The sequence below is a fragment of the Anabrus simplex genome, chromosome 7, assembly GCF_040414725.1.
Source record: "Anabrus simplex isolate iqAnaSimp1 chromosome 7, ASM4041472v1, whole genome shotgun sequence".
In the NCBI taxonomy this organism is placed as follows: Eukaryota; Metazoa; Arthropoda; class Insecta; order Orthoptera; family Tettigoniidae; genus Anabrus; species Anabrus simplex.
In genome coordinates, this window is record NC_090271.1 from 160,245,329 (window position 1) to 160,378,095 (window position 132,767).

At 39.7% G+C, this 132,767-nt stretch overlaps 1 protein-coding gene across 1 annotated transcript; it reads right to left on the reverse strand.

Moving 5' to 3' along the window:
- Positions 1-41,053: 41,053 nt before the first annotated feature.
- Vha55 (V-type proton ATPase subunit Vha55) lies at positions 41,054-98,439 on the reverse strand. The gene is made up of 10 exons (XM_067151408.2): positions 98,296-98,439; positions 97,883-98,037; positions 86,338-86,509; positions 67,515-67,654; positions 67,260-67,406; positions 62,355-62,534; positions 61,483-61,633; positions 61,073-61,260; positions 46,916-47,045; positions 41,054-41,790 (listed from the first exon to the last, which is right to left on the reverse strand). The coding sequence occupies exons 1-10, from the start codon at positions 98,393-98,395 to the stop codon at positions 41,642-41,644; spliced, it is 1,512 nt and encodes a 503-aa protein (XP_067007509.1). The 5' UTR covers positions 98,396-98,439; the 3' UTR covers positions 41,054-41,641.
- Positions 98,440-132,767: the final 34,328 nt, after the last annotated feature.

Sequence of the window (132,767 nt, forward strand, 5' to 3'; positions counted from 1 at the left end):
TCATTAATGATTTCCCCAGAGGAGTGCGACGGGCTTCGGCAGCCGGCACATTTCCTATCCTCGCCGCTAGATGGGGGCTTCATTCATTCCATTCCTGACCCGGTCGAATGACTGGAAACTGTCTGTGCATTTTCAAGTTCCATCTGAGAATACTCTGAGTTCATGAAATTTCCTGGGGATAGTTTTCCAGCGTTTGTCTTTGTTTTCCAGGTCGTCTCTGTCTTCTCACTATGCTGCTTTTAACATTTACAGCAATATCAGGATCTTTAAAATGTTCTCTGATCTCCCAGTTATGCTTGATTCTCCATTCTCCCTCCTCGTATATTAGTCCGAAATCCTCCCCAATGCCTTCCTTTCAAAGATTATGATCTTTCTTTACTCCTCGTAATTCAAAATCCAGTTCTTTGCTCTATATATTATTACTGACGAACTATTGCTTTATATATTCGCGTATCGGGGTGGTGAGAAAAAATTATGGATATCATTAACTTACATTGTATTATCTATAACTTCTGTTACATAGTATTTATCGATAAGGCCACTACGAAGATGTTTGATCATTAAATTTTAGGCCTTACCCTAAACTACCATTTAACCCATCATGAATAAAATTATTCATGGCCTAGACTACAGAGTCTTATTTCCCAACGTTATATACCGATCTTCATCAAATTCTATTCAGCCATTTTCTCGTGGCTTGGGATTGACAAGAACTAAGCAACAAAAGTCTAAATTCATGAGTATCTCTGTTCTTATAGTCGGTAAGTAAAACTTATAAGACATAAATGATGGAAAATTGTAGTATCTATAACCTTTCTTATGTAGTGTTTATCGAAAGAATCACTAATAACATAGATATGTGAAAATTAAACGGTAGGCCTTTCCCTGAATAGCATTTCACCCAGTGAGAATCAAATTATTTGCAGCCTAGGTTGTGATGCCTTATCCCTTAACTTTACATACCGATTTGCATTACATTCTGTTCAGCCATTTTCTCGTGATGCGCGAACACACAGACTAGAGATAATACCATTCTTTATTAATTCTGAGCAATTATCATCATGATTTGATGCCACTTATTAATTGTATTCATCCCATTGCGAGTTAAAGGTAATGTAGACAATACATATATTCTTTCATATTTATTACTTATTTTCTCGCTCATATTCGGTCATTTTATAGGTCTTTTTGGCATTTATCAGGCCGTCAAAATCCGGGGCCTTGATGATAACAAAACTGAGGATGTTTCTTAAAATGCCTGTTTTTTCCTGTAACTGATAAACATGCAAAGTTAACAGTCCGTTTTAGGTCAAATTATGACGAATAAAAGGCGTTTTGTAGTGCCTAAAAATGCTTATTGAGAGATAACTATTGAAGCACCTGAAACTTTTTTTTAATTTTTCGCATTTTATTTTTTGCTTCGATATTCACTATCACGATGGTTGGCAGAGAGTATAGCCCGATGACATCCTATAGGTTGAGAGGACATTCTTTCGATTTAGAAAGATCCTGACTGTAACGAGACATTAATTTATACCAGATAACCAGGGGCGTATTCTCCTTGAATGCAAGGCATTCATTGCATGCGTTACAATAACGCAAAGAACTGTCAGAAGTATGATTTTAGGTTGTTTCAAGTCAAATATTAACGATTTCATCTCTCAGAAGTTCAAAAGTTCCGCGCAATTGTACTAGTTCCGTTGCTTGACTACGTGTGGTGCTGGTGTAGTCTCGCCATCTATTCCACTCTTGAAAGAAAGGGACAGCAAATGGAGGAGTAAAGGATGTAAGGCATTCAATCTTAAAATTGCATTCGGTGGCAGACATAGTTCTGAAACCATTCGTATGATGTCGCTGCAATTGAAACTTGGTCACACTTTGTCACCCCATACATGTGCTACTCTCTGCCATCCGTTAGCAATTTGGAGAAAGTCGGCATGTCTAAGTTTACTGCGAACGGGACCCACGGATTACCCCCTAGCGAGAACCCAACCTGACGAAAGTGACAAATGCCACTGGGGTGACTTACCTCCAGTGCTTGAGTTGTGGCTGACTAGTGAGTTAATTCATTGTGTGTTTTGCTGATTAGTGAGTTCATTCTATGTGTGCTGTCCCTGTGCTATTCGTCGTTTTTGGTGTTTTTTTGTTTTTTTTAATATTCTCTGCATGTGTGGTATTAACGATGGATGAGTCTAAAACGGATATAATTGTAAATCTGTTTGAAAAGCCATTTACTGGCCGTTCGTTTGATGAAAAGATTCAAATACTTAAAGCCGAAAGACCTCTCTCTTCCCTCGCAAATTTAAATAAATTTAAATAAAAAATGTAAAAACAGAAAACAAGAATTGTGTTCGCACGTTCAATCCAGAAACTTGCAGTAAAACTGTTTGGCTCGTTGGCTCTGAGTCACTAAACAAATTATTTTGTTGGCCATGCTTATTGTTTGTTACTGAAAATTCCCCTTGGAACAGCAAAAAACGATTGTCATATCCACGCATGGATATTCTTAGGTACCTTTGTTAAAACTAGGATAGATTTGCAGTTGGATAAGCAGAAGCAGGAAAATGTTCTAAGGCACAACGAAGCCGTTAAGAAAAACAGGAAAATTCTGAAACGGCTAATTGCGATGACATGCTTTTTGGGGAAGCAAGAGTTACCATTCCGTGGGCACAATGAGGCTAGTGGATCCAACAACAGAAGGAATTACATAGAACTAATTAATCTGTTAGCCGAGTTTGATGAAAAATTAGTCACTTCACAAAAGCGAGTGCATTTACAGGACTGTTTCCACTCATTCAGAACGATTTGTCCGGCTCCATGGCTAAATTATTAGCGTGCTGGCCTTTGGCCACAGGGTCCCGGGTTCGATTCCCGGCAGGGTCGGGAATTTTAACCATAATTGGTTAATTGCGCTGGCACGAGGGCTGGGTGTATTTCATTCTCATCACGATGCGCAGGTCGCCTACGGGTGTCAATTCAAGAGACCTGCACCTGGCGAGCCGAACTTGTCCTCGGACACTCCCAGCACTAAAAGCCAAACGCCATTTCATTTCAGAACGATTTAATTCAAAGCATCTGCATCGTAATGACCGTTGAAATATTCAGGTTGGGGAAGCTAAATTCATAGGAATTGTGATCGATGAGACTTCTGATGTTTCGAACTTTTCACAGTTATCTATTGTCCTCAGATACGTTCATAATGGTGATGTTGAAATATTTTTTGGTTTCTATAATGTGAGTTTTGACAGGACAGCGAATGCATTGGTGAGACTTGCGATTGTATCTGGATAACTTTGACTGCCACGAAAAATGAGTTGCGCAGACTTTCGATGGAGCGGCGGTGCTTGCAGGTCAGCTGAATGGTATGCAAGCTAAATTAAAAGTAGTTCCTGAGGCTGTATTCACCCACTGCTATGCTCACGAGCTTAATTTAGTCTTCTCTCAAGCCGTTTCATGACAAAAGAATGTCGTATATTCGTCGCAACGATGAGTGGCTTTGCGACATTTTTTAGCAATTCTTCTAAGAGAACTAACCTGCTGGACAGTATCCTCAAGAAAAGGTTTCCTAAACTTACTCCAACAAGGTGGAACTATTCCAGCCGTTTAGTACAGACCATCGCGGAATATAGTGCTCCTCTCCAAGAGCATTTCGAAAGCATTTTGGAGGAACCTGGGAACTGGGATAACAATACAATTAATGAGGCAAGCGAGTTTCTCGCGAAGTTAATAGAATTTCAATTCAATTTTCTTCTGAACGTTTTTAATGAAATATTTTCATTGACTGATATTACATATATCATCCTTCAATCTAAGACCCTAGACATTGCAAATTACACCAGAGAAGTGGATTCTTTAGAAACTAAAGTATCTATAATGCGAAACATTGGATTTGATAACATCTGGGATAGAACAGAAGAGAAATTTGATCCACTGAGGAAGAGAATAAAGGATGAAACTTCATTTTCGGTTAAAGATGAGTATATGAGGGTTTACCTGGAAATACATGATATTATTCTAGCACAGTTAAAGTATCGCTTCTGTTCATTAGGAGATCTGTCCTTCATTGAAATGCTTGATTGTAAGAAATGTTCACTTGTTTTGGCGATTTTCCTGAAGGGCAATTCGGTAAATTGATTGAAATTTATGGAAAATATTTTGATATAGAACGACTTAAATCCGAATTGAGGGCAATGCTCGCTTCTGAACACTTCAAAGATAAGACTCTGGCTCAAATCCAGAAATTCCTATTGACCAGTGGTCTCCTCAGCGGCCTTCCCGAGCTTTATAAGTTGTGCACATTGATGACTACTATTCCCGCTACATCATCATCTGTAGAACGCTCTTTCTCGGCCCTAAAGCGAATAAAATCTTTCGTCCGCAATTCTCAGTCAAAGTCGTCTCTCTGCATTAGGAATGATATCTGTAGAGAAAGATCTTCTTGTTAAGATGAAAACACGTGAGGACTTATACAGTGACGTCGCCGAGGAATTTCGCAAAAAGAATCGCAGGGTCGAGTTCACCTACGTGTAATTAGGGTGAGTAGAATTGAAATTTACTTAATACATTGTGTTACTAGTTGCATGCCTCAGTGGAGATTCCAGGATACGCCACTGCAGATAACCTTAAAATATACACATTGTCAACTGTAATGTAGCTGGAGATTAAGTTGTCAATGTGTTTTCACAAAATGGAGATCGCTTACAATGCTTCTAAAGCCAGTAAAACCCTTATTTGAAATGGTTCAGGGGATAATTTAAACGTTAAACAGGTTAAGTAATGAGGTGGTGGTGGTGGTGATTATTGTTTTAAGAGGAAGTACAACTAGGCAACCATCCTCTATATAACACTAATCAGACGGAAAAATGGAAGGGATCCGACACTTCGAAAAATGAAGATATCGGCCAAAGGAAGACAAGGGCCACGAAGGGCGTGAAAATGAAAGACTCCCTAGCCCTCGCAAACCTAATAGCGTCGGGGTCGGAAAAGAACAAGAGTTGACCAAGAGAGGTCGGATAGGAGAGATGAAAGTGAGGAGCCTGACACAAGTAAGTGGAAGCAATGCCAGGACTCAGCTGAGGGCCCCGTGGTCGCTAACCCACGCTCCAAAGTTCAGAGCCCATGAGGCCCCTTTTAGTCGCCTCTTACGACAGGCAGGGGATACCGTGGGTGTTATTCTACCGCCCCCACCCACAGGGGGAGTTAAGTAATGAATGCGAGGTCCAGCTTCTTGGCTGAATAGTCAGCATCGAAGTCTTCGGTTCAGAGGGTCTCTGGTCCGATTCACCGCCAGATCGAGGATTTTAACAGCGTCTGGTTAATTATTCTGACTCGGAGACTAGGTTTTTGTATTTATCACAACACTCTCCCCGTCATATACACAACACACCTCACTACTAATCACCATAGAAACACGAAATACTGAATACATTCCTCCACAGAGGATTAGCGTCGGACCGAGCTCGATAGCTGCAGTCGCTTAATTGCGGCCAGTGTCCAGTATTCGGGAGATAGTGGGTTCGAGCCCCACTGTCGGCAGCCCTGAAGATGGTTTTCCGTGGTTTCCCATTTTCATACTAGGCAAATGCTGGGGCTGTACCTAATTAAGGCCACGGCCGCTTCGTTCCCACTCCTAGCTCCTTCCTGTCCCATCGTCGCCATGAGACCTATCTGTGTCGGTGCGACGTAAAGCAACTTGCAAAAAAAAAAAAAAAAAAAAAAAAAAGATTAGCGTCGGAATGGCAACCGGCCGTAAAACAGGACCAAGTCCACATGTTCATCACAGTTTATACCCGCGACCCTACCAGGTGCAAGAAAATGGGAGGAGAAGAAGAAGAAGAAATTCGATAATGCCTTTTTACCTTTTTAATGCCTATTTAGGCTGCATAAAATACTATTTTTACTGCATATTTAGGTTGCCTAAAATGCTATTTTATTGCCTATTTAGGCTGCCTAAAATACGATTTTATAGCCTATTTAGGCTGTCTAAAATACGATTTTATTGCCTATTTAGGCTGCCTCAAATACGACTTTTATTGCCTATTTAGGGCTGCCTAAAATACGATTTTATTGCCTGTTTAGGCTGCCTAAAATATGATTTTTATTGCCTATTTAGGCTGCCTAAAATACGATTTTAATGCTTGTTTCGGCTGCCTAAAATACGATTTTAATGTCTATTTAGGCTGCCTAAAATACGATTTTATAGCCTATTTAGGCTGTCTAAAATACGATTTTATTGCCTATTTAGGCTGCCTCAAATACGACTTTTATTGCCTATTTAGGGCTGCCTAAAAAACGATTTTATTGCCTGTTTAGGCTGCCTAAAATATGATTTTTATTGCCTATTTAGGCTGCCTAAAATACGATTTTAATGCTTGTTTCGGCTGCCTAAAATACGATTTTAATGTCTATTTAGGCTGCCTAAAGTCGATTTTATTGCCTATTTAGGCTGCCTAAAATACGATTTATATTGGTTATTTAGGCTGCCTAAAATACGACTTTTATTGCCTATTTAGGCTGCCTAAAATACTACTTTTATTGCCTATTTAGGCTGCCTAAAATACGTTTTATTGCCTATTTAGGCTGCCTCAAATACGACTTTTATTGCCTATTTAGGGCTGCCTAAAATACGATTTTATTGCCTGTTTAGGCTGCCTAAAATATGATTTTTATTGCATATTTAGGCTGCCTAAAACACGATTTTAATGCCTGTTTCGGCTGCCTAAAATACGATTTTAATGCCTATTTGGGCCGCCTAGAATCGATTTTATTGCCTATTTAGGCTGCCTAAAATACGATTTATATTGCCTATTTAGGCTGCCTAAAATACAATTTTTATTGCCTATTTAGGCTGCCTAAAATACGATTTTAATGCGTAAAAGTCCTCAGCTTAATGATAGCGCAGTCTGAAAAATCGGAACGTTCTGGGTTCGGATCACACCGGTGTCCGGTTAGCCATTTTAGTTCTGTACTTTACATCTCTTGGATATCTGAACACGACCTAATACGTTGAAAATATATTTCGAGTGCAGTGCGGTCGTGAAAATTCAATGTTCTTTAAACGTGATTTGTTGCTGTTTGCATCCCTTATGATGAACTGAGGGAGACGGATACTTTTGATGTTGAAAGGTGTCCAAGTTCGGGAGTCTTGGAAAAAATATAGTTTCTTAGATATGAACTTACGAAACGACCTTTAAAACACGTTCAGGTGCCCTTAACATACATGAGAAAGGGCACTGGCAGTGCGCCGCAAGCACGTTACCATCCACTATTGGAAACTTTCCACACACACTCTATGTCCGACTTTGTGTAAACAAGTGGAATGAAAGACGAAAACATTAATTTCACTGTCGGCCATGACTACTTACTCTTAATGCTGTCAAGGTATTCCTCTCCACGACTGTAGGTTTTATTTCGATATATGATGTTGACATTTAATTAATTAAGATACAATATTTGTAGTACCTCGTATAGATTTGGAATACACTAGTGAAAGCTGACCTTGGTGTCGGTGGCATGGTCGATTGGTCTATGACCTTTTGTTCCCACAATAGCGGTTTCGATCCTGGCATTTAAGGGCGCTTATATAAATATAACAACTAAGTGCCGCTACTTCCAGGACGTTAAAGAACTTCCGTGAAACAAAATTATAAAATTCTATAGCGATGTCTTCTTATTATTATTATTATTATTATTCTTGTGCTGTCTCCTCGCAGAAAGTTGGCGACCATCATGAAGTAATATTTCCTTTTTTATGAGAGTATTTAGGGGTTGTAGTAAGGATGTAAAGTAGAGGGCGTATAAGTCTCTGGTAAGACCCCAATAAGACTATGGTTCCAGTGTATGGGACGCACAGTAGGACTGCTTGATACCAGAACTGTAAAAGATCCTAAGGAAAGCAGCTCGATTTGTTCTGGATGATTTCCGACAAGGGAGTAGTGTTACGAAAATGTTGCAAAGTTTGGGCTGGGAAGACTTGAGAGTAAGGAGACGAGATACTCTACTATGTGGTATGTTTTAAGCTGTCAGCGGAGAGATGGCGTGGAATAACATTAGTAGACATGCGCTGTTTTGATCCCAAAATGGAACAAACAAACCTCTCAGTTTTGAAGTACATAGGAGATTGGTGAATGTATATGTAATTTAAGAGCGTAAGTGACTATCAGCACATGATAATGTTGAACTTGTCTTGAAGTTCGAAACAGAAGGACAGAAGGTAATTATGAGATGTCTTTCCAAAAGTATAATTCTGAGCTCCTTAGCTGCCTCAGTGATACAGTATCCATCTCATGACCCTTGGGTGACCAGACATACTCTTTCAAAGGTTCACAAGACCACCTGGTGGCCATAATCGTTTAAGCGTTGAAGTCTGTACGGTCTGACTCCGTGGTTAGCCGGTTCGATCCCCGATGTTCGAAAAGGAATTCAATTTTAACCATCAGAATGTTGGCCGACAGGGTAGGAGAGGTGGTTATATACAATTTCTAATCACTGGATTCGTTTCCAAACCTCTCCGCACTGCTCATATGGAGTGAGGGCATTGAAGCTATTGATGGTGATTTTTCCATCGGATGGCGATGGAAAACTTTGAGCAGACCCCCTGTTGTTATTCGACAGGAGTAGGCTACTTGCCGACACCGATCTCACCCTCTCGCCACCTTATTATCATAATTCCGCATCCAGACGCGCAAGTCACCCACGGCAGCGAATAAATAAATAAATAAATAAATAAATAAATAAATAAATAAATAAATAAATAAAGAGGTTAACATACTCTTCAGTCTCCTCATAAGTCCTAATTTATACTCTTTTTGTTCAATTTTAAAAAGATATATCAATACGCATCCTAATAAATAAAACCACCATTTTGTTCCGCATCGAAAGAGAGATGTATATAAAACAGTTTAACTGCATGTACGAGAGCAAGTCAATAAGTATCTGCAATTTTACTCTAATTGTCTTTAGGTTGGCTCTATGGCGTTGTGTCCTCACCAGCCACTAGATGGCATCGCTGTCTACGTCTGTGGTAGGTTTCAGCGTTATCAGATCAGTACAGCTTGCGCTGCTTCGACGTAAAGATGACTGCACCACCTCTGTTTTCACCAAGGAAGAACAGCGTTCCGTAATCCGCTTTTTTCCCTCTCTCTGAGGGTGTACCAGGAGCAGAAATTCATAGAACAGTCATTCGTCTGTTATTCAGGATCATATCACGCCCTTGTTCAATATTGGCATCAGTTACGGCTGCAGATGGACGCCCGCATCTTTCCAATCAATCAATACTGATCTGCATTTAGCGCAGTCGCCCAGGTGGCAGATTCCCTATCTGTTGTTTTCCTAGCCTTTTCTTAAATGATTTCAATGACATTGAAAATTTATTGAACATCTCCCTTGGTAAGTTATTCCAATCCCTAACTCCCCTTCCTATAAATGAATAATTGCCCCAATTTGTCCTCTTGTATTCCAACTTTATCTTCATATTGTGATCTTTCCTACTTTTAAAGACGCCACTCAAACTTATTCGTCTACTAATGTCATTCCACGTCATTTCTCCGCTCCCTTGGTAAGTTATTCCAATCCCTAACTCCCCTTCCTATAAATGAATATTTGCCCCAGTTTGTCCTCTTGAATTCCAACTTTATCTTCATATTGTGATCTTTCCTACTTTTATAAACACCATTCAAACTTATTCGTCTACTAATGTCATTCCACGCCACCTCTCCGCTGACAGCTCGGAACATACCACTTAGTCGAGCAGCTCTTCTTCTTTCTCTCAATTCTTCCCAACCCAAACACTGCAACATTTTTGTAACGCTACTCTTTTGTCGGAAATCACCCAGAACAAATCGAGCTGCTTTTCTTTGGATTTTTTCCAGTTCTTGAATCAAGTAATACTGGTGAGTGTCCCATACACTGGAACCATACTCTAGTTGGGGTCTTACCAGAAACTTATAAGCCCTCTCCTTTACATCCTTACTACAAACACCCTCATAACCATGTGCAGAGATCTGTATCCTTTATTTACAATCCCTTTTATGTGATTACCCCAATGAAGCTCTTTCCTTATATTAACACCCATATACTTACAATGATCCCCAGAAAAAACTTTCACCCCATCAACGCAGTAATTAAAACTCAGAGGACTTTTCATATTTATGAAACTCACAACCTGACTTTTAACCTCGTTTATCATCATGCCATTGCATACTGTCCATCTCACAACATTATCGAGGTCATTTTGCAGTTGCTAACAATCTTGTAACTTATTTATTACTCTATAGAGAATAACATCATCCGAAAAATCCTTACCTCTGATTCCACTCCTTTACTCAAATCATTTATATATATATATATATAAGAAAATATAGAGGTTCAATAATACTGCCTTGAGAAATTCCCCTCTTAATTATTACAGGGTCAGATAAAGCTTCACCTACTCTAATTCTCTATTTTCTAGAAGTATAGTAACCCATTCAGTGACTCCTTTGTCTAGTCCAATTGCACTCATTTTTGCCAGTAGTCTCCCATGATCCACCCTATCAAATGCTTTAGACAGGTCAATCGCGATACAGTCCATTTGACCTCCAGAATCCAAAATATCTGCTATATCTTGCTGGAATCCTATAACTTGAGCTTAAGTGGAATAACCTTTCCTAAAACCGAATTGCCTTATATCGAACCAGTTATTAATATCGCGAACATGTCTAATGTAATCAGAAAGAATGCCTTCCCAAAGCTTACATGCAACGCATGTCAAACTTACTGGCCTGTAATTTTCAGCTTTATGTCCATCACCCTTTCCTTTACATACAGGGGCTACTATAGCAACTCTCCATTCATTTGGTATAGATCCTTCAACCAAACAATAATCAAATAAGTACTTCAGATATGGTACTATATCCCAACCCATTACCTTTAGCATATCCCCAAAAATCTTATCAATTCCAGCCGCTTTTCTAGTTTTCAACTTTTGTATCTTACTGTAAATATCATTGTTATCATATGTAAATTTTAATACTTCTTTAGCATTAGTCACCTCCTCTATCTGGACATTTTCCTTGTAACCGACAATCTTTACATACTGCTGACTGACTACTTCTGCCTTTTGAAGATCCTCACATACACACTCTCCTTGTTCATTAATTATTCCTGGAATGTCCTTCTTGGAACCTGTTTCTGCCTTAAAATACCTAAACATACCCTTCCATTTTTCACTAAAATTTGTATGACCGCCAATTATGCTTGCCATCATGTTATCCTTAGCTGCCTTCTTTGCTAGATTCAATTTCCTAGTAAGTTCCTTCAATTTCTCCTTACTTCCACAGCCATTTCTAACTCTATGTCCTTCCAATCTGCACTTCACGCTCGTGCGACCCCTTTTGAACTGTTCACTCCGCTGGTAAACACTTTGCTGTGGCAAAACATTATCTCCGTATTGTGCTGAGAATCTTCTATGAATTTCCGCCCCTGTTATACCCTCAGAGAGAGTCCAGTGTGAAAATGAAACGGTTGTGAAATTTCTTTTATTAATTTAATAGAGCACACAATTTGTGTATATAAAGCAATTACATGTCATTTAAGCATAAGTCTACTATAGGCCTATTTCTCTTAGAGCATTCCACAACATGGTAACGAGGTCAAGTCAAATTACACAGTGCACACACACAACTATCGTCAGGTTCATGAAACATCCTAGTTTTGCAGAGTTTATAGTGGTATCCATGAATTGCCATAGAATTGATAAAATGTCGGAGATCCTGGTTTGTATTGGTCCAAGTTCCATTCGTCATTGCTTCAGTCGAATAGAATTCAGGACAAATATCATTCCTTTTGGCCACTCTTTCATCCAAGAGTTTCTTCCATTGGTCTGTATAAGGTAGAGCAAGCTTGAATCTCAAATCTGTAATTAAAAAAGGCTCCTTTGCAAGTTCATAAACCCGTCTTGATCTAGTAAATCTGGACACATAGACGGTGCGTTTAGTTTTATTTCTAAGACAATGTCGTTACGAACATGCTGAGATACAACGTTTTTGAAGACACTTGCCGCTGTATTTAGAAAAGTAATAAAATATTGATAACTTTCTGATTGGTGTGTCAACAGAAATTGGTCATTAAAACACATGAAATCAAAATCACACAGTCTCCGCCTCCGTAACGTAACGGTTAGTACTAGTAACTGCCGTCCTCGGTGGTCCGGGTTCAATTTCCGGTACAGAAATTTAAGAATGGCATGAGGGCTAGTATGTGGTTAAAATGGTACATGCAGCTCATCTTCATTGGGGATGTGCCTGAAAAAGAGTTGCACTACCTCAGGCCGAGGATATGAGTATACGTCCTAAAATCATATATTTAATTTTGTTCATTTTCTGAGGTGTTACGTATGGAGTTATAGCTCTATATATGGCGCTGAAACATGGACATTAAGGAAAGAAGAACAGAGAAGAATAGAGGCATTTGAGATGTGGATTTGGCGAAGAATTGAAGCAGTAAAGTGGGAAGATAAAATATCAAATGAGGAAGTTCTGAAGAGAGTGGGAGAAGTGAGGAGCATGTTGACCGTAATCCAAAATAGGAAGAAAAATTGGATAGGGCATAATGTAAGACACAACACTTTACTACGAGTAGCAATTGAAAGGATGATAAAAGGAAAACGAGGAAGGGGAAGGAGACGATACCAGTTATTAGACAGCATTAGAAAAAGAAAGGAAGATTATGCAGAAGTGAAAAGGGCACAAGATCGAGAGATATGGAGGTCACAGCCATGACTGGACCTGCCGGATGTCAAAACAACCTCTGATGATGATGATGATTTTCTGAGGTAAGTGCATTGGACTGTTTCTCAAGAAGAAGAAAAAAGGAGTTCAATTGAAACTTGCATGGTACCACAATGTTAAACATAATCACTCAAGTCAAATGCTGGAGTCTAAGCTGGAATAAGCGATGAAAGTGAAATTCGACATTATCAGGACCTGTGAAGAATTTAGGCGAACAAGAATGGACGATCTTAGCTTAAGGAATATGAATATGAATGTGTCAGTTTAAATTTTCTTTCTTTCAAATCCGTTTACCCTCCAGGGTTCGTTTTTCCCTCTAACTCAGCGAGGGATCGATCCCACCTCTACCACCTTAAGGGCAGTGTCCTGGAGCGTGAGACTTTGGGTCGGGGGATACATCTGTACAGGAAGACCAGTATCTCGCCCAGGCTGCCTCACCTGAACGGGGGCATTGTGGGGGGGGGGGGGAGGGAAGATCGGAAGAGATAGACGAAGAAGAGGGAAGGAAGCGGTTGTGGCCGTAAGTTAGATACTATCCCGGAATTTGCCTGGAGGAGAAGTGAGAAACCACGGAAAACCACTTCAAGGATGGCTGAGGTGAGAATCAACCCCCCACCTCTCTCTATCTACTCAATTTACCTCCAGAGGCTGAGTAGACCTCGTTCCAGCCCTCGGACCACTTTTCAAATTTCGTGGCAGAGCCGAGAATCGAACCCGGGCCTCCGGGGGTAGCAGCTAATCACACTAACCACTACACTACAGAGATGGACGTTTCAGTCTAATACTGAAGAAATATCATGTAAACTCCGTCTCCGTTTATGGATGCTAGTGGGTGCAAGAGATACCATACAGGAGATGATGGCCGAGTTGTATATAGAAGAGGCTTGCTCTCAAGGAAAGCTACCCAGCCACGATTACCGAAGCGGTTGTGCGTGGTCCGTGCTTCTTTTAAGGAGTAATATTTTTATAACATTTCTTTAAAATCATAAAAATCTTACAATACTATATCTTACGGCAAACCCGTTCAGGGTCACTTTCCTGAATAAAGGTATACTTGTATATATCTACATGCACGTAGGTCTAAAGGTAGGTTGAAACAATGCTCTGTAGGGTATGAAGGTAGCAAGTTTTAATTCGTTTCTCTAGACATGCAGAAAATACAGTGTTACACTCTTTTGCGTGAAAAAGTCTGGTCACTCTACATGATCCCAAGCGTATGAGATCGATCACGGCTAATGTAGACGATTTTTAAAGAGTAGTCAAAAATCTCTGCACTCCTTGTCAGTGTTGTTGGCGCGTTAAAATTTCCGATAGCATTCGGCGTTACCCGACAAAATTAAATTAGCTCAGGCACAGTAAACATCTAGTAGAATTTCGCTATCGTTGCTAGACAGCAACATAATAGGAATGTCAAAATTGGAAGGCAGGCCGCCAATCCAGCGACTTCATAAAGTCTACAATTCAGTAGCTCAGGTCATATTATTATTATTATTATTATTATTATTATTATTATTATTATTATTATTATTATTATTATTATTATTATTATCAGCGTTACCGTGTTGGCCTTTGATCCAAGGGGTCCCGGGTTCTATTCCAGGCTGGGTTTGGGATTTTAACCTTCATTGGTTAATTTCATGGTTCGGGGACTGGATGTGTATGCCGTCTTCGGCATTAGATTTCACACACGCGCAGGTCGCCTATGAGGCGTCAACTCGAAAGACCTGCACCAGGCCTTTCCGGAGGCCACATGCTGCTATTATTATTATTATTATTATTATTATTATTATTATTATTATTATTATTATTATTATTATTATTATTATTATTCGATCAGGGCAATAATAATCACTCACGGCTATCACATTCCGCCTGACACCAATCGTGCTACATCGTCAGTAGTTTCCCTGTGTCTGCCCTTGAGATTTTCAAATATTTCTATTGATCCACTATTTCGGGACAGATTTTTAGAGTTAAAAATGTGCAAATGCCTTGTAGAGAATATCGTTTCCTAATGTTGTATTTTTCCAAATATCTACTGCTGAAGAGTGTTACACTGATTTTAGTGGATATGCTAGTCTCTGTACCAAAATCATTAAATCAGCATGGTAAACGAAATAGTGCGAATGGCTATGGTGACCGATATACGGTCAAGATGGTGGCCATGACCTAACGAATTCAAGAAATGCGAGTGGAGAGGTCAGCAGAACCTTGTATTCAATTCTGATGAAATCTCAGAGCAAGGATACACATTCTCTTTGCTTGCTGCTTCATCCCCGAAGCCATTAATCATACTTAGACGACAGTCACGAGTTATGACAGGGACGATTGTCGCTGGGAATTACTTTCAGATATTGTTATCTGCCGGCCTCGTGGTAGCCCCTTTCGGTACTTCCAGGAAGGGGCTGGTAACTCAGACGACCTGGAATCTCCCAGCCGGCCTGTTGGGTGGGGACGGCCTTCCGTGTATTGTTCTGCATAGGCCTATCTGTGAGTTCCTTGGGGATTCAACGGGAATGTTCTGCCTGTAGTGACATCGTGAAATTTCTGGATCAAATCACGCGAGCTATAAAAAGGGAGCCTAGTCGCGGACAGTCAGTCAGAGTTGGAGTCCATGTGGGAATCAGTGTTAGAGTGAGTGACAGTTGTGCTCCGAGGTGGAGCCAGTGTGACGCTCAGTGAGTTGGGGTTCGGTGGCTGGGCTGAGGGCGAAAGACGTATTGGCTGTCACTAGAGTCCCACCGAGGTCTGAACCAGGAGCTGTGGTTGTGGTATCGGAGAGACCAGTGTGTAGATGCAGGCGACAGAACGAAAGATTGTACTGTGTGTTCGTGTAACTTTCTGGACAGAGGATCGCCGTGAGCCAGCGAGGAAACGCGCTATCATGAGTGCGAGGATAAATGGACCTGTGTTAATGTTCGCCGTTGTGAGTATCGTCCTGCTGATGAATACTTTTGAGCCATTCAGTTGTTCACTGCATGGGACTGTGCGAAGTACTGGACTATCACTGAGGTCGAACCGACGAACAGTCGTCGTGTGTTGTATAGCCAGGGGCACTGTGTTCAAATCCAGCTGTCTACGCACAGTGGCTGTATGAGTTGATGTGTTGATTCCCCACACTTCCGGGAATCGTACCTGGGACCCCTGTGACTAAAGGCTAGCACGCTAACCATTTAGCCATGGAGCCGGACACCAACCATGCATTCCCTTAAGAAACGTCCAAAATACTATACTAAATCTTGATGATTAAAAAAATGTGTTAACTAATGGCCATCATGGACCACCGCACAAAGTAATAACGGAGTAGAGCCTAATCATTGGGGTGATAGTGATGGTGGTGGTGGTGATTGTTTTAAGAGGAAGTATAATTGAGTGCACATCCTTTCATAACGCTAATCAGAACGAAAATGAAAGAAGTCCAAGACTTCGAAGAATGAACTTATTGGTAAAAGGACCTCGAAGGGAGCGAAAATTAAAGAATACCGTCGAGGTCGGAAAGAAACAAGAATTGACCAAAGGAGGTCGGATAGGAAAGATGGAACCGGAAAGCCTGGCACAAACGGAAGTAATGCCAGACTCATCTACGGGACCCTTGGTCGCCAATCAACGTTCTCAAGATGGAGGCCCTTGAGTCGCCTTTTACGACAGGGAGAGGACACTGTGAAATCGTGGCTGTATTAAATTGCTCCCACCCACAGGAGACAATGGGATGATGACTATTATTATTATTATTATTATTATTATTATTATTATTATTATTATCAACGTCTTGTTGGCGCATTTATATCTACTGCTAAGAAATGTATGCCCCGAGGTTATCGGAAAGAATATGTTCCTGGCTGGAATGCCGAGAATGAGGAATTATTTAAGAATTTCCAACAAAACAGGGATGCAGAAACTGCTAACAAACTTCTGGCTAGCTTGGATGATTACCGAAGAAGAAAAAATAGGTTGAAACAGTCGAAAGCTTAGATTTTACTCATTCTAGTAGAAAGGCCTGGGGCCTTCTTAGAAGGCTAGGAGAAGGTACACCAGTAGTAAATGGTCAACTTCAGGTGACACCTGACCAAATAGCTTCCCATGTTGTAACAACTTCCGAGCTCCAGCTGATAAGAAACATGCGAAGTATGCTACATGCCAACTTCGTGCTTTGAAATCATCAGCACCTCGCATATCTAGCTATTCCCGTCCTCTTACAGCCCTTGATGTTCAAGAGACCCTCAAAGAACTAAAACCTAGTAAGACACCTCGAGTTGATAGAATGCATCCAGAATTCCTCATTGATATGGGAGGCAATGCAAAGAGATGGATCGCACAGTTCTATACAGACATTCTCCAGACTGGACAAAATCCCACCTGACTTCAAGAAAGCTAAAATTATTTCCATATTGAAGCCTGGAAAACCTGCAAATAGACCTTAAAGTTACAGACCAAAAGCCCCCCTTAGCTGTTGCTACAAACTCTGCGAAAAGCTTATCTACAACAGAATTGGGTCAACCATTTTTGAACTCATTCCTGTGGATCAGGCAGGCTTCAGACCTAACCGAGACTGCTGCGATCAAGAACAGTCATTAACATCTTACACTGAGGCCGGATTTCAGCAAAAGCTTAAAAACATCTGCTGTCTTTGTGGATATCGCTGCTGCCTTTGAAACCGTATGGAAGGAAGGATTGATTTATAAATTACTCAGAGCTATACCCTGCAGAAAGATTGCACAGCTTATCAACAACACGTTCAGTGACCGGAAATTCCAGGCCTATTTAGGTGAAAAGAAAAGCTCAGTGAGAAAACTGCACAGTGGTTTGCCCCAAGGATCAGTTTTGTCGCCACTTCTGTTTAATATCCAGATCTACTGCAAACATCCTGCGCTCTTCAGCCTTAGCACTGGTTTTCTTTACTGCCGACTATTGTGCTCCAGTGTGGCTTAATAGCCCGTATACGAAGTATATCTAGCACCATCAGGTCAACTCCAGTCTACTGGCTCTCATTGTTGTCTGGGATAATGCCACCTGACTTACGAAGATCCAGTGATCTTGTTCGAGGGTACAACAAGATCTGAAAGAATCTTCTGCTACCTATTCTAGACGGCATACCAGCTCAGTCTCCAAAGACTGAAATCATGACGTCCACCCCTTTGTGATGCTTATCTGAAGAAGTTCACCAACTTCAGTGTTTTAGAGGAGTATAAAGGCTGCTGGAATAACTCTAATTTGTCCCTGCATAACATTTTCAGAGGGGAAAAATTGCTAACGGATTCCAACTACCGCGTGCAACTTGGTCCAGACTGAACAGGATCAGGACAGGTCATAGAATGTGCAAGGATTCTCTCTACAAGTGGAACTTTGTACCTTCTCCAGAATGTGATCGTGGTGCCCCTCGCCAGACTATTCCCCACACTGTAAGCAAGTGTCAACTACGGGCTTATCCAGGATTGGAAGAGTTGCCATCACCAACAGCGGAAGCACTACAGTTGATTCAAAAGTTGGGCATTCAGATATAACAGATAACACTAATGCCTGAAGCGAATCAATGGTTTCTGTTATTGTATATATTTTATATTATGTATACAGTATGTCCTGAAGATGATATTCTCAACATCAGAACTCATTCAGGGAGTGAGGATAAGTTCCCTGACAACAGTAGTGATGATTTGGATTTCCAATCCAGTTTATTGCTAGAGGAAGTCCTTCCATTTGAGAGTGAGAGAGGAGTCGCGAAGGAAATGCAGTTCAGACAAATTATAATTTCTCGATCTTCATCCCTGACTCAAAACAGGACGAATAGAAGTACATAGTGTGACGACTTCTGCTGTTTGGTATGTTCCTACACTACGCGGCGCTGGTGTAGGTAAACAGGGATCAGCTGTCCCTGGACATGTGATTTTAAATGAGATCTGATGTGACTTAATTCGGAATTTATCGTTTAAATAAATTATTTAAAACCGTCTGTTTATTATTGTTATGTTTCAGGAATGTGCATTCTCTTTACTGACTGATGACTGTGTTTATGTGCGATCTGTGTTTCGTGCAAATTAAGATTATAGTGTTCCTTGTTCTGAAAGTAATATGTGACAAATTCGCAGGAAATATTTTACATTTAGTAATGATTTAATGACATTACTTCTGAAATTGGTTCGTCAGTGTCTTAACGAATATGTCAAACGGGTATGTGTGTGTATAGAGCTATTTCATTAATTCATTACAAAATCAAACTCAGTTGCAATTATCAGCTATAACCTTTAAAAAACACATGTTCGACTGTTCGTGTACATGCTGCGTAATATAAACACATTAAAACTCTGCACGCACCCACATGATGTTACGTACCGGTATGGCATACATATGTAATTCCTACATAACTACTTAAGTTAAATTATATATTAACATGCTCAGCACTCCACCCCATCAATCAATTAACTGGACACCTTGGACATTTTCCGGATATGTTTTGCGGTCGTACAAGCTTGCATTTCTTTCCGTACTTCTTTTGTTCGAAAATAAAATCGGCATCGTATGTAATGAAAAATTAATTTTGGTACCAAGTCCTGAGCATGTTCACTACAGCACCCAAGTGTATAAGAAACAGTAACTGAAGGTAAACTATCCAGGCATTTGTGATATACTTCACCCCTTATGCTTCTTGTACACGAATATTTCTCACAACAACTTCCTCTACACGAGAAAACATCAATAATAATTTACTCGATGGATAAATAAGATAGTTGGATGCGTTAAAATATTCTTCTAGACTTGTTAGGCCCTCTGTATTGTTTTGCATAGAACCAATAAATGCTGTACAGCCTATCACTTCGCTTGCATGTTTAACAATATACCCACAGAACTGATTAATGACATTAATTTTTGAACTGGTGAAAGGAGCTATTTGTTCATCTTCCCAACTTGATAATGGTGGACCGAGCTAGTTGGCCGTGCGGTTAGGAGCACGCGGCTGTGAGCTTGCATCTGGGAGATAGTGGGTTCGAATCCCACTGTCGGCAGCCCTGAAGATGGTTTTCCGTGGTTTCCCATTTTCACACCAGGCAAATTCTGGGGCTGTACCTTAATTAAGGCCACGGCCGCTTCCTTCCAACTCCTAGGCCTCTCCTATCCTATCGTTGCCGTTGCTATAATACCTATCTGTCTCGGTGCGACGTAAAGCAACTAGCAAATATATATACACTGACTGACAGAGCAAATGCAACACCAAGAAGGAGTGGTCAGAACTTTATGCCAATTGCAGGGTAGACTGACGTCACTGAGGTATGCTCATGACGTGAAATGCGCCGCTGTGCTGCGCACGTAGAGAACGATAAATGGGACACGGCGTTGGCGAATGGCCCACTTCGTACCGTGATTTCTCAGCCGACAGTCATTGTAGAACGTGTTGTCGTGTGCCACAGGACACGTGAATAGCTAAGAATGCCAGGCCGCCGTCAACGGAGGCATTTCCAGCAGACAGACGACTTTACGAGGGGTATGGTGATCGGGCTGAGAAGGGCAGGTTGGTCGCTTCGTCAAATCGCAGCCGATACCCATAGGGATGTGTCCACGGTGCAGCGCCTGTGGCGAAGATGGTTGGCGCAGGGACATGTGGCACGTGCGAGGGGTCCAGGCGCAGCCCGAGTGACGTCAGCACGCGAGGATCGGCGCATCCGCCGCCAAGCGGTGGCAGCCCCGCACGCCACGTCAACCAACCATTCTTCAGCATGTGCAAGACACCCTGGCTGTTCCAATATCGACCAGAACAATTTCCCGTCGATTGGTTGAAGGAGGCCTGCACTCCCGGCGTCCGCTCAGAAGACTACCATTGACTCCACGGCATAGACGTGCACGCCTGGCATGGTGCCGGGCTAGAGCGACTTGGATGAGGGAATGGCGGAACGTCGTGTTCTCCGATGAGTCACGCTTCTGTTCTGTCAGTGATAGTCACCGCAGACGAGTGTGGCGTCGGCGTGGAGAAAGATCAAATCCGGCAGTAACTGTGGAGCGCCCTACCGCTAGACAACGCGGCATCATGGTTTGGGGCGCTATTGCGTATGATTCCACGTCACCTCTAGTGCGTATTCAAGGCACGTTAAATGCCCACCGCTACGTGCAGCATGTGCTGCGGCCGGTGGCACTCCCGTACCTTCAGGGGCTGCCCAATGCTCTGTTTCAGCAGGATAATGCCCGCCCACACACTGCTCGCATCTCCCAACAGGCTCTACGAGGTGTACAGATGCTTCCGTGGCCAGCGTACTCTCTGGATCTCTCACCAATCGAACACGTGTGGGATCTCATTGGACGCCGTTTGCAAACTCTGCCCCAGCCTCGTACGGACGACCAACTGTGGCAAATGGTTGACAGATAATGGAGAACCATCCCTCAGGACACCATCCGCACTCTTATTGACTCTGTACCTCGACGTGTTTCTGCGTGCATCGCCGCTCGCGGTGGTCCTACATCCTACTGAGTCGATGCCGTGCGCATTGTGTAACTTGCATATCGGTTTGAAATAAACATCAATTATTCATCCGTGCCGTCTCTGTTTTTTCCCCAACTTTCATCCCTTTCGAACCACTCCTCCTTGGTGTTGCATTGTCACTGTCAGTCAGTGTATGTGGCTGATCAAAGGTAAGCGTGCTGTAATTTTTTTCCTAAGCTGTACTTGTGATTTTGGCATTCTCTTTGACAAGCAGCTTTTGCTATGGCTCTAATCTGACTGAAAAATTATGTTAAGGGTACTATCACTTTAAGGCAGATGTTTACGTGGGATAGCCTTCGACCACTTTGAGAACAGAGTGGGATCTTTTGGGGGTGAAACAAAATGACGCTTATCATTCGAATGTTTATTGTAACCCGAATTACAACCCGGGACATTGCAAGTTGTAGGCATATTCACATGCGGTAGTAAATTGAAGCATATGTCAAAGTATACGTCCTACTTCTCAAATGCATAATCTTTTTCACTTTTCAGTTCATGAAAAGTTAATGCCAGCTATTTTGCACTTATACAACTGGAGAATGTATAAAACTACTGAAAAAGACCACAAACTGTTTGCACACTTCCACAGTAAGCCGACGAAAAGCGCGGGTACTTGGCCCTTTTATCGACAGCAGCGCTGCAGGTGGCGGAGAACATGTACACCACGTCTGTTAACCACCGCCGTCTCGATCCTCTTACACTGCCTGCTCTATGCCACTAGTTTAACACAGGAAGGCGCGACTACCAATATTTCTCCAAGTCGCCATAAGAGTGCAGCAATACACACACAATATTCGCTGTCAGTGTGGGTGTAGCTGTGTTATTGGTGCATGAAGCTGTGTGAAAACCTGAGTTATTTCGTACAATGAGTAAACGTATGTGGTCACTTCCGTTCGTACAAGATATATTTTGTATAGAACTGTGAAATGAATTAATCATGCTATGCTTATAGATATTTAAAAAGTGATTTTAAGGTGTTGGTACTTGTTTCTTTCCGTTTGTGCAAGGTTTATTTTTCGTAGAAATGAAACTTGAGATTCTTTCCCCGAAATATTCAACTGCTGTGTACTATTTTGCCAATCTCGGCAAGGTGGTTCGCAGCCAGAAAAGATACGACTCCATGAAATACCGTCTAGAAGGGAATTAAGAGAAAAGCGTCTGTCGGCTTTATCTAGGCAAGGACCTAATAAAGGAAGTAATTGGATATCCTCAGATTACTCTCGCATCTGTGCCTTTACACCTTATTACAGAAGGTGATGGAGCCTCCGCGGCTCAGGCGGCAGCGCGCCGGCCTCTCACCGCTGGGTTCTGTGGTTCAAATCCCTGTCACTCCATGCGAGATTTGTGCTGGACAAAGCGGAGGCGGGATAGGTTTTTCTCCGGATACTCCGGTTTTCCCTGTCATATTTAATTCCAGCAACACTCTACAATATCATTTCATTTCATCTGGCATTCATTAATCATTGCTCCGGAGGAGTGCGACAGGCTTCGGCAGCCGGCACAAATCCTATCCCCGCTGCTAGATGGGGGCTTGATTCATTCCATTCCTGACCCGGTCGAATGACTGGAAACAGGCTGCGGATTTTTTTTTTTTCAGAGGGTGACTAAAGCCGTGGAGGATTCCTTGTGATAAGAATTGTGACGGACAATCACAAAACAAACGTCTTCATGTTTAGACATTTTGGACAACTTCAGATATCCAGACGATATTCCAATCAAACTAGAAACAGGAAATCAAATCCTAATTTGCGGGTACTAGGTTCGTGCTGTTGAAGAGAGGATGGAGTGTGACATTTGTGTCAGCAACATCTCACTGCCGAGAGCTTCGACACCGCTAAATGGAACTGATTATGCATTAGGACAGAGGAGTTCGATACCAAAACCTTGTTTTGTTGCTCTGGTGAAACATCTGCAGGAGTTCGTTTAAGCTGCTGTGCCCTATTGTCGAAGTTCTTCAAACGTACGAGCGTGATACGAAGAATTGCGACGTGTTCCCTTTCAGAATACCGGGCGAGTTGGCCGTGCGGTTAGGAGTCCGCAGCTGTGAACGTATCTACGGGAGATGGTGGGTTCGAACCCCCACTTTCGGCAGCCCTGAAGATGGTTTTCCGTGGTTTCCCATTTTCACACGCCGTCTCCTTCCCATTCCTAGGCCTCTGCTATCCCATCGTCGCCATAAAACTTATCTGTGTTGGTGCGGTGTAAAACAAATAGCAACAAAAAATCCTTTCAGGGTGTGTTTTGTTACAGTGTGAGGTCAAAGAACATCAGCAAACTGTTAGTGATGTTATACTAATCAAGTTCGTAAGACCTCTATTATTTGATATTGCGTTGACAAGAACACAAAAAGTACGGTACCACTCCAAGCCTTCGTCCGGGAAAATCCTTAAATTGTGCATGAAGAGGCCAACTGCGACTTCATACAGGTAATATTGAATATTACTGATGTAATTTACGAGCTTAAGTGAACATATGACCATACTGCATAGTGTTTTGTAGGCTATCGTCATTAGAAAAAATTTAGAACATTGTGCGTCTATGTCTGCCATCTAGCGGAGAAATTTTGTCGCGGCGTAGTCGCAAAAAGGCTCGCATAGAGCAGGCAGTATAGGAGGATCGAGACGGCTGTGCTGTTAACATGTGATTCAGAGGGAGTCGTCACACTATTCATTTCTATTCGTCCTGCTCAAAAGCACAAAAATAAGGAGTTGCAAACAAATTCAACAGATATGGGCAACCTTTTCCATAGCATCTTAGTTTCTTTCCCGTCCTGGACGGCTATCTTTACAGTAAATAAATTGAGATATAAAGTGAAGTTAGTTACGGTATGTTACGGTAACCCAAATAACGTTTGTCATCGCAAGTTTCGTCATCGCATTGCTTCAACTGCCAGTTAAATTTATTAAGCATTGTTAATAGTGGCAATTTGGTAGTATGATCGTGATATCGCGAGTTACAGTAGCAGTGAACAAACTCGATCTAGGGGGAAAACGTCGACCAATGGTGCTGTTTCGATAAGTATCCTGAAAATACTATCTATCGGCGATAGATTGGCAGGATCGAAATGTTGTGAAAGTATCACCGGGAAGATAACCTCCAGTATCCTAAATGTGAGTAGTGATCATCTGGCTACCACCTGTTACAACCCTGGATAGCGTACAAAACGATCTGTTACGACGTAAGTGCATCCATCGACTGTTAATATTTCTTTTTTGATAATCTATAGATCTGTCTATATAAAACTATGTGTGTTCCTTTGTCACGAATGGACTCAAACTAATCGACCGATTTTGCTGAAATTTTCACAATTTGTCCTTATTACTCCAAAGGCGGTTTAGGAAGTGGTTTGATCGAAATCCAATAGGTATTTGTTATGAGTAATTTTGGTATACTTACAAATCCGCACCAACACTGGATCCACATTGATGGACAGATTGTCGTTAGGCAACAGCATCTAACTCTGTATCATGATAGTCCAGTAAATAATGTATACAAGAGGACGTGAACACGCCACCATGTTTTATGAAGTACCTTTCTTGCTAGGAATTTCATAATTGTGGGTGTATATAGGAGGATGGGAGGTATTGTTCTTGATAGGAGGCCATGCAAGTAGGCAACTCATTGCCTGTTTTTTTTTTTTTTTTTTTTTTTGAAATAGCAATCCAACATGCCGTGACCGAGATGTACTTTCATGTAACTAGGCAACTCATTGTCTGATAATGTAAACAACATTAACAAACGTGCCTTGCTTATAAGTTATTAGGTGCATGAAGTTTTCAAGTAAATATTGGCACACATTTTCACTACAATTGCATTTGCTCATTCCTTCGCCATTATATAATTTTTTTCCAACGATAGAATTAAAATTCTTTCATCATGGTATTCTACAGAGTCTCCTTTATTAGCTCTGGGCGAGTGTCCGAGGATCTACACGGAAAGGTGAAGGCACGGCCGGGTAACTCATTTGCCGAGAGATACTGTATATTACTTCGTGTCGGACTAATGTGATTTAATGCAGTACGATTAAGCGTCAAGTCACGCGCCTTCACCGCAATAGTCTACTATAATATCTGTGGTATTGATAGTGTGTTCAATGTGTTAGCTTTGAAAAAGCGTATTTTCTGTATGAATAGAAGAATAATCGTGTTTTTAATGAGTGATCTAGGCCTACACAGTACAACAGCGTGCAGCCTATTCATTGTGTTGTGCTATGCGTTGCGTAGCATTATTCTCTTAGGGAGTGAGGCTTTCGATTCATTCGTAAATTTCCTGGCATTCCCTCCCCATAAGAATACGATACGTACGGTAATTTAGTGAAGAAGTTCTGCACCACCAGGTCCATTCCTACCAAGAAAACACGCAGGAGACGAACTTGCTGAGATATACACTGCCTGACAAAAACAGCTAAGCACCCGGAAGGAGTGGTCCAATTCCATCCCATTTCGGTATACATGCATACCATTGATGTGAGTAAATGATTAATTTACAAGGATCTGTAATGTATAGAGCGCCCACCAGAGTGCATTCGTGATGGCACCGTCCTGTTGTTAACTTGTTACCTGTCAACTGCTGTGAGTCAGTTAATCAAGACGTACAGAGAGGAATACGAACAGTACTAAGCACCGGCGATACCTCGCAGACGCGTTAGACAGCCTATCCACCAACTGACAGCATTTGACAGAGGCCGCATTGTGGGACTGCATGAGGCTGGTTGGTCGCATTGTGCAATTGCCAGGCATGTGGGTCATTCAGATGTCACAGTGGCCCGATGTTGGACTCAATGGGTGCATGAGAACACCCAATCACCTCGTGCATGTTCGGGTCGACCAAGAAACACCGCCCCGAGGGAGAATCGTATGGTGCGCCAAGCATTGCAGAATACCATAACTTCGACACCCGCCATCCGAGAATATGTAATGGAGGTACTCCTCAACATCCTATGAGTTCCCGCACAATGTCTCGACGACTCGCATCCGCCGGATTGGGGTCCTACCGCCCCATGCGTCGATTGCCATTGACACCAGAACACCAACGCCTGCGTTTGGAGTGGTGCCTTGCCCTGGAGGCATAGACAGAGTACGACTGACGTCGCATCATGTTCAGTGATGAGTCCCGCTTCTCCATAACCTCCGATGGCCATCGTGTGCGGGTTTGGCGGCGTCGAGGGCAGATTCTACCCATATTGTGAAAAGACACACAGGCGTAATCCTTGGCATCGTGGTGTAGGGAGCCATAGGATATCCGCTCAGGTCACCTCTAATAGTGCTTCGGCAGAATTTAAGGCACAGCGATACGTCGCAGACATTCTGCGTACGCGCGTCCCGCCCCTTATGGCTCAGCACCCTGGGACATGTTACAACAAGATAATGCATGGCCACACACAGCACATGTGCCTATGGACTGCCTAAAGCATGTTGAGATCCTCCCGTTGCCAGCAAGATCCTCGGACCTTTTCATCATTGAACACGTGTGGGATGACATTGGAAGGGGACTCCGCCCCAGTACCAACCTGCGGGATCTGGAGGGACAGCTGCACTGCAACAACTGTGGACGAACTTGACTCAGGAAAGGATTCAAAGGCTGTTTAACACCATTCTGATGATGATGCTTGTTGTTTAAAGGGGCCTAACATCGAGGTCATCGGCCCCTAATGGTACGAAATGGAATGACAAAAGCCCAAAATCCTCCACTGACCAGAATTCAAAACGTGAGGACGAAGAACGAATGGATGGATATGAATTTAAAACAATCAGTGGATCCGACCCGCAATGTCTCGCTATCACAGAAACTGGAGTGAAACAATAGTATTACTGACTAAGGGACTGCGTGTATAGCAAAATACGGAATCAATGGTGCTTTTAGTCTAAAGAGGTCCAAAATCCAATCCATCGGCCCCTCATAATGGTACTTATCGTAAGGAAAGTAGAACCATGGTATTTGTCATGTTGCGGTACTAATCACAAGTAACGTAAACTCGCGGCATTCCACACAGTATGGTACTACTCACAGGTAATGAAATTCGCACATGGAATACGGACCTATGGTGCGTCGCACACTGCGGCGCTATTTACAGGCAACGCAAAGCTATGACGTTCCTTACAAAAGTGGACTAACCACAGGGACCTGCACTATCCCGGGGTGTTCCTCACATAGTGGGTATTAAGCATAGGGAAGACAGAACCATGGTGTCGCTCATATAGGGGTACGAATCACAGGTACTGCAGAAGCCGGCACCGTACTCTATTGCTACTAATCACAAACCTATTTGGTACCTAACATAGTGGTACTACGCGCAAGTAAAAACGACCTATGGTGATCCCCACCTGGTGGTACCAATCACAAGGAGTCTCATGGCTGTAATTTGATCATCCCTTGGTCGCCCCTTACGACAGGCAGGGGTTACCTTGCGTGTATTCTTCGTCTGCGTCCTCCACCCACAGGGGGTAACACCATTCTGAACCGCATAAGGGCATACATTGCGGCCAAGGTGGGGGGGGGGGCGACACCCGACTGACCTGGCGCCAAGAGTCCACCTATAACTGCCAACGGCCTCGTCTCTTTCATCCCATATTGTAATCAGTTCGATAAAGGAACATGGTCTTTCAGCATAATTATGTAGTTTCATTCATTCCTTCTGGGTGCTAAATTTTTTTGTCAGGCAGTGTATATTGCTTCATTTCCAGCTGATATGATGCAGTAGCGATTAAGCGATAAGTCACGCGTCTTCATCGCATTAGCTTGGTTTAACATCTGCGATATTGATAGTGTTCAATGTGAGGCTTGAAATAGCATAGTTTTTGCTTGCATACGAGAGTTATCAAGTGTTTAAATGAGTGACTTACACAGTAAAACAGCATGCATTCATTGTGTTGTGCTATGCGAAGCATTATTCTGTTGACTGCCGCTTTCGATTCGTAATCAGATTTCCTGCCGTCCTCCCTCCCCATAGGAATAATATACGTAATTTCGTGAAAAAGTTCTGCACCACCGGAACATTCTTAACAAGAAAACACGCAGGAGAAAAACTGTTTTAATAGAAAAGCTTGATGCCCAACATTTAAGAGGACCTGGCAGTTTCGCTAGGGTTCGCTACTCTAGCTGCTTGGTTCAGTCCGTTCACGATGGGCATGTTGACCCAGAACTTTTATTTTTTACTGATGAGGCATAGGTGCGCAATAAATACTCGCAGAATTATCGGGCCTATATTTTTTCATGAAGCAATAATTGCTGACCGATATATTATACCCTTGGGAATGTCGAAACAGCGGCAATCTTCTCAATCATTCTTCTGCCATGGCGCTCTATAATTAACTTACCGCTCTGCGAGTCTCATCTGCTTGGGGCGCGATCGGTTCGGTATTCTTCTTATTCTGGTACATCAGGATACTAAGTACTACGGGTATCTATCACTACTAAATGAGAATGGGCCAGGTTAAAATGTTTACTAATTAATTCAAATCAAAATTAATAAAAAATAAAAAATCTTCAGTAGGCAAATAAAATAAAATTAAAAAAAAACCCTCTGCAGAAGTAATTGAAGAATACAAAAGAATCAGTAATAAAATAACCAAATTGAGGAGAGAGTTACAAAAAAGGTATTATGAACACAGATTACAGAATTGCAAAAACCAAAAAGAAACATGGTATGTAGTCAATGAAGTGTTAAATAGGAAGCTTGGACATAAACATGAAATCGGCCATCTGGTGGTAAATGATGTCAGCATTACAAACACAGAGGACATATGCAATAACCTAAATGAACTATACGTTAATGTAGCTGAAAATATAAGAAAAGGTCTTCCTGAAGATGAGCAAGTTCATGGCAGCACAACAGCTGAAAGTCAAACTAATAGTATTTTCATGTCTCCTACTGATGAATGTGAAGTGCTCAAAATTATCACTTCTCTAAAAAATAAAAATAATTTAACTGAAGATAAAATAACCAATGTCATGTTAAAAACCTGTGTTGAAAGTTTAGTGCCATATATTGTGGAAATTATTAACCGTTCAATTCTCAGTGGAGAAATACCCCAATTACTCAAATGTGCCAGAATTGTACCTATCTTTAAATCAGGAGATAACACAGATCCATCCAATTACAGACCAATTAGTATATTATCTGCAATTGGAAAACTCATAGAAATGGTAGTAAAAACTAGATTGGTAAATTTTCTGTGTAAAACTAATTACTTTTCCAATAATCAATATGGGTTTCTCCCAAACAGAGGAACTGATAATGCTGTATTTGATACAGTAATAGAGGTTCAAAAGACCTTAGATGAAAATAAATTAGCAGCAGGGCTACTCATAGATCTTAAAAAAGCATTTGACCTGGTTGACCACAAAATACTTCTGAACAAGTTAAAATTAGCAGGAATTAGAGGTTTAGCACACAAATGGTTCCAAAATTATTTATCAAATCGAACACAATATGTGATGATTAACGATACTAAAAGTTTTAAGCAGCAGACAAAAACGGGAATACCGCAGGGCTCAGTACTAGGTCCAATTCTATTTCTGATTTATATTAATGACATACAATCTCTAACACTAAATGGGAAATGTAAAGTATTTGCTGATGATATCTTAATAACTTACAAAGGACTATGTGAAACGCGAATTATGGAAGACATAAATTGTGACTTGGACAAGTTATCGGACTGGGCTTTATCTAAAAAAATGATCATAAATGTGACTAAAACAAAATACCTAATCTTTCATAAAACAGCCCATAAGATAACAGCGGCTAACACTGTTATCCTAAAGGACCAAGTAATAGAGCGAGTCAACTCAGCTAAGTATCTTGGTATAATATTAGACTCAACACTTTCCTGAAAAAGCCATATTGATTATGTAATCAGCAAAATTACCCCTTTGATAGGAATAATGCACAGATTAAGATACAGTAATTTTTCTCATCAACAATTGAAGTGTATATATTATGCAATGATCCACCCACATCTAACATACGCAAGCTTTATTTGGGGAAGATGTAGGAAAGATTACATTAATAATTTGGAAATCCTACAAAAAAGAGCCATCAAAATCATGTATGGATTCCCCTTCCTCAAACCATCACATGAAGTTTTTTCAGAGTCAAATATTCTGCCATTCCATAAACAAATTGCATTTTCATCAGCAGTCTTTATGTATAAGCTAGACAGGAAATTAACCCATTCTACTGTTAACTTCTCCCATTTTAGTGAAATTCATGGATATGAAACTAGAGGATCATTAAGGATATATCCCTCTCATTCTAATTCAGTAAAGTACGGAGTGAAAGGCATAGAATCATCAATGTTTAGGGAATATAATGTGTTGCCTCCTGTTATAAAGAACTCTAAATCGGTTATATGTTTTAAGAAAAAACTGAAGGAATATTACTCTTTTACAGATATCTTAATATAATCTCTATATAACTTGCTTTAATTAATACAATAATATATATATATATATATTGGCCATATTTAGTATATTACAGCCATGCAATATCTGAATATACTTCTGAAAAATTATGATCCTAACATGTAAAAAAAAAAAAAAAGTACTTGTCACTTTACAGAAAAGCCATTGTATATGAAATGTAATTATTGTGTTGCCTTAAAAAAGTATGTACTGTATTGTCCCTATCACGAGCCAGAGGCTCATGGGACCTTTTGTCACCAATAAATAAATAAATGGACTCGGACTGTAAAATAGCCATCAATAGCTCGGTTATGCTATAAGCGAGAATTCTCCATTACCGATAAATTAAACTAAAATTATTGACACCACAGGTGTGCAATATTGACTAATGACTGACGTAACCTAGTTACCTTCATCTACAGTGCTAAATACAATAATTATTACATAAGAGAACTGTGAGTAGTGTTAAAGTTATATTTAGTTTGACAGATATCAAAAAATAAAATCATAAAAGGAATATTACATTGACTCGTGTGAATTAGCACTGCTCTGATAAATAATTGGGAGTTTCCTGAGAAAACACCTGAGTTTGGGAGTTTAGTACTCCCTGTTACCTTATTATTTAAATTAGCATAACAGTAAATATGGTCTCAACTGACCTTTCATGATCTGGTATCAGAAGTATACTCAAAGAAAAATTTTATCCATGAGCATTTCATGATCCCTGAGTTGTACTATGGATTCCCTAAGTTATAAAATTACATCAAGAAATCAACAGAACAGACCTGCCCAACAATTACATATTTTCATTGCACATTCAAATATTTAACCCTATCAGGTTTGGATGATTCACATACCCTTTTCCCCAATCATAAACAAATGTCTTAATTTTACTGCTTTACACTTATAGTCCTACTTATTTAAAATTCTATGGAGGCCTGTTCAGTGACTTAATTATTAAGTTGCAATTTGCTTAGATACTGTAAGCAAAATGTTGTTTTAAGGATGTAACCAAGGTGTCTTACACCCCTGAGGTTACTGACCTCATATTTACATTGGAGCATGGGTGAATCCCCCAACGTTGACTAAATAAAACAAGTGACAAAATTAAAGAGACAGCTAAACCTCAATTATCCTAATTCTACCATCTAAATATACTCCTGAAAGAGAAGACATCCTATCATACCTAACCTATAGTACCGGTATTTACATCAAGCAGCAATATCACGTACAAAATTGTATGTAACTTCTATCTCACATGCTGAAGGCACCTATCATTCAGATGACTGAATGTCACCAAACGTTCTACTGATTCCCATCGTCATAGTGACTATGGTAATATCTCTCCGTGGACCAGTGGCGGTGCGTTCTATATGTTCAGTAGTTCAGTGAACCTTTAATAAGCTCTGTATATCCACGTGCGTAGCGGTATTTTTGACATCAACACTCTGTTGCTCTTCGGAACCAGGGAAGAGGTTCAATTTCAGGACTGCACGAGTGGGGCTGAGAGACGTAAGGAGGGTGCACAAGGCTGTGAGGAGCAGGGAAAACATAGCCCAGAAAACGCTGGCGAATGGACCAGCGATAGACACGAGTTACATCGAGCAGTTCCGAAATTAGCCGAAAAACTGTCAGAGCGCGCAATTAAAGTTTGCCATATGTGGTAGGTTTTAGAGGGGTTTTAATTTGACGATTTTGCAATTCTGATATAATTAACCGCAATGAGCCAGAATATTTTGGCAACTACGTTTTGTATAGCATCAATAGGCGTTCATAGGCTAAGTTTATGTAATTAATGAAACGTTTCATTAGTAAGTGGTGATGATGATTATTGTTTTAAGAGGAAGTACAACTAGGCAACCATCCTCTATGTAACACTAATCACAGAACAAATGAAAGGGAACCTACACTTCGAAAATGAAGGTGTCGCCCAAAGAAAGACAAAGGCCACGAAGGGCGTGAAAATGAAACATGCCCTGGGCCTCGAGTGCTCTAATACCGTCGGGGTCGGAAAAGAGCAAGACTTGATCAAGGGAGGTCGGATAGGATAGATGGAAGTGAGGAGCCTGTTGCAAGTAAATGGAAGCAATGCCAGGACACAGCAAAGGGTGCCGTGGTCGCCAACCCACGCTCCCAAGTTGAGAGCCCCTGGAACTTTTCATTAGTAATACCGGTATGTGTTTTATGAAAAGCAGCAAAATACGTCAATACATAAACAACAGTAGTCTGCCTAACATGTTCTTGAAGAAGTTATTTGTACGCAAGCAACGTCTCCAAAATCAGAGGAAAATGGATCAGCTTTACGTAATTGCACCTCATTCTCTGTCTTTAATTTTCATAGTTTTGGTAACTTCGAGCTGTAGCCGTGTCCCCTCAAAGGAAAGTGGCATTTCTAATCAAGCAATGTCACTATTTTACATCTATGTAAACATCAAGTAACAATAAATCTCAACACGTTATTTTCAACAGCAGTGAACCCCCAGATGCTTTATCCACGCGCCGCCACTGCTGTGGACGGTATGCGTGACCAAGTTCAACTTCCTCATATCATTGTCAGTAACAATTTAAATGAGCCTGAAACATCACTTAACTTCAACATCAAAGAAAATCAGATTCAAAAATGAATAGACCTGAAAATGCATCTGACTGAAAGATCCTCGTAACTTATCCAATACTCATCCTTCCATGACAAAATTTATGAATGAAAAGTCAATTAAAATTCCTGGGCAGAAATGCACAAACATTATTTAATCTCCGTAGCATGTGTTACTGTGTCATGGATTATTATTATTATTATTATTATTATTCACAGGTGTAGATATGGATTATAAAATAATTGGGATCGATTTAACTCTGCTTCATATCAAAGTACACAATCTGAAATCAACTCAATATCAATTAAATATTCATAGTGTGTCTGGATGTGAGTACGGCAGTCTTATCTCATGTATTCAATCATTTTAAGCAGACATCTGCCTATCATTATTACACAGCGGCCAGTCCTTTATTTCATTTCTTATTTCATGTAGATTCTTATTTTTCTCTCATTATTTCATCAAAGCTTCACTAATGTACTTTCCTTATTTGTAGACATTTACTCATTAGCCCATCGCTTGTTAACCAGGATCATTTCTACTGGTACCTCAACGTATTATTTCTTCCACTTGCGAGGATTTATTTCTTTCTCATTTTTCTTGTTTGTTGCTCGATATATCATTTATATCAGACCTCAACTCACTTCTACACATCCAATTGGGACCATATTAGTTCTACTCAGTAAACAATCCAACACATTTCTAATTTATTTCTTACAAGTTGCCAGCTGTTTCATTACTGCATGGTCAAACAAATGACAGATCCTCTCAGGGATATCAATAACCTCCTATACTGATGTTATGTTGGAAACCTCTTAAAATTCATAACAGAGTCAGTTAAATCACTCATGCAAATCGCAACAGCATTATTATTATCTTATTTTTACAGATTTTCATAAATATTGTTAACCATGTCGTCGACAAATATCTTGACTATTTTGTTGCGATCCATCACTATAAAATTCTCATTCACAACACAACACATTATTATTTGACCTTTTATTATTATTCTCAATAGGACTTTAAAATTCCGGACACGGGTAGATATAAATTTAGATCATTAAGCGATACAGTAGACATTCCAACACCTTGCACACAATGAAATCAATACGCGTTAAGCAAATAGATGATTTAGGCCCTCAACATTAATTCATGCCATGTTTGCAAGTTATGGTATGTGACCTACAATTTTACGCTGAAAGCAATATTATCTGTCCTTTATGAAAAACTAAATAACGCAAAATAGGCATAATTATCTCTAACGCATGGCAGCGTGGTCACGGCTATAGTTACTTATTAAAACATTTCAGTTATCTGGTACTTACATTTTCCAAGCTGCATCTGTCAGGCTATCCCATGCGCTCCATGGCACCTTCTTTGGTCTAATCCATATTAAAGATTAATATTTTCATGGTGAAGACTGGTGTATATCCAACTTGGCACACTTTACACTTATGACAAACACCTTATTTCTTCTTCTTCTTCTTCTTTTATGACCACATCTTATTTATACACACGAAACTCTTCATTTAATCCTAAGCTCTAATATTATTTATTCTAACACACTCCCGGGGATGACCCCGCTCTATCAGCATAATTTGTGACACTGTCCTATATTTACCTAACTTCCTATCAGCTGGTCTGATATGTGACAAACTGGCCCTCTTAAAATTTCGGTCAAATCTGCTACCTTTTCTGACGGCTGGCTAGGAATTATTCTTACACTTCCTGTTACCGTTCATTGTCCTCTGCTGGTTTGGTCAAAGGAATGTCCGTTATGAGCTTAAGGACATGCTCTCGCACTTGAAATACCTGTGTCCACACAAGAGATTTACCAATCTGCTCCCTCTTTACCTGCTCAAATGTTCTGTTAGCCTTTGCGGAATGTTATTCTGCCCCCCCTCACTGTTTTAAACCAAACCGGCTACTTGTACTTCTCCAATTGACTTATGATATCAATATTATCCTAGGTAATAGCAAGTTATTACGTTAAGAAAGTCCTCTACTTAGAACCTATTTTCCCCACGCTGAGTGAATAAATATAGTTTATGAATATTCACTTACATTTTCAATTATCGTGTTGCAAGATCTGAATAGTCGGTCACTTGGAGTTTCCTTGGAATTCGGTTGAACACGCACACGTACTGTACTGCACGATGGACTTCACTTATGGATTGAACTCAACTGATGGAAATGAAAGGTTGAAGTGTACTCATGAAAAGTGCTGATGACAAAGTGGTGCCAATGAAAAGAGTCCTCCTGGTTCGTTTCACGTCTGTTATAAGCCTTTGGTCAGACTACTTGATTCTAATTCAACTTCCTGTGATATTACAGAGCGCCACAAATTAATCCAATGGCTTCGCTAAGTTATTAACCGGTGTCCATGGCTCCTTATTTTTATTGTATCATGGTTCGGAGCTTAGAGTATGAGTACGATCATACCGTTTTGTATAATTCACTTGGCGTTGGTTGAATTAAACTAACATCGGCCATTTGCTCGAGGAAAGTGAAAATCCTTAGTTTTGAAAAGCTCAAGCAGAGGGAGGGTGTGACTAAATATCCTGCCACGACGATGATGCGCGATTTTAGGCAGTGACGACTCCTGAATGTCAGGCGCTAGAACAAAAGTGATTAGCTGTTCCTAAACTATTGCCGCCAAAGCAGTGCTGATAAATTCCCATGGAATTCATTCTTTGCATTTAAAACATACGGAATGATGGTTTACCAATTCTTGTATTTTCACTGAACATTATTTGTACTTTTAATTTAATTACAGCATCTTTGTATCGAACGGTTTGCACTTTAGAAATACGGTTGTTTTCATTCGTGTGCATGATGGAAAATTGGCAAAGTTGCATCAGACATCAAAGCCCGCGAACTCGGAAGCCATTTAACGCTAGTGATTTATTGTAGTCTATTACATGTTTTAAGTTTCTGTGTTATGCTTTGAGAAAATTGGCAAAATGAAACGAACAAGGCCGCACAAATTGACTGATGCAAGTAAAAAACAGTGTACTCTTTCAAATTTCTTCGTAAGTAGGCCCGTAAAAGTAACAAAAAGTGATACAGAAGCGAGTGAATGTGAGAAAACACTTGTTGGAAGTGCCGATTGTAGTATTCAGGACGACAAGGACCAGTGTGAAATTTATGGTGTTCAAGACGATAAGTCAAACATTAAAAATACGTCAAAATTTTAATTGCCAGGCAAACAGAAATTTCAGCAAACGTGGCTTGAATTACTGCCGTAGCTGGGCTATAGAGAAGGAATTGTGCAGTAAATTTCCTAGTATTGGTGACCAAAATTCTAAAGTTGTATCCAGATTTTCAGGACCATTTAAAATGGAAACTTAAAAACACGAAAAATCTTATCCTCACTCGAAGTGTCCGGAGGCTGAAAGTTTCAAGAAAAATCCTGAATGTGCACTTTTAGCTAAGTGCATAAAGAAAATGGATGCTGATATGTTAGAGCATATGAATGCATCGTTTATGGCATCTTATCATATTGCAAAAAATAACAGGCTTTACACTGATTTTGAAGGTTTGGTTGCATTGTTGAGCAAGCTGAATGTTATTTATTCAGAGAAGTATGTGAATGATAAACAATGCAGAGAATTTATTTCATACATTGCCTCAGATCTTTGTGAGATTTGATATGTGAAATTAAGGAAAGCTCATATGTCAGTATATTAGGAGCTTATACTTTACATTTGTTTTTTAAAAAGAAAATAAATGGAAGGAGACATTTCTTTCTATTGTATCATTGGAGGATGCAACAAGTGATGGCTATATGGAAGTTCTAGAAACAGAATTGCTTCAGTTACGGCTTGGAGAACTCTTCACAAGTTCAAAACTAATAGGTATAGGGACTGATGGAGCACCATGTATGATTGGGGTTCGTAATCGTTTGGTAACAAAAATATCTGAAAAAACTGGGAACTTTGTAAATGTTCATTGTGTTGCACATCAACTCCAACTCTGTTCTTCACTCACTGAAAACTGTGAAACTTAAAATCATTGATGAAATTGATTCTTCACTCAGGAAACTACAGTAGAACCTCGATTATACGTTCCTGGAAACTACGTTTTCCCGTATTATTCGTTCAAATTACGTGGTCCCGCGAGCATCCTAATTAAATCACGTTGTAAAAATCCTGCATTATCCGTTCCTCGAAGAAACGATTTCCCGGATCAACCGTCCAGAAATTTCAGTCCCATCAACGTTAAATCTTCGATCACGCGTTTTTCAATAAACTGTATCTCAAGAAAGGATGGCTACGGCATACTTACGGATCTTGGTGTTAAAGTCCCGTCATTGCGGTAATTTGAGGAAGTAGCCTACTGTACCGTACTGGAAAAGCGATCAGCGGTGAACTTGCATAATGGACCATCGCATTCGGGTGGTATTGTTTAGAGAATAGTCTGAAATCATAAAGCAGAGTGTGTCCACAACAATTGCAAGGAGACAGAGCGCATTTCGGCAGCTCTACTTGAAGACGGAACGAGTTTCGTCAAATGTTCGTGCTTCCAAAACGTCTACATTATATCCAGGGTTACATGTTTTTTACTTTTTTTAAGTGTATCGCCGAACATGTTTTTGGCACGTCCCTCAAGGCACTGTATAGTCACTAGACTTTCAGGCAGGAATCGAAACTGCTCCTTCTTACGAATCAGTAACACAAATTTAGTATTTTAATATTATCGTATAAGATTATGTTTCGGTATCGAGACCGGAATCTTACATATTGTACATAAAGTCATGAGACGTTTTGGGATTGTCTATTACTGTTTTGGTCCTAATATAAGGCTGGGAATTTCACGTTTTTTGCTAAAATGTTATAAAAACTGCAGTCTGTTTTTTTGCGCACGTTATATTTAAAAACTTTGTATCATCTCGCAGCGAGCGTACTTTCCAGCTGAGTCAAGGTCGCGACTAACCGTAATTTCCGAAGTGTTGATGATATCTTTTCTCTTTCCAATTTGATTGTGATTAGTGAAGGGCAGAATTGAATATAATGCATTCGAGAACTTGAGGATCGATACATTCAAAACCATATTCTCAAGTTCCACATAACCTTAAAAGTCGATGAAGGCCTAATTTACGTGGTACAACAGATTACGAACAGTATACCGGTGACTAAATTACAATGGAAGATTTAAAAAAAGGGAATTTTGCCATCATGTTGGGCACTTTTGTGTCTAATGTGCTGTATTTTACTAGATTAGAGAATTAAAAACTACTTGTGGTCGATTGTTGTTTGGCTTGGCATTACAGGTGTTAGAACTTTTGAAGAGATTGGCTGATCAAAGTTGTTGAACTGAAAGAAGTTTTCAGAAGAAACTGACAAAGTTTTCCCGGTATAAGTGAATGTAAAGTTTCGAGATTTTTAAGTCGCGTACTGGTAATTAATGTTTGAAGCCAGCCCCGCGGTCTAACTTGTCTGCCTCTCACCCGGAGGGCCCGGGTTCGATTCCCGGCCAGGTCAGGCATTTTTACCTGGATATGAGGGCTGGTTCCAGGTTTACTCATTCCACGATTACCTTTAATTGAGGAGCTATTTAATGATGAGATGGTGACCCCGATCTAGAGAGCCAGGAATAATGGCTGAGAGGATTCGTCACATTGACCATGCGTCATCTGGTAATCTGCAGGCCTTCGGACCGAGCAGCGGTCGCTTGTTAGGCGGAAAGCCATTGGGGTAGTAGTTTGGTTTGGTTTAGGGGTGTTTGTAAGATTATAAGTATACATATTTCATTTTTGTGATGTTTAGCCACATAGTTGATAGTTCATTCATTCCCGGTTTTTCCATTTTCCCGTGTTGTACGTTGTTTGTTTTTTTCCGTGGTCCCTCCAAAAACAGAGAGTCGAGGTTTCACTGTATATAAGTTTTATCGACATTTGCCAAACTGAAGAAAATTTCGGAGTTGCTGGAACGTGAAATATCTAAATTGCAGTACTTACACAAAATTAGACGGGTAGCAAGCAAATTACATGCTTTGAATGCAGTTGTCAAAGACTGGGAATGCCTAGTGGTGCATTTAGAGAATATTGAACTTCAAATTTGTCCTCACAATTCACTTCTTGTATGATTATCTGAGTATATTCAAAAGACTTTCACTTGTATTTCAGAGACATGATCTGATTTTAAGTCGGATAAGAGTGCATGTAAATAATGAAATTAATTCATTGCAGCAACTTCAGAACACCAAGCGCCCAATGGAAGAAAAGTTTGTTTCTGCTACAACACTTTCAGGAGTTTTCAGTGCAAAACAGTTATCAGATGTGTCGTATAAGAATTTTACGAGTGACAAGGAACATTTTGGAAGTGGGATTAACTTTCTGAAAAATACATTTCTTCAAAATGAGGATATTCAAAGTGCCACTGGTGTTTTTTTTACACATATTCCTGGCCATCAGGAAAACAATTGGAATGTTATGACAACAGTGAAATACAGCTTCTTGCCACTCATTTTTCAAAACTCCTTCAAATCGAGGAGAACGTAGAAGGCATACGGAGCGAGTGGTAGAAGTTCAAAGTAATCGGGAAAGGTCTTCCACTGAGTGATCTACTTGAAAAATTGTGGACTGTATAAGGACGATTTCCGATTTTAGGAAAGCTCCTCAGTATAGTAGCAACAATTCCTGTATCGACCTCATCATGTGAGCGAGGGTTCAGCACGATGAATATTATTAGACACAAACTGCGAGCCAAGCTTGCTGTGAAGAACTTAAGTGATCTCATGATGATATCTTTGAATGGACAGTCTATAAAGGACTTGGATGCAACAAAATGTACTGATCGTTGGTATTTTGGTGGGAAATCAAACAGGCACATGTAGTGTAATTTCAAAAGACACTGACCTTGAAGGCGATTGGTGACTATTTGGGTTAGTATTTCTTAAAATATAAATTGTTTCTATTCCATTCTTATATGAATTGATAGACTAGACTACTTAAGGAGACATTTCAAAAACAATATGTAGCTTTATCCTAGTCTAACCTGTGGTTTTTATGTTTATTTGCAAAAAAAATGTGCTGGCTCCTGATAAAAAGGGGCTGGCTACTGAATTATTTCTATTTTTTTCTACCCCTGCTTATAGATGTTCATGTGCTGAAGAAGAGCTTACCAAGTGGCACAGAAAAGCCTACTCTTCTCAGTGTAGACCATTCCATTAGGAATGTCTGCAGGTTTTTGAAGAATTTCCTTAAGAGCACTTTGTATTAGTATGTCTGTATCAGCAAGGAACTTTTTCAGTATTTCCTCCGGTTTGATAGTTTGGAATAGGTATATGAGAGATGGGCATGTAACTGTGTTTATTTCTTTAAATTTCTGATCAGCATGTAGTAGTGGAGAAGAAATCAATTTCTCCATTTTATTTTGTAGTCTTTTTAAGTTCCTGTGTAGGCTGAAAAATTATTTCATTTGAAAGGAACAAGCATCAAATCAAGTGAAAGAAGAGGGGGAGTGGGGGGGAAGAAAGGAACACATGTAATAGGATGAACACAATTGCAGGTCAGTGTGAGGGGAACAACAGAAATAAGAGACAAAGACAAAAGTAGAAACACAAGAGAACAAGACACCAAGTTCAATCCCTGGCTGGGTTGGGAATTTTAACTGCACATTGTTAATTCCTTGTTAATTCTGTCCTTGTGTGTTTCCACATTTGTCCTCATCTTATTTCTGTTGCTCTCTCTTCCCACAATGACCTGCCACCATTGTGTTTGTCCTATTATGTATGTTACTTTTTTATCCCTCCCCACCCCTCTCTATTTTTTACTATGTGAAGTTAGGAGGGGAAACAAATAAAAACACTCACAGAACCAGTTTAACATCAACATATTATATATTTCTCACCCATACCTTACCTCTCCAACAAATTTTCTACACAAGGAGTGAATGTAATGACATCACAAACCATTCACCAGGGCTAGAAATACTGTTAAGGTACCTGAAATGCTTCTACTGCCAGTAAGTACAACTACTGCTAACCAGCAGCACTGAGTTTGGAGCAAGAGAACTACTAGACTATGCCCAAGTCAATGATTTGTATAATGAACACCTTTTTATTAAAATTACAACTATCTACACACAAATACTGTACACCTCGTTCCATGCACTTTTAACTAATTAAATGCAGGATGAAGAATTAATTACTTAACTGGAATGCTTAGTTGCTGAGAACAGGAAGTCAATGAATCATTTACTTTACAATGAAATAGTGCATTTGGTACACTAATATACCAGGTAACATCAGTATTGTCTCCAGGCATTTACTGTATTAAACTTACAACTGTACAAAACCAAATATCTCACAAACTAGAAGTATCTTACAAGAACTTGTACAATATCAAAGAAAAAAATACCAATATTTTACACATATTATTGTACGAAGGTGAAGGACTTTGAACTTTTTTACTTGGCCTGAGTGTGACGGGAATCTCGAGGGTAGAACTCTGCCAACGTAGAAGCTGGGATACGCTTCAACATCTCCTTAGGGAAGATTCGAAGCAGCTGCCAACCAATATCCAGAGACTCAAACACAGTTCTGTTCTCGTAGTTACCTAATAAATTAAAACCTTGATTATTAAAATGTCCACCCAACATGAACAATCCTACAGAAAAATGTTAAATTTCAAGAGCTGGTTCCCACAACTACTCACTACCACTAATTTTCTTCTTTCTAGCTCATTTCACAATTTATTGGAGACAAACTTGATGTGAATCTGGCCCAGTTTTATGGCCGGATGTCTTTTCTGACACCAACCCATGTGGAGAGATTTTCAGGAATATGTAAGAGTCACTCCAGGCAGAACAACAAGAGGGAAGACTGGGAACAGGGAAGTGTTACAGAGGAGGGGCGAGTCAAGAGAAAAGGGAATGTAGAGTATAGAATATGAAGGAGGAACCGGTTCATGAGATGGAGAGAAGGGAGGAGGAAGTATGTTCTGCAGCCATCAGGGAAATTAAGGGAGAACAGAAGACAGCGGGGTGACCTAATGAGGTGGACTGTGTTGAACTCTGGTCACAAGAGACTATTATTAAGCATGTGGGAAAAATGTGTGAGGAAAAGAAACCAGGGAAGAGTGTTATTTGGGAATTTGGTTAAGGCAGATGTTGAGAAAAGTAAAAGGGAAGGAGGAGGGTAACAAGAAGGTGGTAGTTCTTCACATTGGTACCAACAATGTAAGGTAAGCAGGAATAGGTATTAACATAGTTGGGGATGTGTGGAATCTGGTTATGAAAGGGCATGAGAAGTTATAAAAGGAGTCGGGATTGTTATCAGTGGGATACTGTGTAGAAGGAACACTGATTGGAGGGTCATCGGGGACTTAACCACCCCGACCCTACACAGTGTGTACAGTGCAATGGTACGCCATGACATCTGAAATGCCTGCTATGTTAATTTTGTAACAGTTCTTTGCTTTGGCAGGTCCTAGCAGAGTAGTTGACACAGAAATAGCTAATTTACTCATTAATAATAGTGGTGAAAGCAATTCAGAGTGTGAGAGTAATGTAAAGGATGAACAGACTGTAACTTCCAGTGAATATGGTGATGTTGATTAAGTAATTCATAGTAATATGCCAAGAAATGCGAACGCATGGGTTGACTACTAACAAAATCACAGTAATGATGTGCAGCTGTCTAGGGATAACCAGGTTAGTGTATGTTAATAAGCTCACTGGACAAAAAATTAGTCACCCTAGTGCACGCTCACAGATGGATAATGTACAGATGGTGCAGCAAAATAGTCCCATGCTCAACCGCACGCGCACTGCCTCTACATGAACATATGGCTGTAGCGATTAGCGAGACATTGATGTTTCAAGTGGACAGTGAACATCAACATGGGTAGATTTAAGAATGTGAGAGGGACAAAAAAGGGCCACTCGTGTTTGGCCGTTCATACGGTGAGTGAAGTTACTGGATATGTTGGGAGTTTCGTAGCAGACTGTTCAACGTGTCTACAAGCAGTGGTGTACTACACATGGCCACAAAACACGTCAGAACTGTGGTTGGAAAAAGATCCTGATTGAGAGGGACCGGCGACTCATTCCATGGCTTGTGAAACAACTCACTTTCAAACCAGACAGAAATTGCTGTGGTCAGTGAATGAACCAGTTAGCAAGAGAACATTGCTCACAAAGGCACAAAAAGCTGCGCATCTTCAATGGGCTAGAAGTCATCGAACGTAGGCAGTAGCTGACTGGCGGAAGGTAATGTGGTCTGACGAATCATGGTTGTGCCTGTATTCCAACGAAGCACATCGTCAAGTGCACCAAAGGCCAAATGAAGCATTTCATCCTGGATTTGTGCAAGGTCAGGTTCAAGCCAGAGATGGGTCTGTGATGTTTTGGGGGTGTTTTTCCTATCATGGATTGGGTCCACACACTAAGGTAACCACTAACATGAACCAGCATGTTTATTTAAATATTCTGGATGATTAGGTGTGCCTTTGTTAACATCTGCATGATGAGTATGCTATTGATACCCCAATTTCTCAAGATGACAACAGCAAAGTTCATCAGGCTGGACGCATATGTGACTGGTTTTATGAACACTCCCCCACCCTATTACATCTCTATTGGCCTGCAAAATCACCTGACTTGAGCCCCATTAAAAATCTGTGGGACAGGTTCGAACAGAGGGGACAATGCCGACATCAAATCCCTGCAACTTGGTGCAATTGTACGATCAAATCCTCAGTGAGTGGCTTAACCTGGATGCGACGTACCTGTACAACCTTATGGACTCTCTTCCTAACCGAATCCAGGCAATTATCAAGTCCAGAGGCAGAGTTGTATGATGCTTGTATCGATTTCTCCAGGGGTGACTAATTTTTTGTCTGGTGAACTTATTATATGTTACACATTTTTTATAATTTTTCTCCTGACCATCTGGAAATTATACATTTCATAAGATACCACACTCAGCATTAGGAGTAGGCAAGAAATAAAGCAGCCTGGAGTTTTACAATGTCATGCTTGAGGGGTTAACTGACTACGGAGTGGGTATGTGGGAAATTGGGAACGAGATTTGTAGATCCTATTAAGTGGGTAGGAGATAGGGATCTACCCTGAGATGGCCTTCACTTGAACTGCAATGGTATATCTAAGTTAGGTTTGTTTGGAAGAGTTATAACAAGCTACATTCAGGGAAACGGGCTGAACTAGGGAGCGGTGATGAGAGTGTACGGAGCTGGAAGCCCAGTAAGGATGTCAAAGTTGTTGGTGCCAAACTGTAAAAGAAGTACTGTAAAGAAAGGAATTTCAGTAATTTAACAGATATATACTGACCAGATATTGTGAAGGTTGAATCATGACTAAAAACTTATATTATGGATGCAGAAATCCTCATGGAGAATTTATCGTAGAGACAGAATGGGACTGGTAGCAGAGGGACTATTCATACTGGTGAAGGAGGAAATTGTAAGCTACGAAAAACTTAAGAATGAAAACAATTCTAGGTGTAAGGCTTACCTCCAAAGACAATGGGCAACTTACTGTTTTTGGAATGTACAGACCTAAATAGTGTGGTGCTGATGCAGAATCATTTGATAACATAATCAGCTATGTAGTGAACTACACAGAAAGGAATGTTACTGTAGCAGGTAATCTCAATTTATCAAATGCTAACCTGGGAAATGTGTAGTTTCCCTGTATTCAGAACGCATAAAACCAGCTCTCCTATCAACTGTTCCAAAGCCCCTCCTCTTGCGGCAAGGAATTTCACAGCCCCATCATTTGTGATGGGGATTAAAAGAACCAAATAAGAGGAAAGGAGGTGGGAGCTGATCTATAAGATCAATTATATGGCTGGCATGGTGGGAAATAAACAATACAAACTGTAGTTATGACAGGCAATGGAACAACATACTGCTAATGCATCCAGCTGGGTTTTTATTGGAACCTCTTCGCTGCAGGTATAAGAACGAGTGAAATATCAATGCCACTTGAAGTCCAGTTAGCATAATCCTGTTCTGTCGAGTATAGTCTGAAGTTTCTCAAGACTGTATGATGAACTGGTCTGAGATTAGTTTCTTGAATACAGACTATACTCTCCATGAACTGACTGATTAGCTGGCACAGCTTAGTAAGATGCCTGTCATAACCATTACAATTCCACTGTAATCATGCCATAAAGTGGATGTTTTGAAAGGTATTTACGTTGTAATCACAGGCTCTTAACCTATACTAATATCTCCAATAGAAATTGGAGTTAGATGCTCAACATGCGTCACCTCATCACCAGACACTTTTTGGGGGCTGGGTTTCCTCCTACGAGGGAAGCACACAGGTTTTCCAGCAGATGGTTCTGCTGGTCCTGACATAGACCCTCCAGATGGAGAGCATATTTCCCCATTCGAAGGAGGGGTGGGGGAGCACTTGGTAAGGGCAACCATCTTCCCCGCCTTTTCTTGTTTAAACAGGCATGGAGTTGGGATTCACTGTCCCAGTCAATGATGCCGCCTCGGCCGGCTTGGGCGCAGCTTTCGTTGACCTCTTGGGAGAGAGAGAGAGACTTGGCCTTCGTCCCCACCTGCTGTGCCGGCTTAGGTTTCCTAGCCGGCACAGGCTTCTGTGCGGTCAAAGGCTGGGTAGACCCGACCTTTGAGCTTTTACTCTTTGCGGCGTTGCTCATAGGAGCAACTGCCGCCATGGGTGCAGCGATCTTCACAGGTGCTGGTGAAACAAATGACAAACCTGGTAGACTCGGTGCTATCACGCGTAAGTCTAGTGTCTTCTCAGGAGCGTTCATGGAATTTAACTTACAGTGCGCTTCCTGGTAGGAAAGGCCATCCAGGGTCTTGGTCTCCTGGATCATCTTCACACTGAGACAAACTGGACAGTTTCTATCTCAAGGAGAATGAAGACCAGGGTAGTTCGTGCACCTGTTCAGAGATGTGCACTCTTCCGTGCCATGAGCTCTTCCACATGTACCACACACAGGCTCGAATAACGAGATACCATATGTCCAAATTTTTGACATGGATAGCACCGCATGGGAGGCGGAATATACGGCCTCACATTGCAGCAATAAGTTGTAACATTCACTTTCTCTGATAACAATGAAAATTTAAAGGAGACAATGAAGGCATCCATGGCAATGTCTTCACCGTTGACTTTGCGCATAATGCACCGGATGTGTCACCACCGTTCATGTCTTCCATCAGCTCATTGTCATGTTCAAAATGAGGTCACAGTGGAAGAATGATTCCGTGAACCAGATTCATGGATATGTGCTACTCCTCTTTGAGGGGGATTTTGCCGAAGTGCCACACTCAAGCAACTGATCAGCTTGAACTGCAATGCAAGTTTTCAACAACAAACTACTGTTGAACATTTTCCTTATGTCCTCAAGTTCACCATTGACACCTTCAATGTGTTCATTAAAAAGAATGGATTTAAATAGCTTGAAATCATGCCTATCAGTTCTGGTAGCAACCATACTTTCACACAGCTATTCTTCTCAGGAGGTTGAACCCACTGAGGGAATCTAAAATGAACGACTTGGACTTGGGTGGAAGACCACCCTTGACAGGCTTTGGAAGTTTGTTTCCTGCCATCCCGGTACATTTCCCTGCATTCCTAACCCCAGAACTACATTAAGAAACATCCACAAATAACATATTTCACATCAGGCTAATGAAGCCTTTAATCATACTATATGCAACTGATTAAACAAACCTTGCGAGATAAAGTTCTTCTCAAACTTGGTCAGGAACTCAAGGTATAAGAGATCATCAGGAGTAAGAGCTTCTTCACCCACCACAGCTTTCATTGCCTGCACATCTTTACCAATGGCATAACAAGCATACTGAAAAGGAACAAACAACACAAGAATAAGAATAAAGGTAAAGTATAACATTAAAAACAAAGATTTATTTATTAATTTTACTTTAAACCACACCTTGTCCACATTAAATCTTGTCTAATAACAGATATCAAAAGTCTGTGCTAATAATACGAGGAGTAAGACACAGTTGTTTACTTCCTGCACTACTGTTCAACAAAATCGGAACAGATTTTCAAGGAAGCTACTGATGTTAAGACATAAGAAATTGTTAACAATATTTGGTAAAATAAACATTCATTATTAATGGCTGGAAGGTTGCAAGATCTTCAATGTCTTGAAAGTTTGCCAAGTTGCCAAGAGTCATGAGCACACACTTAACCTCAACGTCAAGGAGACAAAGTTCATAATCATCTGTAAAACACGCATACCTCTACGGCCCAGTTTATTCAACCTCAGCTAACATTCAACTGCCTGTTAAAATAATTTAACAGTGAACTTAACCAAATTAGCATTTAATCAACATTGGTTAAGACTTAATCTGTTAAACTCTCAATTAACTGCCCAGGTTAAAGCAGTTACATTCTCTGTTACCTCAAAATATGGCAGGTGCATTAGATGCAGAACATTTCTATCTTGAATATTTGGAATATGGTAGGCCTTTTCCAGAAAGAGTTTGAAACAGAAGAGCTGATTTTCATATAGTTGTTGGAGTTGCTTGATCGTACTTTGGCTATCGTCTGTATGCACATTGAATTCACTACAAATTTTCTGCCAAGCGTCATTTATTTTGAGCACAGATCCAATATATAGTTTGCTTACTTTCTGTAATAGGTATATAGACCTCTCCCCAGAAATTTTCGCCAGCCGGGTGGCAGGAATGAACAGTCAGGCGGGAAATACTACGTAAGAAATTAATATGATCATATTTCAGTTTATTCCTCTCAGAGCATTAACAATAACATCAGACAAGTAAACATTAACTGCAAAATTGAACTATTTTAGTCTTATTATCACGAACAAGACATAAGGGTACTTTGAACTTCTCGTGTTCTGCTGCTCGTTCATCATCATGTAACATCGGAACTTGCCGCTCGGTTGCTGTGGAGTGCCATGCGGAATCTAATCCATGCTAATCCATACACTGCTCTAGCACGATACGTGATAGTCAAGATGTGCATTTGAACTGGGATGTAATTGATGCAACTATGCTGACAATGATTTATTATTTAAATAAATAGTTTTACAGTATTTACATTTTAATCTGGAACACCCAATTACTGAAATATGTATTAATGTTATGAAACTAACACACATCTAGGTTATGTTAGCCGGGCAGCAGCAGGGCAGTTACGCCTATTTAAAAGGTCCTAGGGTGAACACTGGGTATATACTCTGAAATAATTTCCAAAAGAAGAGAAATCTGAACCACCCATTCCCTTCTCGGCCTTTTTTCCCCCTCCATATTGATCTATAGAACAGAAAATTCACGGTCAAGACAAAAATCAAATAAATGTAGACTTCCCGCACCTTGGTTTACAGCTGTATTAAAACAAAAGTGCATCGAAGCACGCTCACAAACTGCATGGTTCTGCCACAGCCTTCTAGATTCTTACTGATAGTGACACTTGTGAGAGTTAACACCATGCACTCACATCCTCCACAAACCATACCCTAGACAATCCCATCACCCCATCTGAAATCCGTTGCGTCCAATCCAAAACCAGTTACACTGCCCCAGAACCTGACAAGACCTGCTACCTACACGTCCGTCAAGCCCCTCCGATCCTTTTCACCATCCTAGTCACACTACACCTTTATCCTTAGAACTGGTTTTTACCCTTCATCATGGAAACGCACCACAATGCTCCTTTTCCCCAAATCAGTCAAACCTCCCTCAGACCTTGGTTAGCTAACAGTTCCCAAGAAATGTTTGGATAAGCAAGAATCTTAACATGCTGCTAAATTTTTAATACTAATGTTAACAGTGTGTTAGTGTTCTTTTAACTGATATTTAATAAACCGGGCCCATGTCTTTACAGCAACCAACATCGAGTCACTACATTTGCTTATCTACATTCCCATGTAAATGAACATTGGTATCACATGTATCTAGGGAGCAAGAACTTCTTTCATGAAGATGAAATACCTACTGTGCAGCCACAAGCTGAGCCTGGACCTGAAGAAAGAGATTGTTAAATGCTATGTCATCTCAACTCTTTTATATGCCGTCAAAGTGACCCTACCTCCAACCGTCGGCTTTTGAAATATGGTTATATAAGTACATCTTGGAAGATATTGTGGATCTATCATTTCTAAACGAGGTTCTTCATGGAATGAATAGTCACTCTCAGTTGATAAAGTTTAAAAGGAGAAAGCTTGTATATTTCTGGCATTTTGTAAGGACTGAGTGAAAATGACTTCTAGAAATCATAACCCAAAGGAAACCGACTAGCAGAAAAATAATTTCTTGGTTAGAAACCTTGAGAGAATGGTTCAATTTGAAGTCTGCTTTATTGGGTACTCTTCTGGAGTGCACTCACAAACCTATGACAGCCATGACAGATTATGCTACAGAAGAAGATTTGCTAAATTCATACAGATTAAATGATATAGATGAATCTTTGAAATACTTAATTTTTAGCAAGTTTGTCAGTCAAATTGTAGAAAACCAGTTTAATATTAAGCTTAGGATTTTACCTTACCTCCCACTTCATGTTCATAATGTTTACGCCTAGGTAGCCTGTTAAACTGTGTTATTAAAGAGGGTTTAATAGGACTAATAAGCTTGATAAGATTTTAACTACAAATTCCAGACATCCACAACTTAGAGGCAATGTTTAACATAAATGCAAAATAATATATACAATCATAAGGAAATGAATAGTGCCAATGACAACAGGTTTTAAAAAAATCTATGAAAGGTATTAAATACTGTGCTTTAAACTAGACGAGAACTAGCAGCTATTGTACATTTAAAACTGAAAAACAGTCAAAAGAACACTTTCCTCTAGGAACCTACATAGGGACTCAGGTGGATGAACAAAGTGTTAATGTTAGACTGGGTAAGAACAGTCGATAGAGGGTGCTCTGGATCACTGCACAAGCAGTTGTTAATTTTGCAGCTTCAGGGGACACCTGTAGAGTGACTGTATGTACAGTGTAGCCTAGTCCAGGCCAGCCGCCAAGTTTTAGACAAGTACTCAATCAGCTGATAGATGGAGAGTGATATTATTGTTTCAATGAAGAATAAACTAGTTCAATGTTTTAAGATGTTATTTATTTTGCTTATGTTGTGTGTAGTTAAGCCTAAAAGTATTTGTTATATTCAGAGTCTGACTACCTGACGAATACTTCAAAATTTAGATTTATACGGGGTATAGGCCTACACGTCACAAATATTGAAGAGGTTAGAAATTCTGTGTAGGTTAGTAGACCTATAATAACATTTATATTATAATACATGTGGTATAAAATAGTATAGTCATTGTCTTGAATAATGTACTGTATGTGATGACTGTAAACTTAGCCTACATTTAAATTTAAAAATTAACATTACCATATTCCAGGTTACATGGTTTTCCATATCAGAAAATGCAATGCAATATCATCAAACTATACATAGAAGTGTACTTTATATGACTTATTGGTATGTATATAATCCTAACACATGCAGGGGATAGAAAATAATATGTTTAGTTAACCGATGGGTAGACAAAATTGTATTACTTAGTTCCATATTTATCTTAACACAGTATAAGTTAAAATAATATACTGTACCATTCTACTCGTGGTATTAATAGAAATATCTAAAACCTGCTACTCTTTAGTGGTGAAAACAAACAACTGCCATGGTCCCCGGGGTGTTGTGTACAGTGCTCCTTTAATTATGGCTACGGTTTGATTGCCACAATGAGGAATTAAATATTAGTATCACTATAAAATAGCCGTCTTACTAATAAACGGTGTATAACTTTTATACAAGGTTTATACACCGTTTAGGTGAAATTCGTTACTAATAAACCGTGTATAAGCCACCTGTGTATACATCTGTTATAGTTATTCATTGAATTGCTTATACAGACCAGGACCCTTGTATAAGCGTTGTATAGCAGCGAGTAGCAGAAAAAGAAATGAGTGAGCAGTTTATTTTCGTGGTATTTATTGTCTACAGTAATACAATCGTGGTGAAATATTCGACTTATCCATTTAACATTGAGCACACATTGAAAGAATGGACGATAACGATCTTCACGATATTTTAAACATAGAAGACATACACCATTCAGAGGTTATGGAGGCTAGACATCTTCGTAAAGTAAAACACTTTAAAGAGACGGAATGACAATAACTATAAAAGAAATTATGGTTGGGCGTATTTTTGTGTAATAATGTGTTACTGCTTAATAGACTTTTGATATTGCGAGTTTATTATACATTATCTGCCCCTACAAGGATCTTTCTCAAATTTGAGTACCTGTAAAAGGGGACATATTCCTCGAAATAAAAAATGGCATAACTTGAAAAACATACGTAATATGATTTCCATACTTTGTAGTTGAATACGCAGAAATATGATGTATAAATGCCTAATAGAAATTTTTTTGATCAAACCTTTCTTTTAAGCTACAAACCAGTTTTTCCTTTCACCTGAAAAGTAAGGATTTTGGAATGTGAACCCTTCTCAACTCGCCGATTCAATTACAATTGCTTACGTTTTCCGTACTACGCCAGTTAGGAGCTTTTGATCTTTTCTTAGCTCTTCTATTTCTTTTTTGGTGTTCATTACATAAGCAAGCTGAAGAAATGTTGATATCAATATAAGTCAATTTCCAGCTGTCTCACGGAATGACAATGAATAACTAAGTTATAAAAGAAAAGGTGGTTGGGTGTATGTTTGTTTAATAATGTGTCACTGCTTAATAGACTTTTGAAATTGCAAGTTTATTATACATTATCTGCCTCTACAAAGATTTTAGATCTTTCTCAAATTTTAGTATAAAAAGGGACATATTCCTTGACATAAAAAAATGGTATAACTTGAAAACCGTACGTTACACGATTTCCATACTTCGTAGTTGAATACGCAGAAATATGATGTGTAAATGCCTAATAGAACCTTTTTTGATCAAACCTTTCGTTTAGCTACAAAACAGGTTTTCTTTTCTCCTGAAAAGTAAGGATTTTGGAATGTGTACCCTTTTCAACTCACCAATTCAATTACAATTGGGAACATGCATCATTTTCAAAAATATTTTTTTTGAAAAGTACACCAATGAAATAGTACGTAAACGTATTACATTGTGGTATGTTGTCTTGTTTTCTACCATTAAAAAAATATTTAATAGTGCCTTTCCGCAAGGCGAGTGAAACGGCCTCTGACGTAAGCGGCGCGCTGTGACGTCACGATCCAGTACCGCATGGAGCTCTACCAGCCGTTGTGCATCAGCCGTTGCTAAAAGCCGATTATTTATTATTCATGATCGCGAATAACTTCGAAATGACAGAAGAAAGGTGCAAAACAGCACAGCCAGACAATCTACCATGTATAGATGTCATTCTTGAAAAATGTGACTTTTGTGGCCGCAGAAATTAGCGGATAACAAGCAAGTTTGTAAGTGGCGTCTTTTATATACGTGCAATGTACTGTAACCCATAGTATTAGGATAACAACGAACCTGGATAGATATCACATCACTTTCAACATTTCCTTCTAGACTGATTCCCCTATTAAAGAATAACATTACATTTTCGGGCTTTCAGCATTAGTAAAGTAAGAAATCGGATTTCAGCACTAACATAAACATATAGGTAGCATTATAGTACTAGTCCGCTTCTGTGGTGTAGTGGTTAATGTGTGCCACTCCCGGAGGCCCGGTTTCGATTCCCGGCTCTGCCATGAAAGTTGAAAACAAATAGTACGAGGGCTGGAACGGGGTCTACTCAGCCTCAGGAGGTCAACTGAGTAGAAGGGTTTCGAATCCCACCTCGTCCATCCTCGAAGTGGTTTTTCGTATTTTCCTACTTCTCCACAAGGCACCTAAGGCCACGGCCGTTTCCTTCCCTCTTCCTTATCTATCCCTTCCGATCCTCCCATCCTCCAACAAGGCCCCTGTTGAGCATAACAGGTGAGGCCGCCTGGGCGAGGTAATGGCCCTCCTCACCAGTTTCATCACCATACTCGAAGTCTCACGTTCCAGGACACTGCCCTTGAAGTGGTAGAGGCGAAATCCCTTGCTGAGTCCGAGAGAAAACGAACCCTGAAGGATAAACTGATTAAGAAAGAAAGAAAGAAGGAAAGAAAGAAAGATCATAGTACTGTAGGTCTATAACCTATCATTTCTGAAAAAATATATATTTATGGTTGGGGCAACTGGCCTACCCACTTCCGGGGCCCATGAAAGAGAATTAAATATCTATGTGGAGGGAAAAATTTAAACATGATAAAGATAAATATGACTTCATCTAGTTTTCACAAGTTGGGCTGAGTGGTTCAGACGGTTGAGGTGCTGGCCTTCTGACCCCAACTTGGCAGGTTCGATCCTGGTTCAGTCCGGTGGTAGTTGAAGGTGCTCAAATAAGTCAGCCTCGTGTCGGTAGATTTACTGGCACGTAAAAGAACTCCTGCAGGACTAAATTCCTGCACATCGGCGTCTCCGAAAATCGTAGAAGTAGTTAGCGGGGCGTGAAGCCAATAACATTAATTACATTTGGCTTTTAACAAGCTGAGCATATCAGGAAAGAAAAGTGTCCTGGTGACATTTTAATCGCTCAATACAGGAATGTCTTTGGGTGCTGTGACTTTTACTTTTTTTTTTTTGTTTTTGCTGTTTGCTTTACGTCACACCGTCACATCTAGGTCTTATGGCGACGATGGGACAGGAAAGGCCTAGGAATGGGAACAAAGCGGCCGTGGCCGTAGGTACAGCCTCAGCATTTGCCTGGTGTGAAAATGGAGAAACCACGGAAAACCATCTTCAGGGCTGCCAGCAGTGGGGTTCAAAACCTTCTATCTCCCGGATGCGAGCTCACAGCTGCGCGCTCCTAACCGCACGGCCAACTCGCGCGGTATTTTTACCCTTCGGTTTATTGACTTGGCTTGTATAACCTAAAACTTCGGCTAAGTTGGATAATATTTTAAACACCTACATCACTATTTTCACCTGTGTGCAATTATGTTATTTATTTCATTAATATTATGATAATTATTATAATTGAGCATTGTTAACTTATAGGACCCAAACAGACAAGCATTGCTTTTGTGTAGAGTGACGTCAGACCAATGAGATCGCGTACTTGCGTGACGTGACATTTTCGTAGATTTTTATCATGTTTGGAGTTATTATTTGTACATTCTGATCACATTTTTTAATTCTGCATGAAATTTTGAATCAGATTCATGATGTACACGCCTATTCTTTGTTACATTACAGAGTATTTGGATATAGCCTAAATTTCTTTACCAATTAAGCTCTTCAATAAGGACATACATAACTGTCCCATGCCAAGATATATTGGTAGAATTAGAGCTGTCAAAATGGTTCATAACCCCTTTGATTTATTATCTTGACATGGATCACCCAAAACATAGGTTAGGTTTGGAGAATACTTTAATAATCAACATTATTTAATGCACTGTTTATTACATTCATATTCCAAGATGTAATTGAAGCATTTAAATAAAGCATCATACATTAAAATTTAAAGTTTTACTACTAGAACAGCTGACATGGAAAAGTGATTTGAAAATTCAAACAAATTCATCTTACGTTAAAATCTTCAAAAAAATAAACTGTAGACTTTTCCGATATATCACCAGCATTTCTCCGGCTCGCCAAAATCCATTTCTCCCTAGTTTTAGCGTCTTTGGAACATGTATAAACAATTTGTTTGGTATGGTATGCGATGTGCTATTGCACATCGGAACTCTACACCATTTATAAGTTTTCTGCCTCACTGTCTGCGCAGGATTCATTTTCAGTCTAAAATATACCACTCAGATTATTATCCGATGTATAGACCTCGAATTTAACCATACTAGACACTAACGTAAAGTAGAAATACGCGAAGTGTATCCTGCTTCTCACAGCACACTATGTGTTATTTCGTCTGCTAATTCAGTCAACCTGTACGGTGACGTCAGACCAATGAGATCGCGTACTTGCGTGACGTGACATTTTCGTAGATTTTTATCATGTTTGGAGTTATTATTTGTACATTCTGATCACATTTTTGAATTCTGCATGAAATTTTGAATCAGATTGGCATATTTTTAATTAAATACCCGGATCATGCATGTTCCCTATTGCTTATGTTTTCTGTACTATTCCAGTTAGGAGCTATTGATCTTTTCTTAAGCCATTCCATTTCTTTTTTTGGCGTTCATTACACAAGCAAGCTGAAGAAATGTTGATTATCAGTATAAGCTAATTTCCAGCTGTCACACTTAGTGTTGCCACTGCCTTTTCGATATGCCGTGCTACTGTGCGACTTTCCAGAAAGTTTTGCTCGTAGATAACCAGCAGAAACGATCATAAAGGCGAAATACGTCAGTGAACTGCAGGAAGAGATTCCTACGCCTTGGAACGAGTGTATACGTGCTGTATAGTAATACAATGCGTATAGCTCGTTTATTAGTAAGAAAAATGTAAAACGCTTATACAGGGTTTATTCACTGTATAACTAAACAAGAGTTAAACAACTGTATAAGGACTTTTTATTAGTAAGACGGTACGACTATAGTTTGAGAAAATACTACTTGCTGTTAGGTGAAAACAAGCAGGTATCTGGGTCCCGGAGTACTAGTGTTACCGACCACCTGCAGTTCGGTCTCTGTAATGTGTGACTAATTCTGTGCCCTGGTTCGGTTAGTACTGGTAGGTATCCGCTGTGTTTTGAACATTCTACTTGCTACTATCAGTTTTTGCTAATACATTGTTATTACTGTTATCATTCATTATCTTCTTTTTCTACCGCTCTTCCCACAACTGTGGAGTTGTGGGTGGGAACTGTGTCATACATGTGGATTTGGCCCTGTTTAACGGCCGGATGTCTTTCCCGATGTTAATCCTATGTGGAGGGATCTAATCATTATTGCGTGTTTCTGTGGTGATTTGTGGTGTGGTATGTTGTCTAAATAAGAAGAGGAGAGTGTTGGGATAAACACAAACACCCAGTCCCCAAGCCCGAGCTATTGAAATACACCACCCGGCCGGAAATCGAACCCAGGGCACTCTGAACCAAAGGGCAGTATGCTGACCATTCAGCCACAGAGTTGGGGAATTATTGTTATTATAATATATGGAAAAACTCAACTTGAAGCTAGGCGGCACTTATACCCACGTCTTTTAACCCTTTCAGACCGTGTACGCACAATTGTGCGGGTTCGTATCTTATTTATGTCTGAGCTGTGCTTTTGCGGGACACGTAGCGTGTATTTCACTGTTTATATTTAGTGCTTGACCACCAGGGGGCAGGAAGAAGAGTTTAAAAACATAGTTCATCGGCAAGATGGCGGGAAGCAGTAATGCTTAAAGTAAGTATTTATTTATTGCATTCATATTCATCTAGAACCTTTACTGAATATCAGATATAATCAATGAAGTGTGTTAATTGTTTAGCGAACATACGTTGTGAACGAACAACATCATACGTAATACTATGAGGTTTTGAATGTTGATACGCACAATTGTGCGAGCTAGGTTTCCCTACAGGGAATGCATGCAGGAGTGCTGGATGCTGCTACCAAAAGGACTGTGAAATCAGAACTCTTACTCTACGTAATGAACCATTCTGTTCATGGCCAAAGAATGATGATATGCTGATAATTATGGCATGCAGATGAGACCACAAAGAAAGGACATTAGATGGTATTTTAATGTGCCATAGTACCTACGATTGCACACTTTTCAAGAGAACATAGCGTCAGACGCCAGATGAAGTTCCCAGCATGAACATTAAAATTTATTAACCCAAGCGAACCACTTAGCTCATGGCGTGGGACGCGAGCAAATGCGTGAGAAACCGTGGTGACGCTTAACTTGGAGGGAAACAAACTGATTCGATATCTCCGCCCACGAGATGAACATAGAAATTTGAATACAATAGGTGGAATGAGCATATTTTTTGACAAATTTTGATATGCCATATGGCAGTAGTTGTAATCTCCACGAATAAATGAGTAATTATCATAAGTACCGTGAGAGAGTTTTCATCTCTGCGCGCAAGCTCTCAAGGGCCCACACACGAGGATCACGCGGGCGTGGGTCTTGCGCATTCATAAAAGACCGCCTAGGAGAACGCTAGCTTCATTCACTGTGTGTATCCCTGACGGAGAAGTGTCTGTCTCACGGCAACTCTACGAGAAGAAGATACCTTTGTCTCCACGCAGCGCAGTAACAGACTGCATGGTCCTTGTGACATGTAAGTAATAACTATCTGAGGTGTAAATACATATGTTGTACAGCAAAGTGATTGTGTAGGTGTACTTTGGAAACATTTATTTGCTAGAAATTACTCCACGCAAAGTTAAACCAAATCTTATGTTAACCTGTTCTCAATTAACTTTGCAAGCTAGTGTAGGCTCAGAAAGACAGTGTTAAGTCAATGCTTTAAATTTAATTTTATAAATGGTGAGTTCCATTTCTGCTGAGAATGATGTGGCCATTTCGTAAAGAAAAATTAAACCCAAGATAGTTGAGAGAGTAGACCAAAGGCAAGAAGGAGCCCTAGTGCATCAGAATAAGAACATATTATAATGTGGTTTTTCCTTACAGTTCTCTAACATCACATGTGTACCTGGTACTGCCAAGTCACCACGCTGTAGCAGTATTTTAGAGCGGAACAACGGAACATCATTCATGGCGGCGAGGGACGAACGAGGACCGCCAGCAGCGTGGTTTCCATCCTGTCAACACACCGTCCACTACGAGGAGACGGCTACCCACTCATCAGAACGAGTTCCAGCGAAACGTCAAAGAGGATGAACAAGTCATCAGTCTCGAACCCCTGGATGCTGTCATCCGTCCACATCGTTAGCATGATGGGTTAAAGTAATTGTCTGTAGGAGAACTGCTCAGATGCTATCACAAGACACAGGTCAGACCACTCCATTTTCTTAGCATGCAACAGAGAGGCTAACAGTAGACTTGTAACAATGTAACTTAAGCCTTCCGCCAGTATGTCAATAAGAAAGGTGTCCGAGGGCATGTGAAAATAGATCTATGCCCAGGACGCACGCGTGTAAGATAGTTAATATTTGCATGCTATTGTTTCACAGTTTAATTTGTTAGTTTCGTAATTTGTTGTACATAATGTTTTCGATCGATGGCAACAAGGGTCGCGTACTTTCATCTAACAAAGACTTACACAATCTTAAATTTTGATAGGCAAGATAAGATGTTTAGGGACGAGCTAGATGCATGAAGCATGGCAGACTTTAGTGTTTACTGTGAGACGAAAGTAATATAAGATCTTCTATATGCCTTTAACTCTTTCCGGTCTAACTCGAGCATAGCTCGCAGCGGCCAAAATTACGTTCAGGACGCCCTGCGGGCATAGCCCGTAGTAAGGTTTAACAATTCGCTAAAAATCGAGAACGAGCTATGCACGCATTCTGGTGGTTGCATCGTGTTTCTTAATGTATTAGTTACAAGAGTATTTAAGCAGAGGGCAGTATTATATATCTAAGTCAGAGAATTTACTATATATTTGAACAGCATGCATCAGTAGATGTTGTCACTCAGTGAGCTCTACGACATGGCTTCTCGCGGCAAATATGTGCTTGACGAAAGTGATATTGTCGATATTTTATGATATATTATAAGTTTAAGCGCAAATGAACATATTATTGACATATGAATTCGAAACAACTTCTTGCATTTCATTATGATTGGAATTCGTTTTACGGCCTACCTCATGTTCCCGCGTATTTCATATTTGCGTGAATACGTAAGATTGTCTACATATTCGTAAAGTTGTCTGTTTAGAAGACTGTATTTTCTCTTTCTCAGAAGTCTTTTGTGGTAAATGGAACAATAATTTTACATTTGAGTAACTTTTAACAAAATTTATCAATTAAAATAAAATTTCGTAAGAGCACCCATTTTCATTATTGTAATTATTACTATTATTATTATTGAAAAATTATCATTTTTATATCGTACTTATTATCGTTGTTTTGTAATTGCAATGCATATTTTATATTAGCAAAATAGGGTAAATATTACTGTATTTCAGAAAAATGTACTTGCTTCGTTATCCGTCAGACCTTTCCTCCATTCGCAAAACATGGTATAATATATAACCAATTTTAAAATCTCAAGTGATAGTTGACAAGATACAAAGAGCGCTTTTGAAAATTACATGCTCAAAGAAGCACAAAGAAAAAAGAATCATGTCAATATCTCCTACAGGTACAGAGATATAATATTTTAAAGATCCTTAAAAATGCCCACTCCAGAACGTTTGTTAAGGATATTAAGGCCCAGACTGGAATGGGTTAATGCACTCGGATTTGGGTATTGAATTGAGCTGGTCATGAATGTGCAGAAACCCATATGAGAATAAGGAATATGTTTGATAGGCCCAGAATTAAGAGATAAAGCCCGTATTAGAATGATGAATGGAGGCATAAGTTGCAATATGACAGTTCTGTGTGCCTGTAAGAGCACAAGCGTGGCTCAGAATAAATGCTCCAGTTGAATTTTGAGTTATAAGTAGATTAAAATGTTGAATTTCGCACTGTATGGGATAAATAGATATGTGGTAATTACATGTGAATTATGTAAATAAGAGGGCAAAGTGATTTGTAGTATCAATGGGCTAGAATTCAAGTGAAAATGTTCACCCCGGTCTGTTTACTAGTATCAGCCGGTGGAGATTTATGGCTGTCTCAAAATGGCCACTCAGTTTATACAAGGCCGAGTCGTGTTAAAGGGAAGACCAAGATGGTCTGATGTCACTACAAGGGAGTCTATGTGGGTGCAAGAACAATACAGTCTCTGTCAAGAAAGGAAAGGACCATTGACCTACTTTGTTCTGCTGTTTGGAAGATAAATTTATACACGACTGCATGTTTCATAATACGTGTATGAAACAATTTATGATGTGTCTACACTATGTAAATAATGTGTTCCGTATTGTATTATAATTAGGGTTGTCGCTGATTTCTGTAGAGTCTTGAGTTCGATTCCCAAACAGGAGATTCTATATTGCATGTTTAGCTTTAGTGCGTGTACTAACCCCAAGTCCTGTGGCAAAGATTCACTTAGGAAAAATTGATTGTGGATATGATCTAGAAATTCAGAGACTAATGTTTGATTTTTATTTCTTTTCGAAGGAGCCTTACTCTGTTTGTGGCAGCATCAAATGTGTATTATACGAGGGGTCTCCTATACCATAAAATGAACTTTGGGGTGAAGAGCCACTTTTATTAATTTTATTATATGGCAACAATATTGTCAGTTGTGTAAATTCTGCAGATTACTTTTTTTTTAAACCAGAATTTGATTCATATTTGTAATGAATATTGTTATTCAAGCAAATCAGAAGCTCACCTAACTTTTTCTTATGTTGGCTTAAGTTAGCTTATACCCTGTGCGTATATTGCTCTTCATTTCTTCGTCACGTTGACCCATATTCACCCACCTTTCCCTATTGCTGTGTTACGCCGAGCTAGAAGAGGATATTAATGGACAGGTAAGCTATGTGCCAAAAGGGCATTTACCGTTTGGTGAGTGTATTGTCCACTATAATGAACTTGGTCGGATCTCGGCATTTGCTTGACAGCGACCAGGGGCACTATAGGGCACAGTAAGAAATGTAATGTATAAGATTTTAATTGTTTAAAATCATTCCACACTCTAAAATAGAACATAAGTGTATATTCACATGTACTGAGTTGAATTTTTTTTATTTTTAGGGTTACCGACAATGGCGTGCGAACCACTATCTCCCGAATGCAAGCTGAAAGCTACGTGACCCAAACCGTGCAGCCACTTGCTTGGTAATGATTACATATTAATGCAGTGAGAAACTCAATAGAAACTTACCAATTGGTTTGAAACATCAGCATGATCCTTGCGAGTCATGTTTTCACCAATAGCCGACTTCATGAGACGACTCAGTGAGGGCAACACATTCACTGGTGGGTAGATCTGTCTGTTATGAAGTTGACGGTCTACATATATTTGCCCTTCAGTAATATAACCCGTCAAATCAGGAATTGGATGAGTAATATCTACAAGAAAAAACAGCAATTTACTCTTCATGGAAACTTGTGAGAATGCCATTGTCAAGTACAATAATATTCATATAAATAGCCTAGAAAAGGAGTAAGTATACAATTTTAAATGAACCTATATTCATAAACATTCTGGGTTATCAATTTTAACATAGCATTTTAGCTACACAGTGAAGAAGTTTGAATTAGAATTTACAGAATTCGTAAACAGGTTCTTACCATCATTAGGCATAGTAAGAATGGGGATTTGAGTTATAGAGCCATTACGTCCCTCTACACGGCCAGCTCGTTCGTAGATGGTAGCCAAATCTGTGTACATGTAACCAGGGAAACCTCGTCGACCAGGTACCTCTTCTCTGGCAGCAGATACCTATACAACACAAGATGATTATACACCTATTTCAGAGACTGAATTGATATGAGAAAAGATACACTCTGATTCAACTAATGAATACTATACATTTCCAACACTTGTTATGGGAATATTCTTTAGCCTTTCCTTCTATCACTTGTTATATTCTTCTTAGGCCTGATATTTTCACTTCTTCCCACACCCAAAGGACACAACTGCATGGAAAGCAAGAAATCTAGATGAAAAGTGAAGAGGATGTTCAAAAAGAAAGTCCTTTACAAAGATTCTCTACATAACCAAGCTAGAACATTCAGATTTTTAGCCAAATTTTACATAGAATAGTCTGAGCTCACAAGGAATTAGTACTAGCTATAAATTACTACTTATGGGTTTCCTTCTGGGAGTTGAATCAGCAAACGGGGATTGCATGCAACATTATTTGAATGCATGATTTTCAGTCAGTGATATTAATTTTGATAGTCCAAATGTCTTGGGCAAGTAAATCCAATAAGAGCTAATAATACTGATGAAATACAAAATATCAAGTAATTATTATAATAATGTATAATTAACTGTCGACATATAATTTTAAAACGTACCGAAAGTAGTACAGGTGCTAGTAGAAACAGAATATTTAATACAAAAAGTTCTGAAGCATTAAAAAAAAATGTACCAAAGGTTATCACATTTATGAAGTATCCACACTAATTGAGATGGGGAAACAACTTAAATCCCTCACCTCTCGCAAGGCTTCAGCATAGGAGCTCATGTCTGTCAGGATAACCAGTACGTGTTTCTCACATTGGTAAGCCAAGAACTCTGCAGCAGTGAGGGCCAGACGAGGTGTGATAATACGCTCAATGGTAGGATCGTTTGCCAAATTTAAGAACAAACACACATTTTCCATAGAACCATTTTCCTGTAAATATAAAATTAGCATTAAAAAATAGTAATTCAGAGCAATTAAATAGTACAAATATTTAATATTGGTCAAATGAAAGGCTCATAAACTTAACTTCTAACACCTTTGTCAAATGACAAAGAAAAGCCAAATTATAAGAACCAAGTTTCAGTACCATATGTCGTAAGTTTAAAAAAAGAACAACAATGATCCTAATTTAGAAGTTCAACATTTAAAATTATTCAATAACATTACTGAGCAAAATTAATTGCAAGATTAAAATAAACATCTAAACAATTACTGTATTTGCTCGCATATAACATGCCACTGCATATATCTAGCACCCCATTCTAAAAATCTGAAATTGCAGGGGGAAAAAACCCACACAACTTCCATTAATTTCTGATGTCATAAAGACATATGGTATATACACGAAATAAAGTTTGGGTATTCCGTGGACGAGTCTACGTTAAATATCGGGACTGTACCAATTGCTGTTATGGTACTTTGTACGCAACAGTACAAGAAGAAGCTGCATTTCTTTCTACCCGCAGAATAGTTGAGGCTAACTGTTGTAACAAAAATACCTAACTCGCAAATCCCTGCCCCAAGGCCACGTTCCTAGCCAGTCAGTCACACTCAACCATCCCTCTCACTCTTCTATCTTTGTCAATATGCTTATCGCTACCTGTCCGGCAGAACCGATCACGTGAACTGGGAGGGTTTCCCTATCCAGGCAGTCAAGTGATCACGGTATTAGGTATCATCCAACTGTTATTGACAAGTACCAGTATTCTGTCTTCATGTTTCACTGTTTCTCAGTTTTCTTGTGTAGGACGATCTTTTAAGTTATGGAGAAACATGGGAGTTATATGGCTGTATTAAACTCAAAGTGATAAAATATGCTGAAGAACATAGTAACAGAGCTGCCGGTCGACAATTCAGTGTGACTGAGTTTAATGTTCGCTACTGGCGTAAACAGAAAACTGTGCTAGAAAACACCAACTGAACATGTAAACCATTCAGAGGGCCAAAAACTAGTAAGTTTCCTGAGCTGGAAGAAGAGTTGCATCATTACGTTACAGAGTTGCAAAATTATGGCTTTAGTATCTCGCACGAAATGCTGCATTTCAAAGCATGCGAACTAGCGATTAAAGGAGGAATCAGCTGTTCGGATCTGAAAGTGAGCCAAGGTTGGTTCCGTAGATTCACGACACGAAAGGGCTTGTGTCTGCGAAGGCGAACATCTCACTGCCAATGCCAAGTGACTTCAGCAACAAAACCATAGAATTTAATCGCCATGAGATAGCAATACAGTAGAACATCGATAATTCGAAATCAGTTAATTCAAAATCCTGCCTAATTCGAAGAAGCTCTCGTTCCCGGAAACATGAGATACAGTTTTGCATGTTATTTAAATTGTTTAATTTGAAATACGGGTAATTCATAATTCGAAGTACAATGTCGGCCCCATTACCGAAATTCAGACTTTTAATTCGAAACTGCCTTTACAGTTTAAAACAATAGTATGTTACAGAGTAATTTCAACTCTAAATTTATTCGCGTCATAATAGAACGCGCGTTCCGGAACGTGGAGGGGTAGCTTTCCGCACTTACACTCACGTCGGTGGGTCTACAGTGCGCTTCATGGTTGCTAAATTGAATGAAATCGGAATTCTTTTGTATTCAACCTTTTAAGGAACGCCGTAACATCACGCAACAGGCAGTGTGCGGAAAAACAATCTGCGAACACTGGCGATGCCGACAGTTGACGAATAAACGTGGCTCATATAATAAATTCGTAGGCACCGAACAATATTGTCATTGCCGACGAAACTGCATTGCTTTATTTTAATGCGAGCCCAAACGGTCTTATGGTTTTAAAGCAGAAAGTATCAGCCGGGGAATCGTACAAAAGTCGGGGATGGGGGTCATTGCAGTGCGTTGCAATGCACATGGAAGCAAGAAACTTTATCCCCTCGTCATAGGAAAGTTCGATAAGTCACAATGTTTTAAGGACGTCGGGCACTTTCCATGCCAGTATAAAGCATCTAAAAATGCAAACAGTACAGAAATCCAAAAAATAATGCATTTGCACAGGGGAACCAGCATAATTTCGTCTTCGAATTGTGCGATTTTTTTTCTTTCGTTGCGTGAGGTTATGTTTGTCAGTGATTTATCCAAGTGCATTATTTGAACATTGTAAATGCACCTTGTTGGACACATTTCGGAAATACTTCTTTCCATGGCATTTGAAAAGTTTAAACTGTGAATCTAGGCGATTGCATGTATTAATGGGTCTTAGAACACTGTGACGGACCTTAGAACATTTTGTAACGCGACAAGATTTGGTACTTCTGAACTGCGAATTGGCGGTTAATTCGAAATCACGCAATTCGAAGTTCGATTTTTGAGTCCCAACGACTTCGAATTAACAAGGTTTTGCTGTACTAATATAAATGCACCGTTATTGGACATTATAAATTTTCCAGCTAACCCATTTCTGGTTGCCAGCGCTTCGCCCCCGTGTGCTAGGCTGGGCTCATCAGTTGGTACCTAGCACACCTACCAAGACGCTGGCTAGTGCATACCGTGGAGGCCACTGCGTAGGCTAATTGTAGCCACTTTGTCTAGGAAGGAAACACAATAGAGGAAGAGTGGATAGTCATGAACAATGAAGTCAGTAGGGCTTCTGAAGAAATGTTAGGAAGGAAGAAAAGATCAACTAAGAATCAGTGGATAACTCAGGAGATACTAGACCTGATCGATGAACGACAAAAATACAAGAATGCTAGAAATTAAGAGGGCAGAAAAGAATACAGGCGATTAAAGAATGAAGTCGATAGAAAGTGCAAGGTAGCTAAGGAAGAATGGCGGAAGGAAAAGTGCAAGGATGTCGAAGGTTGTATGGTCCTAGGACAGGTAGATTCTGCATACAGGAAAATCAAGGAAACCTTTTGAGAAAGGAAATCTAGGCCTATGAATATTAAGAGCTCAGATGGAAAGCCACTTCTAAGGAAAGAAGACAAAACAGAAAAATGGCAGGTACATATCCCACAGTTGTATCACGGTAAAGATGTAAATGATTTGGTTCTGGAACAAGAAGAGGTTGTTGATGCTGATGAAATGGGAGACCCAATTTTGAGGTCAGAATTTGACAGAGCTGTGAGAGACCTAAATAGGAACAGGGCACCTGGAATTGATGACATTCCCTCTGAATTACTGACTGCCTTAGGAGAAACCAGCATGGCAAAGTTAATCCATGTAGTGTGTAAGATGTATGAGACAGAAGAAGTGCCATCAGATTTTTGGCAGAATGTTATACCTATTCCCAAGAAAGCCGGTGCTGACAAGTGTGAAAACCCCACACCATTAGTTTAGTATCTCATGCCTGCAAAATTTTAACGCTTGAAGGACTAGCTCACATACATGGCGTTCATAGATCTAGAAAAGGCATTTGATAATGTTGATTGGACCAAGCTATTTAAGATTCTGAAGGTGACTGGGATCAGATACCGAGAATAAAGAATTATCTACAATATGTATAAAAATCAATCTGCAGTGATAAGAATAGAGGGCTTTGAAAAAGCAGCAGCAATCCAGAAAGGAGTGAGGCAACGCTGCAGTTTGTCCCCTCCTTTTCAATGTTTACATAGAACAGGCAGTAAAGGAAATCAAAGAGGAATTTGGAAAGGGAATCACAATCCAAGGAGAGGAAATCAAAACCTTGGGATTTGCCCATGATATTGTTATCCTATCTGAAACTGCAGAAGATCTCGAGAAGATGCTGAATGGTATGGATGAAGTCTTGGGTAAAGAGTACAAGATGAAAATAAATAAGTCTAAAACAAAAAATAATGGAGTGCAGTCGAATGAAGGCAGGTGATGCAGGAAATATTAGATTAGGAAATGAAGTCTTAAAGGAAGTAGATAAATATTGTTACTTGGGTAGTGAAATAACTAACGATGGCATAAGTAAGGACATAAAATGCAGACTAGCACAAGCAAGAAAGAGCTTTCTTAAAAAAAGAAATTTGCTCACTTCAAATATTGATATAGGAATTAGAAAGATGTTTCTGAAGACTTTCATCTGGAGCGTGGAATTGTATGGAAGTGAAATGTGGACGATAACTAGCTCAGAAAGAAAGAGAATAGAAACTTTTTGAAATGTGGTGTTACAGAAGAATGCTGAAGGTGAGATGGATAGTTCGAATCACGAATGAAGAGATACTGAATCGAATTGGTGAGAGGAGATTGGTTTGGCTAAATTTTACGAGAGGAAGAGATAGAATGATAAGACATCTTAAGACACCCAGGACTTGTTCAAGTGGTTTTTGAAGGAAGTGTAGGTGGTAAGAACGGTAGGGGTAGACCAAGGTATGAATATGACAAGCAGATTAGAGCAGATGTAGGATACAATAGTTACGCAGAAATGAAAAGGTTAGCACAGGATAGGATGGCAGGAAGGGCTGCATCAAACCAGTCTATGGACTGATGACTCAAACAACAAACACAATTATGTATTGTTTCTTCTTGTGAAAAGTGTATCAAACATTTCACCCAGGCTATGATGCAGCATTTTCAATAGCATTCGATGGGTCAAGTCTACAATGGAAGAAGCACTAGACAATGACATTGACCATATAAGCCAACTAATGAAGACTATTTCTAATGTTCAATTTCAGCTTCCAGCCAATTACTTGAAAGTCACAAAGATATGTAGATAAATCTATAAAAGCCTACCTCAAAATCTTGCTTGAAGAATCGAGCAGTTTCCATGTTCACACCCATGGCAGCAAACACAATAGCGAAATTATCTTCATGATCATCCAACACAGACTTTCCAGGCAGCTTGACTAGACCAGCTTGACGACAGATCTGAGCTGCAATCTGGGGAAATTCATGAGATACTTAAAATTATAAGCTCTAAAAGTTGTACTTATTTGTTCTTTTCCATTATTTGTATTTAGTGAATTAATCACAGAGATTTGCACTTACTTCATTGTGAGGCAAACCAGCAGCTGAGAAAATAGGAATCTTCTGACCTCGAGCAATGGAATTCATGACGTCAATGGCCGAAATGCCAGTCTGGATCATCTCCTCAGGATAGATACGGGACCAGGGATTGATGGGCTGACCTAAGAGTGAAACCATCAGAAAATATAATTTTACATTTGGCTGGTCATCAGATTATGTCACTTATGACAATAAGCCACCCCTATGAACTGTAACCTTGCCATAATGTGCAGGCTTGTGCATCCTAATGAAGGAGGCAGGTCATATCGGATGGGTATCTGTTGGGACACCATAATAAGTGGATCACAAGGGAGGTAGCAACCTGTTGGAAGTTGCAATGGCACAAGGGCAGCAGTTTGACTGATATATGACCATGCGATAATATTTACCACTGCTTAGTTATGTTGATACTGCTACATGGCTGAATCAACGGAAAACTACAGCCATAACTAACTCCCGAAAAAAGGCAGCTCTCTCAATATGAATGATGTACTGAAGATGGCTTTCTCTCAGGTAAAATACTTTTGAAGTAAAATAGTGCTCCACCTAGATCTAAGGGTGGGAACTACACAAGAGGGGGCAACCATCAGGAAGATGAATACGAACATTCTGAGAGTCTGTGCGTGGAAAGTTAGTCAAACCAATGACTGCTATATTTTCGGTAGATCGCAGTAAAGCTCCAGATGGCTAACCTAGAGTAGCTCCACTGAGCTCAAACTGCGGAACTGCCATTGTCAGTCCAGAATACTACATTCTCAGCCTCATAGTTGATTGTATACGCGTGAGGTTCTGAACATTATGTTTTTCGTGTGTATATCAGACATCTGCTAACATGGATCGTTTGATTTACGCAATGATACTATAGTAAGCTAGGTTGGTTCTAATAATAGTGTATTCAAGCAAAAAGCAAAATACTTATCACTTTCATTTGGAATGAAAAACATTACTTTTTTACCAAAGCAAAGGACAAATGTGTGCATGTATTGTGCTGTGCAAGAGTATCAGTTGGGAAGAAAGGGAACACTGAAAAGGATTTCCCATCTGAATTGTGCTCTAAGGAAAGAAAAGGTAAGGCAGCTAAAATCCAAACTTAATGCTCAACAGTCAACTTTTTTAAACCATTAGACAAAAATAAACCAGCAACTGAGGCATCATTCAAAGTTTCAAAAATTATTGCACAGAATAAAAAACCGTACAAGACTGAATTAATCAAAACTGCATTTTTTATGATGATGATTGTTGTTTAAAGGGGCCTAACAGCTAGGTCGTCGGCCCCAAATGGTACCAGGTGAATGAAACAAAAATTAAAACTTCACAATTTATCCACTGACTAGAATCTAAAATTAATGATGAAAAAATGGTGAAACAAAAAATCAGTGGATCCAATTCACAAACCCTGAATTACTGGGATGATGCATTATTATCTAAAGGGGTCCAAAACAGAGATTGCCAGCCTCTCATAATGGTACAAATCACTGGGAATGCAGAACCATGGTGTTCCTCCCATAGTGGTACTAATCACAGGTAACGTAGACTCATGGTGTTTCTTGCATGATGGTATTAATCACAGGTAATGTAGTCCCATGGTATGTTAAACACAACGGCACCACTCACAGGTAACACAAACCCATTAGTGTTTCACACATAAGGGTACTACTCGCAAGCAACACAAACCCATAGTGTTCCGTACATAGTGGGACTAACCACGAGCGCCGGTATTCTCGTGGTGTTCATAACTTAATGGAACTAAACACAGGCCATGTATACTCATGGTGTTGTTCACATAGTGCTACTAATCATAGGCAATGTAGACCAACATGGAACTACTCTCAGGTAACGCAGACCCATGATTTTCACACATAGTGGTACTTACCATGGGTGCCAGCCAAACCTGTGGCGTTTCTCACATAGTGGTACTAATCACAGGCAACGTAAACCCATGATGTTTCTCATAAAGTGGTATTAGTCACAGGTAGCATAGATCAATCTGAACACAAGGGAACCGACACATTCCAGTGCAGCGTTACGGCATATGGACATTAGTTCGCGGAGCCAAATGCCTGCTCTCCCGCTTCGGTGGAACACACACAATGGTACTTATCACAGAACTGTGGTGTTCCTCACATAAAGGTACTATTCCTCTGTAACACAGATCCATGGTGATCCTCACATGGTGGTACTAATCGCAAGTAACGTTGACCCATGGTGTTCCTCAATAGTACTATTAACACATAGTCTCATGATTCTGATGTCATCATCCCTTGGTTGCCCCTTTTAGTCACCTCTTACAACAGGCAGCGCATACCATGCGTGTATTCTTCGTCTGCGTCCCCCACCCACAATGGGGTAAATTGCATTTTTAGAAGCTGCAGATTCATTATTTGATAGTTTCAAAAATAAAACTGGAATAATGTCTGCTATTACATCTGCACAGCTTTCTGCAAACAGTAATGAGGAGAGTTGAGGTTATGAGTTCTGACATTACTTCACAACTTAAAACTGACTGATCGCTGCAGCTATTTTTCCCTACAACTTGAATCAACGATATAGTTGATACAGCTCAGTTGGCCGTTTTTGCGAGAATGGCCTTTGATAATTTTGAAATAAGATAGGAGATGGTAAAGGTTATACCACTAACAGGATGCACTACAGGACAGGACATATTTTTAGCAATTAAAGTTCTTATCAACTCTGAAAATATTCCTGTAAAAAAATTGGTGGGCTTAGCAACTGATGGAACTCCTGTGATCGTAGGCAGAGAGAAGGGATTCATAGCCTTGTGTCGTAAAAACAACAGCTTTCCGGAAATTCTGTCTTACAATTGTGTAATATACCATCAGTCACTGTGCGGAAAGTTTATAAGTATGAACAATGTAATGAAATCAGTCATAAAAGTAACGAACAAAGTTAGAGCAGAAGCAATTCAAAGAGGGGAGGTGTCGTGTGGTCAGCACGACGAATTCTCTCCGCCGTTATTATTGGCTTTCTAGACCGGGGCCGCCATCTCACCATCAGATAGCTCCTCAATTATAAACACGTGGGCTGCGTGTACCTCAAACCAGCCCTCAGATCCAGGTAAAAAAATCCCTGACCTGCCAGGAATCGAACCCGGGGCCTCCGGTAAGAGGCAGGCATGCTACCCCTACACTGGGAGAAAGGGGGGGGGGGGGGCAGCTGGTTACTTTTAGTCTCCTTATTTTAGAATTTGACATAAGGCATCCTGCATCATGGGGTGTAGTACCAAAGGTGTTCATTTTTTTAAGAAGACAAATTAAATGAAGATTCTACTTCCTCACAAACAAAGAATGATATCAATTTTACGAACAGTTTCAATAATGCAGCTGGTTTATGTTAAGAGTACAGAAGCTATGATTGTACACAGTAACAATCAAAACCATCAATATCTACTGAAGATCTGTCACCGCACTCAGTAGGACCTGCTTTCTTTTCATATCCACCAGGCGAGTTGGCCGTGCGGTTTAGTGATGGGACATTCGATTCATTTTACTGAATCGATTCATTTGATTCCGTTCACGTTACTGAATCGATACAGTGATCCGATTCACGGCTCATTGGTCACCGCTCCTACTGCATCTGTGTAGTATGTGCTGGTAAGACAGCAGCAACAGCATTCAGTGCTCGCAGCTGCCATCTGGTCTTCATACTATGAACTCCTTTCTTAGAAAAAATGCTAGTTACTCTAATACATCGAAGGTTTCCGGCGACACAGGGTGGGAAAGGTTAGGATTAGGAAGGTAGCAGCCATGGCCTGAATTAAGGTACAGTCCCAGCATTTCCTGGTGTGAAAATGAGGAAACTATGGAAGACCATCTTAACGGCTGCCGACGGTGGGATTCGAACCCACCATCCCCCGAATGCAAGCGCATAGCCACGACAACTCGCTCAGTCATTTTTGAAAAGATGTATTTTTCTATCAGCTGAGGATTTTTGAAATCGTCATATTTTGTATAGGCTACCCGAGACGTACAGAAGCCCGCTGGTTTTCTGATTCAACATACTGTTATTGTGTCTGTCCACATATGATTGAAGTCTTGTGCAACGATGTGAAATATGAACTGAGAAAACACTGAGCCATTCTTCCCAATATAAAACAGGTACTTTTGAGTGGTCATGACTCATGAGCATGACTCATAGTCATAGGGCAGGCTAGAGTCGAGTTTAATTGTCAAATGTCAACTAAGTTATAATACTAAGATTCATTAAACTAATAAATAGTATAACCTAATAGCCTACCTACTTACTAGCTACTTCAGAATTATGTTGTGACTACCTTTTTAACACTGCAAATAAATCCATCTATTATTTAAACCTCCCTGTAAGAAGAGGACAGTGAATGCAAATGGGCATTATTTTCAAATGAGCTGAGCTCGAGAGTCCATTATAGCATACGATTCTTTCAGTGTGGCATGGCTCACTGTATGTCTCGCTGCAGTGAGCCAATAAGGAGCCGTGCGTATCTTGTGTCTCACTGAGCCGGCTCGTTCACGATTCTTTCCGTGTGCCATGACTCACTGTATGTCTCGCTGCAGCGGAAGCTCAGCTCTCCGTGTGTCCAGTGAGCCGATAAGGAGCCGTGTGTATCATGTGTCTCACTGAGCCGCGCTCGTTCACGATTCTTTCGATGTGCCATGATTCACGATCGCGCTGCAGCGGAAGCTCGGCTCCCCGTCAACGTCCAGTGAGTGCGCCACTCAGCACTGTCCGCTGGGAGTAAGCTGAATCGTGTGCCGTGAGCTCGCCGTTCCTGTGAATCGATTCACTCGGACACTTGAATGAATCGATACACTGCTTCGAATCATTCATTCAGTAGCCAACACTAGTGCAGTTAGGTGCGCACAGCTGTGCGCTTGCATCCGTGAGATACTGGGTTCAAACCCCACTGTCGGCAGCCCTAAAGATGGTTTTCCGTGGTTTCCCATTTTCACACCAGGCAAATGCTGGGGGCTGTACTTTAAATAAAGCCATGGCCGCATCCTTCCCACTCTTAGCCCTTTCCTTTCCCATCGTTGCCGTAAGACCTACGGTGCGAAGTAAAGCAAATTCTAAATAAAAAATCTTTTCACAACCCCTTCCAAGGAAAAGTTGTATCCATGCTACTGGCCTGGACTTACACCCCACCCACTGAAATTATTTTGTGGGTATGCCACTGCATTCACTCACCATTTAAGGTACAAGGTAAGCCTGAAGAATGGTTGGATACTCAAAATCACCACCATAAGGAATCTAGTGTTTTAAGTAGAATCCGTATCAATAGAACGTGACTTTGCATTTTATTAATGTTTCATGCATCGACTGCAATTCAAGCCTGGGCCATCTTGATGAGAAGATAGAACCATTGGAACCGAGTTATCCCGCCTACCAATTACAAATATTTACCCGCACTTTTGATGGTGCCATTTGAGGTTCCAATCAGTCCCCGGGCATTTGACAAAATATGTAGGCCTACCGATCGAACTTAGGCACACATCCGCGATTGTCTTGCTACTGTTCGAATTTTTAAAAAACTTTTCCATAAATTACCGAGGATGCACATAGTTTTGGCTTCTCAGTGACAAAATGGTCCCTCTTCAAAAAAAAAAAAAAAAAAAAATTACTTATATGGCACAAAGTGGGGAACTAACATGCAGCTCAAAATCCTGTCACAGTCGTCCCAACGCTGCAACTTAAACACAGCACATCTCTCAACCACGGTACAACCCGAGGATCCCTAGGACGTTGTTTCCTGCAACCGATGTGCAAAAGCTGACACGATGTTGTAAGCTTGCAACTGTTTCTGGCCGTGGCCCCCGTTATCTCGGTGGTCACGTTCTGGCCCCCTACTGAATAATCCCTTGCTAATTGCCCTTTTCCTCATGTCTTGACATTTGTCAACACACGATTACATTCCCAATACTGAAGCCTCTACAGGGAAATATCCCGGCGCATTACAATCCTAAGTGTTTTTCTTTCATTCAAGCAGTACAAATATGGAGAATTATGTATGGCCCTATTGAGCCTTGCTAGTTGATTCTCTGTCACTACGTTAATTTAACATTTCGGCGTAAGTTTTAAAGTTGTTCGTACCGTACGTAAAACAACGGCTGATCCTCACTCTATTTTCAGGAAACATTTGGGGGCTGGGGGGGCCTGGGCCCCCACTTGGCTACGCCAGTGGGTTAGAGAATCTGTAAAGGGAAATGGACAAACTAAAATTACATGTAGCAGGTATAAATGAAGCAGAATTTTTGGGCAAGTAACTACAGAATTATCAACACAAAATAACGAATAAGAAAATAGGGCAGCAGGTAAGCTACTATGACCAGCATAGTGAACAAATTGTTGTCAAGACAGACACCAAGCCAGTGTCCACCATGATAGTGCGGATGAAGAATAAATCTACAGAATATATGATGAGATAGAAAATTTAATACAATATGTAAAGGGAGATGAAAATCTAGTTGTGATGGGAGACTGGGAAGCAGCGGTAGGCCAAGAAAGATTGTAAGGTAGTAGGATAATTCTGACTGGTATTGACGAATCGAAGTATTCAGATGCAGAACAGCCTGCGAATAGCGGTCATGACAGTTCTACGGCAATTTCTGGTAATGAAGCAAATGCCGACATGCCCAACAATCCTGACCCTCAGTATGTTGGTTGTAATATTGCTACGTTGTGGAATGTTCATCCAACTACCCAAAGCAGCAAAGATTTGAAAATGAACATAGTAATTCATCCACCTGGAGTGAAATGACTGACAAAATTCAAAGACTGTGTATGATTCGTGGTCTCTTTACAAGTGGGTTTTTTTTTTGTTTTTTGTTTTTTTTGTTTTTTACAAGTTGCTTTACATCGCACCGACACAGATAGGTCTTATGGCGATGATAGGATAGGAAAGGGCTACGTTATAAGCTATATACTTCATTTTTGTTCCAATTGAAGTGCAATTATAAGAAATAAATAAAAGAATTCAATACAATATATCAAGTAAATAATATTACATCAGTCTTGGGACTAGTTTCAGCCACTTAGTAGCCATCTTCAGCCAATTAAAATTAAACAGATAATGTGACAACTAAAACATATGTATACCAGACAAACACACTATTGCAGGAAAACATTAAAATATATATAATAACAAATATAACAAATGTTAGCCTATAATTATTCCTGCAACATTTATTTGTCTGGTATACATATGTTTTAGTTATCACATAATTTACCCCCTTGTCAATTTCTTATGAAGGGCTAGGAGTCTGAAGAAAGCGACCATGGCCTTAAGGTAGAGCATGGTGTGAAAATGGGAAACCACGGAAAACCATCTTCAGGGCTGCTGACAGTGGAGTTCGAATCCACTATCTCTCGAATACTGGATACTGTATGTAAAAGTTTCAAACAAATTTATTAAAAAACCACCATTCCAATACTTTACAATCTTTTAAGTTTAAGATACAAATATTACATATATGTGTTAAAATGGGACATGTTTCGCTTAGGCTTTGTAAGCATCTTCAGCCATACTTAACCTAAAGCTAAGTCAGGGCCCTGAACTGTGTTCCTCATTAAAGTATAATACCTGCTTTAATACACGATAAAACAGTCATAAAAATCTAGTCTATGGAGAAAGCGATGCTTAAAATGCAACTGAAATTCAATAATGAACTTGTCATAGTATTATATGTGCAAGGAATGAATACTAGTGTTTGTCTAAAAAAGTACAAGATGGTTATTTGTAGAACAAGACATAATCATAATGATCTGACATACATTTCGATTGTACAGATTATTTGATATTAATGAAGCGTGGATTAATTAAAATATCGAAAAATAAATCTTCGAACATTGTTGATTGAGAATCAGGTACGTAGAATTACAGTAGAGTTGTTAACTCCAAGTGGTTGCGTGATAAGGTCAAAAGGCGCTTGAAGCACCTGTAATTCTACGTACCTGATTCGCAATCAACAACATTCAAAGATTTATTTTTCGATATTTTAATTAATCCACACTTCATTAATATCAAATCTGTACAATCCAAATGTATGTCAGATCATTATGATTATGTCTCGTTCTACAAATAACCATCTTGTACTTTTTTAGACAAACACTAGTATTCATTCCTCGCACATGTAATACCATGACAAGTTCATTATTGAATTTCAGTTGCATTTTAAGCATCGCTTTCTCCATAGACTAGATTTTTATGACTGTTTTATCGTGTATTAAAGCATGTATTATACTTTAATGAGGAACCCAGTTCAGGGCCTTGACTTAGCTTTAGATGAAGTATGGCTGAAGATGCCTACAAAGCCTAAGCGAAACATGTCCCGTTTTAACATACAGTAGAGTCTCAATTATCCGACCTAAACGGGACCTGGAGTACGTCGGATCACCGAAAATGTCGGATAATACAGAATGACTTTGAAAATGAACTAAACCAAACAGGAAGACTATACTGTATTACGTACTATGTTTTACGGGACTCTATTTATTGTCTTATTAATTCAATTGTACAGTAGATGCAGTACTCTTTTCTTACTACGCCTGTAGCCAGGTGCAGACGTCTTGGCTTGGGCTGCAAGAGTTTTGATGTCAGCATCTTGAAATTCAGCCCAGTCTAATCACAATTAAAAATCTGATCACCGGTTAATCCTTTAGCAAGAATTATTTCTTGAAATTGTCTTTTAAATTTCACAACCTCATCGGATTTAGCTGACAGTTCTTCTCCACAGATATTAAGCGGCCCAATGCCGTACCGTTTTTCCCACCGATCAAGCCACCCAGCAATAGCAGTAAAATCAGGGTCCCTTTATTAAACTCCTTCTGGATATACACCACCATTTCTTGCAGAATGGGGCCAGATATTGACAAGCCCATTTCCTGGTTTTTAGTGAACCAAAGAATTAGTGCTTCACTTACTTTTTCGTACTCACATTTTTCATTTTTTTTTTCTTTCTAATTTTCAGTGCATCACTTGTTGCTCTCGTAGAGCACCACTTTTCAATTTATTCCCTCGTATGTTTCCAGTCTCCCACTGTAACACGTCCAACACCATAATCTGAAGCCATTTTTTGGAGAGTTTCCCCTTTGTCCAGTCTCTTTAACCCACTCTACTTGTCTTCCACAGAAACAATCACTTTCTTACGTTTACTCGCCATACTCACAGAGGATATGAAAACTATAACATCCGCACCTAACCAATACTACATTGCAAAATCCTACCGCATGACTGCTAGTGCTGGTCACACAGTCGCATCCTCCACACCCCGTGTCCCAGAATTGCATCCACCTAAAGTTCAAATTAAGCCTACCAGTGTCGGATAACACGGAGTGTCGGATAAGCGAAGGTCGGTTGAGCGAGACTCTACTGTATATGTAATATTTGTATCTTAAACTTAAAGACTGTAAAGTATTGGAATGGTGGTTTTTTAATAAATTTGTTTGAAACTTTACATTCTGTACTCCATTCTGTAAACTGCAGGAGTCACTTGTTATAACTTGCATTATTGCATGCAAGTACTTCAGTAAAACTAAAACATACTTTCGGTTCAATAAATTAACTGTATACCTTCTAAGGAAATCACATCAATGATTGCATTACCTCAAACTGAAGAAACAATAGATACATAAATTCAATCTGGCCAGACAGGTTGGGTACCACAAGAAGGCAGTGTTGCTATGGTTGTGAATCACAAAGCAATCTGTTGAGCTCTGGAGCATACATTATGAAACTAAAGTCTCTGGACACACCACTAAACATGCTGCATGTGCATCTGAGAGTATATAGGTGCAGGCACCATGTATCAACAACGTACTCATGTTTTCTGTCAGAATTAGTCAACATAGAAAACTCAGTAATTAATGTTTCTACTATATCACAAGAATTTTGGTCTAACCATCATACACAAACAACATTTCCGAGTTGAAACAGGACGCCACTGTAGGGGCTCACAAGTTCAGGCATTCCGTCAGATTTCACGGGAGTTACTATGTGCCCTGGTCCACTGTTAGCGATGTTATTGTGAAGTGGGAATGTCAGGAAAGCGCTGAATCAAATCAAATCACCCTGGTAGGCCAAAGAAATCAACTGATAGGGACCGCCAAACTCTAAAACGCACTGTACAAACCAATTGTCAGATATCCTTGTTAACTATTGAAGAGAACTTCCGTTGCAGGTCAAGGACAGAGGTCAGTGACAGAAAGATCCATCAAGAGGCAACAGGATACAGTTTTCAGTGTTGTTTTGTTGCCCAGAAGCCACTGATCACAAAAAAGAATGTGCAACATCGCTTAGAATAGTGCAAACAATGCCATCACCAGCCTGCAGAACAGTGAAAGGTTTCATGAAGAAGCGAGTCACAGTATATGCTGTGGCACTTAGATGGACGTGTGGACCTAGCGGATGTCTGGCGAATGGTATTTACCTACGTGTTTGTGCTACAGTGAAATTCGGTGGGGGTGCTGTGTTGGTCGGGGCTGTTTTTCCTGGTTTGGGCTCAGGCGATTAGTTCTGGTCAATGACACAATGAACACAGGTGTTCATGGAAACATTTTAAACACACTGTGAAAACAGTTTGTAATTGGACCTTTTCTGTATCAGCATGATGCTCCAGCCACAAAGCAAGGACAATTACAATGTGGTTTAAAGAAAATCAGGTGCTGGACTGGCCTGCTGAAAGCTGCAACTTGATCATCAAATGTCTTTGGGATGAAACAGAACATTGGTTACATGTTAGATCAATTTGCCCAACAAACCGACAACAACTACTCACAATTCTCCTGGAAGAATGGAAACAAATTCCAACTTCCCTCCTGATTAAGCTGGGAAACAGAAATGAGCTTATCAGGGGCTTAGAAAAGAGATGAACTGGGATTGATGAGGAGAACACCTATTTGAAGACTGCATTCTATGAAGATGTGGATATTGTCCTTGTCCATTTGTGTTTTCATTTTTGTTCTTTTGTCCTCTTTCTATGTTCCTTCTTCCTACACTGACCTGTCATTGTGTTCATCCTATTGTGTGTTACTTTTCATCCCCCTGTAAGATTTTGATACTTGTCTGTTCCTTTCCAATACTTAAATTCCACCTTCAGTGTATCAGAACTTTTTGGAAAGCCTTCCGCAAAAATTAAATGCTGTAATAGTAGCAAAAAGAGGTCCTAAGCTAATAGTTACGTGGCTGGTAACTTTGGAATGAACAGCAAGGGGGTTTGGAAACTTTTGGCCACACAGTGTACGTACATGGAGACAAGTGACCATTCAAGTACTACAGGAGATTTTATATTACTTCTAAAGAATGTGAGCACTGTACTGCACATTATTATCAAACTTGATATAGATGTTGATTCTCATAGGGAACATGAAATATTTGCCCTGAGTGTGTAAATTTATAATACCAATGTAAGTGGCCCGTTATTGGACATTATAAATTTCCCAGCTAAATCATCCCTGGTTGCCAGCATTTTGCCCCAGTGTGCTAAGTTGGGCTCATCAGTTGGTAAATATTTCAGGTCCCCTATGGGAATCAACGTCTGTATCATCTGATGGCCAGGCAGGCATCAATTTTTGGTAATGAGACGAATCTCTCATAGTGCATTGGCACTGCCGGTGGCTACAAGTAGCCTGCGCAATGGCCTCCACAGTATGCACTAGCCATGCGTCTTGGTGGGTGTGCTATTTACCAACTGATGAGCCCAACTTAGCACACGGGGGTGAAACCCAGGCAACTAGGGATGAGTTAGCTGGAAAATTTATAATGTCCAATTACAGACCACTTACACTGGTATTATCAAACTTGCTAAATCCTTTTGCATAACTAGGTAAATATCTCCAGAGCTCTAATCATAAAAGAATAAAAGAAGCAATAAAAGTTATTAAAACTATGAAAGAGCACATATGAAGAGTCTGAAATTGAATCAATGAGTAGTTTTCAAAAGGAAAAGGAGTCGGAACAACTACATAAAATAGACAGTTCAAAAAAATTAGGGGAACTGTTTTTGAACGTATGCCATGGTCCACAAAACAATACCTCACACCCAGGTATATTACCAACTAAACCTTTATTCTTTACTGTTGAAGTATACAAAAGAACATCGATGGATTTGCTTTCATTTTCAGAACACAAACGGGAAATGTCCAAATAGGGGCGAAAACAAAGTTATAACAGTCCTCCAGGGTAGATTTTTATCACAGTTGGAGAGCTTCAGTATGGTGTATGTCCTCCACGAGCATTTATTACAGCTTGGCACCTATGTCGACAGAGGTCACGTTGCGGTATCAGGTTCCATTCTTCAATGAGAGCCTGTTCGAAGTCTTGGAGAGTCTGGTGGGGCAGGACGCCCACGAACACTTCTATCAAGCCTATTCCACACATGCTCGATGGGATTAAGGTCGGGACTCACTGCTGACCATTCCATCTCTTGAATGTCCAGTTCTCACAAGACAGCTCTGGTGATGCATGCTACATGAGCCCTGGCATTGTCGTGCATGAGTACAAATTCAGGGCCAACACTGTATGCAGCAACCAACACATGCTGTAGCAGTATCTGCTCGATGTACCCCACTTACAAGATCCGTATGGCCATCAATACTGATGCCACCCCACACCATCACAGAACCTTGTCCGAATCAGTCGCTTTGATGGACAACATTGGGCATGTACTGCTTACCACGGCGTCTCCATATACATTGACGTCCATCACACTGAGTCGGGGGAAATCTGGACTCGTCTGAACAACACAGGTTTCCAATGGCGAAGTTGCCAGTTGACGTAGGTACGGGCGAACAGAAGGCGAGCTGCGCAATGTTGCTGTGTGAAACTGGGCACTCGAACAGGATATCTGGGCCATAAGGACACTTCTCTTAACCTGTTCCTTACTGTCTAGTCAGACACTGTGACTCCAAAGACCCTCCTGAGGTCTTGCTGCAGATCTCTGGCAGTTGCTGAACGACGCCGCAACTCACAGATGTTCAGATATCGGTCATCCTGTGGGATCGCCATGCGTCCACGAACTTGTCCAACACTCCTTGTGATCTGGCCTGTCTCACTGTAGTGATTTCACAAGCGGTGAATAACTGACGGAGACACATTGAGATCCACAGCAACACGACGAAAAGTCTATCCTTCCTGGATCAAAGTGACGGCCCGTGCGACTTGAACCTCGTTCAGATGTCTCATGGGATGTGCTGGTTGACGTACAACATGCTCAAATGACCGCAGCGGACTGTGTACCTCACAACGACACATGGATGCACCGCTATTCACTTTGTTTCGAGGGGTCACCTGACGGTTTAATGCATGGCTACCCCTACATATGGAGTATAACTTCGATTTGACATACCCTGAGTAGCTAAGGTCTCAAGGTATGCTGTACAATCATTGGAACCCCATCTACCAAATTATCGTTCACAAACCAGACGTTCCAAAACATCTTCCCCTAATTTTTTTGAACTGTGTAGTTGGTACATTCAAAATATACAGAAAATATGTTGAACAACAAATAGGAGATTCTCAGATGATACAGGTGCAATATCCAATTTTCAACCGAGCAAGAGTAGTAGCGCGTGATAATGCAGTACAGAGTTATGAAGCCAAGTTCTGCATTCGGAAGACAAGTGGGTTCGAACTCCATCATCAGCTGCCCTGAGAAAGGTTTTCTATTTCCCTTTCTTCACTTCCTATTCATAGGCAACCTCCTTACATAATTTCATTCATCATTTTATCTTCATTAGCTCCTCATTTGAGGTTGGCATCAGGAAGGGCACCTTGCCATTGAAACATGCCATATAATTGCATCTTACCTCATCCCTGACCCCATATCAGAATACAGGACTAAAAGGCAGACATACATCCTATTTTGGAGGCCAAAGAAAAACAATAGATTTCAACTGATTATCAGAATTGTTTGGTGTATCAAAGGAAGAAATCCTCTTTGAATACAAGATGAAGAGACTTTCTGAAGATATGAGTACCAAGAAAACTTCCCCAAATTTTTTTTTCTTTTCATTTTTTTCATTGGGCAAGCAATTGCTTTTCCTTGTCATGTTTACCTCAGCCCAGTTTTGATACAAACTGGAACTTGCAGGAGTTAAAAGATCCTTTTCAACAATGATCAGTATTTTAAATATGGGGCATCCTAGACTCAACCCAGAGCATGTATCTGATTTAATGAGGATTTCTATTGAGTGACCTTCAATCTGCAGTTGTCACAGAAGAGAATCCAGTGTCAGCAATGAAAGGACTAGGAAATCTTAGTGATGCCTGGTTCAAGAAAAACTTAAGATTATCAACCCAGCACGTTTGCTGGTGGTAAGCACATTATCATTTTAAGAACATGTCTCCTTTAAAATTTTTATACATCCTGTATCACACAGCAATAAATAAGATTGAAGTACTGTATGTGTAAATTTAATTTAAAGCATATTTCAACTAACTGACCTACAAAATTAATATACTATATTAGCCCTGCTCAAGAAGGAAGATCAGTCTCAGAAAATTGAACACTCCCAACTGAAATATACACCCCTCCAATAATAAATTTCTGGAAAAGTACCTGAAGGCAACCCATAAATTGGGAAGTAATTGCGTTCATTAATAAACATACACAACACTTTTCAAGAACCGTACATAAAAGTCCATTCCCAAGTAAATAAGTTTGCCAACTCTACCTGACCCACAGCATATCAATCTCAACCCAAAAGAGCAAAGATTAACTGATGATCCTGTTACCAAATCAGCTTACATTCCAAAAGTTGATGAATTCCTCCAAAATCCAATAACAGATGTGTCACTAAAAGAACTTACCCAGTATCTAAAGCTAATAAAATGTAATTATCAGAGTCAGAACCTATCAATTTCTCAGAATACTCGGCATAAGTCCCAATTACAATTAATTTCCTGTATTACGAGATAGTAACAACAATTTAATATCTACCAGGTTCCTTACACAAGTTCTATGCCTGTAGACTCAACTACACAAAAGTGACCATCGCAGAATACTTTCTTTTAAAATCCTCCTGTTTGACAAGGGATGAACATATTGTGCAGGTGGTAGGATCCCAATTATCGTTTCTTCAAGCACAAGTTATCCACAGTTTACGAATATTGAGTTTCAAGAATGTATAAAATTTAATACTTCTTTGCCAGCCAATTTTGTGCGGATAAGTACATTTGCCATTGACACACTTGTCTACAGCAAGTAATGTACATCACCAAGCAGCCACAGAATATACCACTGTATTTTGCAGTCCTGTAACAGCTCAATAATAAACACACTAAAATCTCCATTCAAAAATTACTCACATGATACATAACCTCTCTGTAACAAAATATTATGGACCCAGCATTAATTCCATTAACTCAATATAAAATTCCTTTCAATTTAACAATACTCTCGCTAATAATATGCCTTTGCTGGCGAGATGTAGAGTTTACAGTGTACTATATCTTCTGGTATGGGCTATATCAAATTTTGTTACTTTCATTGACCGGTCTCAGTCTCATCCTTGACTTTGACAATATGAAAGTGACTGAGGTATGAGTGATGCTAGTAATACAATTCCTTATGCAGCCAGTCCCTGTTATGAATGGTGTGAAAATATCGCTCATAGGGTCGGTTGGTGCATGCATTTCGGTGGGCTTGGCAGACTGATATGTAATAGCAACTGCTGGCTCAGTGAGGAAAGCAACGGGAAACTACCTCACTCCTCATTTCCCTAGTACGCCTCTTCAGTGACGCCTAGGCTATTTATGACAGCTGTTGGCAGAGCTGCAGAGGATCAAACCAGCCTTCGGGCTGAATACCCAACATACATACTCGCTAACAAATCTCTTTCCAGATCCCAGCAACATGCTTTCCTACTGGTATTACAATAATTCGAAAACGAAAAAGGAATTAGGAACATCTGTTACTGCCATACGAAGATTGAACTTTTGTATTGTATAAGCACAGCAAGCAAGAGTGTTTATAGCTTCGTAATTTCCTGAAGGGTGGGTCTGTTGAGCAACTCTGTGAACTTAGCGTGCATACCAGAAAGATTTAAACAGCAGTACTGTAGATATCTGACAGCTGATTAAAACTAAAACAGCCCCTTTATCTCATATTGACACGTCATATATTCCAAGGACTGTAGCAGTGAATCTCAACGCAATTAGGTCTGTGTGTTTCTCTGTCTGTGAAGAGGTACGGTGTGTGAAAGACTGCTATTTCAGATTTTAACTACAGTAGTTTAACGTAGTGGAGTGCTGCATAGTGTGGACAACAATTACGTGCGAGAAATTAAAATTACATGGCCGATGTTTCACGTTTGTTCTTTTGTCCTCTTTCTATGTTCACTCTTCCTACAATGACCTGTCACTGTGTTCATCCTATTTGTTACTTTTCATGCTCCTATAAGACTTTATTTGATACTTGTTTGCTCCTTTCCAATAAAATTCCACCTTCAGTGTATCAGAACTTCGTGGAAAGCCTCCCGCAAAAATTAAATGCTGTAATAGTAGCAAAAAGAGGTCCTAAGCTAATAGTTACATGGCTGGCAACTTTGGAATGAACAGCAGGGGGAGTTTGGAAACTTTTAGCCAAACAGTGTATCTACATGGAGACAAGTGACCAAGTACCGCAGGGGATTTGTATTACTTCTAAAGAATGTGAGCCCTGAACTGCACATTATCAAACTGCTAAATCCTTTTGCATAACTAGGTAAATATCTCCAGAGTTCTAATCACAAAATATTGCAGAAGCAATAAAAGTTATTAAAACTATGAAAGAGCACATATGAAGAGTCTGAAATTGAATCACACTGCATGGTTTTCACAAGGAAAATGGCAGATATGAATGTTTTTGGGTAAGGTATTGTCATTTGTATATTTTTGTATGTTTCTGTTGTTGTAAACTTGAGAATTAAATGATATGATGTGGCAGATAGTTAATATAATTCAATTTTCAGATGTTACATTGTTCACCAATTGACATGAGAACCAGTCATTCTAAATTCCTATTCCTTGACAACTGAAAATTGGAGGTCACTCAATTGAAATCTTCATTAATCAGCTATATGCTCTGGGGTGAGTCTGCAATGCCCCAAATTTAAAATACTGTTCATTGTTCCAAATTCCAAATTCCAGTTTGTAACAAAACTGGGCAAAGGTAAACATGATAAGGAAAAGCAATTTCCTGTCCTATGAAAAAAAGTAAACTTTTGGGAAAGATTTTTGGTACTCATATCTTCAGAAAGTCTCTTCATCTTGTATTCAAACAGTTCTTCCCTTGATACACCAAACAATTCTGGTAATCAGTTGAAATCTATTGTTTTTCTTTGGCCTCCAAAATAGTTTCAAAATAGGATGTTTGTCTGCCCCTTGATTCATTCATTATTTATTTACCATAAACCTTTACAGTATCTATGGAAGACCAGGGGAAAAGGACACCCCCCCCCTACACGTAGTCCTGTTTTCGGATATGGGGTCAGGGATGAGGTAAGATGCAATTATATGGCATGTTTTAATGGCAAGATGCCCTTCCTGATGCCAACCTCAGATGAGGAGCTAATGAAGACAAAATGATTAATGAAATTAGGTAAGGAGGATGCCTATGAATAGGAAGTAGAAAAGGGAAACAGAAAAACCATTCTCAGGACAGCTGATGATGGATAAATTGTTGGTAGAGGGAGCTTATTTTTTCTGCCTGTGTGGCATAGCAAGACTTCACTGATTGTTTTTTCCTTTTTTCACCATCACCATCACAGAAGATATTAGAACTATCTCCCTTCAGCAATTTAAGCAAAGCTCAATCTTCCCGAATTGGTCTCATTATACTGACTGCAAGTTTTCCCGTTTATTGAAATGATCACTGCATACATATTCTCTTTAAGTACACATACCTATACAAAAGAACAGTTCAATTATAACTCCTGACCAAAATTCATTATTTGAAACATGGACAGATTTTTGAAAGTAATGTGTAGATTTTCATTGCCAATCAGCCAGAACTATACTTCATCACCAAAGAATTTTATTTGTAGGTCACAAAAGTGCAGTTGCCTAAAAAACCAACTGCAAAAAATTCATTTCATTTGTGAAACCAATCTTTTAATTTATGGACTGCATTTACTGCAAACGAACATTCTTTATTAGCACTACCTGAAAACACAATTATATCACTTCACCTTAACCATACATCAGACTAAACCACACCAGAGAGGAAGCATATCCACCTGTCCCTTGTTATCTTGGCCATGGAGAAAATATTTTCTTCCATTCTTCATTCCTGCACAGGTCACATCAAAGTGCTCTTCAAAGATCTCCACATTTAATTAACTACAAATGGACTATGACTGGACTGGACATAAAGAAACAAACTTTCATATTACAGACATTTACATATCATACTAACCAAAAGCAGTTAACCTATATGGTTACGGTTAAAAACTCGAATAAACACGTAACAGGTAATAACATAAGTATACTTGAGGACAAAACATGACGACCTCTCCTCACACCACTACTCTCCAGCGGCAGGCCGGTGTCTATCAGCGGCTTATGGGATTTACTAAGTCTACTGTAGCCGGAGTTGCCAAATTGTCTACTGCACTTGACACGAAGAAAGGGTAAAGAGTGAAGAAAGTGGTATGCCAACCCCTTGACACCAATCAAGGATCACTTAGAACTCCAATTCAGCAGAGTGCAGGGTGTGATTGACTGCTGGCTTCCAGCTTGCTTCCAGGAACTGAGGCCATCATGTTTTGTCCCCAAGTATAGTACTAAGCATTATAATAAAATGCACGATAATACACAATTATCGAAATGAAATACTACCTTGAATGTCAAGGTAGTCCTCGGCAAGGATAGGGGGCCCCTTGTCAATGGGTTTACCACTCCCGTTGAATACACGACCAAGCATGTCTTCTGACACAGGTGTCCGTAAGATGTCACCCGTGAACTCGCAGAGAGTGTTTTTGGCATCAATTCCTGATGTGCCCTCAAAAACCTACAAGGAATAACAAAATTAAAAAACCTGACCATTACATGCAGATACCAAACATAAAAATAAAATTAGAAACAAGAATAAGTATGCAAGTTGCATTTCTAGAAGACAACTGATGTGATCATATCCATGGAATCTCCAGTTTGTAGCATCTGAATTATTGGGATGCAACATTAAATTTCAAAAATCCCATACCCACTGATCAGAATTCAGAGCCCACTTTGGAGAGAAGCCAGAGATGAAGCACTCTGCTACCATACAGAAACAAGAATACTGCAATATGCTGGCAGAGTAGCCCTGATCTCAGAAGAATCATGGATTGTAGAAGTAAGAATGATAAAGGGAACAATGACTTAGATTGTATGAAGGTCATCCTGGATACTGCTGTGTTAACCAGAATATCATAGGTAGTAAGGAGGGAGCAAGGCAATCCCCAAAATGTTTCGGATCAGATTTATATATAAGTTACTTCTGTTTCTGTTACCGCAAGCAAGCATTTGTCCTTTTCTTTCAGTCCTCCCTAATTAGAAAAACAAAGCTTTAGACATGATTTTTTTTTTTTCAATCTGTTTTACGTCGCACCGACACAGGTATGTCTTATGTCGACGATGGGATAGGAAAGGGCTAAAAGTGGGAAGGAGGAGACCATGACCTTAATTAAGGTACATCCCTGATATGAAATGGGAAACCACGGAAAACCATCTTCAGGGCTACCGACAGTGGGGTTCGAACACATTATCTCCCAAATGCAAGCCAATAGCTACGTGATCCAAACTGCACAGCCACTTGCTCAGTAATCATGATATTAATTTGCGTGGCTCTCTATTTTACAAATTACAGGAGACATTCGGCAAGTCCATCAATTTCAAGGAGAAATACTTTAGCTTTTTATTATGAGAATATTTGCTTACAATTATATAAGTCACTTTAGTCATGGAGATTATTACGTATGTCAATTTTATTAATTCATAGAGAATTAATGGAAGACACTCTGGACCTGTTAATTGCAGTACATTTAGTTGTGGTACCCATCCATGACTTTTCACCCTAGGGCTGGCATAAGCCAGTGTGCATTAATGCAAAAATATTAAATGGCTACAAGAATTTAAAAATTATTTCTCCTCACACTTTGCCATTATGGGAGAGGTTGGTCAGTTGCCTGTTTTAGCAGTTGAGGGATGCTGTATTGTTTAAAGTCTTAATATTTTACTCATATGTTTACTGCTCACCCTACCCAGCAAGCTGCACGTGTTACATGATTATTATGTTTACTGCTGGATATAAACTGCCTCTGGAATATTCAATCAGTTGGGTGACATAATTAAAGGGCAAAATACCACTTGTATATAATGAATATGATGAACCGATCAGAATAGATGTAGGATGTAGTAATTAAAAAGAAATGATAAAAGTTAGCACAGTATAGAATAGCATGGAGAGTCTTGGCCATAGACACAATAGAACAGCATATTTTCTGGTAGTATTTTGGCTACCAGCCCTCAGTATTCAAAATTTCATGCTCTTTAATCATTTTCACTGAAATGTTATTCTTGCTGTTTGCTATGATTGTTAATTACTCAAAGGATGTGTAGATTCAATCAAATTTCTTTATCTTCTATTAAAAAATTCCAAGGAACAAATGCCCCCTTTCTGAAAATCTATGGGTCTGGGTAATATTAGAACTAAGCCCATTCACAGATAAATGACTGGTTTCTATTTTGTCTAACACAGCCATTTGAGAAATATACTGTACTTGTCACCTTCTGAAATAATTTCATACATAGTCCAAAAGGAAGAAAGAAATTTCAATTACACTTTTCAGTGCAATTCCCTCATGATGAAAACTACATGGAAATAGACTTGCTCTCTACGAATATAAGAGTGTTGAAATGAAATACAGTATGTCACCAACTTATTCAAAGTCATGTTTCATGTCCTGCCACATTCCTTTTTCTGCTCCAACGCCCAGCAATGTGACTCATAGAATTAAATATTAGAAACCTCAATACAACAAAATGGACTATGACTCACTCTGTTTCAACACTCACCAATTCCAATTCTTTGTTTCTTTTCTTACATGTGTGCCTTCCGCACTACATCAGGTACTCTGTACAGTCCAGCTGAACAGTACACTGTCCCCAGTCTGCAAATCCTGCACTCCTGCTGCTATAATCATATCTGCAGTTACTTAATCTACTCCTGGCAATTTTCTTTTAGGCATAGTTCTTAATCCTGCTTCTGTTTGTTTAGGTGATAGGGCCTCTTCTGAACTAGCTTCCATATCTTTCTATGTTCTTTTCTTCTAATCCATTCAGCAGATGGTTGAAATGGTTCTTCAGGAACTATGTGATGTCACTCATTTCTGACTATATTCCCAACTTCATCTTCAAGTGCCTTGATAGTATGCACTGTTTTCCTTTCGCTGGCCAGACATGGGGTGGTGTGAACAGCGGTTACTCACAGCAGACCTGTGACCTTGTGCACACACTCCAGTCGCTCAAGTACCAGAGTGGGCGCTCCAGATTTCCGGTGAATAAAGATAAAGTAGGCACTCATTCCAGTAAGTGCCTGCTCGTATTTCCTTGAGCTAATTCAGTAGGTGACTCCAAATGACAGTGTCAAGTTCAACAGCATGGCAGAATTTATGGTGGTGTTTTTTTTTTTAATGCTATTTGTTTGGGGTGTCGATCCACGTGGATCTTTTGCCCTTACTGGCACCATATTGTATGTACCTGCGTGTAATTGGAATGGCAGTAGTGTGGAATGTTGTGTGTGAGGAAAGGAAGATTAAGAAGACCCAGTCCCCAGGCCAGGGATATTAATCATTACAATTAAAAAACCCTGACCCGGCCGGGAATCGAACCCGCAGCCGCCGGGTGACAGGCGGACGCGTTGCCCCCTACACCGCGGGGCCGGACATCGTGGTGGTTAATAAGAAAAGAAAATTATATAAACTTCACAGAGAATCTCTCAACTTGATTACAAAGTATTATATAGGCCCAGTAAGGAGCATGCTGAATGGTTAGGGGAACATTTCCCTGGGCATTCCAAAAAAAACAAGAGGTGGTACACTAACGAAAAAAAAAAAATGAAAATCTTGCGACTTGCAACTATTTCTGCAGGAAGGTTCTCTAGTATGTTGCTGTCGTAACCGTTGTGCCATGTGGAGCGAAGTGACATACAATCATGCCTCTGACATCGGCCACAATGACCATCAGCTTCAAAGTGGAAGAGTTTTGCCTGAACTTCTGTCTTTGTGGTGATACTGCACGTCACCATTCTGCACACTGGTGTTTTGAGACTGGTTCATACGCCCCAGCCTAAAATTCATCCACAGTCCCTATTCCCCCAGTATTTGCTCACCTTCCTGCCGGTAGCGCCCCGTGGTATAGGGGTAGCGTGCCTGCCTCTCACCCGGAGGCCCCGGGTTCGATTCCCGGCCAGGTCAGGGATTTTTACCTGGACCTGAGGGCTGGTTCGAGGTCCACTCAGCCTACGTGATTAGAATCGAGGAGCTATCTGACGGTGAGATAGCGGCCCCGGTCTAGAAAGCCAAGAATAACGACCGAGAGGATTCGTCGTGCAGACCACACGACACCTCGTAATCTCCAGGCCTTCGGGCTGAGCAGCGGTCGCTTGGTAGGCCAAGGCCCTTCAAGGGCTGTAGTGCCATGGGGTTTGGTTTGGTTTGGTTCCTGCCGGTAGCATACCAAGTGGTCAAAGCATGTGACATATTGTGTCCATTTTTGCCCATCAGTGAGTGCACGTGGCACCCAGTATGATGCAATTTTACACAGATGAAGACCTTCCTACAAACTTCTGTGGATAGTTTGTTTTTCAACGCCTGTAACTCAAGTATTTTGTTCCTTTTTGTAATACCTGAAGCCATTTTTCAGTTGCAACATAGTTAATTTATAACTGTTAGGCTCTTCAGTCTGCCGAAACTAACTTTGAGAAAAATGTAAAAACTACCTAAAAGAGAAAACATATGGTAACAGAGTTACACCTGAAAATTCTATTTTAATTAACTTGTTTCTTTTTCAGATGTAATACTGTTACTACACGTTTTCTCTTTCAGGTAGTTTATAAATTTGTTTACTCCAAGTAAGGTTTTTTGTTTTTTGTTTTTAACGTTGCACCAACACAGATAAATCTGATGGCGACGATGGGATAGGAAAGGCTTAGGAGTGGGAAGGAAGCGGCCGTGGCCTTCATTAACACGTTGGGTGCCACATGCCGCCATATGGCGTCACGGTGGACTTCAAATTTGAGATGGCGTGACGCCATATGGCGGCACACCGTTCTTGAAATCAGAGTTGGCGTGACGCCATATGGCGGCACAGTTGAGTTTCAGGCGATGCACCATAGATAATCAGCTGTGACATCTATGCGCGTAAAATTGGTACTACGAGAAGGGCGAACTTCAGGGTCTATTCCAGCTATGTATTTTTACTCTATGCCACCATGTGGCGCCACAGTATTCTTCCGAAGCCACTGACTGGCCAGTGGTCATTGTCACAGGTGAAAGCGCGCCATGCATTGTTTATTCCTCGTTTACGTACGTATTATCACTCAGTTTATATAGTTGTGCAAAAATATAAAAAATGGAAGATATTGGTAATAATCTTACGAGGAAACACATACATGTGTTACACTCGGATTCGGTTGAAATTTGGTAGGAATATTCGTGGGAGGCAGTAGAATGCTAAGGTGAAAACTGCATGTACCCGGCGCTAGTTTAAACGCCAAAATTGAACAAATAAATAGTCATAAAATTAGAAGTGCTGCGGGAGTATCGGGGTGTGGCGGAGAGGTAGGGAGGAGCGAAGCAGCGGACGTGAACCAACCGGGCTGTGTCGAGCTGCGCTAGCAGCCAGGTAGCGTATAGTTAGCGCGTTCCCCTTAACTTCCTGATCAAATGTGCAAAACGTAACTATGAAAATAGCACATGAAACAAGTGTACAAAGGACGATGTTTGAACAACGATGCCAATAAGGTTTGAAAAATTACGAGTAACAAGAACTCGGGCGTGCCGAGACGCATATTTTCATTGTTTAGAGTTATCAGAAAACTGTTCACAACAATATGTGATGTAATATAAGTACTTGTTTTGCAGTTTACTAGGTTTTCATAAATATTGCGTTAATTTGAATTAGCAAATATCCCGTATTTGAAATTCGTATTGCACATTCCATGACAAAAAATTCTGTGACACCATATGGCGTCACGCTATATTTTATCTTTCCTAAAAAAAAATTTTGTGACACCATATGGCGTCACACATGACCATGGTATGGTAAGATAAAATTTACTTAGTACATCATATAAATGCATCCCAAGATTATATAAACCGACTACAACGCGTACAATTGCTTTGGCACCAGCGGAATGCAATTAAAAAACATGCCTGGCACCAGTAGAATAGTGTGCTACAATCGGCTCGGCACTCAACGTGTTAAGGTACAACCCCAGCATATGCCTGGTGTGAAAATGGGAAAACACGGAAAACCATCTTCAGGGCTGTGGACAGTGGAGTTCGAACCCACTATCTCCCAGATGCAAGCTCACAGCTGCATGACCCTAACCGCATGGCAAACTTGCCTGGTAAAGTTAGTTTCAGCAGACTGAAGAGCCTAACAGTTACAAATGTAACTCAAGTAGTGTCATCTGTCCACATCCAAGCACTGGGTAATTACTGCACATGACATCAGTCCAGACACTAATATGTCTTCCAAATCACTGTGAGTTGCTGCTTGTTTCACGTCTGTGCTGAAATGCTGCTGCCCATCTTGCACGGTTCAGTACGGAATAAGTGCATTATTCCCCACATCTTCAACAAGCTCTATGACATTCTTTGGTATTGCACCCCGGCAAACAGCCAGTTTAATGTACACACTGCTCTTGCCTTGCCACATCTGTTCTGCAGGGAGCCTGACTCACTACTGAAGTCCCATTGCCCTGTGGTACCTGTCCAACTTACCGCCATCTCGTGCTGTGTCAATATAATGAGTGTCATGCTTTGCAGGACATGACCACACTATGGTAGCACCATGCAAGATTAAAAACATTTCTGCCATCAGCTAATTTGAAATCATGCATTCCAGGTTTGTAGGAAAAACTAGGGGCAAGCCTTGGTGTTAATTTATCCCCTACTACCTTGTTTGTAACATTCTAAAGAAGATGAAATTAATAAAATCTTACTTTGAAAGAGTGTCAGAGGAGAAATGTGTTCTTTGCAATGTCCAGGAACCCACCATCCTGCCCTAGAAATGCATTTACTTTTATAACATAAAAAAGAACAATACATGCCATTTTCCTTTCGTGAAGTAGCAACTTCCATTCCTATTGGCCAACGTAAAGTCGCATATGGCACAATTCCTGTCAATCAAAAGAACTAGATTTTATTACCAGCCTGGGCAAAATAAAAGCACAATGGTCTTGCCCAGGCCCTACTCTAACCAGAGCAGACCAATGGTCTTGTCCAGGCCCTACCCTAACCAGCTCAGACCAATGGTATTTCCATTGGAAGCTAGAGGCTTAACGCCACTTTGCGGCTTCTGATCTGGGGGCTTACATCCCCAGATCCCCCTTTCCTTGTCCTCATCCATGTCCAAGCCCTACCCTAACCAGTACAGACGAATGGAGTTTCCACAGGAAGGTAGAAGCATAACAGACCCCCTTTGCTTGTCCCCATATGACTGGCTTCCCAGCTCTATCGTATGGCCTTGGTTCCTAAAGAGAGAGGTTGGCAGCCAAGTGCACCACTCGACTACATACGTCGCGAGAAGGCCGCGAGATGTAAATAAAAGACAGTTATTCCGCACGTGTGTGTATGCGGTGAAAGGTTGGTAATGTGGGCGGAAGTATTGATCAAGCCTCTTTTCACCAGATATGAACGTGTACAATATTAAGGGCTCCCCCTGTACAGACTGGAAGAAAATATCACTCCATTGTTGTCTGGTTTGTTGCATTCAGCTTGCTAGAGAATCAGTTAGGTGGTGCTGATCATTGTTTGAAGAGGAAGTACAACTGGGCAACCATTCTCTCTTAACACTAATCAGAGCCAAAAATGGAAGGGGTCAATACTTCGAAAAAATGAAGGCAGTGACCTAAGAAAGATAAGGGCCACAAAGGGCATGAAAATGAAAGACTCGCGAGGCATCGAAAACTTAATACCGCGGGGGTGAGAAAACAAGAGTTAACCAATGGAGACCAGACAGAACCCATGAAAGTGAGAAGCCTGGCACAAGTTAGTGGAAGCCATGTCAGGACTCAGCTAAGGGCCCCATGGTCGCCAACCCATGCTTCTTTTTTTTTTTTCTTTTTTTTTTTTTTTCTTTTTTTTCTTTTTTTTTTTTTCTTTCCAAGTTAAGAGCCCCTGTGCCCCTTTTTATTCACCACTTAAGGCAAGTGAGGTATGCCACGGATGTTATTCTACTGCCCCCACCCACAGGGGGATGGAGAATCACTCCAATGGTAAATTTGCTCAGCACAACCTGGATGAAATACCCTTAGCTTGCACTTCCACTGACTTCTTTTAAGTCTGTGGGTACCAACTTATTCCTTACTATTGCCATGTAGTTGACAACTACACAAGTCGAGTGCATGCATTGAAAGACTTGACAAGGTCACTAATTTTGCACCAACTCAGATAGTCATGTGGCAACGATGTGATAGGCAAGGGCTAGGAATGGGAAGGAAGCGACCTGGCCTTAATTAAGGTACAGCCCCAACATTTCCCTGGTGTGAAAATTGGAAACTATGGAAAACCATCTTCAGGGCTGCCGACAGTACGGTTCGAACTATCTGCCGAATGCAAAGCTAACTGCTACATGATCCAAACCGCACAGCAACTCGCTCAGTCAATGCTCTTACTGGGTCCTTAATTGCTTACACGACTGCCACGATACCAACTTACTGTTGACAAGGTATTTCTTAGCGACACTCGAATGGTCTGGACAAATCTGATTCACAGTGACACTCCAATGGAATATATCATCAAATTGTCACACTGCTAAGTAAATAGCCTCCTCGATACTTGAGCCTTGCCCAATTCCATTGACAGTTCGCAATCGCATCTATCTATATTGATTTCTGGGAGCATCTCCATTGTTATAAATTTCAAACAATGCTAATGACTGTTGATGGTGGAATGGAAAATGTTGCAAGTTTATAATATTTTGGCCAGGCTGAGTGGATCAGAGGGTTGAGACGCTGGCCTTCTGACCCCAACTTGGCAGGTTCGATCCTGGCTCAATCCGGTGGTATTCAAAGGTACTCAAATACGTCAGCCTCGTGTCTAAATTTACAGGCACGGCACCTCGACATCTCCGAAAACTGTCAAAAGTAGTTAGTGGGATGTAAAAACAATATTATTATTATTTTGTTATAAATTCATATATTGTACGCGCACTTTTTAGTGATAGATTTTTGTACTGGGTTAAGGAGTAAGGAGGGAGCACTGCCAGTTCCGGTAATACTGTCAACTGAATGGAAATGAAATCTGAATTGAATCCATAATATGATCGATCGATGTGAATTTTCTAAACCTTTATTATCTTACGCCAACAACTGTGTCACACACACAATATATAATACTATATAACATTTCTCGATGTGAAACGTGTTCCTAGCATGAATTCTATAGTTTGGCTTTGCTGTGTAAACAACAACAGTATGAGTACGTAAAGTGTACGCCAAATGTTGCACAGCGTTCATATGCGATTCTTAGTTTGTTTCAAAAGGTTGCCAATACGAATCTCGAAGATAACCGAAGGCGACTGATTCAGCACTAGGGTGTCCATCTATCACTAAAGAGTGCACGTACAATAAATTCATTGGAAAGTTCATAGGAATGGCAATGAACATATCACTCTCCTACACGTAATATGAAGCAAGATTTACATTATTTACCTTTCAAAGTATGTAATTTATGCTGTACTGTATAGAAGCAAGTTTTACCACATAATAATAATAATAATAACAATAATAATAATAATAATCATCATCATCATCATCATCATCATCATCATCATAATATGGCCTCAGCTACCGTGTGCAGACATTTCAATTTGACGCCATCTGGCTGGCTGCTCGTCAATTTCGACGTTCTGTTCTACTGTAGGCCTACTAGGTGGCAGACTAGAGTAAATCAAACCTCTCTTGGATGTCTATGGTTGAAATTTAATGAATTTTGTCGGGTAAACACCAAATGTGTTACCAGAGATCTTTTACATGCCGACATCGTATGTCGAAAGGACTTTTTTTCTGCCCTTTGAAAATCTGACTACCTCTGCCGGGTTTGAACCTGCTACTTTGGGATCCAGAGGCCAACACTACCACTGATCCACAGAGGCAGCTAGTTTTACCACACGATTTTCACTATCACTCTTATTTGCCAAAAACTTAACGACTCCCTCAAAACGTATCTGACAGAGATATCTGGGTTCATTTCAAAGCGTATTTCAACCCACAGTTCCAATTAGTCTTACTAGTCTTCTAGACCAAGTATGTAGTCATATTCAGCTTGCTATGTGAACCCTGAAGCATCAACATGGCCCTTATCTGATACTTTAACTTCTTACACAAGTGTTAAAAGGCATGAGTAAGTCAGATGAAACAAAATGTCACACACCTTAAAAGTATATGCTAATAGTAGCTGCTATCAGTCAATCAATACTGATCTGCATTTAGGGCAGTCGCCCGGGTGGCAGATTCCCCTATCTGTTGTTTTCCTAGCCTTTTCTTAAACGATTTCAAAGAAATTGGAAATTTATTGAACATCTCCCTTGGTAAGTTATTCCAATCCCTAAACCCCCTTCCTATAAATGAATATTTGCCCCAATTTGTCCTCTTGAATTCTAACTTCATCTTCATATTGTGATCTTTCCTACTTTTAAAGACACCACTTCAACTTATTTGTCTACTAATGTTATTCCACGCCATCTCTCCATTGACAGCTCAGAATGTGAACATATCGCTTAGTCTAGCAACTCGTTTCCTTTCTCCCAAGTCTTCCCAGCCCAAACTTTGCAACATTTTTGTAACGCTACTCTTTTGTCAAATCAGCCAGAACAAATTAAGCTGCTTTTCTTTGGATTTTTTCCAGTTCTTGAAACAACTAATCCTGGTGAGGGTCCCATACAGTGGAACCATACTCCAGTTGGGGCTTACCACAGACTTATATGCCCTCTCCTTTACATTCTTACTACAACCCCTAAACAGGCTCATAACCATGTATGTGATTATCCCAATGAAAATCTTCCCTTATATTAACACCATCATTAGCATCTTATAGTACCCGAATTCCACTATTATAATGGAAATCTGATTAGTTGAGAATTTAATGCTCAAACTTCACAAATGCATGTTTATCACCTTTCACGCAGATGTTCTGGCTATGTCATACTTCTATAGCCAATACAGATAAATATTTTCCTCAATAAAAATGATCAAATGTTCAGTCCTCTTGCAATAAACTGCAAACACAACTGAACCACATTAAGACTTTTTACTCTGGTAACCTTGATAAAGTTATCCTTGCCATATCAGTTTACAACTGAAGTCAAGGTACCCACACAGATCAGCAATGGGCAAAATAGGAATTTCTCAAGAGATCATGGTATAGATAAAAGGATCTTAGCTCACAAAGTGAAGTGTAACTATATTTCACACAGATGAAAATTTGAAACAAAGTTGTAAAGCCAATCTGTCAGTGCATTTAATAGTTTGCTGTCGACATCTTTCAGCATCAGAATAATGATGTAGGGAATACTGCATACGATAAAACTGCAAGACCACAACAGCAATGATGCCATTGAGAAAGTGTGTAATCCCTCTATACTGCAGGCAAACGAGCTCTGGTCCAGGTGAGGAATAATTAAACATCAATATTGAAAGGAGGTTAATTTGAGAAAAATTAACCTATGTTATGTGGTTTTTAAGATAGTATCAAATATAGCCTAATATTCTTTTCGTAACTATTTGTGAACTACTTACCAACTTCTCGCCTTGGTTGTGGGGGGCATTTTTCTCCCCCCCCCCCTCTCCAGTTGCTTTACATCGCACTGACACAGATAGGTCTTATAGCGATGATGGGACAGGAAGGGACTAGGAGTGGGAAGGAAGTGGCCGTGACCTATTTTAAGGTACAGCCCCAGCATTTGCCTGGTGTGAAAATGGGAAGGGAGGCGTCTTGCTTTAATCACAAACGCCAGAGTTCACTGTGCCCAACTAGCCCTTACTTTGCTCCGTTGGAAAGGAAGTGAAGCCGACGATACCCCACTTGAACAGAATCGTAGTAAACAAAGTAACGTCCACTAACAAATTACCAACAAGTAGTGATTAAACTGTTAACTATAAATCAAATTTCCTTACCTGCACAACAGCTTTTGATCCACTAACTTCCAACACTTGACCAGACCGGATAGTTCCATCAGCCAATTTTAGCTGAACAATTTCAGCAAATTTAGGGAATTTTACTTCATCTAATATGACTAAGGGTCCATTCACACCAGATACAGTTTTGTATGCTGAAAAGATGAATTACCATTCCAATGAATATCCTATTTCACATTAATTGAAAAGAAATTTAAAATAAAAATACAAATTCGTTAAAAGATAAGAATATTTAGAGAGACGTGTGTCTTAACAGTTAATATCTTATAAGCAATGACCCCCTTTCCACAGTCACAAGACACCGACCCGCCCACAAAGTTTCTTCTCGGTTTTTCACAAATAGGAGATGTAATTTTTTTAAATTATTGTCTCGAAATATGCAGTATACTTACTTAAACGGGGCTGTGAAACAAAATCTCTTGAAACTGCCAAAACATGTTCTTTTGAAGCTTGTCTAATATCCATCTTATCCAGAGCGCTATGAAACGACATGATTCCACCCTCTGAGGTCTGCTGCTTTCGATTCACGTGCTATCACGTGATGAATACCTAGATAACATGAAGTGTTTCCGGAATAACTTGAGACGCCATATTTGTTCCAAATCACGTAACATAACCACCGCCGTCTTGATCCTCCTATACTTCCTGCTCTATGCGAGCCTTTTTGCGACTACGCTGCGACAAAATTTCTCCGCTACATGGCAGACATAGAAGCACAATATTCTAAACCTATTCTAAGGACAGCCTACAAAACACTATGCAGTATGGTCATATGTTCACTGAAGCTCGTAAATTACATTAGTAATATTAAATATCGGCAATATTACTTGTATGAAGTCGCATTTGGCCTCTTCATGCACAATTTGAAAATGTTCCTGGACAAAGGCTTGGAGTGGTACCGTACTTTTTGTGTTCTTGCCAACGCAATGTCAAATAATAGAGGTTTTACGAACTTGGTTTGGATAATATCACTAAGAGTTTGCTGATGTTCCTTGACCTCACACTGTAACAAAAGACATTCTGAAAGGGTTTTTGTGCTATTTGTTTTACGTCGTACCGACACAGATAGGTCTTATGGCGATGATGGGATAGGATAGGCCTAGGAATGGGAAGGAAGCGGCTGTGGCCTTAATTAAGGTACAGCCCCAGAATTTGCCTGGTGTGAAAATGGGAAACCACGGAAAACCAGGGCTGCCGACAGTGAGGTTCGAACCCACTATCTCCCGGATGCAAGCTCATATTTGCGCGCTCTTAACCGCACGGCCAACTCGCTCGGTATTCTGAAAGGGAAGACGTCGCAAGTGCTTCGTATTATGTTCGTACGTTTGAAGGACTTCGACGATAGGGCACAGCAGCTTAAACGAACTCCTGCAGGTGCTTCACCAGAGCAACAAAACTAGGTTTGGGGTATCGAACTCCTCCTCTGTCCTGATGCATAATCAGTTGCATTTAGCGGTGTCGAAGCTCTAGGCAGTGAGATGTTGCTAACACAAATGTCACACTCCATCCTCTCTTCAACAACACGAGCTTAGTACCCGCAAATTAGGATTTGATTTCCTGTTTCTAATGTTTCTACTTTCTCCTGTTTCTAGGTTGATTGGAATATTAGCGTCTGGATATCTGAGGTTGTCCAAAATGTCTAAACATCAAGACGTTTTGTGATTGTCCATCACAATTCTTATCACAAGGAATCCACTATCCACACCTTTAATCACCTTCTGAAAAAATCCACAACATGCATCCAGTCATTCGACCGAATCAAGAATGGAATGAATGAAGCCCCATCTATAAGCGAGGATAGGAATTGTGCCGGCTGCCGAAGCCTGTCGCACCCCTCCAGGGCAATGATTAATAAAGGACAGATGAAATGAAATGATATTCGAGAGTGTTGCTGGGATGAAATATGACAGGGAAAACCGGAGTATCCGGAGAAAAACCTGTCCCGCCTCCTCTTTGTCCAGCACAAATCTCACATGGAGTGACCGGGATTTGAACCATAGAACCCAGCGGTGAGAGACCGGCGTGCTGCCGCCTGAGCCGCGGAGGCTCCATCACCTTATGAAATATGGTGTAAAGGCACAGATGCGTGAGTAACCCGATGATACCCAATTACTTCCTTTATTGCGTCCTTGCCTAGATAAAGCCGACATCCGCTTTTCTCTTAATTCCCCTTCTAGACGGTATTTCATGGAGTCGCATCTTTTCTGGCTACGAACAACCTTGCCGAGATTGGAAAAATGGTACAGAACCGCTGAATATTTCGGGGAAAGAATCTGAAGTTTCAGTTCTAAGAAAAATATACCTTTCACGAACGAAAAGAAACAAGTACCAACACCATAAAATCACATCTATAAGCATAACATGATTAATTAATTTCACGGTTCTATACAAAATATATCTTGTACGAACAGAAGTGACCAGACACGTTAACTCACTGTACGAAATAACACAGGTTTTCACACACATTCATGCACCAATAACACAGTGCTACACCCACACTGACAGCGAAGATTGTGCGTCTAATGCTGTACTCTTACGGCGACTTGGAGAAATATTGGTAGTCGCGCCTTCCTGTGTTATTATAGTGGCATAGAGCCATAGAGTTAGTAAATAATATAATTTACTAACTCTATGCATAGAGCAGGCAGTATAAGAGGATCGAGACGGCGGTGAACATAACAGACTATTTGCAATTCTTATCAGTGTCAGAATGAACAGTTACTTGAAGTATTCACTCTCTTCAGTGACTGAACGTAAGACATATCTGATAAGGTAACAACCTCGTTCCCTATAAAGTAGACACTTCTCAATCACGTTTCTTCAAAACATGATAGGAATAATTTAAAATGTTGTTTTAATTTCTTAGGAATCATTTAAACATTTGATATTTAATCCATATTGAAAGGAAGGAATGCAAAATAGTTAGCTGTTCTGTGATCACGGTGCTCTATGCTTACAGCATAATATGTATTTAAAGACAACAATATTCAATTACTAGGTACTCAAAAATTCCACTTTGTAATAATAATAATAATAATAATAATAATAATAATAATAATAATAATAATAATAATAATAATAATAATAATAATAATAATAATAATGCATACATTCACTTTCTAAACTGATAACCTAGAGTAGCAACTATCCCCAAAAGGAGAAATGTATTTTATATTATTGAATAAACTGTAAATAGCGACGACAATCAGCAGTGACTATCTTGAACTATGTAAAGATATTTTCTCAAGATCATTATAATGACTAAATGAAGGGGAGATAAACACAGAATTCTGAAATAGTTTCTCGTGAACCAAACAACAATCAAACCTGATGAATTTAAAATTGTTATATAATTAACTTGCAGCTGCTTAGTTAAGAAACACATACATTAATAGATCGACTTTTACACTATTAAACAAACTGGCATAGTGTGGAAAACACGACATACTGAAACAAACTGCACATCGTGTGGATCATATTATACAATGTGACTATTCACTGCTTAACGAAGAAAATGGAACACTATATTGTTTTTTGTTTGTGTGTATTCACAACGTTTACTGCGGTTTACTGAAATGTTTCATAACGATATACAGTGCCAGAATACTCTATTTGACAGTACTAACATCAAAAAAAGTCTCTACATGTAGTTAGTTACATTACTTCTTATTTGATACTCTGTTTCCTTAACCTTTATAAGAGAAAAGGGAATTTACTTTAACACAACTACTTTCCAGCCATGCACAGGAATGTTATATCTCCCCCTCCCCAAGTATCTGAAAACACCGCTTGTAATGCTCCCTTTTGTGACATAAATGTCTTAGAGATGGGGGTCATCCGAAAATTTCTGTAATGAAATAGTGTCATGTAACAAACTATGTGACGCGATGTTACCTAGCAACAATAACTTGAGAGCTGCACAGACCACATGGACATATATAAAGAGAGATGCGTAGGTCATAGATTTGTATGTCATTGCCATCCGTCAGTACTTCACATCACAGCCTGCACGGTTGCTAAGTAATATCGCGTCACATACTTTACTGAAAGATGTATTTATGATCATTTGATTTTCCCAAAGGGAAATTTAATAATATTCTTTCAGTGTCTACCTCTGTTACCTATGTGTTATCTCCTTCAAACCTTATTGTAGCAAACTGTATGTTATTGTTTAGGGTCACTGATATGAAGTGCCCTATAAACGGCGGCATGTTGTATGAGCGCTGACAAGTATAAATGCAGCACGAGTGCGTCTCTTGGGTGTTGCCTACAAGGTCGAAAGCATCTTAAATGAGAAAGCAGTTATTCGTAAATTAAACAACAGCGTATCGAAACCTGCAAACTCAACACTGCAAAAATCTTGAATCATTACATTTGGCCTTGCTGATTTATAAATTGAAGTGATCTTCCATCAAAACTCAGGTGGATTATTTCTTAGAAGATATCGATAAGATAATCAGAAGGGCTGTGAAGGAAATGATCGGTTTCCCAACAGATACTCCAGACTGCATGCTTTATCGCTTTCGAAAACTCCAAGGATTTTACTATTGGTGTCTGCCTATTAGCTGTTCCACTACGACGGAGAAACGACAGTACAATTTTAGACGAAGCATTATGTTAATAATCTATCCAATCAGGAATGGGCTTGAACTGTGGCTTCAGAATCATTCAATGGATTGAGGGTTCAGAAAGAATTAAACAGTTATTTAATATTTTCTCATCTACCTTTTATTTCTGTGAAATACATAAACATTTTTCCAGAACAACTATTTTAAGAAATATTTGCGGTTTACACGTTTCTGTTCACTCTTGATGTAACGGAGCAAATTAATGTTCACTATAGTGCTTATGTTCCGGATCACTCGCAGCTTCGTTTTCCCTTGTTATTCCTGGAATAACTTGAAAACCACTTGAACTTCTAATAACAGTGTTTATTCATTTCCCTCTTTCAATAACTAAAGTCTTTGGCATTAACCCGAGTTGAGTTAGACACTGATTAACAGTACGGTATCGATTACAACCGTGGCTAACTCTTCATTTACAGATATTATACCAATATCATCAGCAAACCCGGAGCTGTCTGTTTATAAGATTCTAACCAAACTGAGATGCAAGCTCCGAATTTTTAGATTCCCTGAGTTCAATATCAATGACCAATTTAAGTAATGGGAACGACAATAGTGACCCGTGGGTCACTCTTCTGTGAAACTGAATTCCCTTAGTGTAGTAGTTGCGCGTAATTCTATGTTGACTGAGTTGTTATTTAATGGAGAAGTACCGTACTTGAGTATCTGAGGGACTGAAGCCATATTCAACATAGATGAAGGGGTCTTTGTAGGAGGCTTTGGAGACATCAAGAAAAGCAATACCGGTGCAGCAGTTCATTTTCTGTATTTTAGAATCCTGAAAGCAGCCATTTACTAGTAATGAATTTATAATTTTACCAGATGTATTGGCACAAAACCACTTTGCCGGGATGATAATTCTATGACGGGCCTAGCTTTCTTTTCTAGAATATTCTCAGTAATCCTTAAAATGGGGAAAGCTGTTATAGGATGCCAGTTACCAATCACATTTTAATCACACGATTTATACAGTAAGACAATACTGCCTTCTCTAAAGACTAGTGGAACATAATCTCAAGTTTACATTATGATAGCTGTTAAACTGATAACTTTCGAGCATTTGAGATCGTTAAAGTGAGGAGCGTGTAAGAAGGCAGGTTAGCACTAGCTGTGCCGTGATGAGAAGAAGTATCACGTGATTGTCTTTAACGTCGCACTAACACATCGAAAGTTTTCGGTGATGCAACGATGGAAAAAGGTTAGTATTGGGGAGGTATCCATCATAAGGTACATTCCAAGCATTTACCTGGAGTGAAAATAGAAAACCACTGAAAAATATCTTTAAGTGCCGACGGCGTGACACTTTTCTGCAATTAGCTTTACGTTGCGCGGTCACAGATAGGTCATACGGCGATGATGGGATAGAAAGGGTCTAGTAGTGGGAAGAAAGTGGCCGCGGCTTTAATTAATGTACAGCCACAGTGGTATTCGAATCCGAATACAAGTTTACAGCTACGCCAGTTGATTATTTTCCTTACATTGATGTTGTTCGTGGCACTTGCAGTATTTATTGCTGACGTTCCTTCTTTAGTTCACAATAAGTGTTACGATTAATGGTTGTGTTTAATACGGTTGATAGCAAGTGTTACACAAACAAACTAGAGACTTAGCCTTCCATTGTATAATTTCTTCAAGCGCGATTCAGAAACAGCATCCGACGTTTCACAACGAACATACCCCAGCGTTGCCAAATGTCAGGAGATAACAGCTGAGGCATGGCCAGACTACAGTTAGGCCGTGACACTGAAACTCGGACAACTGTACTGCTACTCCCTGGAGTCTTACTTGTAACATATGGGAAGTTAACCTTTAAATGTGTTTTCTCAAATGAACCGTTGTTGGAAGGACAGTTTTCATTGGATGCATGTAAAACAAGGTGAAAGTTAAAATAAATACGTTAATGTAAATATGAGAATAAAGAAACATATGGCTACAACTAAAGAAAACAATACAATCATATGTCCATCAAAATATAATTTTAACATTGGGAATCAACTTACAACCGAATCTCTCCAGGGTCATCAGTTTTCTTTTCTTGCCTGAACTCTCAAACATAGCATCAGCAGCATTAACATGTTTTGTGTGGTTGTTGATTAAAATTGTTCCGAGGTATCTGTGGAACAGCAGAGGTGAAAGAAGGTGCTGGGTGGAATAGGTCTCAACTTATGAAATTAAAGTTAATTTAAAACTTTAACAAAGGTTATATTTTCTTTTCAAGATAAATAAATAACAGAATATAACAGGTACCAAGTAGCAGATCAACAAATTAAGAAAGTACAATTTTAATTCATTACAAAATTTGGGCTTCGAGCCCGACACTCACGAACCTTGAGCTATAAGCCCAACTTTACCTATATACCAAGTTCAAACAAGGGGCAGAAAATCCCAATCATGCCAAGGAGCACTGGCTCCTGATTACCATATTAAGCCTCCTCGAGGCACACAGAAACCAAATTTAAGAAAGAGCAAACCCGCTCTCAAGGTTCAAGCCCATCAAAGGCCACAATAAACTATACTTCAAACTGCCCTCAAAGCATACCAAGAACAGGGGTAATAAATACCCAAACCTACTGGGCCTATTCAGTAAAGAAGCAGGTTAATTACATGGTCCAAAATACCAACTTGACTGGAGGCGTAACTTGCACTCCTAATACACTTTTAAAACCTACTTGGCACTGGGCCGCATACACAAGAGGTGACTTGTATAAGAAGACTTAATTACATTAAGAAAGGAAGAAACGGTTGTGAAAACAAGGTCACCTCAAAACAATAGGAGTGGGAGCTCGAGAGGGTTTAGCACTCTCTATCCCAATTTATAGTTAAAGAGACGAAGTTTTACCAAGTATCTATTACATTTTAAAGATAGGTTACATGAGAAAAGTTTCGAACCTGCCCTGAGGGTTAAACTGCTGAGCTAGCGAGAAATGAAGTTATTAAATGGCCATTACCTTATGGATGAACTGCTGCCCGAAGAAAGAGGCGCTTCCCGCCCCTTGCTACATAATCACACTAGGAGAGATGTTACTGAAGTGGCGAGGAGACCAGAAAATCAGCAGTTTATATACCCTCGCGGAAAATTCGAGACGTTTCATGAATGATTACAACCCGGCCACAAAATTTTATTGGATAACAGCAGAAACTAATACACCAGACGAAGACGAAAGACCTTATTGGTAGAAAATTAATTACAGAAATTCCTGATTGGCTACATTCAAAACAGGCGGAAAGAAAGGATTATATTGCCAACCTACAACTGACAGAACAAAATTTAGTTAAGACAAAACTTATGAATACAAAATTTCTTCAGGAAGGTACATTCCTTTACACCAGAGTGCGATATTAGTTTCGGTAGAGACATCTGTTAGAGAATGTTCAAATTTCTTGATATGGAGCAAGCAAACACAAATCGAAATAGACACAGTTCAGAACACTTCAAAATTTACGGTAGTGACATCTTCCAAGAAACCTTTGAATAAATATAGTTTGTTAAAGTTCAGGCGTTCTCCTGTAGAGGAGTTTCAACTGGCGCAATATTTGAATTTGCGGCGTGGATGTGTACCGCCCGGTACAAAAATATTCGCAAAATAGGGCAAAAATATGCAGAGAAGTTCATCTTGAGGTTTTTCACAATATGAGCAGCACGCCCTTGTATCACTTACATTTTGTCTCCCAAGCTGAATCAAATACAAACTTCTGATCCTTACTCTGAAGGAATGTTACTTCATATTCCTCAGATATTAAAATCTGCATGATCCTATATACAATTGTACACACATTTAAGATCAATTCTGATGGGGCCGATAACCCACCTCTGCTTATCAAATGAAACAGTGATATGTCGAGATACAGTATCTGCAATTAGATTTACTGGCTAGCTATAAAGCTACATAACCTGAAATGTAAATGACAGGAATCATGTTATCGAAGTCTACTTCTATTTAATTTACTTTAACTAGCACACTGGAAAATTTACCGCATGTATCTGTTTCGTCAGTTATATTCAATGAATTGGAATCTAATCCAAACATGTCCTTGCTTAAAGATATTTCTTTATATTTTGCAGACCTTAATCATAACAAACACTGCACTTTTGCTTCCTTCTCAGCTTCAAAAACCATTAAAATAGATACACTGTCTAATATCGGTTTGAAACTTTCCTGGCAACACATACTTGACTTGAGGTAGATCTAAACAAAAGCTTATCACTCAATCATGAGAGCGCTGAAAATTTTTACTGAAAGGCGAACGTATTTCAAGGACATATTAAACCATGCCCACGACCAATTATCAAATTCTTCAAGAAACTGTAATCTGATAGCACCTCTTGATGTGAGTGGAGAATCATCCACTTCCCCCTTTCCGCTTCTAATTGACTTGCTCTTAATGTTCATATCTGTCCACCATCTATTAATCACGTTAAGAAAATGTTCTACTTCAGAATAGCTCCTTGTAGATACTGCTATAATTGTCTTGTTACAAAAAAATATTACAAGCAAGAGCCACGTTTTGCATCTCTATGACTGATGGAAACAATGACATATAATTAAGTCTAAAGGCATACTTCAATAACTTGTTGGACTCTAACTTGTACAATTCTAAAAAAAAAACTGAAAACTGGGCTTTGAAAACTGAACAACGACGACAAACGATAGGATCAAATTTGGGATAAAAAAAAGGTTTTAACTTCATCACACAGATTGAACCAATTATTTTTGACAGATTTAAGGAGGTGATCAGTATCAAACAAAAAGTAAATAAATGGTTGGGCATATTATAATTTAAACTTCCACCTAGAAGAGAAAACATGTTGTGATTTATCCGACTATTATCATAAATAATGCTAAGCACAGAAAAACCGCAATTTTGAACAATATTTATAGATTTTTGTCAAGTTAGCTAAGTCATCGCCTGTTAAATGTTTTACTGACACCAGTGTAACTACAGCAGAAACATTCTCAAATAAAGGGCTTATCATTAAGGCCTAAATGGTTTCGCTAATTTTCCTGTTTGATTCTGAGCACGGCCATGCACAACACCTAGCTTAAATTGGCAATATGAGTTCACATACATTTCATCCAAAAGGAGATTTACATATAGCTGTATTACAGAAAGACTACATGCTATATTCTTAAGAAAACTGTCATTACCTTGATTAGATGACACATATAATGCATTTGCTATGCGTTTGAGATGTCTAGAATGAGGAAGGAACATAGTGTTTTGATTGCGAATAGTAGCATAACAAGAAGAAGATATGTAGTAAATCAGAAATGAAAACTGAAAAAGAAGGCAAGAATATAAGTTCTTGGACACACACAGGAGTTGAAATTGATGGTTTAAAACACTGCTTGCTTGGAGTCTGGAAATTTTTCATCTGAGTGAGATTCAATGAAAGTCTCAAGATCTGACAGCTGGCCTTTGATTTGGTTAACCATTTACTCGTAATGCACCTGAGGTTCCAGCTCATTATTTGCATGGCATACACAATAATTGTTCAGAATGTCCCTGAGTTGTGACCAATTCTGTAACTTTCCCTTTAATAAGGGATCATCCTTACCTACATTTTTCTCAATCACAACCACTGATAGCTCCAACAACACTGACACTTTTATTGCTACCTCAACTTGTGGTACCTGATTGACTGCCAGAGTGTAAAATACAAATTCATTTTCGCTACTTTCTATCAACCATCTATGTCCTAAACAGCCAGCAAGGAGGGTTTTACAATTTTTTAAAGCTATAAAATCTACAATTTTGTCTACCTCAACAAGTTTTTGAAATGTTCTTCCTCTCTTTTCTGAATTTCTTTACGCCTGTCATCTGGAGTTTTTTCTTGTAGATAGACTGGGTTTGGTTAAATAATAGGGGAGATTTGGGAAAATCCTAGGGAGAGCACCAGATTTTAATGTAGGCCTGTCTTTTTTCCCTTGTTTTCCTGTCACCATTGTGATCAATGTAAGTCTCAAATATTTCTACATCTTCAGGAGCAAAGTGTTTTAGACAGACTACACTAGATGAAGTAGGGTTCCAGTTGGGGATACATTTCATCCTTAGGAAATCTGAACACCAGGGACATATGATGGGATCAAGACGTGGGCCACCACTAGATTTAGGTTACCCCTTTTCGATGGTCGGTTTAGTGAACGTCAAGCCTTCAGCGTTTTGAGATGCAGCCAATAGCCGACGGAGAAGCCTGCTGTGTTGTCAAGGCTGCTTCACAAGCTACTGCCCTGGCCTCTGCTACTACCAATGCTTAACCCCTGATCAGTGGGAATAGCAGCCTAAGGTTTAGCAAATGAAATTCCAGCTTTGTAGCTAAATGGATAGAATGACTGCGTTTAGTCCAATGAATCAATCCCCTCATACTTCTAATTTCACTGGCTTGGGGGCCGGGTGTTTATGACGTCTTCGCCATTCATTTTATCCTCATTAGGTCACTCCCAAGCCTATACAGATTATTATTATTATTATTATTATTATTATTATTATTATTATTATTATTATTATTATTATTATTATTATTATTATTATCTGATAATTGTTAATAATTTGAAGCCCTATTTTAACCTAAAATTACATGGGTTTATCAAGCTTTATCAATCATAATCTCGCGCGCTGGCTGGATAAGTAAACGAGCAGTATCTGGTAGCGTTTTTACTTCTAAGATTTATTAATTAATACTAATGATCACTTACACCTCTGTACACAGCCAGTATTTCCGAGTCACACTTACTGTAAATCTACTTTTTGACGTAATTGCACAGTCCACGCTCACGTCGTTTTCCACTGTTGCCTCTTCTCTCTGTTTTCCCGATCACAGTCTTCCACAGAGTTGAAGAGTGAACAGACGGGTCAAGCAATGACGTCAGCAGTCCCTCTCAAATTGGCATGGAGGACGCTATAACCATTACACTTAAGGCTGCTCGTCCCGAGCTGCTCCACGATACGGCGCCAGGCGATCCAGGTGAACGACCAGCATCTTCCCTAGGGGAGCACCGGATCCTGTAAATGACGTCGTTTATCCTGGTGACTGTTGTATATGGACCTTCCCATTGTGCTTGAAGCTTCGGTGACTTCGCTTTTTCCGCATCGTACGGTACAGCCACACTCGGTCACATTCCTGGAAACCCGCAGAGTTCGCCAACAAGTCATAGCGGACTCTCACCCGATCGCTGGCCAACCTCAGATGATGTCGGGCATAATCGTGGATGTCGCTGAGCCGATCCACCAACTCCCACACATCGTCCGTTGCTGGCTGCTGCTGGTCCGGTGCCGAACCGAACATTACATAGCATTGTAGGCGGAGCTCCCTTCCCAAGCCCATGTTGGCAGGTGTCATGCCCGTCGACTCTTGAGTGGACGCTCGATATGTCATGAAGATAAAAGGGACCCTCTCGTCCCAGTCCTTCTGGTGCGCCGAAACCACCTTTCTGAGATGATCTTCGACAGTTTTCACAAAACGCTCCACCATGCCATCTATACGTCTGTGCTGCTGACTAGAGATGAACTTCCTACAGATGACTTACCTTTATACCAGTACATAAGGCAAAGGGGAAATAGGAATGAAAGGATGTAAAATCATCCAACTGAAGCTGATAATGAACACATAGTAGTAGCCAACATGAATGCAATTTGCTCAACAACACTTTGCTGGAAAGCACTGCACATGTAACATTTATATTTTAAAAACATGAACAAGAATACAGAATATTAGTTATTTAAAATGTTCATTATAATCCCTGGCATCTCGCCATTTTTTTCTTTTAAATAGAGAAGCTTTTCCCGTATGGCTTCTTATTGCAACTTCTCTGTCTGTTGTCTTAGCCTCTCGGTTTCTTTTTGCATTTGTAGTAGTATTTAATGGCTGTATTTTTCCTTACTAAATGCATTTCTTTTTTCGCAGAGAGATGCCCTGCTCTCAGCAAGTGCAGCAATGTTGCTACAACAAAGACTGGCATGTGAATAAAGATGACCGAGGAAAATGTTTGAACATCTGCGATAATGTTTATGACTTTCTCAGTGTGAAATAGCTGATGTGATACTGACCTTGTTTGAGCGAGTTGACTGCTTCGTAGGGTTTTCTGCGCATGTTTTTTCTTTGGTCTGAAAAGCAAAATAATATATATATATAAATAAGGAAGGAAGAGAAAAATAGAAATTGCTGAAAACAGGTACATGTACGCCTCTGACATTGGTGGCTATATTGTGTAGGGTAGGCCACACACACTTGACTGTACTGAGCAGGTTCAGCCCTTACCCACACTGTGTTCGTCATGACAAATGGGAAAGGGAAGCGTGTGTTAGTTGCAGGCCAGTTGAATGGAAAGAGTTCTTTGTCCAGTGTACAGTGCGTATTGTGAATCTACTATCACGTGTTGACGAGTGGCTATCGTCTACGTACTGTAACCAGTTGTCTCAGCTGATATCCTGTATGTGTCGTTGAACCGTTGCAGTATACGACCTGGTTTCAAGGCGTAGACGAGTCTTGTGTAAAAGATGTGCGTTTTGAAAAATGAACAGTATGATTATATTAGAGTTAAAATCAGTGCGTGACTAAAAAACACAATATAACAAAAGTGATCTGAATCACAGTACCACATGGCGTAGCAATCCCTGAAAACTGTGTATGTTGCTGTTATTATTGTTCACTGTTGCCTATACAATTACCACGGGCAGTAGTAGGTAATAGTGCTTGATTTTCTATGTATTTATTTCAGCTTTAGGTTTATTTTTATATGTTAGTGTGTAAAGGGGAAAACTTAGGGGTTTTCCTTTTTTTCCATTTTGCTTACTGTTGCACTGACACATATTGGTCTTACGGCGTAAATTGGATAGGAAAGGGCTAGCAGTGAGAAGGAAGTGTCCATGGCTTTAATTAAGGTTTTATCTGAATTTGACTGGTGTGAAAATGGGACACCACGGAAAACTATTTTCAGGGCTGCCGACAGTGGGGTTCGAACCCACTATCTCACAAGCTCTCACCTGCGCGACCCTAACCGCACAACCACTTGCTCGGTGAGAAATGTGTCATTTTATTAATTAATAGAAAAGCGCACAATGTACACGTGAAATATTATTTTAAAACTGTCATTCACTGCAAATTTGCTGTATTTAGATACTTCTTTTTACATACTGGAGAATGGTGTTTGTCACATGATCCCACACACCATTCAAACTTGCAGTCTGAGGTCGGAGCGTGGAATTTCTTCTTTGTACACACTTTGATGTGGAATCCATGCCCCACAAAATGAAAAATCGTGTGTCTCAATTCATAGTTTGCACTTTGCAGTTATCCATATCATAGGTTGTGATGTTCAGTAATAAAGGGCTCAGTGGATCCCACTGAAGTACGCCTACTGTTTGTAACAAAGGGCTGAAGGTCATGATGTTATCGTCTATGATTAAATAGTTACAAAATTATCGCACCTGTATTTTTTATTTGAAACTGAGAAAGAAATAAACAAGTGGGACTAACGATTGTGAATATATAGTTGTTAGAATAAAAAAAGACAGATGCCGATCTCACTGTCTGATTTTCCTTCCAGTATATTTATGTGCCGTTGGAGTAAAGAAGGAGCGATTCGAATATCTAATATCTAATATCTTGCGTCTTCACTGAAGGTGAGTGCAAACTGGCATTTCAGTTATTTGTGCTAAGTTGCGATAGAGACTTTAGGTGATGAACATTGTATCCCTAGATTCTTTTGTCGTAATTGGATGTGATTGAGGCAGCCGGAGAAAGAGTACGTGGAGGAAATCCACAACTTTTCACATTTTTCGAAGTATTATGTAAGTAAATAAGTGTGTCAGAAGACAGTTTTCACAGGAAAACAACAAAGAAAACCATTCATAAAAATATATAACTTTATTATAAAAATACCAAAAAAGAGTACGACCACAATGTATGAAAAGTAACAAAAAACACGCGAAGAAGTGACTTTCTTCCTATGAAGCTTATAAGCAACTATTTGCTTTTCTATTTGTAAAATTTATTTTGTGTTTAATGATGATGACATCAGTCTCCATTTCTTTGTCAAAATTGTATAAATAAACAAGAAAGTAAAGAGGAAAAATTCAAAAAAATAGAAAAGCTTCTGAATGTTGCTACATATCGAGCAATGAGCCGGCTGTGATGATGAGAGTTAAATCTGATATTTTTAAAAGTTTTCCAGTTAAAGAATTTTGAGGAATTATGATTGTCTTGGCAAGCCTGACTCCTAAATTTCGTGAAGTGGTCTTGTCGAAAAAGTGTTGTTAATTTTAATATTGCTATATGTAAATATGTTAGTTTTAATGGTGTTAAAGAAGTGCCACGCCAGTTAGCTGCCTTGTAAATCATCGTTATTTGTTACGGACTAGAGGAATCACTTAGATGTGTAAGAGAAATGAAAAGGACTGTCCATTGATCAGACGATGGAAGAGATAGGAATATAGATAACCAGTGAATTACTTTTGATTTGTTTTTTCTAAACTAGTTATTACCCTAGCAATTTCATACGCATTGTATTTGTATAATTTTTCAATGTCTATGTGATATTATTATTGCTGTACACACGTACTTTCCCATTCCCAATCTTTAGGTTTTATCAATCTGATTTTATACTTCTCAGTGTTCGAGAATTCTTCAATGTGTTCTGAAAACATTTAAATTCAGTTACAGTCATAGTGATTTTCAGTCTGAACTAAAATATGCTGAATCTTGGAATAAGAACGTACCTTGCAACAGGTTAAGCCTTAGCACTGAATCATTCACCTTGTCCTAGATCATGGTTAGCCAACTGGCTAGCGTGTGAAGTAAGAGACCCTGTGTGACGTCGGAGAGCCCATGTGACGTAAGAGCGCAGAAGGTGTGGAGCCGCTGTCGTAGAGTGAGACGAAGAGACAGCCTCGCTTTGTAGTAAACACGTGCAGTGCCGTACGTAGTGGTGGTGTTAGTGGTAGAGTACAGAACATAAGTATGGATGAACCGGGCACATCAGAGTGCGACAAGCTATCTACGCCTCCGATATTTTTATCTTTATGGGAAGATCTATATTTATTTTTTGAAAATGATAGGAATGCTGCATGTAAATATTTAGTTTGTAGAAAAGAGCTATATTATGTAAAAAGATATGATTTTCAACGCCACTACAGTTTGTGTCACGCTACAGATTATGATCGGTATCAAGGCTAGGAAAGGGTTCGTGTAATTACAGAACTAAAAGGTAAATTAAATAACCCTGTCGAGCATTCGATCAGTGAGTCAGCAGTTCTACTGAGATATAAAAATTCATATTTAATTGCAAAGAAACGTAAACCGTTCAGTGATGGTGAACTCGTAAAAGAATGTTTAATTCCAGCAGTTGAGGAGTTTTTCCAAATATCATTGAAGAGTTCGCAGCTACAAGCTTGTTCGCGCACACAGTGTCGAGAAGAATTCAAGACCTATCTGATGATGTCTACCTAAAATTATTAGAACTGACAAAAAGCTTCCGGGCATACTCCTTAGCAATTGACGAGAGCACATATATTTCTGGCACGGCCCAACTAGCCGTTTCATACGAGGGGTTGACAAAAACCTTACAGTTTGGGAGAAACAAGTGGATTTAGTGCCTATGAAGAATACCACGAAAGGCATCTACATTTGCAACTGCATTGTAAGTGTTGTTGAAAATGCTTCCTCGTCAATCAATCAGTACTGATCTGCATTTAGGGCAGTCGCCCAGGTGGCAGATTCCCTATTTGTTGTTTTCCTAGCCTTTTCCTAAATGATGGAACAAACTAGTTTCAATAGCAACAGATGGTGCACCTTGTATAATACGACGCAATTCTGGACTAGTTGGGCTCGTAATACAAAAATGAAGACTTTCAATATAGCTCACACACTTGTTTCCATTCACTGTATCATACATCTAGAAAATCTATGTGCGAAAAGCATTGAACTGAACAATGTAATGACCACAGTGGTTAGAATTACTAACCTCATAAAGTCAAGGGCCATACATCATCGGTAATTCAAGGAATTCCTAGCAGAAAGTGACAGTGAAATTGGTGATTTGCCTTATCATTGTGCTGTTCGCTGGCTTAGTCGAAGCAAAGTACTCGATGCGTATTTTCAACTACTACCAGATATAACTACATTTATGGAGGGACAAAATGTGCCAGTCCCCGAACTACAAGATCGCAGGTAGATTTTTGACCTCGTATTTCTTGCAGATTTAACAGGTCATTTGAACATTCTGAATATTTCTTTACAGAGAAAGGGTTTAATAATTACAGAAATGTTTGATAGAATGAAATCGTTCAAATTAAAATTGTGTCTGTGGGAGCGTCAGTTCATAAACAGAATTATTCCACATTTTCAAAAACTGCTTACAGTGTTTGAATGTATTGATAGGTGAGTCAAAATCATTAAAAAATCTTTATTTGGAATTTGATTCTAGATTTAACAATTGGGAGTGTCTGGTAAATGATTATCAACTTTTAACCACGCCATATTCAGTTGCTGCAGATAACATTGATCCAGACCTACAATTAGAGTTAATAGATTTACAGTGCAATAGAGAACTAAGAGATAAATCTGTAAATAAGAAGGATTTGTGTGACTTTTATAGACATTTTTTACGAAAAAAGTTGCCCCGATTGCATAGGTTTTCAGCAAGAAAGTTGAGCATTTTCTGTTCCACGTATTCCTGTGAACGATTCTTTTCAATACCAAGCCTAAACAGAGAAGCCAGTTGTCAGATCACAACTTGAAGTGTGCTCTTAAACTTAGTGTTTCTCAAACATTAACTCCAAAAAATTGAAAAACTAGTCAACGAAGAAAGACTACAAAAATCGAGGAAGCCCTCGAGTGACAACTGAGTATCGATATCATGAGGTAAAACGTATGTGTTGAGTTTACAGATTACTCTTTGTACTATTTTTGGTTGTAAAACTGTACTGTTTGTTACTATTAGCACTCTTTTTACAGTGGATGATATTGTAAAACACAGCAATTTTTTGTTCAATATCGGTTTTGAAGATGCACTGAAAAAAAGTTTAGTTTGTATATGTAGAAATAAAGTTGATTTAAAACTCTTATGCTACTTTATAACAAAGTTACGCTACAATAAAGTATGTGGAGAGAAATATGTACTACACATACCGCATTGTATTACCTGCAGCCGTTGGGCCTCCCCCTACGAATGACGTTGTTGTGTTTCCCGTCGCCCCTCTAGCCATCACTGCTCAGTTACAGTACTAACTACTTCGTTTCGCTGCCCGAGCATAGTGTGTGACGTGTTACCTGACATCATACGTACACGCAGTTGGCTGACCCTGTACCTAGATGATGTCCCTGCCTTGTTCCTACTTTCAGACTTTATATGAAACATTTGTTTTGTCAATTTTTTGTTTGTTTCCTTTAATATAGTATTATTACACAAACCAAGCCTTATAGAAATGTATACTACTGTTATACTGTGTTCATTTGAATTCAAAGTTAAAAGTTTTTCGGTCTGTGTTTTGTAGACTGGAAAGTTTTTAAGTTGTTATTAGCGGTTTACTAAGGTCACCGCACAATGCTACCACATGTTTCTGTACAAACGGGTTCCGAGGTGAAGATAACGTTTTATTATTGATTTCTTCACAGCATATAAGCAAAGTGAAGCAAGACATCAGGGGGTTAGACTTTGTTTGTCTGTCTGTCTAATTTACCACCATTCGTCTAGAAATTTTGGTAACGATTCTGATAGTGTTACGTGGAAGATAGATCACAGATCGAACATGGCACTGCTGGAATATCATAATTTGTTACAAAGAAGATAGAATCGGGACACGCAAAGGGGTGTGGGGGCATACGTTCTACCTAACGAAATGAACCCCAGCAAATCTTATTTATTTATTTATTTATTTATTTATTTATTTATTTATTTATTTATTTATTTATTTATGCCTTTTTTCAGTGGCGAATATAGGGCTCGAGGCCCTCTCTTCCACTTAACCACATACTAATCAAAATCTTAAATAAAATACTGAGATATTTAAAATATGCAAAACTACAAAAATTAACAGAACTGAGAATAAATTTAAATATATTAAAGTTAATACTAAAACTAATTAACATTAAAAGCTCTTAATAATGACTAATCCTCAGGCGCGCACACATTATACTTCAACCATTCAGTCAGCTGTCCTCAGCAGGTTGTCTCGGCAGGTGACCTTAAATCTTTGTAAAGAGCCAGTTTCTCTGACCTGAGCTGGCAGGGAATTCCATAATCTGGCGCCGGTCACTACAAACGCTCTATTAATTTTATTTGTACGGTGCACTGGAATAGAAAGAGAGGATCTGGAACGTGTAATTAAGTTGTGAAATGATGATAAAAGGTGAAATTTGAAGAAATATAAAGTGGCTGACTTTCAGTTAGTAATCTAAACACCATCGTTAAAATGTTTAGCTGCCGACTTTTATCAGTCTTCAGCCATGAGAGAGCCTTATAGTATGGGGAGATATGAACATCGTACCTGATATTGTAAATAAATCGCAAACAGGAATTCAGTGCTCGTTGAAGTTAAGTGTTTATTCTTTCGTCACGTCAACTAGGATAACGTCACAAATATCAAGAATAGGGAGAACCAGAGTCCGTATTAATTTGGCCTTAAGCTCAAATGGAAATACATCACTTTGCCGCTTATGAGGGTGGAGCGCTCCAAAATTCTTTTTACAGATTTTTTCGTGTGATCAGACCAATCAAATGTTTCATTCATAATTACGCCCAGATTTTTAACTGTTTTATTGTAGAGAATAATTGATCATGTTTGAACATTTCATATCATATATCGTGTAATAATTACGTATCTCAATCCATTTAATGCAATACTTAGTCTCGCGAACACTACAATTTTTACAAGGACTGATCGATCTTCATTTTTTTAAGGTTACAATTACATTTCACAATAAAACATGACCAACACCAAAACATAAAATATCCCGACATTCTCCCACCTTGCATTTTTCAGTCATTCAACAAAATTGCAACAATCAGTCATTCATTACAGAAACCGTGCAGGTCGCTTCACCACTCTTCCACATCTAGTACGGTCTACCTGTAGGTCTGCCTCTCTCTCTTCGAGGCATCAATTTTATGTTCGGTCTCTTCAACTGATGACAGGGAACATTCTAACGGGATCAGACGTTGAACAGGACGCATGACTACTCCTCACTTCGTACGAAGCCTCACAACTCTTACGCGACCGTCCTTCCCAGGTAACAGATCTTCGATAATGCCCAGCGGCCACTCTAGTTTATTAAGATTGTCCATCTCAATGAGCTCAACATCTCCTTTGCTAAATTTGTCATGCTGCTTCTGTTTCAACTGAAGTTGGCCAAGGTACACCTTTCGAAATCTCTGACGAAGTGCATTTCTCAATAGCAGTCGATAGGCTGTTCTCTTCCTCAGTAGAGGTCCACCCATTGCATCCAGATCCGGTACACCTATCTCATGGGCCTCTTGCAGAAACATCGCTGGTGTGATTGGTCTCAAGTCATCAGGATTTTCTATGTCTGAAGTCAAGGGGCGGCTATTGATAACTGCTTCACACTCGCATAAAACAGTCATTAATTCTTCAGATGTCAGGGAAGATTTTCCCAGTACTTTACGAAGCACGTCCTTCATCAGTCTGATCAATCTCTCCCACCAACCATCCCACCACGAGGCTGTGGGAGGGTTGAATTTCCATGCAATTCTTCGAATGCTACAATAAGGCTCCATCTGCTGCCAGTTAAGCTTAGCCATCATGTTACTCGCACCTCTAAAATTTGTTCCGTTGTCACTATAAATTGTCGAAGGCCTTCCTCTACGTGATATAAATCTTCGTATTCCTTGAAGAAAAGAGTTTGTAGATCGCGATGCGAGCAGTTCCAAATGTACTGCTCGGTACACAGCGCATGTGAACAAACATACCCACATCTCACAATCAACGGGCCAGCCAAGTCAACACCAACTACTTCGAAAATCTTGGCATTTCTCACGTGATCGTTAGGTAGAGGTGGTGTAGAAACCTTTAGTCTCTCTTTCTTATTTCTCCTGCAAATAACACATTTTCGCACACATGATCTCACGACTCTTCTTCCATTCAAGATCCAGGATCCTCCTCTGAGAATACCCAACAGAGTCTGTGAGCCTACATGACAGTTCTGAACATGAGTACCACGAATAAGTCGCTGACTAGCAGGGTGATCTCCCGGCAAGACAGCGGGGTGACGAAACTCAAATTTATCCTCCCTCTCTGATACTCTCGTATTCACTCGCAAAATACCATGTTCGTCCAGGATTGGTACAACTGAATTCAGCTTTTGATCCTCAGGTCCTCGAAAACTCTCATTCTGGATAAGTTTAATAACTGTTCTTTCGCAGTCTTCCAATTCTGAACAACTCAGCTCTCCAATTTTCCTCCTTTTAGACTTACAGTTAAAAATAAACCGTTTGATCCAACTAATCAATCTCACTATCTTGTCAAATCCAGAAAAATATTTGTAGTACCAGTCTGACCTTAATGGATCTTCTGTGACGACGAGGTTTGCCGCAGTCTTTCTCTTTCGTGCATAATTTCATCTTCATTCCTGACGCTGCAGTCTGAAGGCCATTCTTCCGCTGGAAGGTACAACCAGGATGGCCCCTCCCACCATCTGGAGGTTATAAGTTCTCTTGTCCCACATCCTCGAGTAGGCAGATCAGCAGGATTCACTGCACCAGGCACATGCCTCCAAGATTCCTTTTGAGTCAATTGTATTATTTCCCTAACCCTGTTCTCAACGAAGACTGACCAAAGGATCTCACGCTGTATCCATGTCAACACTGTCGTAGAATCTGTCCACAAGTAAACTGACTCAGCGTCAAAATCTTTTCATACAATTGACAACAATCGAACACTAATTGTTGCTCCCATGAGCTCGAGTCGAGGAATGGTCGGCCGGGGTAAAGAAGCTACTCTTGATTTTGCTTGAAGGAGCTGGGCGTAAACTCCTGACTCCGTATGCGTACGTAAAAATACCACTGCGGCATATGCATTTCGACTCGCATCGCAGAAGTCGTGAAGGCTACGTTCTATATATACCTCAGGGAATTTTGTGGGGATCTCCAACTGATGTAATTCTCAAAGTTCACAAAGCCATTTTCTAAATGTGGTTTTCATTTCCAAAGGTATTTCCGTGTACCAAGAGACCTCATTTATTTTTTGTAGTAAAAGCTTCGGCAGCAGCATAATGGGTACCGAAAATCCTATTGGATCATAAATCCGATGGACAGTAGACAGCAGTATCATTTTAGTTATCTTATCTTGTGAAATATTTTCCAGAGGCTCACAATTCAAACGAAGCACAACCTCCTTGCGATTCCACATTATTCCAAGGACGGGTGACAACTTACAATCATCTTGAAGCAAAGGATCAGTGCTTTCCCAACCTCTGAGCTCAAACTTGTGTTGGGGAAAAAACCTCTTGAGCAGTACTGATAAATAGTTCCAGCTCCTCCTCATTTGAGGCACTTGTCACACAATTATCAACATAAAAACTGTCCTTAAGCTGTCCAATAATACCAACAGTCATTTTATTTTCATCTTGAGCATCTAGCAAGGCTTGGTCTAGAAGGTGGTCAATCACCGCTGCCAGTAAAAAAGGGCTCGATGTCACTCCAAAAACTACTCGATTGTGCCTATAGGTTTTCACTTCTTCCTTGCCCCACAGGAATCTCAAAAAATCTCTATCTTCTGGTGCTATTGAAATTTGCAGAAACGCCTTGTGGATATCAGCAATAACCCCAACTGATTTCTTTCGGAACTGTAGGAGGAGAGAAGGAATTCCTTTGATGAGATTGGGACCCATTTCTAGACAATCGTTGAGGGAAGGATTATTACCTCTTCTCGCGGAAGCATCAAAGACTGGCCTCACTGGTGTTGCAGAATTCTTAATGACAGGTCGATGAGGAAGATAATGCCTACAGATTCCAGCCTGATCACCCGGAAATTCTTCTATTATCCCTTAATCAAGCCACCCTTGAAAAACTTTATCATATTCTAAGATCCCGTTGCTGTCAAGCTTCCTCTATGTAATTTCTAGCCGCTTTTCTGCTGTCTCGTATGATGGACCTAAGGGCAGATGATCTTTCAGCCATGAAAGTCGAACTTCGTACCTACCATCTTCTTTTATCTGTACAGTGAAACATGCTGGTCAAGCATGGTTTCCAAAATGTCTTACCAATGTTTCACTGAATAGGTATGTAACTGTTACTATATGTGTTTCTGGATTTTAACGATAGAGGGCAGTCCCCTCTGTCAAGAGCATTGATGATCTTGTCTCGACTAGGTCTTTTAACTATCTTCTCCTTGATATTTTGTTGTTCTGCTGATGGAGAAGAATAATAATATGGAGCCATCACACACAGAAGCAATGTTATTACCTTTCAAATGGATGTATTTTAGATTTAAAACCGTGCTAACTCACTGCACGATTAAATTGTTCTGAAGATTGATATTGAGGGTAATGTACCCGTTTGAATTTGCATCTCTTGTGTATGATCATTCTTCCTTTACTTTTATTTTTATTTTGGGTGGCCGAAAACTCGTCTTGATACTCGGGGATTGGATTGTATGTGTTTGAGTGCGTTGTTGATATAAATGTAGTGCAACTAAATCTGAGCCTCTGTCTATTATAATGGGCTTCTCAATGAAACGTCTTTGCCCTCAGTTGGAAGTATCGTTCGTGTGTCGATCGGAAGATTTATTCTGGCCGTACACAGCGATATTTGAGGGTGATCTTCGTGTGGCAATGAAGCCACGACATGTGCCGCTGACGTTCGCGGTGAATGGAACTATTTGGCCGCTAATGACGTTTGTCCTTATTAACTTTTGGTTGTGTTGCACTCTGCGAGTTGGCCGGATTTGCCTGTTTGCATCGGTGGCCACTGTCATTTGCCTTTGAGGCGTTTTGTTCGTGTGGTTGAATGAATGAATAATTGAATGAGCCGAGTATTAAGATGACGTATCGGTGTATTGAATTTATTTTTATCTGTTCATTATCGCCCCTTTTCTCTCGGATGCTGCCTCTTCTCCTCGTTTTCGATCTGGACGCTGAAATTTTGATTTATTTCCTTCTTGGCCGCACGCTGGCCCGTGTTAATCTGATTGATTTATTTTCCGTTCTTTTCCCCAACGTATCTTTTTCTCTTTGCCCGCTTGGGTTATCTTTTTCTTGGGTCGAGCCTTTTTGTGTGCTCCTTGGTGTGTGGGATCCTAATGAAAAGAGATCGTGGTATTGTTTTAAAAAAGGAAGGATATTAAATATAATAACGGATAAGAAGTAAAGTAAGGGTGAAATGAATAATGTACTCCCGACTTGTAATTATGTGTTGACCCTCAATAAATGGAAGCAATCGATTTAAGGCCTAGCCTAAAGCTATTCTCTTCGCAATTGTTGCATGCGAAATCTTCATGAGTAAAAATGCTAAAATCCATTGCGTAATTATGCAACTGTGCATGTATGTATTGATGAGTTCAGGATATCATGATTGGTTGTCATTCGGGCTAACACATATGCGTATGTATTACCCTTTTATAATCTTACATTTTCTTTCTCAATTAATTATTTAATTAACATTGCTTTTCAATAAACATTCATTTATCACTTATTTGGATTTCGACTCTTAGTAGTGTTAGTTTAAGCTGGTACTGATTTAGGTGCATAACATTTCCAGTTCAGGGCAGAGTTATACGCCCTTCTTGGTCGCGGTTCACGTGTAGTTTCCTCTTCTATCCTCCTCGTTGTCTATGTATTTATGTGAGATCGAGGGTATGTGTGGCTCAACAGTTTCCAGGAAATCCAGTCTTGCTTCTTTTTCCAGTTGACATGTCTTCTTTTCAGAGATAGGATCTTCTATCCCCAAAACGTCCAGTTCCTACAGTTCACTCACTTTCTCTATATTCAGCAGAATAGGTGTCGCTTCCCTCTCATCACAACCTGAGCGCTGATTTCTGCCGAATACCGTCCACCGTAATATATTCAACATTGCTGTAAAATCTCCGACTATTCTCCGCTCGTTCAAGAGAATCGACCCTAGGAAATCTGCTCCGATAAGGATCTCTATTTCTTTATCTCTCCCCACATCTAGGTGTGACAGTCCCAGTTTCATCACGTGTTCTACTGTAAGGCGAGGAACATGGCTGTAAATAACAGGCTGGCTAAGAGCAGTCAGTCTCAACTGATTAGAATTATCAAGATTCTGAAGCACAAGTTCAAATACACGATGTTCTACAGGAGACCCTATAATACCACCAAACACAGCATGGCTCATAGTCACTTTTCTAATCTCCTGAGCACCAAATCTCTCTGCCAGTTCATCTTTCACGTAAGAACGCTGCGAAGCAGAGTCCAGAAGGACACGCACAAGTTCCTGATTATATCCATGCACTGTTTTAACCAAGATAGTTTGAAGAAAGACACACGAAGAATTAATGCAGAAATTAGTTACTGACCTAGACTGAGGTGAAGCCTGTGACTTTTTCTCAACTTTCCTTTCTGAAAGATCACACATGACCGGATAATGTTGCCGCTTACACACATTGCAGGAGAGGCGAGCGTAAAATTTTCTTGCAACATGCCCAACCTTGAAGCACTTGAAGAATGCACCGTTCTGGGAGAGTCTAGCATTCTTTTCTTCGATAGTCATATTTTGTACCTGCTGGCATTGCGATGAAGCATGAGTCTCTACTCTACAGAAAGCACATGCGTTACCTACACCACCAGTGTAAACTAAACCTTGAGCATTTGCAACAGCAGATTTTCTCAAAGGTTTTGATGTTTGAGCTCTACCCACACTAATATCACTGATCTTCCTAGTTAGCTGCAAGTATTCTTCATTTTCTACTTCAGATTTCAGAAATTCTAACAGTCCTTTGAGCTTTTCTTGTGACCCAGCTTCTTGCATATTATCTCCTCTCCTCTGCCACACACGGATCAATTCATCAGTCAAGCAAGACTCCACGAGAGGAAATAATAATGCAGCATAGTTGTCAGTAGGTAGACCCACTGATTCGAGCGACCTAACAGTAACCTCAATTCGATCATACAACACTGTCAGGGAAAGTTTTTCAGTCACTAGATTTATAATGTCTCTTACGTAAAGCTCTATTAATAAATCCTTTCGACCATAACGTGTTTTAACAAGTGAACAGCTTTACTATAATTTTCAGGAATAGGTGGAAAACCATTTACAAGTTCATAAGCCCTTGTCCCAGCAGTCATAGATTCTCTTAGAGAATATTTTCTGCATCATCCACCTCGCTACTTTCGTGTATTCGTTTAAACTGTGCCCAAAATGATAACCACTGCTTAATATCTCCCGAGAACTTCACAAGCGATAACTTCGGCAATTTACTAGCCAATCTACTAGTCTGAGAAACACTCGAGCTTATGGAAGAAGCATCACACGTTATTTGACATTCATTGAATTTCTCCTACTTACATTTCACTGTTGTCCATTTATCTCGACATGATTCGACTTCTTCATAATCCGCAGCTATATCTTCGTCCGTGCCTTCATTGGTATGCCAAGCTTCATGGATTCTTTCATTAAGTGTAAACAGTCGATCGGCCTTATCTTCGAGTACCTTAAAACTGGTGAAAACATCTTCCTGCGTCACATTTTCCTCAGCAATCTTGTTCTGAAATATGTTAAACGCTCTTGTAAATACACGACATAACTGTGTTCTTTCTATCAATAATACATTTAAAGCAGCTATGTCTTTACGTCGGTCGAAATCGAAAGGTGTACCGCGAAGCAAGTTTTCTCTTATTTTACCTTCATAGGATTATTACACGGCCAGAACTGTCCTGTCACGGTCGCCAGATGATAATATTTGAACATTTCATATCATATGTCGTGTAATAATTAGGTATCTCAGTCCACTTAATGCAATACTTAGAATCGCGAATACTACAATTATTTACAAGGACTGATTGATCTTCACTTCTTTCCTTAAGGTTACAATTACACTTCACAATAAAACATGACCAACACCAAAACATCAAATATCCCGACAATAATGTTACCATTCAGTAAGATAGGCGGGACTGCAACTTTGTTTTAGCAGTTCAGTAATTTTCGTGATCCAGTTATGATTCCCTGAGATTTTGTGGAGTTTAATATAAGAGAATTTCGTTGTGCATATATACCGAGTCGTCGGAGATCATTGTTAATATCTTGTATTGTTTCATCTAAGTCTGAAGTCTTGCAATGTCGATAAATTTGAAGATCGTCCGCATAGAGGTGGTGTGTGTTATTTCCTGTCACAGATGGTATGTCATTGATATAAATACAGAAAATAATGGCCCTAGAATACTGTCCTGTAGGGCACCGCTAAGTTTCATTTTCCATTTAGAGGCCTTGTTGTTTACTGTTACACTCTGTTGACGGTTACTCAAATAAGAACTAAAAAACTTAAGTGCAGCCAGGTCAAAATTTAGCAGTTTCATTTTCTTTATCATAGTCTGAATGTCTATAGAGACAAAGACGCTACTGAAGTCAAGAAGGATAAGTATAGTGAGCAGTCGTTTGTCCATAGCGTTTCTAATGTCTTCAGTAACCTTCAAAAGTGCTGTAGCGGTACTGTGACCCTTCTTAAATCCCGATTGCAAAGGGTCAAAAGGAGTATTTTTATTTAGGTACTCCAGAACTTGCTCGTATTCTAAATGTTCAAAGGCTTTAGAAAGCGCAGGGAGTATGGACATCGGACGATAGTCAGAGGGTGATTGTAGGTCTAAACTCTTAGGTACCGGTATAATATTGGCTGTTGGGAAAGTTCGGTCTAGTAGACAGTAGTTCAGTATGTGCGTCAGTATAGGCAGTACAGCACTCATAATGTTATGTATAAAACTAATAGGAATATCATCTACACATGTGGCCTTTGAATTTATGGAGTACAAAGCCTTCTTAACCTGATTTTCTGTGACACTGTGAAATGTGAATGGTGGATTGCCTGGAGGTGAGGGTGGTGAGTCGGTGCAGTTAACTGGGGTAGGTTGAATATTTATTCTACTAAAGTAATCGTTCAATTCGTCAAGTGGAATGTCAGAAGTTGTCTGTCTCTGTTGATTTTTTCCTATTCCCAGAGCGCTATGTTGGTCCCATGCATGATTAGAATTTATGTTGTCAGCCAAATTTCGGAAATATGTACATTTTTTATTTCTGATTAACTGCTTTGTGCGATTTGTTCAGATTCGGTAAGATTCGAAGTCTGTGTAATCTAGGGTTTGTTTATAACGTCGAAATAACGAGTCATGGTGGGCCATCATTCTCTTGGTTTCATCATCTAGCCATTGGCAAGAAGGGCGAGAAATCGTTATTCGACGTTTAGGGACATGTCTGTCATATAATTTCTTTACCACAGTATTAAACAAGTTAACTTTAGCGTCGGTACAATTTAGACTCCGTATATCGTCCCACGGTAGTTGATAAGCGTCATATTTCAAGTACGGTAATCCAAGTTTATGTCTTTCGTATTTTTGATAGTTTTGAACTAGGGTTTGTATTTAGGCACTTTAAGGGAATACGATAAACATATAAGGTCGTGGGTCGAAATGGATGGTACAGGGATTTGCCCATGAATTATTACTTTACCTGGGTTGTTCGTTATAATGAGATCTGTGAGTGTGTGTGATGAACGGTTTGTTACATACACGTGGTTCGTGGGTTGTAGCGGGATAATAGTCATGTTAAAAGTAGTAAACAAATCTACTAATCGATTATTGCAATGAGTCGTATTAAGTAGGTTACAGTTAAAGTCACACATAATGATTATGTGTTCATAATTAGCCTGGAAGTCTAGTAAATACGTTTCGAATTCAGTCATATCTGTTACACCAGGCGGTTTGTATATGACAAAAATCATCACTTTTTGCCTGTTGATATTTACTTCAACGAACATGAATTCCGGCCGTGTTCGTACACCCTGGGAAGATGTACATATCACTCGGCTCCATTTCTACAGTAAATCGCTGTCCCTCCTCCACGCCTTCCATCCGACCGATTGAAACGTATTAGATCATATCGATCGATATCTAATATGGAGGAAGGAATGCTAGGAGTCAACCAAGTTTCAGAGATGCAAAGTATGTGTAAATTATTTTCCGTTAGTATTGCTTGAATTTCGTCGTAATGCGCCGGAAGAGAAAGAACATTTACATGGCAAATCTTGAATGAATGGTAGGAGAGCGATGCCAAGAAATATAATTACTTTCACAACTTAACATCATAAATTGTGTGACAATCCGTAGATACCACTGGTGTCAGCAGCCATTTCAGCCGTTGCGCTACTCACAGAATTCAATATAGGGTCATTACCAACAACAGTATACTAAGAACCAATTAATATACACACACATCTACACGAAGTGTAGCTTTGTTCTACGTACAACTTATGCTGTACAGAAATCAATTTTGAAAAATTCTATCGATCTCACAATCTGTGCACACATTTCCTCAAAATATCAGTTTCTACCAACTAAGTACGACCGTAGCAAACAACGAGCTACGTGTACATGTACGAGATGCATGTGGTCTGGAAAATTTGACGAAAATCATGACACTGTAATAAATCATAAAATTATCTATACTTTCAAAACAAGTTAACACTTACATCATCACCAGTGCACTATTAACATAAAGCCAGTGACTGAGCTATGTTTGCCTAACCTTTTGCTCATACCCCGTTATCAAGTAACCATTATCGCCAAGTTAATGAGAGAGTAGGAAGAGACTCGAACCTCAAAAGCATAATCCAGTCTCAGATCCTAAATATATATAGCCACTTTTACACGATAAACCTCAACAAGCAAGTTTGAAAATAAGTTGACAAGCTATATATTTCAACACTTGTATGAGACTGGCTATTCCAGTCAATCCAACTGCACTGCCTGCATAATCTGACTTCAAGTTTGCCTAAGCACATAGTTAAAACATTTCCTCATATTCAAAGATTCCAGATATTCCAGCATGATATCGTCTGTGATAAGGGACTCTCCCAACAGTTTGTATTTTAAAATTGTTTTGAATGTTTCACATAGTCAAAATTGAAAAAGTTACTTTAACTTTTATTATGATATCAGATTTTCACAACAAATTCTATTCTGTAGCTATTCTGGGCCCTTGTGGTCCGCTGTATTTACAGTTAAACAAATACATTATTTTTTCTCTTTAGAAAGAAATATTAGTGGTAATAATGTGATTTTTGTAAGTTGGAGGACACTATGCCAGTTTATTTATTTATTTCAGCAGAATTCAGTCACAAAGTCTCCCCTGACTATGTTAGAGGAAGTAATTTTCACCTCTTGGTTAGGTTAAGCTCAGCCCTGCATGGCACATCATCGTAAGTTAAACGTTAACCACATTCTACAGTATAGGCCTAGTCGAAACATTTCCTCATATTCAAGTTCATTAACAAGAAATATGGATTTACAGTTTTTGTAGTGGCCTTTAGTGAAATAATATCCGGAGATGTGCTGCTCTCAAGGTGTGTAGTGACCATGGGTGACAAACACACAACGGAACTCCATTCATTCTGCTAACAGAACAATGCACATGTTGTTCAGTATAATGTCTTAACATCCAATCACTTTAAGGTATACGTAAAGTTAACGGAAAATAATATTTGATATAATTTATTATTATTACCTGTTCAGCTGCCACAACTGGAAGATACTCATCCACTACAACTTTCACAGTCTCGGCATTTCCTACAACAGTACACAAAAATGTGTTTAACATTTATTATCTGATTTATATTAACACTAGCGGATGTACCTGTGTCTCGCTACGGAATTCTACATTGTATACAGAATTCTAAATCAGGTAGTGTACACGTTGTGAGCAAGATTGTATTAAATAGCATAGCTATTAACGTTGCTCTAGAAACGCGACGAGGAAGACGCCAAACGTCTCTTCTCATACGAAAACTGATTTAGAGAACTTTCATTGTAACGGTAGGCCCGTTTGCCTACCATCAGTCACAATCAAGTTGGGGAGTTTTCATTATAATGGCGGACACTCAATCTGCACCTGCCTTTTTACATCCTTAGAAAGATTGTCTTAGTAGTTTTCCCAACTGAAATGAGCATAGGTCATTACAATGAAGTCAGTAGGAATGGCACGATGCTTTCGTATGAAATACTCGATCAAATGATAAAACACGCATTTTCTCACTTTTAGCGAACAGTACTACGCTTCCGATCTAGCAATCGACAGTTCCAGAGGTGGAATGACCAAGCCGCAGACAGCCGTCATACGTGAACACTCTTCGTCTTTTTTCGGCAGGGGGTTCGAATAGTGGGGAGTCCAAGGGCAAAACTTATGCCCTTTTACTAATATTATGTTTCCTGGGAGTACCCGATGAATCGGAAAATCTCAATCACTACACTGGCGGCGGAAAGAACTATCTGACTTGAAGGCAAATTCTTCCTTTAACCCAGAGGAGAAACCCCCTCTTCACTACTAATTTGGAATAAAATGAATGTAAAATTTAATAAAAGTGAAGAGGATGAAGCTTTTCTTAAAATCGGCTCTTTTTGGGATTGAATTTTGAATTATTTAGCGAACTGCGGTGCTACAATTTGGAATATACCTAAATTGTTCTACTACTACTACTACTACTACTACTACTTCGTGAGCCTCTGCCTCAAATGTGGACACTGCTCATTCAAACAGCGCGCCAGAGTAGGGATCGAATAACTGGAATACTATGATGAACCAGTGTGTTACGTACCAGCAATATCAGGAAATGAATGAACCAGAGGAATGGAATGCTAAAGAAGAAAGTGTTCTAACTCCCCAGCTATCTCCCACTAATATTCAGTCAGGCTGTTATACTCGGTATGCAGCAGTAATCCCATCTATCCGAGTTGATTGGCAGCGTAAGAGACAAAGAACATCACAACAAATAATGGTCAATACACGGGGGTGAAGTGAGGTACGACAAAACTGAAACAGTCCGTATTTCAGGGCCATGCCACTTGGAAGCGCTGCAAGGGGAAGAGTCGCGTCGTGATTGGCTGGCTTGGCCTCGTGGTCTATGCTCGTAATCAGTCATAAATTGGAAAATGGCGAGTGAGTTCTGTAAGGCTTAATACTATAGAAGAAGTTGCGAAGAAGGAGGAGTCTGTTAATTTTTTCGGATACGATTAATGCCCAAGTTTTGCTATATGTTTGAGTTCTGTAGTTTTGCAGTTTCATTGTAAGTTACGTTTAGTCAGAACATAAACCCCTGAGATGTTAATTTCTGCCGAAAAATGCTAAGCACAGCGAAGGTAAATTATGGAAATGTACTTGTAAATACTGTATTAAAATAATACTTTTTCATTCCTTCCATTTCATTTCTTTCAGTTTTGAAACTTTCTTTTCAAATGCCATGTTCTTTATTTCAGAGAGGTAACACCTTGAGGTTAAAGTACTCCTGCAAGTTTCCAGCATGTACAAGTGGCTATTATGTCGATATGATTGGCAACCTCAACATCAAGAATAAGTATTTTTATACATTTCCTAAGGGAACAAAGAAGGATGGTCTGAAGTAGTGGAAGCACGTGCGTCGTGTGAGTGATCGTGTAAATTGTTCTAGTTTTATGTTTGTGAAGACCATTTTCTTGTGAAGGACTTTATTAATTACCGGTACACTCGGCGCCGATTAAATTTTGATGTTGTTCAATCAATCAATCAATCAATCAATCAATCAATCAATCAATCAATCAATCAATCAATCAATCAATCAATCAATCAATCAATCAATCAATCAATCAATCAATCAATCAATCAATCAACGATTGATCTGCGTTTAGGGTGGTTGCCCAGGTGGCAGATTACCTATCAGGTGTTTACCTCATATTTACATTTATTTATAATTATTTACCTAGCTTTTACATAAATATTTTCAACGAACTTGGGAATTTACCGAACATTTCCCTTGATCATTTATTCCAATCCCTTACTCCACGTCCTATAAATTAATATATGCCCCAATCTCTCCTCTTGAATTCCAACTTTATCTTCATATTAAGCATCTGGAAATTATCCCCTATAATCCCTGTAATTTGGACATGCCTGTGTCAAGTAATAGCATTGCAGAAAATAGAAATATAGGCCCTAAATGAAGTTTCAGTAATTTCACAAACAGGATTCGTAATCTAGATCTTTCAGTATTAAGTGATGTTGAAGAGATGGAGATTGAAGAAAACACACAAACTGGTACCGACGAATGTGAGTATCATTTTTGGCCAGTAAATCATTTATCAGTACTCAGTTACAGAATGCTAACAAAGCACCATCTGGTATGTGGTGAAATGAGGGTAAGGTTATGGCACTTTCAATTTATAAACGTGGGCCCTCGCTTGTATCGATATTTGGCTACTTAATAATCTTCCCTCTGTCAGGCCTTTGAAATTTTTACCATCTCAAATACTTTATGACAGTGGTCTTAATCCATCCATAGCTGATGTGCTGAAATTAGAGGTTCTAAAATGTCTGATATTGACAAATACTGTGCCCTCCTATTGAATGAAATGTCTCTAGAAAAGGGGTTATATTATGAGTTTAATGAACAACGTATATGTGGGTATGAAGATCTTGGTCTTTTAGGACGGCCACCTGCTCTAGCAAATCATGCATCAGTTTTCATGTTAAGAGGTATTAACAGAACTTGGAATCAAATACTGTAATTACCTATTATTTAATCACAAATTCAGTACCAGCAAATAATGTATCCTTGCAACAGCTGATTGTATTTGTTGTAAGTAATGGTTGAAAGTTGTTTGCACAATTTGTGACCATGGCTCGACAAATCAGAAAGCATTGTCAAGGTAATTTAGATACACTCAGTCCATTCCATTTTCTTGTGAATAGTGAACCAATTTTTGTCATATATGATGTTCGCCATCTTCTGAAAACTAACAGAAGTACCTTAATTGAAAATAAGGTTCAGGTTAATTATCACAGGGTGGTAAAATGTAAGTACATTCAATATTCAATGTAGACCAAGAGAAAAGATTTGAAACTTTGCCCAAACTGAAAAAACAACATTTCAACTTCCAGGATAGCTATGTAAGAATGAAAGTAAAAGTTGCTGCTGCACATTTAAGCCATACTGTGGCAGCTGTAATTGAAACATACGGTATGTAGCTACTCAGAGTGATGCCCTCAGAAGCTATATAGGCCTACATAGCAGGATTTGTGGAAGGAAGTGACAACCTTCTGGATTATTTGAACAGTTGTAACAAGAATATCCATGAGAGTAAGATGTATAGATGTGCCCTTTCAGGAAATTCTCAACACATTGAGTTTTGGAACATTATTCTGAAAAAAATAGGTACCTGGAAAATAAGAGACCTTAAAACTGGTAGAGATAAGACATGCACATTCAGTTTCATTGATGGGTTGCAGATTACTGTAAGACCTGTTATGTTTTGTGGAATAGGTAGAAGAAAGTAGGATTCAGGTACGAAAGCTCTAAGTCAGGACCCATTAGATCATGTATTATGTTGCATATGTCAGCATGGCATTTCCAACACAAATCCTACATGTTTTCAGTTTGTAATGCCTTTAAAAACCTGTATTGGAAATAATATGTGAGAGTGATAATTGTTTCCCCTTAGCAATTTATGTCAGTTTTTAGAAGTGCTGATGATGACAACCCAGGAGTACGTAAAGGCCGGTCCCCACTGATTACATGTTACAATTGACATTATATTGTGATTATGTCTTCCAATTGACTTTGCATGTTAACTCAGAATGTTGAGGTTAACACTTTTAACATGTTGGCGTGTTTTCCGCTCCAAGTGAAAAACCTGTCAAATCAAGTCGTTGTTCTTGAGATGTCGGCACAGCTTCGGCAACTTCCGTGCTGTTTCCATGCCAACAGATAGCCTAAATGACGCAAACGACGTACTTATCGACTAACAGGTATTTTTTCGGTTGGGTTTTTTGCTTTTCGTAAGGGTAACCTGCCCTCGTACGACGAAAATGAAAATATTAATGTGGTATATTTACTTGAAGAGTTGTTTTTTTACCGTGGTACACACAAGTTCTTAGCATTGTGGCAACTGCGAACTTTCACACACACTATATTTAAATTCGCAACACATTATTTTCCACAAAAAAGGGTTATACGGTAACAACTAAATGAATAAATTCCACGAGAAGTATTACGTCTCTTTAAGTTATATAACTCACCATGTGAAGAGATCATAC

Excerpts from the sequence above, each read along its gene's own strand:
- Vha55 (XM_067151408.2), bottom strand. The coding sequence starts at position 98,395 with ATGTCGTTTCATAGCGCTCTGGATAAGATGGATATTAGACAAGCTTCA. Across the intron at positions 67,655-86,337 it reads GGACTACCTTGACATTCAAG|GTCAGCCCATCAATCCCTGG; the intron begins GTAGTATTTCAT and ends TTTCACTCTTAG. Across the intron at positions 62,535-67,259 it reads TCTTCAAGCAAGATTTTGAG|GAAAATGGTTCTATGGAAAA; the intron begins GTAGGCTTTTAT and ends TTATATTTACAG.